Source organism: Macaca fascicularis, chromosome 8, assembly GCF_037993035.2.
Source record: "Macaca fascicularis isolate 582-1 chromosome 8, T2T-MFA8v1.1".
Lineage (NCBI taxonomy): Eukaryota > Metazoa > Chordata > Mammalia > Primates > Cercopithecidae > Macaca > Macaca fascicularis.
In genome coordinates this window covers 84,960,467-85,104,645 of record NC_088382.1, presented here as the reverse complement: position 1 = coordinate 85,104,645, position 144,179 = coordinate 84,960,467, and the positions used below count along the sequence as shown (strand labels likewise).

Here is a 144,179-nt window from a genome sequence, read left to right as displayed (position 1 = left end):
TTTTTGTGGAAAGTGATGTAAACACAGCGCTAACCCAGAGCCATTAGTTCTGTTTCTCAATTTCAAGAATATCTTATTATAGTAGAGCTTGTTATAAAAGATTACATTGTTAAGAACTTCAATGGCTTGTTTTGAGTCCACTAAGTGAAATAAAAATGAGATAGTTTAATACATTTTCTACCACTGGGTATTTTGAAAGTTATGTTGATTTTACTATTTAGAGTATTCATGATATTTGAGGTGAGGGTTTTAATAGAAAGGTACCAAGGTACTCTGTTTGACTCTCCTGTTAGGAGGGATCATGATAGAGATAGAAGCCATTCAGCAATGTTTAGTCAAAAATACTATGTGTAAAATATTGGGATAGAAATACATTGAGAATTAGATATACTATAGTCAAAACCAGTATGTTAAAAGTACTCAAATAAAAAGATAAAATGATTAGTCACATGAAATGGAAGCAAATCAACTAATATAGCAATTCAAAGACCAAAAAAGTTTACATTTCCTGAGAAAAACAAGAAAGAAATGATATTTGAGGAATATGGTTAGTAGACAGCATCTGAGATGGTTCCCAAAGATCCTTGTCTCCTAATATTCACATCCTGTGCAATCCTTCTAAGTGACTCTACTATGGGATAGAACACTGCAAAGGTGATTGGATATCACTTTTGAGATTCCATTACAAAATGACGCTGGCTTCTATCTTTTTGGCTTCTCTTGCTAACTCACTTGCTCTGAAAAAGAAAGCTCATGTTGTGAACTCCAATATGTAGTGGCAAGGAACTGAAGGTGGCCTCCAGTAAACAGCCAGTGAGGACCTCAGACCCTCAGTCCAACAATTCACCATGAACTGAGTGCTGCCAACAACCACACACGCTACTTTGATGTAGATTCTGTCTCCAGCTGAGCCTGGGGAGCAATGCAGCCCCTGTTGATGCCTTGATTTCAGCCTAGTGGTAGTCTCTGAGACAGAGGCATCCACCTAAAATGTGCCCAAATTCCCGATGAAAAGAAAGTATGTGATAATAAATGTTCGTTGTTTTAAGCAGCTACGTTTGGGGGTAATTTGTCACAACCATAATTATCTAAAGCAAGAAGTGTGAAGAAAAAGCCAAAAAATTCTGATAAATACATTTAGGTAGAAGAAGGGAGATTAAAGAGTATCCCCAGTGAAAGGAATAATAGAAAAAAAAATGCACAGAGCTAGGAAATTTCATGGGGTGCTTGAGGGAAAACAAATATTTGAATTTTATGAAGTATAATGCACAGAACGATTTTGTAGAGATCAAAATTTAAAACAGTACATTGAAGCCTCAATACAAAAGGTCTGGAAAGTCAAGTTTAGGATACACACACACACACACACACACACATATATACATATATATATATTTTTTAGTTCAATTAGGTACATAAGCTAAGCAAAGGAGTACTTTAAGAAGTTTTACTAACAGTAATGTGTAAGTAATGTGAGAAGGAAAGAATTATGAAATGTACTTTGAAAAACTATACAATTGTACATGGAAAAAGTAACAAATGAAAGTAATAGGATAAAAATGTGAGAGACTGAGGCAGAGGAAGAAATGATAGGTTTTTTTTGTTTCAATCATGAATTTACCTGAGATTTTTAAGGAGATGTATAATACGTCTATAGGATTTAATCTTGGATTATGGGGAAAATAGTGACACAATATGAGAAACATTAAATTCAAGAGAAGAAGAATGACTGGGAATGGAGAAGACATATCTAGTTTTTTGACCTGAAGGCAGGATAGCAATACCACACTGTGATGACAAATCAAAGCTACTGTGAGCATTTTAGGATAGAATTTGCATGTGGGTTATATTTAAAGATGTGCAAAATGATCAAAGTCAGAGTCTGGAAAGAATCTTGGAAAAGGCTCACATTTAGGGCCTGAATGAAAAAATATCAAAAAGAGCCAGAGAAAACCGGGAAATTAACAGGAAAAGTACTTGGTAAGAATGTAGATGCAGACAAATTCTTATGCAAATAGATCAAAACCCAGTGCTTTAGACCAAAACCAGTGTAGTCAAACTTACTCCTCAGCCATTCAAAAACAAATTTCAGAAAAAAATTGCTAAATTTGGAGGCAGAACTTGCATGTGGGTTAGTTAATTTTTCAATTGTGCCCTCCAAAACAAACCAGTTATAAATGTAGTTAAGCAATTGAACTACGTTACTTGCTATATAATATTTTTAAAAGATAGTTTGTGTAAAAGATAATTGTATTAATTTTAGACTCTGTCTTTCTGGTATATAGATAAAAATGTCAGCTATGGATTTATTCATTTATTTAACGAACAAATTTATTTGCACTTTATACGTGCAAAGCATTATTTTAGGTCTTGGGGGCATAGCTGTAAATAAGATAGACATAACCCTCACTCATTCAGAGCTTACATTCTAATGGGTCATGTTTCTAATAGAATATGACACTTTCATAAAAAGGTATCCCTTAACTATATATTAACCTATGAAGAAGGGCATGCAACAAGCTGTAGCAAATACAATGTCAGGCCTTACCACTACATAAGAGCCATGTTAACAAAGTATAGTATTTGGGGAAGAGCAGATGTTGTTTGAAGTCCACCATGGCATTATTCATTTGTGCCTCTGAGTTGTTTTGATATCGCCACCTCCTATTCAACATTTTACCTCCCTCATTGTTGGCTTTGGTTTGAAATTCTTGTTACCCTTGGTGCATTTTGATACCTGCCCCCACTCACAGGATTTGGTCTAAACTTCAGTCCAACTCTCTTTTCTCTCTAGGCAGTACATAGGACACAGGCATATTCGGTGGTACATTTCTATACATATGACTTACTAAGCCAAGATAGTACCATGATAGTGATAGTGGTAATGAGATAGAGTTTAGTCAGAGAAGGAGGACTGATCTGAGCCCACCAAACCAGGGTAAGAATTAGCACTCCAAATTCAAGAGCTGTCGAGGTTGGTTATTGACACTCTCAGCACATGCAAACAATAGAAGTATAATGGTAGCACTCCGCGTCTAATACCATGAGGTCTTCTCATTTGTACAAAAGTGATATAAAGTCTAAGATATTTATCCATTGAGTGATGTTTCCCAAGCATTTACAACAGTATGTAGAACAAATAAAAACTCAGTAACTATTGTTAAATGAACGAATATGTGCATTATAGCTATGTGTAATTTTTGTAAAAGTCTATGTTCATCCCTATTAGTTATCTCTTTTTCTCATGCATACACAGGCATAAAACCCACAAACTTCAATTTTCAGAGAAAGCATAGTATCAACTTATGAAAAGGAGGAGAAACATTTTTGTGTTTTATATTTTAGAAGAACATTTCTTTTAATAATGGATTCCATGAATGCATTATCATGCAGCATAGAGCTATTTCTTCCTAACCAAATTTTATGTAAAAAAAAAAATCTCTCTTTTAAGAAATGGCTTTGGAAAAAAGTAAAACATCTTGCTAGGCTTATGATACAGTCCTTTTTCAAAAAGTGGCCTGCCCAGAATTATGAATTTTACCCCTGCCTTACTGTTTTATAATCCCTGAACACAGAGATTTCATTGTTTCTTATTTTGAAAGGTAAGCATAAGGTATTAAATAGGATAGACATTCCATTTCCTTAAATATGACCAAACATTATTGTTGCCTAAGTTGTGAATAACTACATGTTCATGTTATTCTAGATTATATATGTGGATAAAGGAGCCAAAAAAAATTATGTTTTTTGGAACATTTGTCTTTCTTTTATGAATATCAGTGTGTCTGTGTACTTGTGATTTAGTTGCTTTTCTATGAAACTTGGTGATACTTAATAATTTCATAACTATCATAAACAAAGTATAATAACCCATTAATAATTATGCTATATGTTATAGCTACTTAAGTAAACAAAATATCCATGGTGTACCTAATAATAATTTTTCTATATAATATTTTGTGTTTATTGTTTTAGAATATCTCACAAGAACTTTATTTAGCATGAGATTGAGAATTTCTGACTGACAAAAAACATCTCCATAATTTAATATTTTCTTCTTTCTTATAGAAATTATTTAAGAATCTTTTATGAAAATACAGTTAAATAGCAAGGGCTTTATTAAACCAGTTATTTATTTTTTTCTGAGAGTTTGAAGAGTTGCAGAAAATGTGAATTCACATTTCTGAAAATCTATAGAAAAAGGTAAGAGATAGCATCACTACCCTCTGTTCAAGTGCTGGATCATTTTCCCATGAATTTAGAGTGAAGACACCCGGTTTTGATTGTAATTTCAAATATTTTAGGTTAATTTACACTTCGTTACATTAGACTATGTTAAGCTAAGAAGCTTTATAAAATTTAATTAACAGTCATTGCTCTTGACAAACTTATGTACTGAGATGATTTAGCGTGCTTTGTTTTGGTTGAGTCTTCTTAATTTGTGTTGAGATCTCTGCTGTCGGTTAACTTTGTTCATTAGAAAAGTGATACAAAAGAATAGGGCCTAAGTTTTCCACATATGGACTGATTTGCTTTATGCAATTCTATAGCTCCAAACCACAACTCAACCATAGTCAGCAATGCCAACAACTAACCAATCAACTAATAGAGCCTTACTCAAGACCTACTACTACATGTCTAGAATTGAGGAAGCTTCCATGGGTATGAACACAAAACACTTCTTAATTAATTCAAGCTAGAGGGAACAAATAGGGAGAAAGGGCAAGCAAGAGAGGATTTTGTAGGACTAATACTTCACTACAACCAGAAAAAAGTTCAAATCAACGGGTCAGAAATGTCCTCTCTATTGTATGACAGCTCATTATCTTTTATAGGTAATTATCACCATGTGGTAAACATCTGCACTTTACAATGATTAGCATTAAGAGAAGCAGAGCACTGGAAATTGTCCAGAGAACTGGAATGGGTAGGCAACACACTTTGGACTACCTTGGTTCAATTAGGAGATTTTCCTATTTCATCCCTATTCTGTTTCCTCTATAATAGGCCAGAACTGTTACACAGCTATAATCTTAGATGGTGACAATTTCATTAATATTTAGTCTTGCTGTTGTCATCTACTCTACATTTTTGAAAAATATTAATAGTGATGATAGAAAAAAAAAAAGAAAACCTAAGAACCTCTCTCTTTCTCTCTCTCTCTCTCTTTCTCATAAGAAATCACCTTTCCCCATCTGAAACAAATTAACTCCTGGGGAGGAGAGATATTCCAAGAGCTTTCACATAGTCGTTTCCAAGGAAACAGCTTCTATTGTCCACATGTGTCCTGCAGCTCAGACAGTAGACGGCTTTGTATCATCAGACATGTGTCCAGAGAAACCAGCTAGTTTACATACACTTCAAGATTGTTAAAATCAAACTAATGATCCCACTGTAATCTGCATTGGATTACTTTTTTCTTTCTTTCTTTCTTTCTTTTTTTTTTTAAAGTCTGAATATAGTATATATGGGGTGGTGGCAAATGGCATGGGTTGAGTTTTCAAATACTATTTACTATGTTGTATATAATCATAAAATGGCTTCACTAAAGGTACCTCCTCAGTGAACATCCTTCAGTATTGTGGAGCCCTCTACTGGGAAGCTCTGTGTATCAAACTCAGAAAAAATGTGTTTTGTTTTCGAAGATGCACCAGTTTCAACTTTTGTATTAGTAAATATTATTTAACTCTTTCTTTTGAATTTATATTTATTTCAATAGTTTGATGTTACTTTATCAAAGTGGTTTCTCTTAAATTGTTTACTGTTTTTTTTTTTCTTTTTGGTTAAAAAAGTGTTCTTAAAAATACTTGATCTAAACTCCAAGTTGATATAAATCATTATTCTAACTTAATCTTTTTAATTTGAAGAATGGAATAAGTAGGGTTTTTTTTTGACTGGGAAGGCCTCAAAATCAAGCACAATTCACACTGGTTGTTATTACTTATTCTGTCACACTTTTAAAACCTCATATCGATATCATACATTAAAATATATTAAAAGAATAAGAAGAAAAGATAATCACTTTTTAAATATGACATAATGAAGCTGCAAGTGTTATAAGATCTGAATTGCACAGCCTTGGGTGAAGGAAATCACAATATTCACTCTGCAAAGAACAGTACCAAGGGAAAGTTTGAAATTCAGTGTAACCATTAAAGTCAAATAAAGAATTTATTTTGACTGTGAAAAGTTTTAAAAGACAAGGTTTTATTTCAGGAAATGTCTCAGTAGGGATGTTTATCATAGATTATCCTGTACTAACTATGTAGTCAAAATTAACTGGAATGACATTTGATATGTGCAATACAAACAAAATTATGTTTCTATAACAATATAGGGATATTAATTGCTGCTCCTGTAATGTTTGATTTCTATGTCTCTAAGTTAAAATTAACCTAAGTATCCACTTGAAGAGTTATAGAACACAGGAAGCACTCTAAACACTTTATCATGTTCAGGAGATATTCTACTGACTTTGAGACGGTACCGCCTGATAAGTCCAAATGGATCCATCACTGAGAGAAGCAATGGTAAGATATAACCCCTCTAGGTTTACCAAGAAACATGAAAGTAGAGTGTTCATATAATTCATTGTCCAAATCAGGACACCTTTTGTTGGGGGTAGAGGGTCAGGTCTTACTATGTTGCCCAGGCTGGTCTCAAACTCCTGGAACCAAGTGATCTGACCACCTCAGTCTCCTGAGTAGCTGGGATTACAGGCACGCACTACCGTTCTGGTTCCAAATCATGACACCTGTGAAAGTAAAAGATATTCGAGTTTGCAAAAGCAATATCAAAAATCAAAACTGTCTTGGGGAACCTGGGACCTATAGTCAATATGTGACTCCATATATGTCTGCTGCATGGAGGCAGTTATTTTAGCATGGAATAAATATGCCTAAAAGAAATATTGTGTATAATGTTTTCCTAGGTCTTACTGTATTTTTCTTTTTCTTTTATTTATTTATTATTTATTGATTTATTTATTTAATTTTTTTTGCATTAAACTGTTTCTATTCAAGTCAGATCGCTAAGGGCATTACAGTTTGAGACCTGCTATACCAATGGACTGTAATAATTCTGCTTACGGTTATATAGTAGTGGTGTTTACCCAAAGTATCCTTCATCAGTTGGAATAGTATATTGAAGTCAGACAGACTGTGTTTGAATCCTACCTCCGTGATTTAGTGTTTGGCATGTAAGCCTAATTTTCCACATCTGTAAAACTGAGATACTGTAATTCCTGTGTCTAAACTTTGTTATGTAGGATTTAATGATATACACAGGATTCAATTTTATATATATATAAATAATTTATATATATACAAAATGAAATGCTGTATATATCACATGGGCTACATACATGAAAGTTGTTATTATTCATTAATAAAAGGAATTTTTGTTCATTCAGTGTTTTTTTTTAAATATTCTATATGCATGGTTTGACTTTTTCCCTTATGACTCTGAAGTTTGTATCATTTGTTTATATTTTACAAGTGAAGGTACTAATGGTCACAGAGATTATGTGATTTAATCAATCTCGGATTTTTTTTTTTTTTTTGACATGGTCGCTTACTTTAATAACAATACGTATACCACATTATCACCATGGAATGTAAATTCAGGTTAGACAAGAGAATTTCACAAGTGTAATAGCATTCTGTAGTGGATAAAAGTTTGTGTATACTGTCTGGCCAAACCAGCATTCTCACAAATCAATTCCATTATAGGTAATTTGTTTAGTTTAATGTTTACAATTCTTATGGAGAAAATAAGCAATGCATACATTTAAAAAGTGTTCATTTACCTTTGCATTAGCACTTAAAATACATATTTCTATTTCAAGATGACATTTAAATATTATTCTAATATAACAGCAGTAAAAATATAATTCTGCAATTACAAAAGAACTAAACTAGAATTCATAAGCTGTTATGTTTACAATTACTATTCTTTAATAAATACTACTAGTATGCAACTCTATTATAAGCTTTTTAGACTTGATTTAAACACACGCATATATACTTTCAGCTGTGGGAGGCTTTACAGGTTCTCTTCTATGCACTTTTTTGACAGAGTTCTAAAAGAGCCAGCCAGTCCAAAAGACAGGTAGAAAAAAGTTAAATTAACTGGGCAAATAGGACTCTTATATAACATCCAAAACATGCAAGATTCTGCAGCAAACTGGGAGTATTTCAGGGTTAGCCTGCTATCTTCTTTGGAAATAATTTCATCTTAACAGTTTAAGAAGGTGGACATTTCAACACTATCAAGTGCATTTAGGTGACAGGTTTCTTTTGTGTTAACTTGACTCCCCCTCAATGACCTAGTTGGTAAGCTAGTCACTAGTAATTCGGTCACCAGGAAAATTAAGCCTGCAAGAAAGGAGGCCAATATTCAAAATGCCTTGTTACCATATGAACCCATTCAAATAGTTCATTTTCAACATTAGTATGTAAGTTCAGTAATGAGATGTGTAACTAAAGCAAGCTCCTCCAACAAGACCAAGACAGCTTCTTTTCTTCTTAGGCTTAGGTTTTGCCCAGAATTCTCAAAACATGGACTAGCCCATATCAGCAGTCATTGCTCCTACAAGAAAGCCTTGGGCTACCACACACATATGGACGAGAATGAAGGGACATTTTAGTATTTCCTCTGCTCTTCAATTTGTATAATCCCTATGCAACAATTGCTGCAAAACCTGCCATTCCAATGGGGATGAATGATGAGTCTTTAGCTTTTCTAATAAGATTGGATCTCTGATCTTCATCATATGAAGAAAGGGAAGCATCTGTGTCTGTTTACAGTGATTGCTTGAAGAATCTCCCTAGAGCGACCAACCCCCTCACAAAACTTCTGATTCCTGGGACTATATTATTGAATGTGAAAATTATTGGGAGATGTTTATGAAAAGTAGGCTGGGAAAAGTGTTAGCTCATTTGGCCAGATGCACAGCTAGGCTAGAATTACTTAAAAAGTGTTTGAATATTTAAACCCGTTGGAGAAGAGAAGAATATAGCCTTTCTTTTTAAAAGAGTGTGAAGTTGTCTAAAACAGTTAATTCTGTTGGTTATGCTCTTGAACTAGTGTTAGAATTCCTCACCCTACCCCTTACCCTTAATTTATGTAACACCTGTTCACCAGAACCTTCTGTGAAATGCTGAGAAAGTCTTCAGCCTGAGGGTTTTAAGGTACAGTTGTTGCACATCTTGTTTTGACACTTGAATTTGGTGAGAGAACGACCTGATGAATCTTTTGTGCTTGATATTGTAATTTTGCGCTGTTAGCCAAAACGTAAGTACTTCCAGTCTGCCTTTCACTTCCATAATTAAGTTGCCAAACTTGACATCATTTTTAAATTTCCTAACCTAGATCTTTCTGTATACATAGTGGTTAAGAGTATGCTTAGGTAGGTATCAGATTTTCTGGCTTTAACTCTTCTTACCTATATAAGCTTGGGCAAGTTATTAAACTCTTCGATGCCCCTGTTCTCTTATCTGTAAAATAGGCAAAATAGTATTACCTCAAGATAATAGTGCATAGCTTATGACAATTAGAAATGAGATATCATCACATGTAAGATACTTGGAAGTGTCTAGATTATAGGAAGAATCTAAAATATTAACTTTTATTATTCTTGACACTCCTTTTACCTCCCAACAATTATATTACACACACACACACACACACACACACACACACACACATCTACACCCTTTTTGACCACTTATCCCCAAGTTCTAAAAATATTCAGTGCCACAATCATATTCAGTAGAAAACCTTGCCTCCCAACCCAATAATAAAATGGAGGCTATCTAACAGAAATATTTTCAACTCTTGTCCCTCTCACTAAAATACTCATCTGTATTGTAATAAATTATTTAAGACAAGGATGGGGATTTTGGATATTTACCTGAAGGGATGGATGTTTGTTGCTGAAACTCTATCACATAACTCTTAGTGTTTGTCTGATCACAGATGAGTGTATCAGCAATTCAAGTTAGGCTAATTAGATGATCTCTTCTGAGAATTTGAAATTTGGTTTTAGAGACTTTAGGTGGTCTCTGATGGTTGTTTGAACTGCTATACGTAGACTCAGGAATCATGTGCACATAAAAAAGCAGGGTATGGGGCCAGGCGTGGTGGCTCAAGCCTGTAATCCCAGCACTTTGGGAGGCCGAGACGGGCGGATCACGAGGTCAGGAGATCGAGACCATCCTGGCTAACACGGTGAAACCCCGTCTCTACTAAAAAATAAAAACTAGCCGGGCGAGGTGGCGGGCGCCTGTAGTCCCAGCTACTCCGGAGGCTGAGGCAGGAGAATGGCGTAAACCCGGGAGGCGGAGCTTGCAGTGAGCGGAGATCTGGCCACTGTACTCCAGCCTGGGCGACAGAGCGAGACCTCGTCTCAAAAAAAAAAAAAAAAAGCAGGGTATGTGGCATTGAAGCAGAGCTACCAAGGGAAGCAGAAATGAGAGACCCACAGCCCTAGAGAGTGGGATTTTGAATCTTGAAGAGTTTCTGGCTCCTATTTCTAGTCTCTAGTGAGGTGTGTTTCCTGCTCTGAGGTCTGAGGAGATACCTCTAAACATTATATTCTCTCTTTTTGCATAAACTGGTTCAACTGGGCTGCTCATAAATGTAACCAAAAAACTTCTATTTAAACAAGTGTTCACACCCATTTATCCTTCTTCTCTACAATTTCTATGGAATGGTCTCCCTTCTACCACAGGTGAGTCCCTCCATGTTTGCTCTGAATACCCTCCCTTCTTGCTTTCTTTGAGACTTTATACTATTGGTCATCATTACTCTCTCCCATCTCCCTCACCTGCATCTTGGAATATAAACATCCTTGTACTGCTGGCACCTTGGAAAACAATAATACATCTTTCTTGGAACCTTCTCTCATGCATTGCCCCAAATCATCACAATTACACTAAAAAAAACCCTTTCTCCATCCATTGCTAAACTTCTAAGAAAAGCAGTCTAACCTCAGAATCCAATTACTAATCTTCTATTTATGGTTTGCCACTTCAATTTTCTTTCTGTGCTCAATGCCCTCCATTGATAATTTCTTAACATTTTCTGATACATTACAGCATTTGACTTAGTTAACTCCCTCTTTTCTTTTGAAACTAGCTCTTTCCTTCATTTCTGACATGCTATACTCTATAATATACACATTCTTGTTTGTGGAATCAATACTCATCTTGATGATACAGAATGGCACACGTACAGCCCAGATCTCTCTCTTCTAAGTTCTAGTCACATACATAGATACACACATGCATATATATGTGCGCATACATGTAAACATATATGCACACATTTATGTATGTATTTAAATATATGCATACATAGAAATTGTATGTTTTGTACACACACACATATCTTTTCTCTTAACATTTTCTTCAGGTACCTCAAACTCCACATTGCCCAACGTGTTATTCATCATGTTCATCCAACAACCCTCTAGTCCTCCAGAGTTTTCTAGCACCTCACCACATCACACTGCAATCCACTCAGTCACCCAAGACAAGAATCTCATCCATGAGTTTGGGATTACTGCAAAATCTTCTCCCTGTCTCTAATGCAATTCTCCTCAAGCCCAGAATTTAAACTATTGGCAGAGTGATTTTTCCAAATGTACATTTAGTCACCTGTGCCCATGTCTACTGCTAACAGTGGGAGCTTGGAAGAAGAGTATACTTGGGGACTCACCTATTGTATATATAAATATTTAAAAGTGATATTATAAATACATGTAACAAACTGACATATAGAATCAATTCTTTCCTCCTACCTTAATATATTTTCTTACCAATAAAGTCATAATATATTGCAAAGCTATATTTTAAGTAACTAATGTTTGACAAAATATCAAAGATAAATAAATGAATTATTGTTGCCCATATCTAGATTTTCAGATGTTGGGATGATAATATTTGCATATGTCTACTTCAGTAACATATATATATTCAGTAATATATATTTTACTCTATATAATTCAATATATAGTCAATTATATATTACTATATATGATTCAATAATTATTTTATTTTTTCAATAAAATTTAGGTTAGGACTTCATTATAAAAAATTGTAAATTATATTGTTAATAACAATATTTTCTTGTAATCTATGCTCTGTTGAAAACAACACCAAATTAGCAAGCCTTCTTTGAATTGCTGTAGCTCTTGAATAACTTTTTATTAATAGCAATTTGGAGAAACCTTTCTCTGCTGGAGGCAGTAGCACTTGGAATTGTAAATAAAATTCTTAAATAAATACTTAAATCAGAAATAAATATTTTATATTTAAACTTTGAAGTAGGGTCACACCTAATAAATTATTATGATTGCAGTAAATATTATAAAACATTTTAATGTCATTATATAAAGTCACTATTAATCACATCACATTTTTTGCCTTCTCCTAAAGTAACATTTCAACTCACACATTAAGCTAAAGACTTGGTGTCACACTTACACTTTTTTATGGTGTATCATGCTTACTTCTTAAATAATTTTATGAGTTATAATTGTTTGATATATATTTGCCCAGGCTGATCTTGAACTCCCAGCTTCAAGTGATCCTCCCGCTTTGGCCTCCCAAAGCGTTGAGATTACTGGGGTGGGCCACCACAACCAGCTTATAAATTATTGAAAAATGTGAAATAATCCTCAGTTGCCATATGTAAGTATTGTGTATACCGTATTATTTCATGAGTGCTTCCATATCTTGAATTGAAATACAATGAGAAGCAAGAAAACGGATGCTTGACACTACTGGAAAGCAATAAAATGATTTCAAGTATCTATTATATTTTTGATGTCTAAAGGGAAAGATTTGACAAGTTGCAAAAATTCGCCGTTTTCTCTCATTTAAGTATTTTTGCAGGTCAAATTCTGCACATACTGCAAAGTAGTGTTTGTCTACAATATATCCAGTGGCACAACCTTATGAGCCTCTATGGCTTTTGGATGCAGCCGCCTTTGGATTCAAGAATGTATGGAAAATATGTGCAGAAACATTTCTCTGGAGCCTGAATGGGTTTATTCACAAGAGTGTATGTTTAGGATTATGGGTCACACTGTGCCAGCACTGAGAGCCAGATAGCCAGTGACAGAGGTTAGGTCGACCAGCCTTTCTGATTTGCCTAGGACTAAGGGACAGGCATTCCTGGGATGTAGGATTTTCAGTGCCAAAGCCAGAAAAGTTCCAGGCACACTGAAATTATTACACCAGGAGTCCACATGTCTTTTAATAAAATTTGTGTATATGTTTGTAAGATGCATAGTTCCAAGTCAGTGGTCCCTTATGCCCACGTCTCAGGGTGATACTATGTCATTCATTTGCTTACACTACTTTAATCTTCCCTCGATGACGTAATAAAAATATCCAAACAGCTAAGACATTAGATAGCATGAAAAAAATACTAAGAACAATGCCTAATATAGCAAATTTTAAGTAAATGGTAGTCATTATTATCCCACTATAGTTAAAATCCTACCAATAATTTATCTTCATAACACACAGGGGGTGAGAAATACATGTTTTTGAATGGCCCAGGAGGAGTTTCTGCTCTGTGTGAGATTTACAAATTAAAATGGAATAGGGACTAGAGAATTAGTCTGGCTTTAAAATTTTACTTCAGAGCTTCCAGTGATCAGGCCTTTGGTTTCCAGAGGATGTGAAAGTATAAATTAGGATTCTCTAAATGATGAGATCCAGATATTTTCACTTGAAATTTGGAGCGTAATTTTAGGGAATTCAGAAACAGTTGTCAGAAGAGTGCATAGCTGTCATTTAAAGCACACATTCTGTAAGTCAGGAACTTACACTTCAATTTGTGAGGATAAGGAGCCAGTTTTAGGGAGGAGGGCGGAGAAATAAAAGCAGAGAAGAAAGTTGCACTAACATCCACTTTATGCCAGAAACTTTGCTAGGGTTGGACTTTGATCAGACCTCTGGAGCTGAATGAGAACTGTACTACATTCAAAAGGGGTTCAGAGTCGGTGGTGCTGTGACTTGAAGTGCACACACCTATCTTTTCTAACTGGTAATCCTGTTTTCTGGATCTCATTTGCACAAAGGTACACAGACTGAGCGGTGTGAGAGTACAACAGATGTCTGTCAGTTACTGGATTTGGGGAGTAAGAATCAGCCCTTGGCAGCCAGGTGCGGTGGCTCACGCTTGTAATCTCAGCACTGTGGGAGGCCAAGGTGGGCTGATCAAGAGGTCAGGAGATCAACACAATCCTGGCTAACATGGTGAAACTCCATCTCTACTAAAAAGACAAAAAAATTAGCCAGGTGTGGTGGCATGTGCCTGTAGTTCCAGCTACTCGGGAGGCTGAGGCAGGAGAATGACTTGAACCCAGGAGGTGGAGATTGCAGTGAGCCAAGATCGCTCCACTGCACTCCAGTCTGGGCAACAGAGTGAGACCCTGTCTCAAAAAAAAAAAAAAAAAAAAAAAAAGAATCTGTCTGGCTTTTGCTGTCTGCCTTGGCCACAATTGTCTCTTATATTGTACTGAGCTAAGGATGAGGTGGAAGAGCATCAGTGGACCTCGATGTATAGAGCAGAGACTTTTAAAGTAACTGCATTAGAACTACAATCTGGGTCTGAATTCTGAATCTTGTGCTTCTACCATTTTAAAACATTCCAGGCACCATCACTGAATGAAATAAATTTGTTCCGGATAGTAAAATTAAACTGTGTTTCCACTAAACCCTTTTCCAACAGTTTTTATTATAAATTTGGTGACATGATTCTACCAGCAGAGAAAGTGGACTATTTCAACATGAACATGTCAAAACAGAATGTAAACAGTTATTTCATTTTACCTTACAAAATTCCTGTAAGATAGGTCAGGGAACTATGTATTATTGCCTTTATGTTTCCTGTGTAGAAAGGAAAATGAAGCACACTGGGGTCAATTAATTTGTCAAAGGTCATCTAGCAAGTTGGTGAGACTACCATTCTTCCAATATGCTTTCCACCAGACCATGTTAGACGTTAAAGGTCATGGATACACACTTGTTTCCAAGTCTGCATTGCATTTTGGAGTGCGAGACCAGGTGACTAATGGAGAAATAGTGTTTGGATACTATGTTGTTGAGCTTGGAAGAAACAGCCCTATTTAAGCCAATGACTGAAACTGAGGGAATAACCTGATGGAAGGCTTAATGTTCCACAGCCAAGTGCTGCCTGCCTGTGTCAAGATACATGCAGTTTTACTTCAGCAGTAAAGAGGGAAACAGCTGTTACAATGGAGCTATTCCAACGCAGGGGAGATGAGAGAAAAGTTGATTATAACATCCACCTAATTTCATAAAAATGCACTATTGAACAAGAACAATTTGCTGGATTATAAAAGCTGCTGGATTAACCAGGTGGCCTTGTTGGATGCAAATCTTGCTTTCCACTTTGCACCGTAGATACTTAAATGTCAACAGATGAGTCCTCCAAGTCCCTTTCAGTTCTGCACTTTCTGGAAATGTGTAATTAGCTCTGTTGACACCCATTAGTCAACTTACAAAAGTTGAAACTTCAAATATAGTAAGCTTACAAGAGGATATGTTATATATGTTTGTGTATATATATTTACATACCCTTATAAAGAATGATAATGGATACATCCTTTCTATTTTTCCATTTCAATCCAAGTCCATTTTACTAGTCTCTTTGCTTAGATCAGCAGGTAAACTTCTTTTAGGAGAACATCTTTGTTGATTAACCCGAGGACCCTAAATAATTGATCTATGTAAAGTGGTAGAGGTCTTGTGACTGCCACCCATCTCTTTCCCTGCTTGACATCCTATTGCTCACCGACGCCTGCTCCCTGTTTTCCTCATGAGGCCAGGATAGTGAGGACTATGCCTGCACTAATTTAATATGTGAGTTTTGCTACATCCTTCCTCACAACATGATGTTTCATACTGTGAGGAGGCCTGGACTGTTCATGTCCCAGTGTCAGAGTGTGGCACTGGAGCTCCAGTAAAGATTAAGTAAAATGAATCTCCAGCTTCTTCTGAATTAGATCTTCATGGTTACTTTTGGTTTATAAGTTTCAAATAAAATTCGATGGCATCTCAGATTTTTTTTAAAAAGTTCATTTCCACATTAAGAAAATGGATTTCAAACATAAACAGAAATTACTTCTATGTTTTCATATGATTATCCACCTCCATTTTCATAGATGATTGAGAGAATGTTTACGGATCCATTAGTATTTGTGGTCTAACCTGGTAAATTAGACTTTTTATGAAAACTGAAGTCAACTAGTACAATTCATGGAAATGGATTCTGTGTGTACATGAGAAGAAAATTATATTAGACGAAAACATTTTCATGAGTGCTTATAGATGATAATGTTAAAGACAGGCATATCACTATAGAGACAAATAATTCTATAGATTAATCTTATAAGACGTTTTTGCTCTCATCAAAATGATGAAATAACTTTTACTATCATCACTTTATAGATGAGAGAACAAAAAAGTTAACTGATTTTCCATAAATTAGCAGCTATTTAAAGTGAACAAACTGAGACTTGTGCTCAGACATACTGATACTATGTCTCATATGCTTTCCATTACACTACACGTTGATTCTTACATCTCTACTCTCAGCTACACAGGATATGTCCATAATGTGTGTTATTGGTGATATAATTTCTGCCAGGAGACAGACACCCAAAATAATGGTTTAAAAGACTGGAATTGTTTTCTCCCTTACCTAAAAGTCCCCGCTGGTATCAAAGTTCTGCTTCACAGAGCTGTCAGTGGTCCTCATTTCTCTTTTGTTGTTTCACCACTCTTCCATTCTGGAGTGTTGCTCTTAACTGTGTGTCCAAAATTTCTGCATTCTAGCTAGCATGGAGAAGAAGGATGAATGGGAAGACACACTCCTTTCCTTTAATATCACTTTGTGGAAATTTCACACATCAGTTCTTCTCACATTCCACTGGCCACAACTTAGTTACATGGCCACACCTGACTGCAAGACAGGACGAGAAATATGGCCTTCCTCTAGGCGCCACATGCCACGGTCAGTAATAAGTTAACAGAAGAAGAAGCAGTCTCTGCTACATAATGGGAGATAATTTTAGATCCTTTGAATGCTGCCTTCAGAGTCCTCATTTTGTGTTTAATACTTTTTCCACTAAAAGGTCTTAAAACAAAGAAAGGAAGGAAGATTTGCAAATTATATTTAAGAATTAAATTATTTTAGGCAATGATTTTAATCAGGCTATTTATAGTGCCTTGGAGTTTAATAGGTTGTTACCTGTATGTTGCATGAGTTTAATGAATTGAGGGTTATTCACAATATCTATTTTAACTTTTATACAGTGTCTAATTGAAACGTATGTGTATTTAAAATTTAAACAAATAATTTTAGTTCTTCTAAAAGTATGTGTTTTGATTTAATTTAATTTAATGTAACTTAATTTAGGAGAGCTAAGTAATTAAACATGAGGCCAAAGTACGTAAGAAAGTGGCAGGTTTTTATTGCAAATATGCACACACTCTCGGGCGAAGTTCTCTGGTCCTCAGGTGTGGGGTGCCAGGGAAGTTGCACCGGCGCTCTCCGGTGATGTTCTCCGGTCCACAAATGCGGGGGCCTAAGAAGTCACCCGGGCTCCGGCCCGCGGCGGACTTTTATGCCTGGGAGCTGGAAGGGGAGGAGTTCGGGGCGTGTGTGTAGGAGTGGCTTCTTGAATTTCGGTGTCCTCGGCTTGACTTCATTCTGCGCATGCTCAGTTGATTTGGTTCTTTTCCCGGGCGCGGGAAAATCTGTGAAGAAGAACCCGGAAACAACAGGGACTGCTCCATCTTGTTCACCTTCCTCCATCTTGTCCTTTTCCTTCACCCAAACAGTATGTATGTGAAAAAGACCAAAAATGATAATGGCCATTTTGTAGTCTACAAGTATGTCATTAAACTGATGTCAGAGAACTTAGTGAAGTGAAGAAGGCTCTTTGTTATTTAATTTGGATATCTAAATGGGTTATACTCTTGGAATATCTCTCAACCATCAGGAAATGTTTATGGTTGGAAAGGAATGCCTTGTTAATGGGCCATAACCAGGTTAACTGGACATGGATTCTTTCCGGATGCCTACATTTTTATTTTCAATGAAAATAGAAAGAGGCATCTTAATGCCAAATAGTAAGACATTTTACATTCCTCCATTTAAAATTTGTCTTCACATGAGATTAGTTAGAAAATAGATTGAATTGTCAGGGAATGCATTCTGCTGAACCACATTTTTCTGTTTGTCATTTATAGCACTAGTTAGCTTTCTGTGCATATGTATTTTGCTGTTGGTGTCAGTCCAATATCTTCCTTCTAAGCATCACCTTACCATCTAACAAAAGTTTTCTGGCATAGGCCATGAGCAAGGGTCTGAGTGAGTAAGTTTCTTGAGCTCCAGGTTGATGTTAAGATTTAAATCAAACTTCTCTTCCAGCTTTTTCCTCTTACAAGTTAGCAGTTATCACAGTTGCATTAGAATGTATATTATGCAATTTCCTTGAATAATTCTTACTTTTTCCTAATACATTTGGTTAATTCTTTACAGTGGGCTAATATTGGGTATAATTATTACATAGACTAAAAACTGTAAAGTGGATGCAGACATCATTTTATCTATAAATCAGACTTTGAATTTAAGGGGATATTATTGGAATGTTTTATTTGAATATAAGTGTATTTGAGGCCAAAGGTTCTTTTTAAAGCTCACTAGATTTCTAGAATAACCAGAATTAGAGAGAAGGGTAGCTTGTCTTGGCCTGATCTCTAGTTGAATAGAATAGGGAGAAGATGAAAAGGAAAACAAAACTGTAAGAGAGCCAGGTTTCTAGTATCTTTGGAATTTGTGTTTCCAGAATTGTCTAGTTACAGTCTTAGCCACTATGCAAATGTCTATATGCTTGCACACACAAATATTTAAATGTAAACAGGAAATTAAGCCACTATTTCCCCCCATAGTCTATTCTCAATGCAGCTGCAGAGGGTCAGTTTTAAACTTATGTCATTTGTCTCTTCAGAACTCTGCAACAAGCCTGGTTCCACCAGACAAAAAGCAAGCTTCTTTAAAATGTCCTAAGAGCACTCTCTCCCTCTGCCCCACATGCACCCTTCTGTCTCTGGATTTTATCTCCTATTCTCTTCCCCTTCAACAACTCAACTCCAGCCACACTCATCACTTTGCTACTACTCGAACACACCAGGCACTCTTCCATTTTGAGACCCTTGTTTTAGCTATTCTTGGCCAAAAAGACCTTTCCTCCAGATGTATCTGCTTATTTTGACTCTTCATCCCCTTCTTGAAGTTTCTGCTCAACTATAACCTTTACACAACGTGGGCTTCTCTGACCACCTATTTAATTTACTCCCTACCTCGTCTTCTAACAGCCTCCTTACCTTACCTTTGTCTTTTTAAATAGTATTTGCCATCTTCTAAAATACTATAGAATTCATCTATTTATCATGTTAATTGTTTATTGTCTGTTTCTTTCTACAATGTAAGCTCCATGAGGATGAGAATCTTTGGCTTATCTACTATCCATCACAAAGGACTTACACAGTGCCTGACACATGGTGGGTACTCAATACAAATGATGAATGCTCAATGTCAACCTCCTACTCCTAAATACTCAACTCAGTCTCTCGCTCTGTTTTTTTCTTTTCTGTTTGTCTCTTTCTCTCTCACACACACATACATTCACATACACATTAACTCAAAAGCATAGTAGCTCATTTATTCAATATCTCAGATCCTGATTAAATGGATATATACCTAAAAGTAGTAAGTGGACATTTAGCTCTTTGTGGCCACTGGTGATGACAGATAGTCTATTGTAGAAAGAAATGAAGAACAACCAAATAAGAAGAAGCAAAAACTACTTATTCAGAGCTTGCTATAGCAAGGGATTTAGCTACCATCACTGGCATTTTAGCAGATTCAAAGGTAAGCAGACAAGTGAGGAACTTCATAGAGGATAAAACGGAAGGTTTCAGATATGCACTGATTGGGCTTTTAGCAGAGAGTAGGTGTAAGCAGGCTAAATAGAAGGCTATATTTATTAGAAGCACATATTTGGCTTTTTGTGGTTGGGCATAAGTTGAAAGCAGGAATGAAACTTGGAGAAGCTTTCAGTTATTAAATAAGCTCTAGACATTTTGATCCAATTGTTACTGTTTAGTTTCCTGGACTGTTACTGTTTAGATTCCTGGACTGCCTATAGGTTTGACTTATAAACAGCAGGCTAGCTTTCTGGGCTGGTTAATGTGGATAATGGGTTGATTTCTTGGCTAATTATTGCAGGTTGTGGGTGGGAATTCTATTTTATATATGCTCTGGTCATTGTCCATTTCTATATTTAATCTCTCACTATATACATAACAAATGAACACACAGAGCAGCTTCTAAGGGATGAGTAAGAAGTACAGATCTGTACACCTTTTAATAAAATTAAATTAATGTTCTCTAAATAATCTTTTCTAATAACTATCATCCCTTCTACAAATTTCCTTGACTTCCAGAATCCCAGGGAATTACTTACAGGATAAATATTATATGAAAATAATAATCTTTTTTTTGAGATAAATTCTCATTCTGTGGCCCAGGTTGAAGTACAGTGGCATGATCATAGTTCACTGAAACCTCAAACTCCTGGGCTCAAGTGATCCTCCCACCTCAGCCTCCCCATTAGCAAGGACTGCAGGTACACACTATTATGCCCAGCTAATTTTTGAATTTTTTGTAGAGATGGGGTCTCACTATGTTGCCCAGGCTGGGGTCAAACTTCTGACCTCAAGTAATCCACCCACCTTGGCCTCCCAAAGTGCTGGGATTACCGGTGTGAGCCACTGGACCTGGTAAAAATAATCTCGATGTAGTCCTTTCTGGGCCCCATTGAGATGGTTCTCATTTGATTACAAACATTGGGAAGGGTAAACCACTCAGATGTATCAGGGAATGACCTGACATTGCCTCTGTCATCTATTCTTATTTTGCTCCAATCTGATTTCCACACTGCAATTCTCAGTTCATCTCTAAATGTGGAGTAAAGACAGATCTTATTGAAGTACTGCCTCATTCAGTCACCTCCATGACTTCTTATGGCTCTGAAGGTAAAGGACAAAATTGTTAAGATGGGCAACAAGACCCTCAAAGGCTTGGCCTTCCCTATCTCCTCAGCTTCTCCTCATCCCCAAACCCTTGTTTTGTGTTCCAATCTGATAATAGTCCCTTGGATTTGGTCACGTTCCCGCTCACCACACAGCTCTTTCTCTCTTCCTAAGACTTTTCCTCCAGCTCCCCTTGCCATCATCTGGAGTAGTTAACTTAGTCTCATGTTTTAGATGTCAGCAGACTTCAACTCTTTTGCTAGTTTTATACGTCCCTGTTTATAACCATCATAGTATCATGTGTTTGAAACCTAACAGTTATTAGCTTTTATCAAGAATCAAGCAAATAAATGTTCCGTCTGTCTTCTCCACTAGACTGAAGCTTTGGAAAGAAGAGGACCATTTTATTTTATTTTTATTTATTTACTTTTTTTTTTTTTTTGAGATGGAGTCTTGCTCTGTCGCCCAGGCTGGAGTGCAGTGGTGCGATCTCTGCTCACTGCAAGCTCTGCCTCCTGGGTTCACACTATTTTCCTGCCTCAGCCTCCAGAGTAGCTGGGACTACAGGTGCCCGCCACCATGCCTGGTTAGTTTTTTGTATTTTCAATAGAGACGGGGTTTCACCTTGTTAGCCAGGATGGTCTCAATCTTCTGACCTCATGATCCTCCTGCCTCAACCTCCCAAAGTGCTGGGATTACAGGCATGAGCCACTGCGCCCAGCCAAAGGGGACCATTTTATTTTTAACACTATTTCGATCTCAGTGCCTAGCACAGTGTCTGAAATGTAACAAATACTCAATAAATATTTGTTGAATGAAGGAATTATTGAATAAGTACTAAGAACATACAAATGAGTAAAGTAGGGCAAAGGAGTTCCTGGTCTAGACAGGAGTTAAAATAAATCAGATATAAATAGTACATAATTATCTACCGAATACTGTGACATAATCATAACGGAGGGAACAATTAACTGCAGGAATTTAAGGCTATCTTAAAGAAGGTGTTTATTGACTGGAGCTTAGAATAGGATTTTTTAGTTGTTAAGGAAGAAGTGAAAATCAATTATACTCTCTTATCTTTGATCCTTGTAACATAGATCTTAAATATAAAACATTTATTTGTAATTTTTGGATCAGCAACTATTCCTGATTCTTTGTAATGGTGTTTCTCTGTTCATTGAGCTTGATGATTTATGACTGAGTCATAAACTATATAAAATGTTTTGAAAAGAAATAATGACATTTCTTTTGAAAAGGATTAAGCTGTTATTTCTTTTACTATTCTTAGTGAAAATTACAAAGGGGAAAAAGGAAAAACATCTTTCCATAATGCTAATAAATCAAGTTATTCAAAGCTATTCTTTGATGGATAGAGAAATATTGAACTAGGCAAAGTGAGATCCGAAAACTAAGAAAGTTTGGTTATGAAGCAGACCTTTATTCGGAGGTTTTTCTTAGAGCACTCAGTTATCCTTGCTGTTCTCAGTTCAAGAGGAAAAAACAGCAACCTGAAAGTCGCTGCTGAAAATATAAACTTTCCTTATTTCCAAAATATTTCCTCTTTGAAGAACCGTATATTTGAAAGCCAACAGTCTCGCGTTCTTAAACAGTCTTGCCTTCTCCAGTGGCAGTATTTGTGACAGAGATTCACTTCCCTCAAATGTTAACTGTTCTGGTAAATATGTCAAGAGCTTTTAGGAATCCAGGAATTTTAGGCAACTCTATACACAAATATAAGTCTTTATCTAACACATCATATATTCCTTTATATGGTTAGAGCAAATATAATAAAAGAAGATTTGTTTCAGAGGAAAAACAAGAAAAAAAAAAGCCTTACCTTCACAGTGATGATCTAGTCCTGTTTACTGTATATTGAGATACCTAAAGACAAATAAAATTTAATGAGTTTCTTTTACATCTTTATTTAAAGATAAATTGTAATATATGCCTAATCATGTCTGAATATTCAGCAATTTTTCCAGTTCTACCTGATTAAATTTCAGCTGGGTCTGAAACACAGAGAGTAGTATTTGCAATCTAACTGGAAAAATTGGGGGCAGATATTGAAACACGGTTAACTGTACAGAACTGACATTTGAAGGTCTTTCATAATTTTATATCTCTGATATTATTGTCATGGAAATGGGAGAAGAGATGATGACAATGCCTTTTCAGCAACAGAGCCCAGCAGTACTCTATCTGATGTGCTAATCAAGAGCTAATACATTGAAAATCTTAAGCCCCATGGGTTTGTGCTGCTTTTTTTAATTTAATGCTTAGTCAAATATTAACCTTAAACAGCTTTTGATATGCTGATAAATGTCACTCGATTTGTAGGGAGGGAAAAAAAAACACACAAAAGATTGCCATTTAATTTCAATATAAATAAGTTTTGACTAGGCTATATATTGAACAAAAGACAATATACTGCAAAAGCTTTCTATAGGGATATATTTTTGAATGTAAGATTAATGCTCTCCATCTTGCTTTTTAGATGTCTCAGAGCCAACATAGGAGGCTGTGTGTGTACTCTTAGTCCCTGTGAAAATGATCTATTGATATATTGTAAGGAAGATTATATATGTCTTCGCATATATCTGCGTATGTATTTACACACAAAGAAATATAGATAGATAGATAGATAGATAGATAGATAGATAGATAGATAGATAGATAGACAGACTTAGGCATACATACATATTTATCTATAAAGAGTTTGTCACATTCATCTCAACTGTACCAATTGTTGATTGGGTACTCAGTGGAACAAAGTAGAATTGTGAATTTTTACATTTCACCATAGCTTCTGTTATTGACTTGTGGAGAGGCTACTTTCAAAAACATAGCCTTATTCATCCAAACAGGTGCCATTCTTGGTGCTTAATTTCTATGACTTATGTGTATTTGCTGAATATCTGAACTTTTTTTTTTTTAAGAAACTCATTGAGTGAGAACATCCACACAGCTGGTTGACTTAAGTTGACTTCCTGCCCATGTCCACAGTCAAATTTTTCTTACAGTTCTTTATGATCATTAGGTGTTACCATAGGGCAATTCTACTTTTATTATTCCTAGCTTGCCATGTCCTACATTAGTACAAAGTTATTGAAATACTATTTTTTTGCTGTTTTGGTTAATAACTTTCTCCAGTACTCTTCTTGTTAATTTCTCATTTTTTCTTTTCTTCTTTTATGTTTTATAGTGTCCACTATGAAATTAGAGGCAGAGTCAAACTACTGGGGGATAATTTTCTTTTTCTTAGAAATGTATTTGATCTATTACCTTCAAAGAATAATGGGAATAATCAAGAAGAAGACAGGGGAAACTATTTCCCTAGCTGTAAGGATATGCCTATTGTGACTCATTAAAACATTTTTTTGTTATCTGTACATTAAGTATACATTTTACAGTATTCTTTAAAATTAATTTTTAAATCAAAATTAAATGTGCACATCTAAAATGTGTCAAAAACACAATAGTTTAAAAATCAATCATTTAAAAAGGCTTATTATGAAAAATATAAGTTCCTGTCCCCCTTCTCTCTCTAATTCCCACTCTATAGATCGTTTTACCTCTTTCAGACTGATGGCATTTGCATGCATCTCAACATTGTGCATGTAATCTTGTTCCTTGATTGTTTTTTATTTTAGGCACTATTAATGATAAAAGAAAAGATTTAACTCATTCACATTCCCTCCTCCATTATACCCCATCTCTAAGTTTCCGTTGCCGTTGTAAGTATCTTTGTACTCAATTCCATAGCTCAGCCATATTTACTTACTCCGTATTATGTTCTTTCTTGTACAAAATTACGTTGTCCCTGGAGTAATGAATGTCTCCTCTTTGTTTCTTAATTTGCTCAGTTCTATGTAATCGTCACCATTTCATCCCCAGATTTCTAATGTTAAGAGCAAACTAATTCTTGGCACATTGAAACTTACATTTTTTTGTATGTGTTCAGGGATTTATTTTGTTAACTGCTTTATTAAGATCATTTAAGATACCATACACCTGACTCCTTTAAAATGTATGATTCAATGGCCTTAAGGACATTCACTGATGTGTGTCCTTCAACACAATCTATTTTATAAGATTTTTACCCCTTCCTCTAAAAAACAACTTCAACACACTTCCCCCCAGTCCTAGGCAACTATTACTCTATTTTCTATTTATTTAGATCTGGCTGTAAACATTTTATACATATTGAATAATACATGTGGTCCTTTGTGACAGGCTTCCTGTGAGGTGAGAAGTAATGCCTCTACTTTTGTTTCTTATATCAATTTCTGTGTCTTTTCTCTCTTTGTTATTGTATATATATTTATGGACAAAGTTGTGATATTTGATATATGATATATGTATTTATTGTGAAATGATTCGATCTAACTAATGGATTAAATCCATTACCTCATCTAGTTATCTTTTTTTTGTGTTAAAGACATTTAAAATCTACTCTTGGGGACGGACGTGGTAGCTCAGGCCCGTAATCTCAGCACTCTGGGAGGCCGAGGCGGATGGATCAAGAGGTCAGGAAATCGAGACCACCCTGGCTAAGACGGTGAAACCTTGTCTCTGCTAAAAATACACATACACACACACACACACACACACACACACACACATTAGCTTGGCGTGGTGGCGCGTGCCTATAGTCCCCGTTACTCCAGAGGCTGAGGCAGAGGAATCGCTTGAACTCGGTATGCGGTGGTTGCAGTGAGCCAAGATCGTGCCACTGCACTCCAACCTGGGCAACACAACAAGACTGTGTCTAAATATATATATATATATATATATATATATATATATATACTCTTTTAGCAATTTTGAAATATAAAGTACATTATTATCAACTATAGGCATCATGATCTGCAATAGAATCACTACTTTTTTTTTTTTCCATCTAACTTTGTACCCTGTAACTAGTATCTTTCCTTTCCCCATTCCTGCTTCCTCCAACCTCTGGTAAGAAATATTCTATGCTCTACTTTTAGGCATTTGACTGTTTTAGATTCTGCACATGAATCAGATCATGCAATATTTGTCTTCTTTGTCAGGCTTATTTTACTTAGCATATTATTCTCCAGGTTCATCCACATTGTTGCAAACGACAGAGTTTTCTTCTTTTTAAAGAAGAAAACTGTATTGGTTCAGATAAACGTTTATCATACTTTTTTTGACCATTTCAAAAAACTAACTTTTGGCATCACTAGCACTCTATCGTTTTTTCATTCTCTATCTTCCTTTTATCTTGGTCCTAATCTTCATTATTTCCTTCTTTCTGCTAGCTTTGAATTACCTTGCTCTTATTTTTCTAGTTCTTTAAGATTTATGTTAGGTTATTATTTGAGATCACTTTTTTTTTAATTGTGTATGTACATAGTAGCTGTAATATTTATGGGGTAAATGAGATATTTAGATACAGGTGTACAATATGTAATAAATACATCAGGGTAAATGGAGTATCCATTATCTCAAGCATTTACACTTTCATTGTATTACAAATAATCCATTTAAACTATTCTAGTTATTTTAAATTGTACAAAAATTATTGTTGATGATGGTCACCCTGCTATGCTTTCAAATAACGGACCTTATTCATGCTATTTATCTGTATTTTTGTACCCATTAACCATCTCCAATCCTTGCCCCCCAGTACCATTCCTAGCCACTGGTAACAACCATTCTACTCAGTCTCCATGAGTTAAATTGTTTTAACATTTTTAGTTCCCACAAATAAGTGAGGACATGCAAAATTTGTCTTTTTGTGCCCGACTTATTGCACTTAATCATCTCCAGTTCCATCCATGTTGTTGCAAATGACAGGATCTCATTCTCTTATATGACTGAATAGTATGCCATTGTCTTTTTCTACCACTTTTTTTTCTTATCTATTCATCTGTTGATGAACATTTAGGTTGTTTCCAAATCTTGGCTATTATGAATAGTGCTGCAATAAACACAAGTGTGCGTATATCTCTTTGATATACGGATTTTCTTTCTTTTGGGTATATACCTAGCAGTGAGAGTGCTGGATCACATGGTCATTCTATTTTTAGTTTTTTGAGGAATCTTCAAACTGTTCTTCGTAGTAGGTATACTAATTTACATTGCCATCAACAGTGTATGAGGATTCCCTTTTCTCTACATCCTCACCAGCATGTCTTATTGACTGTGTTTTAGATAAACGCTGTTTTAACTGGGATAAGATTGTAGTTTTGATTTGCATTTTTCTGACGATTAGTGATGTTGAACACCTTTTCCTATGCCTGTTTGCCATTTGTATGTCTTCTTTTGAGAAATATCTATTCTGATCTTTTGTTCATTTTTACAATCATATTATTATATTTATTCCTATTAAGTTGCTTGAGCTACTTATATATTCTGATTATTAATTGCTTGTCAGATGTATAGTTGGCAAATCTTTTCTCCCATTCTGTGGGTCATCTCCTCATTTTGTTGATTGTTTTCTTTGCTGTGCAGAAGTTTTTTAACTTGATGTGATTCCATTTGTCCATTTTTACATTGCTTGCCTGTGCTTGTGTGAAGTTACTCAAGAAACTTTTGCCCAGTCCAATGTGTTGGAGAGATTTCCCAATGTTTTCTTGTAGTAGTTTCATTATTTGAGGTCTTAGATTTAAATATTTAATCCATTTAGATTTGATTTTTGTATGTGGTGAGAGATAGTGGTCTAGTTTCATTCTTCTGCAAATGAATATCTGGTTTTCCCAGCACCATTTATTGAAGAGATTGCTTTTTCCCTAATGTATGTTCTCGGTACCTTTGTTGAAAATGAGTTTTTTGTCAATGTATGGACTTATTTCTGTGTTCTCTGTTTTGTTCTATTGGCCTGTGTCTGTTTTTATGACAGTACCATGCTGTTTTGGTTATTATAGCTCTGTGGTATAATTGAAGTCAAGTAATGTGATTCCTTAAGTTTTGTTCTTTTTGCTCAGAATACTTGTGGCTATTCTGAGTCTCTTGTGGTTCCATGTAAATTGTGGTATAATTTTTTCCTCCTTTCTTTGAAGAATGTCTTTTGTATTATGATAGGGATAACATTGAATCTGTAGCTTGCTTTGGATAGAAAGAACATTTTAACAATGTCGATTCTTCCAATCCACAAACATGAAATATATTTCCTTTTTCATGTGTCCCCTTGAATTTCTTTCATAAATGTTTTATAGTTTTCACTGAAGAGATGTTTTACCTCTTTGGTTAAGCTTATTCCTACTTTTTTTTTTGTAACTATTGTAAATGGAATTATTTTATTGATTTCTTTTTCAGATTGTCCACTGTTGACATACAAATGCTACTGATTTTTGTACGTCAATCTTGTAGCCTGTAACTTTACTAAATTTATCAAATCTAACAGTTTTTGGTGGAGTCTTTGAGTTGTTTCAAATATAATACCATATTACCTACAAACAACTTCTTCCCTTCCAGTGGGGATGCCCTTTATTTCTTTCTCTTGTCTGATTGTTCCAGCTAGGGCTTCCAGTAGTATGGTGAATAACATTGGTGAAAGTGAGCATCCTTGTTTTGTTCCAAATCTTACAGGAAAGGCCTTCAGTTTTTCCCCATTCAGCATTATACTAGCTTCATGCCTGCCTTTTATTGTGTTGAAATATGTTCCTTCCATATCCAGTTTTTTGAAGGTTTTAATCATGAAGCAATGTTGAATTTTATCAAATGCTTTTCTAATATCAGTTGAGATGATCATATAATTTTGTCATTCATTCTGTGATATGATATATTGCATTGATTGATTTGCATATCAATGTGTGTTCTCTTTTTCTCTGTTTTGTGCAAGAGTTTCAGTGGAATTGGTATTCATTCTTTTTTAAAATTTTGTTAAAATTCAGCAATAAAGCCTTAGTCTTAGGCTTTTCTTTGCTGGAAGACTTTTTATTTTTATCTCATTACTCATTTTTGGTCTGTTGAGGTTTTCTATTTCTTTGTGATTCGGTCTTCATAGGTTGTATGTGTCTGAAAGTTGATTTATTTATCCTAGGTTTTCCAATTTATTGGCATATAATTGCTCATAGTAGCCGCTAATGATTCTTTGAATTACTGCAGTATCCATTGCAATGTCTCCTTTTTAATCTCTAATTTACTTGGATGTTCTCTCTTTTTTTCTTAGTTGTTGCTAAAGGTTTGTTTTCACAACTAACTTTTTATTCTGTTGATCTTTTGTATTGTTTTCTTTGTGTCAGTTTCATTTATTTCTGCTCTGATCTTTATTATTTTTTTCTTCCACTAATTTTGGGTTTGTTTTGCTCTTGCTTTTCTAGTTCTTTAAAATCTATCATTAGGTTGTTTATTTAAAACTGTTCTTATTTTTTGATGTAGGTGCTTATTGCTATAAACTTTCCTCTTAGTACTGTTTTTGCTGTATCTCATAGATTTTGGTATGTTGTATTTCCATCTTCATTTGTTTTGAGACATTTTTTGATTTCCTTCATAATTTCTTCATTGACCCCACTGGTCATTCAGGAGCATATTGCTTAACTTACATGTGTTTGTATAGCCTCCAAAGTTCCCCTTTTTATTGATTTTTCATTCTATTTAATTGTGGTCAGAGAAAATACTTGATAGTACTTTACTTTTTTGAATGTTTTAAGACTTGTTTTGTAGCTTAATATATGGTCTATCTTCGAGAATGAACCATGTGCTAAGAAGAATGTGTATTCTGCAGCCTCTGGGTGAAATGATCTGTAAATTTCTACGGGGCTCATTTGGTCTATGGTTCCTATTAAGCCCAATGTTTCTTTGTTGATTTTCTGTCTGGATGATCTAACCAATTCTGAAAGTGGAGATATTGAAGTTTCTAGCTATTATTGTATTGGGGTCTATCCTATCCCTCTTTTTAGCTTTAATAATATTTGCTTTATTTATCTGGGTGCTACAGTGTTGGGTGCATGTGTATTTACAATTGTTATATCCTCTTGCTGAATTGACTCCTTCATTATTATATAGCAACCTTCTTTGTCTCATCTAGTTTTTGTCTTGAAATCTATTTTGTCTGATATAAGTATAGCAACTCCTGCCCTTTTTTAGTTTCCATTGACATGGAATATCTCTTTTCATCCCTTTATTATGGGTCTATGTGTGTCTTTATAGGTGAAGTGTGTTTCTTGTAGGCACAGATTTTGGGTTTTTGTTTAAATCTATTCAGTTACTTTATGTCTTTTGATTAGCGAGTTTAGTCCATTGATAGTCTATGTTATTATTTGTAAGTAAAGACTAACTTCTGCCATTTTGTTATTTCCAGATTGTTTTGTGGTCTCCTCTTTCTTCTTTACTTCTTTTCTATCTTCCTTTAGTGAAAGTGATTTTACCAAGTGGATGCTTTAACTACATCCTTTTTTAATTTTTGTCTATCTACCTGTTGTATTTTTTTTATTTGAGGTTGCCACAAGGCTTGAAATAATATCTCTTAACTCATTATTTCAAATTGATGAAAACTTAACATTGATTGCATAAACTAACAAAGAAGCAAAAAGAAAACCAAAAAAACTCTACACTTTAACTTCATCCTCCTACATTTTAACTTTTTGTTGTTTCTATTTACATCTCATTGTACTGCTTATGTATTGAAAAGTTGTTGTAGTTGTTATTTTTCATAGGTTTATTTTTTAGTTTTTCTACTAATGGTATGAGTAGTTTACAAACCACAATAACGGTGTTTTAATATTTTGTGTTTTTCTGTGTACCTACTACTACTAGAGAGTTTTTTACCTTCAGATGACATCTTTTTGCTCATTAATGTCCTTTTCTTTCAGATTGAAGAACTTTAGCATTCCTTGTAGGACAGGTCTGGTGTTGATGAAATCTTTCAGCTTTAGTTTTTCTGGGAAAGTCTGTATTTCTTATTCATGTTTCAAGTATATTTTCCCTGGATATACTATTCTACAAGAGAGTTATTTTTTTTTCTTTTGCACTTCAAATATGTCATGCCACTTTCTCCCAGCTTGTAGCGTTTTCACTGAGAAGTCTGCTGCCAGATGTACTGGAGCTCCTTTGTATATTATTTGTTTCTTTTCTCTTGCTGCTTTGTGGATCCTTTCTTTATCCTTGACCTTTGGGAGTTTGATTATTAAAAGTTTTGAGGTAGTCCTATTTGGTTAAGTCTGCTTCTATAACTTTCTTGTACTTGAATATTGATATCGTTTTCTAAGTTTGGAAAGTTTTCTGTTATTATCCCTTTGAATAAATTTTCTATTCAGATATCTGTCTCTACCTCCTCTTGAAGGTCAGTAACTCTTAGGCTTGCCCTTTTGAGGCTATTTTCTAGATTTTGTAGACATGCTTTTTTGTTTTTATTTTTGTCTCCGCTGTGCATTTTCAAATAGCCTGCCTTTAAGCTCACTAATTCTTTCTCCTGCTTGATCATTTATGCTGTTAAGAGACTATGATGCATTCTTCAGTATGTCAACTGTGTTTTGAAGCTCTATAATTTTTGCTTGATTCTTTTAAATTATTTCAATCTTTTTCTTAACTTTATCTGATAGAATTTTGAATTCCTTCCCTTTGATATCTTGGATTTTGTTGAGCTTTCTCAAAACAGCTTTTCTGAGTTCTCTGAATAAAAGGTCACATGTCTCTGTCTCTTTCAGTTTGGTCACTGATGCCTTATCTAGTTCTCATGGTGAGGCCAAGTTTTCCTGGATGGTCTTGATGTTTGTGGATGTTCATCAATGTCAGGGCATCGAAAAGTTAGGTATTTATTATAGTCTTCATAGTCTGGACTTATTTTTTACCTATCATTCTTGCAAAGGCTTTTCAGGTATTTGAAAGGACTTGAGTGTTGTGATCTGAGTTTTTGGTCACTGCGGCCATATTACCTGTAGGGGATACTCCAAGACCAGTAATGCTGGCTCTGGCAGACTTCTAGAGTTACCACCTTGGTGGTCTTAGGAAAGATCCAGGAGAATTCCCTGCATTACCAGGCAGAGACACTTGTTCTCTTCCCGTACTTTACCCCAAACAAAGAGAGACTCTCTCGCTCTATGCTGATGTGCCTGGAGTTGTAGTGTGGGTGACACAAGCATCCTTATGGCCACCACCACTGGGACTGTTCTGGGTCAGACCTGAAGCCAGCATAGCACTGGGTCTTACCCAAGGCCCACAGTGACCACTGCGAGGCTACCACCTATGTTCACTCGAGAAATGACTGAGGGCTCTACAATCAGCAAGTGGTAAATCCAGCCAGGCTTATGCCCTTTCCTTCAGGGCAGGAAGTTCCCCTGGCCCTGGAAAAGTCTGGAGATGCCATCTGGAAGCCAGGGCCTCGAGTTAGGAGCCTTAGAAATCCACCTGGTGCTTTGTTCTACTGTGGCTGAGCAGTCATCCATACCATAAGACAAAGTCCTTCCTACTCTTCCCTCCCCTTTCCTCAAGCAGAGGAGTCTCTCCCTATGGTCACTGTTGCCTAAGACCCATGAAGAGTATTGCTTGGCTTTTGCTGCTGTTCACTCCAGATCCAAGGATATTTTTAGTCAGCTTGTGGCAAATGCTGCCAGTTCTGAGTTCTTTCTTCATGGAAGTGGGTTCCCCTCTGGCCCAGGGCAGGTCCAGAAATGCCATCCAAAAGCCAAGGCCTGGAATGGGGACCCCAGGAGCCAACTTGACGCTCTACCCTATTGTGGTTAAGCTGGTATCCAAGCCGCAAGGCAACATCCCCTTTACTCTTTTTTCCCATTTCCTCAAATAGAGCGTGTCTCTCTCACAGATGTCTCTGAATTCCCAGTAGTCATTCCTGCAGCTGGGAATGTGCTAGTTCACACCTGAATTCAGCCCAGCTCTGAGTCTCATCCAAGGCTCACAGCAAGTACTGCATGACTATCGCTGCTGATTTCTCATGGCTCTTTAGTCAGCAGTTGAATTTTTCTATGACTGAGTCCTTCCCATCAAGGGAGCAGATTCCCTTCGGGACCAGGGTGTGTTTTGAAATGTTGTCCAGGAGCTAGGGCCTGGATTGGAAGCCTCAGGACTCTCTGCCTGGTGCCCTATTCTACTGTTGATGCGCTGGTATCCATGTTTCAAGACAAAGTCCTCTTTACTCTCCCCTCTCCTCTCCTTAAATAGAGGGAAAGAGTCTCTCCCAGAGCTGTGGCTGTACTATCTGGGATGGGGAGAGGGGTGACAAAAGCACTTTCTTGGCCACCCCTGCTGATATCTCACTAGGTTGCATTCCGCTCCCCATCCCCGAGGCCACTGGCTCTGAGCCCAGCAGAGTACCAGTACTTTCCCGGGAACTGCAGTCCTTGAGGCCTAGACTGTCTTTCAAGTTTATTTAGGACCTCAGAACATTTTAGCTCATGGTAACAGGGCTTGCTGGAACTCAGATTCCAACTACTGGGATGAACAACTTGCCTCTAGCTAGAACTGGTCTAAATGCTCCCTCTATGGGCACTAGCTGAGTTCTGCCTAGTGTTGCTTTCTTCTGTGACAGGGCAGCGGTAAGTTTCAACGTAAAGTCACACAATCACTGCTCTCTCCCTCCCCCAGGTGTGCAGATTCTCTCTTCACATCATGTGGCTGCTGCCAAGGTATAGGAGATGGCTGGTGTAGATAATTCAAGACTGCCTTTCCTACCATCATCAATGCTTCTTTCTTTAATATTATATTAAAACCAGGTACTGTGGTTGCTTTCCTAAATTGTGGTTCTTATAAAGTGGTGTTTTTGTATGTGTGGATAGTTGTTTAATTTGGTGTTCTTGTCGAGGGTACAATCACTGGATGGCTTCTATTTGGCCATCTTGCTCTGCCTCCTACCCATTGTTCTTTTCTAATGTGAGCATTTCCAACTGTAAATTAATCTCTGAGTATGTTTCTTTTGCTGAATTCCAAAAGTTTCAGTAGATTGTATTTTTGCTTTTATTCCACTATAAATATTTTCTAATTTACCTTGTAATTTCTTCTTTGACCCGTTGGTCTTTTCATAGTGTGTTATTTAATATTTACATATTTATGCATTTCTTATTTTTTTCTGTTACTGATTTCTAGCTTCATGCCATTGTGTTTGGAGATTCTTTAGATGACTTTAATCTTTTAAAATGTACTGGCCTGAGGCAATGGCTCATGCCCGTAATCCCAGCACTTTGGGAGGCCAAGGTGAGCAGATCATGAGGTCAGGAGATCCAGACCATCCTGGCTAACACGGTGAAACGCTGTTTCTACTAAAAATACAAAAAAAAATATCTGGGCTTGGTGGCAGGCGCCTGTAGTCCCAGCTACTCGGGAGGCTGAGGCAGGAGAATGGCGTGAACTCAGGAGGCGGAGCTTGCAGCGAGCCCAGATTGCACCATTGCACTCCAGCCTGTGCGACAGAGGGAGACTCCATCTCAAGAAAAAAATGTATTGAGACTTGTTTTCTGGCCTAAAATTTGTTGTACCTTGTAGACTGTTCCGTGTGCAGTTAAGAAGGAGTATTGCATTGTGGAATGCAGTGTTCTGTATATGTCTGTTAGAAGTAATTGGTGTGTAGTGTTTAAATTGTCATTAAAACAAATCTTCAATCTACTTGTTTCTTCCATTATTGAAAGTGTGGCATTGAAATTTCTAACCTTTCAGAATCTTACATGTCTCCTTTCAGTTGTCAAGTTATGTTTCATGTATGTTGGAGCTCTTTACGTACATAAGTGTGTGTGTGTGCATGTGTGTGTGTGTAATTGTTACATAGTCTTGATTGGTTGACCCTTTTGTCATTGTATAATGTCCTCTGGGTCTTTTAACAATCTTTTACATAAAGTCTACTTGGGCCTATAGCCATAGCAGCTCTCTTTTGGTTACTATTTGCATGGAATATATTTTTATGTTATAATACATTCTTTTCAACCTGTTTGTGTCTTTGCATATTAGTTAAATCTATTGTAGACATCACGTGGATGGACCCTGTATTTGTATCCATTATTACAATCTCTGTCTTTTAAATAGAGAGTTTAACCTATTTATAGTTCAAGAAATTACTGATAAGAACTTCTGCATTTTCCTATTTTTTCTATGTTAGATTTGGTTAACTTCGTGATTACTTTTAGCACCTTAAACTTATAACTACCTACTTTGAAATTATATTAACTTTGCTTCAGTGGCATACAAAATTCTTCTATGCATTTCCATCCCTCCTCCTTATATTACTATTTTTGCAAATTGCCTCATTATATTTTGTGTGCCTACTAAATTTGTAGTTATTGTTTTATGCATTTGTCTTCTTTTTTTTATTATACTTTAAGTTCTGGAGTACACGTACAGAACATACAGTTTTGTTACATAGGTATACACGTGCTGTGGTGGTTTGCTGCATTCATCAACCCATCACCCACATTAGATATTTTCCCTAATGCATTCTCTCCCCCAACCCCTCACCTCCTGACAGACACCGGCATGTGATGTTCCCCTCCCTGTGTCCATGTGTTCTCATTGTTCAGCTCCCACTTATGAGTGAGAACGTGTGGTGTTGGTTTTCTTTTCTTGTGTTAGTTTGCTGAGAATGATAGTTTACAGCTTCATCCACGTCCCTGCAAAGGACAGGAACTCATTCTTTTTTATGGTTGCATAGTATTCCATGGTGTATATGTGCCACATTTTCTTTATTCAGTCTATCATTAATGGGCATTTAGGTTGGTTCCAAGTCTTTCCTATTGTGAATAGTGCTTCTATAAACATAATGCACTCGTGTGTCTTTATAGTAGAATGATTTATAATCCTTTGGGTATATACCCAGTAATGGAATTGCTGGGTCAAATGATATGTCTAGTTCTAGATTCTTGAGGGATTGCACACTGTCTTCTACAATGGTTGAACTAATTTACACTCTCACTAACAGTGTAAAAGCATTCCTATTTCTCCACATCCTCTCCAGCATCTGTTCTTTACTGACTTTTTAATGATCGCCATTCTAACTGGTGTGAGATGATATCTGATTATGGTTTTGATTTGCATTTTTCTAATGACCAGTGATGATGAGCAGTTTTTTGTATGTTTGTTGGGTACATAAATGGAAAACACTCTTCAGGATATTATCCAGGAGAACTTCCCCAACCTAGCAAGACAGGCCAACATTCAAATTCAGGAAATACAGAGAACACCACAAAGATACTTCTTGAGAAGAGCAACCCCAAGACACATTTGTCTTTTAAATCATATGAGATAAAAAGAGTAAGAAGTACAAGTAAAAATACAGTAATACTCACTTTTATATTTACAGAAGTTGTTACATTTACTTGTGTTATTTTTCCATATGTCTTGCTTCAAGTTATTATCTAATACCTTTTAATTTTATCCTGAAGAATTCTCTTTAGCATTTTTTTTTTTTTTCAGGGCAGGTCTACTAGCAATAATCTCCTCTAGTTCTTCTTTTTCTGGAATTGTTTTAATTTTTTTCTTAATTTTGAAGCATAGTTACAGCAGAAACATAATTGTTGATTGACAGCTTTTTTGTTTCTTTCAGCATAGTAAATATATCATTCTACTGTTTTGTGGTGCCCATATTTTTTTATGATAATTGAACTGTTAATCTTGAGGATCCCCTTGTATGTGTTGATTTGCTTTTTGTCTGATGCTTTCAAGATTCTCTCATGGTCTTTGTATTTTCACAGTTTGATTATAATGTGTCTCTATGTAGATGTCTTTGAGTTTTTTCTATTTGGAATGTGTTGAGCTTCCTGGATGTATAGATTCATGTCTTTCATCAAATTTGAGAAGTTCTCAGACATTATCTCTTGAAATTTTCTTCTTTTTTTCTTTTCTCATTTTCTTCAAGGACTCTCACTATGCCTATGTTAGTATGTCTTATGGTGTCCCACACCTAGGCTCTGTTTATTTTCCTTTGTTTTTTTTTCTTCTGAGACTTCAGACCGAATTACCTAATTGAACTATCTTCAAATTTGGTGGATCTTTTCTCTGCCTATTTAAGTCTACTGCCTTCTTTTAACTCTTTGTCAATGGTTGCCTTTAGCTGTTTGAACATATTTAAGACAGTTGACTATCAATCTTTGTCTAGGAAGTCCAGTGTCTGTGTTTCCTCACAGACAACTTTTGTTAATTTCTCTTTTTCTCACATGACTGGGTCATACTTTTTTGTTTCTTGGCTTGCCTCATAATGTTTTGTTAAAAACTGGATGTTTTAAATATTATGATATGGTAACTCTATAAATCAGATTCTCCCATGTTCAATATTTTCCTTTTGCTTGCTGTGGGGGTATAGTGAATTTTGTAAACTACTTCTGTAAATATTGCATTGTTTGTGATGGGTGGTCTCTGATATCTTTTCTTTTTTTTTTTTTTGAGACAGTCTCTGATATCTTTCACTTTTACCTTCATTACCAGCCATTGATTTGACAGAGATTTCTTTAGTGTCTAGAGCTGAAAACAAGCAAAACAAAAACAAAAACAGAAGAAGAAGGAGAGGTAAGGAAAGAAAAGAAAATTTTCTCCAGTCATTGCTTATCTCTGATCATCCAAAGCATTACACTTCTAAGCCTTTCCTCCCAGGCTTTCAATATGACCATTGTTTGCCACAAGTGTTATTGTATGCACAACACAGAGTAGGTCATTCATTTTTCTTTCAGTGTTTTTGAAGAACATGCTTTTTAGGCACCTTTTTGCCCTGAGACAGCTTTGAGTTTGGTAAAACAATTGTAAGTTCCTTCATTGCATCAATATTTCAGGGATCCACAGACAAGCAAGCCAAAATAGACAAACACAATTCCTTGGGAACAACTTTCACTCTGCAACTTTTAAAACCAGGTAATCACATCAAGAATGTGGGCTGCCATTTTAAAGACTGCAGCATCATGGGGAATTTGGTGGAGTACAAATAAGTTAATTATACAAATCCTTTTCTATTTTGTGTTAGTGTCCTTTCTTCAAGTTAAACATTCGTTTGCTGTAAACCTTTGACTATCTTTCAGAGTTCCTATAAGATTGATTCTAACAGATTTGCCAATTTTTCAGTGTTTCTGGGAATGGAGAAACCCCTGGTTTGTCCCTACTGTATCACTTTTGCTTTCTCTTGCCATGTTTTTTACCCTACCTTGGTAAATATTTTATACTTAAATTTGCAAAACTCATATGATACGGAAATCTCTAAACTGTGAAAATAAAAATCCTTGGGCAACTTGCAAAAACAAATACAAATTATTCTAGAAAAAATGTGCATTTCACTTTAGTTACACAAAGTTACTACACATAAAGCCCCACTGAAGATAAGCACACAATTTAAAATAAACATATGAAGAAAAATTCATCATAAAAAGAATTCAGAAAACTAAATCACAACATTTAGATAATTATAATCTTAAAAATTAACATACTGTTTGAGAATGTTTTAAACTTTGATTCACATAATTACCTTAATTACACAGGGCTAGATGATTGATAAGATTCATGAGACTCCAAAGATTATACTCATGAAAGGGTTTAAATAAAGCTCACTATGATGGTATAGCCATAGGAGAAAAGCATAGGCAAACATCAGAGAGATCTGAGGCTTCCCAATGAAATATCAAAGGCCTCCTATGATTCTTTATCACTCAGACTGAGAACAGTGGGATTCATGTTTTACTGCTCTCCATTATGTTGCTTAAATGCCTCCATGACTGCTCATCTCATGTAACCAAGAAACCACTTCCAAAGACCAAATGTGGGTATTCAGTTTCTGGTTCCAGTTTTTTTTAATGAATGTATGAGGTGGCATTGTTTTGTTTGTTTGTTTTTGATGGCCTTCAACCTGTCCCATTTGGAATTTTCTTCTTCACAAAATATTTATAATGTAGTACCTGCACTAAGATATCTCTTATGTTCCAATTCTGAACCATACCTCCAGTTCATTTGTTATTATCCAAGAATCTGTTAAAATCCGTATCATATACAACGATCTGGTTCCTATGATGCCACAGTTAGGGGACACAACTCTTAATTCTATCCGTTGAGCAGATTCATCTTTACCTTCTTCAGTTAAAGTAAAACCAGTGACCTGTCTCAGTGCCTTCCAGATTGAATGTTGTTCCTCTATTCTTGAGACACCAACCATAAACCATGTTGCTTGTTTAGTATCCTCTAAGAACTGACCATAGGTGGCGGCAAATTCAGTTATGGAGTTAGATAAATCCTTATGGGGATCTAATGCAGATTCCAAAGCCAAGGAAACCACCTTTTAAAGTATTCCAGTGGTCCCCCTGTCTCATGCACTCGAATTAGCATTTCCATTTCATGAGGAACTGCTGAATTTTTCTTGTTAGAAAGTTATTTTTACACAATGCATGCCATGATGGGCATTTCAGGTCTTAAAATAACTTTACATCCTTCCATAGTAGAATCAGGTTTAAGTAAAGCACAAGAAGAAGTCAATAATTGCTATTCAAAAGAGTATAGCAGGGAATTGCATCAGGAAAATTTCTAGTCCCAAATCCCAGTGGTTGTCATTGGGAGGCAGTAATGGACTTCTGGCAAAGACCAGTGAGTGTGGGTGGAGTTGTTGACACTTCTAACATCATTTGACCATTATTGGGCTTTGAGTGGCCCTAAGTATCTATTGGATAATGACTCTTTGATGCTCCAAGAGATGCTGCTGTTAAGGGACCCATTCAAATTCAGCTTCTTGGGTTTTTTTTTTTTTCTGGTAATTTTGTGAATGTGGGCTAATAACATATACAGATGTTTATGATTTTATGAAACAACAACAACAAAAAAATCAATTTTTGTTTCAGTTTTTGAGCTGAGAGACACAGTCACGTATTTTTGGTTATTTGAAGAATGCTGCTAATGTCTCTGGCCCAGGAAATGAGTGAATGTGAATGTTACCTATGAATATTAACACGAGCTCTTGGCTCTACATTTCAGCTTACTAATTAACCAGTCCCAAATAGTGATGTGATTAATCATCATCTTTAATTATCTTAACCTGATCTTCAGATTGAGATAACATTATATCTTCAGTATAACATATAACACTACATTTCTATTGAATCTAATCAAAGCCCCTTTTCAATAGATTGTGGCAGTAAGCAGAAGGATTTAAATATCCTTGTGGAAGCTCGGTAAAACTATATTGGATTCTGAGTCCTACATGAATGCACATTGACTTCGACCTTCTTTCATAATGGAAATAAAAACGATGCCATTAAATAAATGAATCACAGAATACCAATCTTCCTTAGCTTATTGCAAGCTTGAATGGTTAACACCCTATAAGGTGTGGCTAATGCTGTTGAAGGCACCATTTTATTCAGTCCCCCATAGTTTACAGCTAACCTCCAGGATTCCCCAATGTTTTTCATAAACCATATCAGATATTTACAAAGGTATTTTGTGGATGCTAATATACTTGTGTCTCACATATCCTTAATCAAATCAGAAATTTATTGATGATTCCCCAGGTATGCTATTTTATTTTACATTAACCATTTGCATGGGTAAGGCCATTCGAAAGGTTTTTAATCTAGCATGCCCAATAATTAAAACAGTTTTAGAAGATATTAATAATGCCTTTTTTTCTAATTATTTAAGTAAGCAAAGAGTTTCATACAGCTCCCCCGCTCCCCCCATCTCACGTAGCACCTACCATTGAAGATGTCATAGGTGTTTCAACAATACATTCTGGTGGGGTTGGAACAAATACAAATAACTTGTTCATAAATTTCTATTTGAGCCATATTTTCCATTTTAAGCCACTGACAATTCATCACATCTTCATAACATTATTACATTGCCTTTTCAATTTTATTAGAATATTTAAGTATGCTGGTACACTAGGACCCAGTGTAGAATAATTTCAATAAAATTTCCTTGTCACACCCATGACATATTGTATTAGTCAGTTTTCACACTGCTAATAATGACATGCCCAAGGCTGGATAATTATAAAGGAAAGACATTTAATTGACTCACGGTTCCACATGGCTGGGGAGGCAGAAGGCAAGGAGGTGCAAGTCACATCTTACATGGTGGCAGGAAAGAGAGAACTTGTGCAGGGAAATCCCCCTTATAAAACCATCAGATCTCATGAGACTTCTTTACTACCATGAGAACAGTATGGGGGAAATCATCTCCATGATTCAGTTATCTCCCACCAAGTCCCTCCAACAACACATGGGAATTATCAGAGCTACTGTTCAAGACGAGATTTGGGTGGGGACACAGCCAAATCGCATCACATATCATCTGCATCAGTGAGAATGTCTCAGGTACACTACTGGGACAACAGTCCCCTCCAACCTCAGACCGACTTGACGTATCTTCTTTAACTCACACTATTTTAATTTTAATTAGTGCTGATTCTGGAGACTTCTTTTTAGTGTATCACTATAAGAATTTTAAAAATTCATCACAACCAGGATACATTGAAGAAATATGCCTTGGTCTTTTTACAGTCTGATGAGTTGGTGGAGCAGCTGGAGTATGTATTTCCTATAGCAATCTATTAAGATTTTAGTAGTTATGACCTCTATCATCTCCTTTTTCATAAGGTTTCATAATGTTTTAATTAGCCATCTGAACAATTCACCCTGTTTAATTGTTCCAATGATTTTTGTATCCCTTTTATTTGTAACATTATTTTTTTTCTGAATTTTTCTAATTTTTTTCCATCATTCAACCCATTAGGAGGAGTTGAGCCCAGGTCTGCAACAGCCTTCCTCACATGCTTTTACCCTTCTATCAGGAGAGTCACACAAGAATCCCAAGCATGCTAAGCCCCATTTATCACATCAATCATTCCTTGGGTAAAAGGCCTAAATTTGGAACAATTTATCATTATGTAATCTAACTGAAGGTGCCTGCATTTTCAACATTTCAACACCTTTAGAAGCATTCAATTTATCATAATAAGGGTGGAGTTGGACTACTCCAAATTTCAAGATATTTCTACATAACCCTGCCTTCAGCCAGTTCAACAGATGAAGACTTCCACATTTCTGCAAAAGGTGCATTTTCTGAACCTTTTAAATGTTCCCAAGCTCCAGGTTTCGCATATCTCTTGATCTTCACTCCCTTCATTCCACATGCAAATCTTTCATAGTCTTTTCAGTGATTATCAGTTTGGCAGAGTGACATTCTGATCAAAAGAAACACCTGTACTACCCTCTGCTTTTTATCATGTCCATTATGATTATAGACAGAATCTGTGGTGGTCACTTAACTTGGCAGACCAGAAGTCTCATACTTTTCTTAGTTACTCTCATTTTTGCCAAAGCAGCCAAAAGCAGCCAAGGCACAGAATTCTTGGCTGACTTCCCCTTCAGTCTGAGTTTCTTTTTAAATCCATTTTTCTATTTCCCTCAGCTCCAGATCTGTCCACCACCAGGTTGATATGTTTTTCCTGTTGCCACTGGTCACAGCACCATTCAAATGTATGCTAGCTTGGGCATCAAAGGTCCTTCATATCCTATTTCTTCATTTTCTTTTCTTTCAAGTAGAACTTTAACCATTATTTAATTTTAAAGTCAAGGGTCACTGCAAGTATCCTGCTCAGAGTACCAACAGCAGCAATTATAAAGGGTCAGACCATTGAAAATACTCCTGAGACTCCACAAGGTTTACCTACATTAGCCTTTAATAAAGAAAAAGGACATAATGCAGCAGGAGCTAGAAAGCACAGACAACAGACAAAATGGAGATTTCTAGGCACAGCTTCTAGCCTCTTTTCTCAGTCACGTAGCACAGGCTTCAGGTGTGGATCATGAACCACCAAGATGTATTTGAGAAATTGTGATTTGGCAGAGCCAACACATAAGTTTACTGGATGGGTCTTTTATATTCCACTGGTCATAGAACTAAAATGAGACTGAGTAACCAGGTGAGCTGAATGCAAGCCATTAATCTATGCATTTTTAATAAACAGATTAGACAAACTGGTACAGGATACCTCCAGGCAAGTTTAGAACTTTAAACAACATATTGTAAATCACTAGCTGATATAATATATTTATTTTATATCTTGATTTAAAGTCAGAATCAGAGTATCCCTGGAGACAAAAATAGAACTATCACAGAGCATCACAAGTTAACTCTATCATTGGACAAAGATTAAAAAGAAAACAAAATAAAGAATAAAAACAGCAGAAAGAAGCAGTAAAGCACAAGCTTATTTGAAAATAACTAAATACAATATCTAGAATGATAAATGAAGTCTTTGTAATTAAAAACTACAGATTAGGGGTTACTGAAAAAATAGAGAAATGGAAAATAAAGATATGAAAAATACTCAGAAGTCAGTGCAGAAACACAAAAAGAAGATAAATGAAAAATGAAGTTAAAAGTCATAAAAGATAAACTTGGAATATATGCTCTTAGAATTAATAAATGTTATAATAGAGACAGTAATACAAATTTTGAAATAATATTTGAAATAATAACTTTCCACGACAGTTTAAAGCTATGTATTATAATATTCAATAAGTAAAATGAGCTTAAACAATATAAATAAAAATAATTTGACATTTTAAATGTAACAAGAAAATTGCACAATGGAGAAAAAAGGATCTTAAACCCCAAATGAAAGGAGAAAGATTACCTTGCAATAAGACACTACATTAAAATATATTGTATTATATAGATTTTTAAATGATCTATAAAATAAAATAATTCTCAATTGGGAATTCTATATATTTCTGAATTGTTGATAATATTGAGGACAAAATCAAGACCTTTTCAGATAAATTAGGACTCAGATAGTTTATATACAAGGTCTTTTAAGCAAACAATACTATATGATATATTTTAAGGGAAAAGAAAATTTAACTCAGAGGAAATGATATGCAAGAAGAAATTATAGGAATAGATCTTGATTCTTCAAAAATTGGTAAATTTAAATCAGCCTTTACTGCAAGAATAATAATGTGTAACTTGGGAAATAATAAAATTATAGAACTGAAATAGTGGCAAAACAACTAGTGACATAGAAAGAGTGATTTATTGTAATGCATTGTTTGGGAGGAGAGTAGAAATAGTGATTAATTTTAGACTTTGCTTAGTCATGTGGACACATCAAATTCAAAGGGTAGAACCTGAAAGATAGGGTAAATAACTTCCAAATTGAACAAGAAAATAATAATATGTTACAGTTACATAGTGCCAATCTCTATGCTAATTTTCTTATTTACATAATTAGTTGTCTCTGCAAATATATGTGGAAGGTATCTCCTTTTATGATTAACCAGGATCACATGTTGAGGATTAGTTGGCAGTGCTGTGATTTAAGCTTAGGTAATACGGTTCCAGAGTCTGCATACTGAACCGCACACTATCCTGCGTCCCTGAGAAAGAGAAGAGGACATAAAGAAATAAACAAAGGGAAATAGAACTTAATAAGAGAACATGATGAATAATAATAAACAATTTTGTTAATACAGTAGCAGACTGAATGGGAGAAAATAAGCAAGAAAATATTATAGAAATAATTCAAATATATTAGAAAATGCAATAACTATAAAATGATTCTCTTTTTAAAAAGAGGTTGATGTTTGAATTACATAAAAATTCAGCTCTATGATGTTATAAGAGACACTCTCAAAATATAAGGGCATAGAATACTTTGAAAAAATAAGAGGTGTAATCAATGAAAAAAATAATTGATAAACTGAACGTCATTAATATTAAATATTTCTGCTTTGTGATAAACACTACCAAGAGAATGTGAAGACATGTCACAGATCGGGAGAAAATATCTGTAAAAGATACACCTGATAAAGGGCTATTATGTATAAAGTAGAAAGAACTCTTAAAACTTAGCAATAAGGAAACAACCCAATTAAAAAAATGAACCAAAGACCCTAACAGACACCAAAGAAGATACACAGAAGGCAAATCAGCATATGAGAAGATACTTACACCTGTAATCCTAACATTCTGGGAGTCTGAGGTAGGAGGATTGCTTGAGGCCAGGAGTTCAAGATCAGCCTGGGCAAAACAACAAGACCTCTCTCTACAAAAAATAAAAAATAAAAAATAAAAAAAATACATTGCCAGGCATCATGGTAGCACATGCCTGTAGTCCCAGTTACTCAGAGGCTGAGGTGGGAGGATTATTTAAACCCAGGAGTTCAAGAGTTCAAGACTGCGGTGACCTATGACTGTGCCACTGCACTCCAGCTTTGGTGACAGAGCAAGCAAGTATTTCCTATCTCAAAAAAAAAAAAAATGCCCCGTATTATGTGTCATAGGGAAATGAAAATTAAAATGAGATACCCCCACACATGTATTAGAATGGCCAAAATCTGGATCACTGACAACACTAAATGCTGACAATATATGGAGTGGCAGGAACACTCATTCATTGACAGTGCAAATTCAAAATGACACAGTTACTTTATAAGGTCGTTTGGGGATTTCTTACAAAAACTAAAAACACTAGTATGATACAACCCAATAGTCGGGTTCCTTGGTATTTACCTAAATAAGGTAAAAACGTATTTCTGCACAAAAACCTGCACATGGGTGTTTACAGCAGCTTTATTCATAATTGTCAAAACTTGGAAACAACCAAGGTTTCCTTCATTAGGTAAATAGATAAACTATGGTACATCCAAACAATGGTATTTTATTCAGTGCCAGAAATAAATGAGCTGTCAAACCATAAAATAATGAAAGAACCTTAAATGTGTATTGCTAAGTGACAGAAGCCAATCTGAAAGGGTTTCAGTCATTATGATTCCAACTCGATGACATTCTGGAAAAGGCAAAATTAATGAGACAGTAAAAAGATTACTGTTTAGAGGGAGGGGGAGATGAACAAGTGGAGCATAGAGGATTGTTAAGGTAGTTAAATTATACTGTGTATCATAATAGTTGATATATGTCATTATACCATTGTCAAAACCCATAAAACGTACAACAGCAATAATGAATCCTCATGTACACTATGGGTTTGGTTGATAAAGGTTCGTCAATGTAGCTTAATCAGTTGTAACAAATGTACAACGCTGGTAGGAGATGTTTATGTGGGGAAGCTGTGTGTGGAGACGACAGGGGTGTATGGAAATTCTTTGTACTTTCTGATAAATTTTGCTGTGAATTTACAAATGCTCTAAAAACAGTCTTAAAAGAAGAAAAAAATCAAGGAATGGAAAAAGATATGTCAGGCAAATTATAACTGCATCTGCCCTGTTAATATCAGACAAAATAGGAATCCCAAGGTCTTTACTAGATATTAAAGAGTTACTAAATTTGACATGAGGAAATGTTTACCAGATAAGAATGCCAATTATGAAATGTATCTTCCCAGCTTCTAGAAGCTGTCTGTATTCCTCGTCTTACGATCTCCTTTCTCTATCTTCAAAGTCAGCAACATGGTGTCTCTCTGACCATCTTCCTTTCTTACCTCTCTCTCTCTGAGCTACAGTTTGGAAACTTTTACACAAAGGTGTGGACATCAGGAGAAAAGTCTTTGTGGCCCACTAGTAATTCCTCTTGTTAATATACTGTTTGAGAAACTCTCATGCATGTGCACAGGAGACATACAGACACACTTATGCAGAGTATTAATTGCAGTATTATTTGTAATAGCGAAAACCTTGAAATAACCCAAATGCCCATTGGTTGAAGGATGGATTAACAAATTGTGGTACTGTCAAACAGTGGAATATTAAACAGTAGTTAAAATAATGAACTATATCTTCATGTATCAACATAGATAAATCTTAGAATCATGGTTGTTAAGTCAACAAAATCTAAGTTATACATCATATTGTACCATTTTTTGAAAGCTAAAACTGGAAAAATTATATAATTTTTCATTTTCTATTTATTTCCATAAGTTATTGGGGAACAGGTAGTGCTTGGTTATATGAGTAAGTTCTTTAGTGGTGATTTGTAAGATTTTGGTACACCCATCATCCAAGCAGTATACACTGCATCCTATTTATAGTCTTTTATCCCTCACCTCGCTCCCACCCTTCCCCCCAAGTCCTTAAAGTCCATTGTATCATTCTTATGCCTTTGCATCCTCATAGCTTAGCTCCCACATATCAGTGAGAACATATGATGTTTGGCTTTCCATTCCTGAGTTACTTCACTTAAAGTAATAGTCTCCAATATTATCCAGGTCACTGTGAATGCCATTATTTCATTCCTTTTTGTGGCTGACTAATATTCCAGCTTTCTATCTATCTCACATATATATATCTATATGTATATCTACATAGATATATATATCTGTGACAGATAGATAGATAGCTGAAATATTAGTCAGCCACAGAAAGGAATGAATTAATGGCATTCACAGTGACCTGGATTATATTATAGATAGATAGATAGATAGATAGATAGATAGATAGATAGATAGATAGATAGATTATATTATATATATATCTCACATATCTATCTATCTATCTCTCTCTCTCTCTCTCTCTCTCTCTCTCTCTCTCTCTCTCTCTCTCACAGTTTCTTTATCCACTCATTGATTGATGGGCATTTGGGTTGGTTCCACGTTTTTGCAATTGTGAATTGTGCTGCTATAAACATGCATGTGAAAGTATCTTTTTTGTAAAATGACTTATTTTCCTCTGGATGGATACCCGGTAGTGGAATTGCTGGATCAAATGGCAGTTTCATTTTTAGTTCTTTAAAGACTCTCCACACAGTTTTATATAGTGGTTGTACAAGTTTACATTCCCACCAGCAGTGTAGAAGTGTTCCCTGATCACTGCATCCATGCCAGCATCTACTCTTTTTTGATTTTTTGATTATGGCCATCCTTGCAGGAGTAAGGTGGTATTGCATTGTTGTTTTGATTTGCATTTCCCTGATCATTAGTGATGTTGAGCATTTTTTCATCTGTTTGTTGGTCATTTGTGTATCTTCTTTTGAAAATTGTCTACTCATGTCCTTAGCCCACTTTTTGATGGGACTATTTTTTTTTTTTCTTGCTGATCTATTTGAGTTCATTATAGCTTCTGGATATTAGTCCTTTGTTTGACTTATAGATTGTGAAGAATTTCTCCCACTCTGTGGGTTGTCTGTTTACTCTCCTGACTGCTCCTTTTGCCATGCAAAAGCTCTTTACTTTAATTAAGTCCCAGCTATATATCTTTGTTTTTATTGCATTTGCTTTTTGGTTCTTGGTCATGAAATCCTTGCCTAGAAAGGTTTTACAATGTTATCTTCCAGAATTTTTATAATTTCAGGTCTTAGATTTAAGTCCTTAATCCACCCTGAGTTGATTTTTGTATAGGTGAGAGATGAAGATCCAATTTTATTCCCTACATGTGGCTAGCCAATTATCCCAGCACCAGTTGTTGAAAAGAGTGTCCTTTCCCCCACTTGATGTTTTTGTTTGCTTTGTTGAAAATCAGTAGGCTATAAGTATTTGAGTTTATTTCTGGGTTCTCTATTCTTTTCCATTGGTCTATGTGCCCATTTGTATACCATTACCATGCTGTTTTGGTGACTATGGCCTTACAGTACAGTTTAAAATCAGGTAACGTGATGCCTCCAGATTTGTTCTTTTTGCTTAGTCTTGCTTTGGCTATGTGGGCTCTTTCTTTGGTTCCATATGAATTTTAGAATGGTTTTCTAGTTTTGTGAAGAATGATGGTGGTATTTTGATGGGAGTTGCACTGAATTTGTAAATTGCTGTTGGCAATATGGTAATTTTTACAATGTTGATTCTACCCATCCATGAACATGGGATGTGTTTCCTTTTGTTTGTGTCATCTATGATTTCTTTCAGCAGTGTTTTGTAGTTTTCCATTCAGAGGTCTTTCACTTTCTTGGTTAGGTGTATTCCTAAATATTTTATTTATTTATTTAGAGATGGTGTCTCACTCTGTTGCCCAGGCTGGAGTGCAGTGGTGTGATCTTGGCTCACTGCAACCTCCACTTCCCAGGTTCAAGCAATTTTCCTGCCTCAGCCTTCCAAGTAGCTGGGACTATAGATACATGCCACCATGCCCAGCTAATTTTTTGTATTTTAGTAGAGACAGGGTTTCAACATGTTGCCCAGGCTGGTGGCCAACTCCTGAGTTCAGGCAATCCACCCGCCTCGGCTTCCCAAAGTGCTGGGATTACAAGCGTGAGCCACCATGCCAGGCCTGTTTGTTTATTTATTTATTTATTTATTTATTTATTTATTTATTTATTTTTGCAGCTGTATTAATCAGGGTTCTCTAGAGGGACACAAGTAATGGGACAGATATATTTTATATATATATGGGAGTTTAATCAGTATTAACTCACAGGATCACAAGGTCCCACAATAGGCTGTCTGCAAGCTGAAGAGTAAGGAGAACCAGTCCAAGTCCCAAAACTGAAGAACTTGGAGTCTGTTGTTTGATAGTAGAAAACATCCAGCACGGGGGAAAAATGTAGGCTGGGAGGCTAGGCCAGGCTCTCTATTCACATTTTTCTTCCTGCTTATATTCCAGTCATGCTGGCAGCTGATTGGATTGTGCCCACCCAGATTAAAGGTGGGTCTGCCTTTCCCAGCCTACTGACTCAAATGTTAATCTCCTTTGGCAACACCATCATAGACATATCTAGGGTCAATACATTGTATCCTTCAATTCAATCAAGTTGATACTCAGTATTAACCATCATACCAGCTATTGTAAAAGGGGTTGAGTTCTTGATTTGATTCTCCGTTTGGTTGCTGTTGGTGTATAGAAAACCTACTCATTTGTGTACATTAATTTTGTATCCAGAAACTTTGCTGAATTCTTTTATCAGTTTTAGGAGCTTTTTGGAAAAGTCTTTAGGGTTTTCAAGGTAGACAATCATATTATCAGTAGACAGTGATAGTTTGACTCCCTCTTTACCAATTTGGATGCCCTTTATTTCTTTCTCTTGTTTCATTGCTCTGGCTAGGACTTTCAGTACTATGTTGGTGAGTGTGGGCATCCTTGTCTTGTTCCAGTTCTCAGAGGGAATGCTTTCAACCTTTCCCCATTCAGTATTATGTTGGCTGTGGGTCTATCATAGATGGCTTTTATTACATTGAGGTATGTCCTTTGTATGCTGATTTTGCTGACAGTTTAAACCATAAAGGGATGCTGAATTTTGTCAAATGTATTTTGTGCATCTATTGAAATGATCATGTGATTTTTGTTTTTAATTCTGCTTATGTGGTGTATCACATTTATTGACTTGCATATGTTAAACCAACCCTGCATCCCTGGTATGAAACCTACTTGATCATGGTGGATTAGCTTTTTGATATGTTGTGTTAGCTAGTATTTTGTTAAGGATTTTAGCATCTATGTTCATCAGGGATATTGGTCTGTAGTTTTCTTTTTTGGTTTTATCCTTTCCTGGTTTTGGTATTAGGGTGATACTGGCTTCATGATTTAGGGAGAGCTCCCTCTTTCTTTATCTTGTGGAATATTGTCAATAGGATTGGTACCAATTCTTCTTTGAATGTCTGGTAGAATTCTGTTGTGAATCTGTATGGTCCTCGATTTTTTTGTTGTTGTTGGTAATTTTTTGTTACCATTTCAATCTCGCTGCTTGTTATTGGTCTGTTCTGGGCATCTAATTCTTCTTGATTTAAGCTAGGAGGGTTGTATCTTTCCAAGAATTTATTAATCTCTTTTAGGTTTTCTGGTTTATCCACATAATGGTGTGCATAGTAGCCTTGAATAGTCTTTTGTATTTCTGTAGTGTCAGTGGTAATATCTCTCATTTCATTTCTTATTGAGCTTATTTGGATTTTCTCTCTTTTCTTGGTTAATCTTGCTAATTGTCTATCGATTTTATTTATCTTTTCAAAGAGCCAGTTTTTGTTTCACTTACTTTTTGTATTGTTTTTATCATTTTGTTTTAATTTCATTTAGTTCTACTCTGATCTTGGCTATTATTTTTCTCCTGCAGAATTTGGGTTTGGTTTGTTTTTGTTTCCCTAGTTCCTTGACCCAATGATTATTCAGGAGTAGGTTATTTAATTTCCATGTATTTGCATGGCTTTGAAGATTCCTTTTGGAACTGATTTCCAGTTTGACTCCACTGTGTTCAGAGAGAGTGTTTGATGTAATTTCAATTTTCTTAAATTCACTGAGGCTTGTTTTGTGGCCTATCATATGGTCTATCTTGGAGAAAGTTTCATGTACTTTTGAATATAATGTATATTGTGCAGTTATTTGATGGAATGTTCTGTATATATCTCTTCAGTCCATTTATTCCAAGGTATAATTTAAATCTATTGTTTCTTTGTTGACTTTCTGTCTTGATGAGTTGTCTAGTGATGCCAGTGGAGTAATTGAAGTCCCCTGCTATTATTTTGATGCTGTCTATCTCATTTCTTAGGTTTATTAATAATTGTTTCATAAATTTGGGAGCTACAGTGTTAGGTGCATATATGTTTAGGATTGTGATATTTTCCTGTTAGACAAGGCCTTTACCATTATATAATGTCCCTCTTTGTCTATTTTAACTGCTGTTGCTTTAAACTTTGTTTTGTTTCATATAAGAATAGCTACCCCTGCCTATTTTTGGTTTCTATTTGCATGAAATCTGTTTTTCCACCCCTTTACCTTAAGTTTGTGTGAGTCCTTATGTGTTAAGTGAATCGAAGGCAGCAGATAGTTGGTAGGTGAATTCTTACCCATTTTGCAGTTCTGTATTTTAGAAGTGGAGAATTTAGGCCATTTACATTCAATGTTAGTATTGAGATGTGAGGTAACCTTCCATGTTGCCTGTGCAACTTGATTTTTTGTCTTTTGGTTTTATTTTTTAAATCATATTTTTTTATAGGTTCTGTGAGATCTATGCTTTAAAGAGATTCTGTTTTGATGTGTTTCAGGATTTGTTTCAAGACCTCCTTTTAGCAGTTCTTTTAGTGGTGGCTTGGTAATGGCGAATTGTCTCAGCGTTTGTTTGTCTGAAAAAGACTGTATCATCTCTTCATATATGAAGCCTAGTTTCACAGGATACAAAATTCCTGGCTGATAATTGTTTTGTTTGAGGAGGCTGAAGATAGGGCCATAATCCCTTCTAGCTTGTAGGGTCTCTGCTGAGAAATCTCTGTTAATCTGATAGGTTTCCCTTTATAGGTTACCTGGTCCTCTTGCCTCACAGCTCTTAAGATTTTTTCCTTCTTCTTAACTTTAGATAACCTGATGACAATGTGCCTAGGTGATGATCTTTTTGTTATGAATTTCCCAGGAGTTCTTTGTGCTTCTTATATTTGGAAGTCTAAGTCTTTAGCAAGGCCAGGGTAGTTTTCCTTGTTTACTCCCCTAAATATGTTTTCCAAACGTTTAGATTTTTCTTCATCCTCAGGAATGCCTATTATTCTTAGCTTTGGTTGTTTAACATAATCCCAGACTTCTTGGATGCTTTTTTTGGTATTTTCTTACACCTTTTTCTTTGTCTTTATTGGATTTGGTTAATTCAAAGACCTTGTCTTTGAGCTCTGAATTTCTTTCTTCTACTTGTTCAAATCTATTGCTGAGACTTACCAGAACATTTTGCATTTCTTTAAGTGTTTTCATTGTTTTCTGAAGTTTTGATTGTTTTTTGTTTGTGCTAACTACTTCATTGAATATTTCTCCCTTACTTTTTGTATCATTTTCTTGATTTCCTTACTTTATGCTTCACCTTTCTCTGGTGCCTCTCTGATTAGCTTAATAACTAACTTTCTGAATTCTTTTTCAGGAAAATCAGAGATTTTGTATTGGTTTGGATCCATTGCTGGTGAGCTGGTGTGATTTTTGGGAGGTGTTAAAGAGCCTTGTTTTGTCATACTATCAGAGTTGGTTTTCTGCTTCCTTCTCATTTGGGTAGGCTCTGTCAGAGAGAAGGTCTAGGGCTGAAGACTGTTGTTCAGATTTCTTTTGTCCTATGGGGTGTTTCCTTGATGTGGTCCTCCCACACTTTTTCTATAGATGTGGCTTCTTAAGAACTGAGCTGTAGTGATTATTATCTCTCTTCTGGATCTAGCCACCCAACAAGTCTACCAGGCTCTGGGCTGCTACTGGTGGTTGTCTGCACAGAGTCTTGTGATGGCAACCATCTCTGAATCTCTCAGCCATGGATACCAGCACCTGTTCCAGTGGAGGTGCCAGGGGGGTGAAATGGACTCTGTAAGAGTCTTAACCTTGGTGGTTTAATGCAGTATTTTTGTGCTGGTTGGCCTCCTGCCAGCAGCTGGTGCTTTCCAGAGAACATCAGCTGTGGTAGTATGGAGAGGAACAGGCTGTAGGTGGGGTCCTAGAACTCCCAAGAGTATATGCCCTTTGTCTTCAGTTGCCAGGGTGGGTAGTGAAGGACCACTGGGTGGGGGCAGGGCTATGTATATCTGAGCTCTGACTCTCCTTGGGTGGGTCTTGCTGCAGCTGCTGTGTGGAATGAGGATGAGGTTCCCAGATCAATGGAATTATGATCCTAGGAGGATTGTGGCTGTCTCTACTGTCTCATGCAGGTTGTCAGGGAAGTGTGGAAAAGCCAGCAGTCACAGGCCTCACCCTGCTCCCACATAGTCCAAAGGGTCGGACTCACTCCCACTGTGCCTCCTTCCAACAGCACTGAGTCTGTTTCCTGCCAATGGGCATGCATGGCTGAGAACTTACCCCAGGCTACCCACCTCCCAGCTGTGAAAGCAAACACAGCTTTCCTTCTTCCCCGAGTCTGCACACCGGATTCACACCCTCCCCCGAGTTCTGGCCAGGAGGCTTCTTGATCAGTTCAAATTGTTACAAACTTCCGCTGGAGATTTCCTTCTCCCTGTGGCCTTTTTCCCAGTGCCTCTGGCCACCCCTCCTGAAGGATCCCTGTGAGGCCAGGCAGGAATGGCCTGCTTGGGGATCCAGCGAGCTCACAGAGCCTTTCCCACTGCTTCCTCTACCTTTGTTTTTCGTTTGGCTCTCCAAATTGACTCAGCTCCAGGTAAGGTCAGAATCTTCTCCCATAATCTAGACCTTTAGTTTCCCCAATAGGGGTGTGTGTTCAGGGGTGGACAGTCCCCCTTTCCCATTTTGACAGTTTGGACACTCACAGTATTTGGGGTGTCTCCTGGGTTCTATAGGAGTTATCTCCTTCCTTCAGAGGGTCCGTGGGTCTTCTCCTAAGCTAGCCTCTTTCTTTCCCACCATCTGCTCTTCAACAAACCATATATCTTAGTTGAACTTTTTCTGACTTAGTTACATAAACTGCTTTCTCAAGGTGAGTGGCTAAGACTGTCTCTCTGGGGAAACTTGTTTTTATAATATAATATTTTTATTGATATAAATCTGTGTCAGAAACTTTAAAAAAATTTTATGAAATTGATAAATGCCAAATTTGAAATATTGACTACTTCTGGAGGGTGGAGAGTGAGTTATACAATTAAGGAGAACTACATATGTGACCTCAAATGTATCTCATATGATTTTTTTATTTTGAAAAATTCAGAAAAAGAATGTGCAAATGACATCAAATGGTAACATTTGACAAAAAAGGCTGCTCATTATACTCTATTATCTTTTTGTATATGTCTGAAATATTTTATTAAAAATGAATTATCAATTTATTGAGATAGCAGTAGTTAGCAGTTGAGACAGGTCTGGTTCGGTTTCAACTCCCCAACATGCTAGCTATGACACATGTTACTTGATCAAGTCATTTTACAAGTATGTCCCTCAGTTTCCTTTGAATGGGTCAGTGAGAACACCTGCCTCATTGAGTTGTGGTGAGGACAAAAAAGAATGAATTAGCATATTTAAAACACTTAAAAACTTTTATTGGCAATTGCAATAATTTATTTTGTGTCAACTTGACTAGGCTATGGTGCCCAGTTGTTTGGCAAAACAGTAATCTAGATGTTGCTGTGAAGATATGTGGGGAAGCAATTAACCTCTACAATCAGTAGACTTTAGGTAAAGCAGATTATCTTTCATGATGGGATGGGTCTCATTTAATCGAAGACCTTAGGAGCAAAGAATGAGGTTTTCCAAAGAAGGAATTCTGACTTAAGTTTGTGTCATAGAAATCTCGCCTAAGTTCCTGGCCATCTGGCCTGCCCTGTAGATTTCAGATTCATGAGTCCCCACAATTGTGTGAGCCAATTTCTTAAAATAAATCTCTCTCTCTCTTTATATGTCATCAATATATTTATATTTATATATGTATTCTACTGGTTCTGTTTTTCTGTAAAGCCTTGACTAATAGAGCAGCTTAGTAAGCCAGACGTTCTCTGTCCTCTTTTAGGTCCTCTTTTAGGTCTATATTAGCACAGTATATGAGACTACATAATGTTTGGGGCATAATTCAACCTGCATGTATTCTTTTTTGAGTTTTTTGGATAAGACCCTTACATACTAGTTTTACAAAATTGTCTGTGGTTTGAAATTAAATATTCTCTAAAAAACATACAGGTTATGTTTTTCTGTATACTAGGAGGTTGAAATGTACTTTTGAACTACTGTGGTTCAGATAAAGTAAAAAGTAATAAAGTATTTAAGAAGTAATGGTAGTTTAATTAATATGCCCGACATAAAACGCATCCTGGACAAAACTGCTAAAATTTATGGAAAGATATAAAGGTATACCATGTGGCCACTAGAGGGCACACCACATCTGCCACATTTTTCTTTAAGACCAAGGACTTTTGCCTATAGACCAAAGTAGTTATGGTTCAGTCTAAGAAGAAAGAAAATGAAGCTCCATTTATATTTCAATCATTATAATAGAAATATGTAAAATTACATGTTAATACATCATTAATTCTTTACATCAATTGAAATATACATAAAAACAATTTAAAATCGGTTCATTCACTTAAAAGTCATTTTTTAAACCCATTTTCAATATTTAGGTATTATATGCCAAGACCAAAATTTTGGTTTTTATTTTTTTAGTTGCACACAATACCAAAATTTAAAATGTGGGAATGCATTTGACTGAGTCAATGAATAATAAATAAAATTAGGTTTTAAGTTTATTAAAGATAAGAATCATACTTTATTTTTGAATCCCACTATATTTGCTGTCACATTTTAAGAATGTGGATGTATTTTGTTACAAAATTCAAACATTTATACTGAACTAACATTAGGTACTTTGCAAAGGTTTATAATGCAATTCCATAGGCATCACTTTACTAGACATACAATGGGGTGATAATATCAGTCAAATCATATTCTCTAGGAATTCAGGGCCAGGTGATACACTTGCGTGTCACAATAAGACACTCAAGGAAATGATTTTATCTTTTTGTTAGTTGTCAGGGAACTCACTTGGGATATTCTATTGATGAACCCTCAGATTCACCTCTTCTTTCAAGCAGTGGGCATGTTGGCTCCATGTTCTTTCTTTCTCAAACCCCTAGGAATTCAATTTAGTTCCCTTTTTACATGGTAATTACTATACCACCATCTTAATTGGCATCTCTTACTCTGTTTCTCTTTTTGAATCCCCTTCTATAAAGCTACCAGATCAATTATTTACTGACACATAATATTTATACATATTTATGGGGTTCCTGTGATATTTTGTTACGTGCATAGATAGTGTAATAATTAAGTCAGGGTATTTAGGATATACATCATCTCAAGTATGTATCATTTCTATGTGCTGGGAACGTTTTCAGTCCTCTGCTCTGGCTATTTTGAAATATAAAACATATTGTTGTTAAACATGGTCACTCTATTATCAAACATTAAAACTTATTCCTTCTATCTAACTAGATATTTGTATGCACTAACCAGTCTCTCTTCATACCTCACCTGCCACCCATACACCCTTCCCACCCTTCCCAACTTCTAGTATCTATCATTCCACTCTCTACCTCCATGAGATAAACTTTTTTAACTCCCCCATATGAGTGAGAACATGCAATATTTGACTTTCTGTGCCTGGCTTATTCCAGTTAACATATGACTTCTAGTTCCACCCATGTTTCTGCAAATGACATAACTTCAACCTTTTTTTGTGGCCAAATACTATAGTATTCCATTATATGTATATATCACATTTAATTTATTCATCCATTGATGAAAGTTTAGGTTGATTCCATGCTTCTGAAATTGTCATCAGTGCTACAATAAACATAAGGATGTAGATATCCCTTCGATATACTGATTTCCTTTCTTTAGGATAAATATGTAGTAGTGGGATTGCTGGATCATATAGTAGTTATGGGGTTTTTTTTTTTTGAGGAATATTCATACTGTTTTTCATAGTGACTGTACTAATTTATATTCCCATCAACAGCATGTAAGAGTTCTCTTTTCTCTTCATTTTCACCAGCATCTCTCTTTGATTGTTTTTAACAATAGCCATTCTAACTGGGATAAAAAAAAATCTTACCGTGATTTGATTTACATTCTTCTGATGATTAACGATGTTGACCATTTTTTCACATACTTTTTGGCCATTTGTATGCCTTCTTTTGAGAAGTGTCTATTCATATTATTTACCCAGTTTTTAATGGGATTATTTTTTTTCCTGTTGAGTCACTCGAGTTCCTTGTGTATTCTGGTTATTAGTCCACTGTCAGATGAATACTTTGCAAATATTTTCTCCCATTCAGCAGGTTGTCTCCTCACTCTGTTGATCGTTTCCTTTGCTGTGCAGAAGTCTTTTAGTTTCATATAGTCCCATTTGCCTATTTTTGTTCTTGTTGGCTATACTTTATAGGTCTTAGCTGTAAAATCCTTGCCTAGAACAGTATCCTGAAGTGTTTCCCCTATTTTTCTTTAGCAGTTTCATAGCTTCAGGTTGTATGTTTACATTTTTAATCCATTTTGTATTGATTTTTCTTACATGTAGTGAGAGGTATGAGCCGTTTTAGTCTCCTGCATATGAATATCAAATTTTCCAATTACCATTTATTGAAAAGGGTGTCCTTTTCTCAATGTATGTTAATGGCACCTTTGTCAAAAATCAGTTGATTATGAATACATAGATTTATTTCTGAGTTCTCTATTCTGTTTCATTGGTCTATGTGCCTGTTTTTACACAAGTATTATGCTATTTTGGTTACTAAAGCCTTGTAATATAAAGTCAGGTAGTGTGATGCCTCCAGGTTTATTTTTTTGCTTAGGATTGCTTTGGCTATTTGGGCTCTCTTTTGGTTTCATAAAAGTTTTAGAATTGTTTATTCTATTTTTGTGAAAAATGGCATTGGTATTTTGATAGGGATTGCATTGAATCTTTAGATTGCTTTAGCATTTTAACAATATTAATTATTCTAATCTATAAACATAGAATTTTTTTCCATTTCTTTGTGTCCCCTTTAATTTCTTTCATAAATATTTTCTAGTTTTCCTTGTAGAGATCTTTCACTTCCTGGATTCCTAGGTACTTCCTGGTAATTCCTACGTATTTTTGGTTTTTAGGTAAATGGGATTTAGGTATTTTAGGTAAATGGGATTACCTTCCTGATTTTTTTCTCAGTTAGTGCATTATTGTTGTATGGGAATCCTATCGATTTTTCATACATCAATTTTGTACCATGCAACTTTAATACATTTATTTATCAGATCTCAGAGTTGGAGTCTTTAGGTTTTTTAATTACAAGATTACGCCATCATCAGAGAGGGTGATATGGGTTGGCTGTGTACCTACCCACATCTCAATTTGAATTTTAGCTCTGATAATTCCCTCATGTTGAAGGAGGAACCCAATGGGAGATAATTGAATCATGTGGTAGTTTCCCCATACTATTCTCATTATTGTGAATAAGTCTCACAAGATCTGATGGTTTTATAAGGGATTTCTCCTTTTGCTTGGCTCTCCTCTCTTGCCTGCCACCATGTAAGATGTGCCTTTGCCTTCCACCATGATTATGAGGCCTCCCCAGCTATGTGGAACTGTGAGTCTATTAAACCTCATTTCTTTATAAATTACCCAGTCTCACGTATGTGTTTATCAGCAGCATGAAAACAGATGAATACAGTAAATTGTACATTGAACTTGAGGGAGATGATTTAGGGTATCTGGCAGAAGAAATTTCTAAGCAGCAAAGCATTCAAGAGGTGACTTTGGATGCTGTTAAAAGCATTCAGTTTTAAAAGGGAAACAGCATAAAAGTTTGGAAAATTTGCAGCCTGATGATGTGATAGAAAAGAAAAACCTGTTTTCTGAGGAGAAATTCAAGTGGACTGTAGAAATTTGCATAAGTAATGAGGAACCAAATGTTAGTCAGCAAGACAATGAGGAAAATGTCACCAGGGCATGTCAGAGACCTTTGCAGCAATCCCTCCCATCACAGGCCTAGATACCTAGCAGGAAAAAATGGTTTTGTGGCTCAGGCCCAGCGTCCCTGTACTTTGTCCAGCCTAGGGACTTGGTGCTCTGCATCCTAACCACTCAAGCTGTGGTTAAAATGGGCCAAGGTACACAGCTCAGGCCATGGCTACAGAGGGTGCAAGTCCCAAGTCTTGGCAGCTTCAACATGGTGTTGAACCTGTGGGTGCACAGAAGTTAAGAACTGAGGTTTAGGAACCTCTGCCTATATTTCAGAGGAGGTATGGAAATGCCTGGGTGTCCAGGCAGAAGTTTGCTGCAGTGGTGAAGCCCTCATAGAGAAGGTCTGCTAGAGCAGTGCAGAAGGGAAATGTGTTGTGGAAGCCCCCACACAGAGTCCCCACTGGGGCACTGCACAGTGGAGCTGTGAGAAGAGGGCCATCATCCTCCAGACCTTAGAAAGGTAGATCCACTGACAGTTTACACCATGAACCAGGAAAAGCCAGACACTCAATGCCAACTGTGAAACAGCCAGGAAGGGGCTGCATCCTGCAAAGCCATAGGGGTGGAGCTGCCCAAGATCATGGGAACCCACTTCTTGCATCAGTGTGACCTGGATGTCATCAGTGAAAGGAGGTAATTTTGGAGCTTTAATATTTGACTGCTCCACTGGATTTCGGACTTGCATGGGGCCTGTAGCCCCTCTGTTTTGGCCAATTTCTCACATTTGTAATGGGTGTATTTATCCAATGCTTGTACACCCTTGTATCTAGGAAGTAATTCACTTGCTTTTTATTTTACAGGCTCATGGGCAAAAGGGACTTGCCTTTTCTTAGAAGAGACTTTGGACTGTGGACTTTTGGGTTAATGATGAAGTGAGTTAAGACTTCGAGGGACTGTTGGGAGGGCATAATGGGGTTTGAAATGTGAGGACAAGATTTGGGAGGAGCCAGAAGTGGAATGATATGGTTTTGCTCTGCCCCACCCAAATCTCATCTTGAATTTTAGTTTCCATAATTCCCACATGTTGTGGAAGGGAGATGGTGGGAGATAATTGAATCATGGGGGCAGTTTCCCCTATACTGTTCTTGTGATAGTGAATATATCTTACAAGATCTGATGATTTTATAAGGAGATTCCCCTTTCACTTGGCTCTCATTCTTTCTTGTCTGCTGGCATGTAAGACATGCCTTTCACCTTCTGCCATGATTGTGAGGCCTCCTGAGCCACATGGAACTGTGAGTCCATTAATCTTCTTTTCTTTATAAATTACACAGTCTCAGGTATCTCAGGTATCTTTTTATCAGCTGCATGAAAACAGACTAATAGAGAGGGACAGTTTGACTTTTTTGTTTCCAATTTGGATGGCTTTTTGTCTTTCTTTTGGCTAACTCCTCTGTCTAGGACTTCCAGAACTATGTTGAATAGAAGCAGTAAAAGTGGGCATTCTTGTCTTGTTCCAGTTCTTACAGGAAAAGCCTTCAGTTTTTCTCCATTCAGTACGATTTAAGGTGTGGGTTTGTCATATATGGTCTTTGTTCTATTGAGGCCATATATAAACATTATTACGTCCATTTGAGACATAACAGATATTGAAAATTTTTATCCCTCCAGGATAAAAATGCTTAACCAACTAGGCATGGAAGGACATAATAAAGGGGGCCTTTTTATGTTGAGCATTTTTATCCTGAAGAGATGTTAAATTTTATCAAAGCCTTTTCAGTGTCTATTGAGATGATCATACTCTTTACTCTTCATTCTGTTAATGATATATATATATATTTTTTATATATTTATATTACTCTGTTATATATATATATAACATATATATATATATATATATATAACATCTATATATATGAGATTGATTTAATTGATTTGCCTGTGTTGAACCACCCTGGCATCCCTGGGATAAATCTTACCTGATCATGGTATGTTATCTTTTTGATTCACTATTGGATTCAGTTTGCTGCTATTTTGTTGATGGTTTTCGCATCAAATTTCATCAGAAATATTGGCCTGTAGTTTTTTTGTTGTTGTTGTCGTTACATTCTTGTCTTTTTGGTGTAAGGGTAACAATGGCATTGTAGAATAAGTTAGAGAGAATTTCTTCCTTTTCAATTGTTTTGGATAGTTTGAAAAGAACATATAAATGGCCAACAGGCATACGAAAAATGGTCAACATCACTAATCATCAGGAAAATGCAAATCAAATCACAATGAGATATCTTATCCCAGTTAGAAGTAGAGGTGGATCACGAGCTCATGAGTTTGAGACCAGCCTGGGCAACATAGCAAGACTCAGATTCTACAAAAAAATTAAAAAATAAGCCAGATGTGGTCATGCACACCAGTAGTCCCAGCTGCTTTGGTGGCTGAGGAAAGAGAATTGTTATAGATGCCTTTATAGTGAGATGAGTTTCTTGTATGCAGCATATAGTTGGGTGCTTTTAAAAAATTTATTCAACCAGTCTATATCACTTAAGTATAAAGCTTAATTGTTAACTGTTAAGCAAAGTGGAAGTAGGACTTGGTGATTTTAGAAATTTCAGTCTCTCCAGGTTACAAAGGATGCTACAATTAGGCGATTTGCTGTCAGAAAAGATACTTTCAAGAGACAGCCAAAGATACACTGTATTAGGTAAGGATTCACGTTAGGAATTCAAAAGAAAAGAGTTCTGATGTGTTGATTGGGATCATATTCTATGGGAGTTTACGTATCAGACAGAAGACTTTCACGTTAATGTGTTATCTAAAATTACTAGGGATGTATTGGCTTGAGAGTAGCATAATGAAATCATTACTTATGCAAAATGGATTTGGAATGGGCTGCAAGTCATTCTTTGTTGTCATAATAAAAAGATAACTTCCACATCACAACAATAGTAACTTTAAACTTTCTAGTTTTATATATATTTTAATTTTTAGGTTCTCTAGAGCAGGCACACTCTTATCTTTCATTTTCAGTGTTTCCCATAAAGCCAACTGTGATAAAGCACAGTTATTGTTGGTTGAATGTATAAATCTATAAAATGGCATCCAGGTTAAACTTCTTTTAATTTTTTACTGTTCTGTCATATTTAGGTCAATGTAGTAGAGTGGGAAGCATACACAATTTACTCAGGTCAGACAGGAGTCATAGGTCTGAGTTTCATCTACTAGCTGTGGAACATTGGGAAATTTTTTAACCTTTTCTGAATCTGAAAAAAAGATAGTACAATTGCAATGATAATATTGCAAAGAACTTGGAAAAGAAAAATAATAAGAAAAATTGTACCCCCAAACCTGTATTATATTCCTGTTGTTACTGTAACAAATTTCGATGAACTAAGTGGTTTAAAACAACACAAATTAGTTATCTTATGGTTCTGCGGGTCATAAATCTAAAATGGATTTCACTGGATCAAAACCAAAGTGTTGGCAGGACTGCATTGCTTTCTGGAGACTAAAAAGATGAGTTTTCTTGCCCTTTGCATTTTATAGAGGCTATCCATATTCCTTGACTAGTGATCCCCTTCTATCTTCAAAGCCAGCATTAACCAGTTAGGTCTTTCTCACATTGCATTACTCTAACACTAATTTTTCTACCTCCCTTTTTAGCATATAAATTATACTTGTAATTGCATTACTAGATTATTTTAGACAATCTAGGACAATCTCATTATTTGTAAGGTTAGCTGATTAGCAACCTTAATTTTATCTGTCACTTTAATTCTTTCTTGCTATGTAACAATCTATTCACAGTTTCTGGAGATTAAGACATGAACATTTTTTGGGTAATGGCATTATTCTGCCTATAACAGTCTACTTTTTGGCTTCAAATATTCACATCTGTCTAACATTCCAGGTACATTCATCCCATTTTAACATTCCAAAAGTCTTAATTAATTATAGCATCAAAACAAAGTTTAATAGCTCATCAAAATATCATCAACTCCAAAGTCCCAAATCTCCTTATCTAAATCAGGTGTGGGTAAGGCTTTTGATATAATCCATCCAGAGTCACAATTCATCTCTAGCTGTGATCCACTGAAATTCAAGACATTAGTTATGTTCACCCAAAATGAAATGGTAGACAGGCTAATGATAATAGTATACATACACTTTCATTTAAAATGGGAAGAAAAGAAAAAAAAAAAGAAAAAGAAAAAGGCATTGCTAATCCAAGTCATTCTGATATCATCTGGATAAGCTTCATTTGGTTTCAAGTCCTGGAAATAATCCTCTGAGATTGTGACTTTACCTTCTGTGTACCTGACTATGCCCTAGGAGTTATTCTTTCTCGTGAAAGAGAGCACATGTTTGCAGATTATTTGTTTTATCAATCTGTTTAAGGATGTTGTAGCCAGTACTCTCTTTGTCTTTTTTGATCCAAGATCCAAGCTGGCAGTATTTCTGCCGGTATAACACTGTCAAGAACATTGTGGGTCTCCCATGCCTAATCTCTTCAAAGAACTCCATGTATAAGTGTGTCTTTTGATCATTCTGAGTCACTAGATAAAAATTGTTTAGCCATACCTTTGGTTGCCTCTTGAAAGTATGCTTTTCTGACAACAAATCTCCTAATTATAGCATCTTTTGTAATCTGGAGAGACTGAAGCTTCCAAAATCATCAAGTCCTAGTTCTACTTAGTTTAACAGTTTAAACTATCTCTTTCCTCTTGCTTTTTGCTATAAGCCACAAGAAGAAACCAGCTGCTCCTGAACACTGCTTGGAAATGTCCTGTTACTTAAGTCTATCATTTACAAGTTCTGCTTTTCACACAACTGAAGGACACAATTCAGCTAAGCTTTCTGACACTATATAGCAAGGATATCTTTTCATTCAATTTTCAATAGCATGTTCCTTATTTTTGAGCCCTCACTGGCAGTACTTTTAAGATTTATATTTCTCTAAATAATCTGTTCATAATTATGTATTCTCTAAGATGATATCATTGCTCTGGCATCACATTTAATATAAATATTCTATAAGCAACCCCTTTATGACAATTTAGGCAGTCTAAGAAAATACATGTTTTCTTTACCATGCCCTTCCCTTTATTCTAAATTCTCACTAGCAAAGTTGTTAACATCCATATTTCTTCTAACGGTCTATTAAAGGAAATCTAGGCTTTTCCAATCATACGTCTCAAAATTTTTCCAGCTTCTACCCATTACCCAATTCCAAAGTCATTTCCATATTTTTAGGTATTTGTTACAGCAGTACCCTACTTGCAGTTATCAAAATCTGTGTTTGTCGAGTTCAACTGGAGAAGCAGATCCATAAAGAGATTGCTATTATGAAATTTATTACAAGGAACTGGCTTACATGATTCTTTGGGCTATCTAGGTAAGCCTGAAATCCATGAATGAATTTCTTACTCACTAAGAAGATTGAGCTTTATTTTCAAGACTTTTCAACAGATTGAATCAAGCCCACTCAGATCATGAATAATCTTTTACTTAAAGTTGATTTATTAAAGATTTTATTAACATCTACAAAATACCTTTACAGAAATACCTACATTTGTTTTTGAATAATTTGGGACTGTGGCCTAGCCAAGTTGACATATCAAATACATCAAGGAATTATCAGACTCTGTTACCCTAACACAACCATTAATATACTTTTCTTTGTCCTTATAGACATTAGAGATAATTATTTTCATAATATTCATTGATATTTATTTGTTTTGTGGATTTTCATCATAGGTCTTTTAGATGCTATTGAAAACTTTCCATAGTTAAATAGATCATAATTATATAATGTTTAGTCTAATTTTTACCACAATTAACATTTCCTTTCATTTTTTACATTAGAAATTACACCATAATTAATAACTACATGTTAACACTTTTTTATACCCCTCTATTTTTCCTTTATTTTAAAAGGAATACAACTCAAAATATAATCAAACAGCTCCAGAGATGACAGGAGTTTCTCATAAAAGCTTTTGGATGCAACTGTAAAAATGGCACACCACTCAGTCCCCACTCTCCACTGCAGAAAGTTTCGTCTTTCACGTCTTAAAGTTTTACTCTAACCTCATCCTTTGTGTCCGTGCTCCTGAATTCTCTTGGTCATGAGATGACGAGCTCAGAGAGACAACAAGCTCACCTTAGACAACAAGGCCAGTGACTCTGACCTGTTTCGTAGGCTCGCAATAGATGCCAGGAAGACTGAATCTCTAATTGGAACTATAAGAATTGACTAATCTATCTAATTGCTCTCCATCTCAGATATGGCACGATAATATTATATTCCTGCACACTAGAACTAATTTCCTCTCTATAAAATGCATGTCTTTATTCACTTTCTAATTCAAATGTCATTGCATTTCTAAAAGCACTTATTTCTTCTACCCAAGCAGAGTTAATTACTTGTGTATAGGCATTCCTAAACCATTTTTTCATGTCTCTGTTTTATAGTAATACCAGTCATATTGGATGATAGGCATTATAGTTATTGGTTGAAGTATGTCTCTCTCACTAGTCTGTGAGCTGCTTGAGTTTGGGGTTATTTTAATATATATTTTTTTAATTTGATCACTCTACAGAAATTTTTTCATAGAAGTCAGAGAAAGCAATACTATAGGCCTCTTTTACACTACTTTTTCTTTATTTCTCTATGGGATTTTGGTGCTGTTAGTAATATTGTCTTCTTAAGATTTTCCTCTTCTCTTTCTTATATGATGCCACTCTTTCTTCTGGGTTTCCAGCTCTTTCTTCTTCATCCTTAAGAATCCTTTTTCCTAATTTGACCTTATAATGACAGTGCCATCAAGGCTGCACCATCAGACCTTTCCTTTTCAGAGTGATGTCACTAGTTTTAAATCAGAAAATAACTGTAATTTATTTTACTGAATTTAGAGTTCACCAATTCATGAATACATAGATTAACCTCGTAAGGATTTAAGCAGAGATAAAATGATAATTATGCAAAGACATAATTGAAGAGTTTAATGTTTTCAGGGAAAGACTGAACTGATAATCACTTTAATATAATTGCAGAATTCAGAACCCATACACTTGTAGCAAAACTCATTCACACAACTATTTTTTTAATTCAGATTTTTGGGGTGCTGCATTAATTTAATTTTTGAAATTAACAATAATTTAATTTTCAAAATTTAATTTTTTAATGGAGAGGTTTTTTTTTTTTTTTTAAAGAAAGCTCGGCCCTAATTCTTTTGAATATCTCTCCTTAACATTAACAAAATATATAAATACTTGACCAATAAAGGTTAACATTAATTTAGAAGATATATAATTTACTCCCATTTCCAAAGTAGTAGAATCTGCTTTCACAATGTATCACTGAATTGAAATACATCTAAAAAATACTGTCTTGAATATATCCTAGATGTTACATGCTGTTTGATAGAAATAACTAAATATCAGCCTCTACTTAATCTAATCACTCACTGAGCTATAATGAAAGATCAGACTGTCAAATTAGACTCACAAGAATCAGATGAGTTACTCAGTGCCAAGCGTCACTATAATTCCAAGGACATGGATACTCAAGAGGCACAAGTGAAACAAAGAGAGGTCTGGGACCTCCCAATGTTCTTTCTTTCAGCCATGCCCTCTGGCCTTAAATAATAGATAAGATCTCCAGGTGAGATGAGTGAGATTTTCTTCACTCATCAGGAAACATTTAAATTATAGAACATTTCCGGTTCATATTCCAGAGAATTATATAATTTACAAAGCATTCTACAGAGATTCATGTCTCATAAATCCATACATTTCAGGTTCATTTACCCTGAGTTATTTTTAGCCAGGAACATTCGGCTAAGAGTATTCTGTACAGAAGGTGGATATATATGTGTATATATATATAGTCTTTTAACCAAGAGGTCCAGGAGAAAAGGTGATGGAGCAAAGTCATTTGATTTCTTCACCATCTCCCCAATCCTCCCACCCAGAGCATCCCTCTGGAAAAAGGAATAAATGGATCATAGGCAGGTTGTCTAACTTCTTTCTTACTCACAATATACTGGAGAATAGAGAAGGTTGTGAAACTTGTATGCACACCTACAATAGAAATAAAACAAGACCTTCTCTATTCTCCAGTATGTGTGAGTGAGAAACAAATTAGGCTAGGCACCTGCCTGTGATCCTTTTGCTCCTCTTTCCAGGGATGCTCTGGGCGGGAGGGTTGGGGTGATAGTGGAGAAAGCAGACGACGGCTCAATCACCTTTTCTCCTGGACCTTTAGGTAAAAAGACTGATGATATATTTTAAAGAAATCTTCTTTATAGAATACTCTTAACAATTGCTACTGTATGTGCACAGACAAGTTTTCCCAAAACTTATGGAAAGAATAATAAGAATGTATAAATTTGTGTGGCAAATAGATGTTTCCTTGAAAAGTAAGATAGTATCATTTATTACAGAATATTGTAACAGACTTTTAATGAGACAAAAGAACAAACATAGGTAATTGGGAATAGGACCAGTCAAGACACAAATGAAATTAAAAGCGCTGGACTTTGACTTCCTTTTATGAAAGGACTCATTATCATGGCACAGGCAGAAGAATGCTGTTGTGAAATGATAATCATCTACTAACTTGCCTTTTCTCTTTCCACTAGTTGCTGATCTCCTTAATGGCTCGCCTGTTTACTATTTTATAGCCAGTGCTGATAAAATAGTACACAAAAAATATTTGTAATGAATGAATGTATTTTTCAAAAATTATATATTTCTGTATTTAGCAATGTGTTTTTTTCTAGCACAATTAAAAACCTAATTTATGATTTCTGCATCACTGTTACCACTTCATATCAGAATCTAACTTCTGGTGTATGAAGAAGAACTTTTCCCGTAAAATGTGTTCAGTTGTTTAGGAAAATATCTACTCTGAAGACTAAAAGATATTAATTATCATAAATAGATATTTCTGTAAATATTGAGGTAGGAGATCAGTAGGACTTATTTTCTGAGCACCAAATCATGACCCTGCTGATCAAAGCAGGATGCAGTAAAGAAATCAGCAGAAACCAGCAGTCGGGGAGGGGGAGGAGAGCAACCTCTAGTTGCCCTCACTGCTCATTAGTATAAAGACACTGCCAGCAGCACCATGACAGTTTACAAATGCCATGGTAATGACTCAAAACTTACATTATATGGTTCCAGGAACTCCTCTGCTGCTTTTCTAGAAAATTCGGAATAACCTACTCCTTAATTAGCATTTAATTAAGAGTGAGTATAAATGTAGTTAGCCAGCAGTCTAAGGGGTTGCTTCTGTTGCTGTACACTGCTGCTGCTGCGGCTGTGGCTGCTGCTCCTCCTAGGGACTGCTGCACGGGCAGCTGCTGGGACTTCTCTGCACACTGCCCTGCTTGTGGAGCAGCCACTTTTCTGTACCCTGATGCTCTGGGCTACTCGGCCTGTGGGATAGCCCTGCTCTGTCTATGGAGCAGCCACTTTGCTGTACCCTGCTGCTCTAATAAACTTGCTTTTTTTTCACCCTTGGCTCACTCTTGAATTCTTTCCTGAGCAAAGCTGAAAACCCTCCCTGGCCCGCTCCCCAATATTTGGGAGTTCACCTGCATTAATATGACACAGGAACACAATGTGTTCCAAATTCTGCTCAATATTTTATTTCGAGTAAAATTCCATACAGAAGTATACTACTAAGTCTACTTTAAAATATCTGAACATTCTGATTGGGCCCACATAGTATATCAATTTTCCCAGAAAACTCAGTAAAGCAATTTCACATTCTGAATGACACCTTTCGCATAGCCTTAATCAGTGAGGAAACCCTAAGCTGAGACAGATGGTAACGTAACCATGAACATCTCCTGCTTCTACATCTTTAATGCTTTTTGCCATTTGGAAAATAAACCTTACTTTATTTCATAATGTAACCACCTCTTTAAACTTAAGTTTACTTTTCTGGTACATAGAAAAAAAACACTCTAAGGTGTCAAGGGAGACTCTTTATTAACTAAGAGATCCCAAACTGTCAAAACTAAAGGGGGAGGAAACCAATGGTGTGCTTATAGTACTCTTCAGTTGATTGACTGGGGTTTCAATGACAGCCTGCTCTCCTGAAGAATCTGCTATTGGCTTTTATTTCTCTCTTTATGACAATTATTACAATGGTTTTTAATAGTTCTTTAGGATGTCACAGGGAATATTACAAGTAGGGAATTCTAGAAAAGCCCTTGTCTGAAGAATTGACATATACAAGCTGACCTGATGCTTGGTACTCATTTCCACCTTAAGTATCTATTGTTTCTCTAAGTAGATACAGGACAAAACTTTACAATGAAGATGGTTCATTAAAATCACTGTCCAACACTTACTTTATCTCATATTAAGTTTTCCTGTAATCTCTTATAAAATAATTCATTACAAAATTTTGTAGCCTTTTTCTAGTTTAATAGGTTTCCACTCCTAAGATGTTTATAGATAGATATAGAAAATATTGAAACTAAAGGACTAGAAAGTATGTCCTATCCTTCTTTTTGCCCCTGATTTAAGACACAAGAAAAGTAAGGGCTTGCTATTGATAGTCTATACAAAGGCAATAATTTTATCAGTTCATCAATTCCTGTGTCATATGAAAATCTCTTAGGTTTCTTTTCCTCAGATCATTCCCTTTCTTCCTTTGTACACTCTCCCTGAATGAATGTTCTCTGCTATCTCCAAGTTTCCATTTATGTGTTAGCAGTATCTCTAACCTGCATCTCTTCTAAAGTCAGCATCTGTATTTCAGCTTCATAATAAATATTTTGAATCTAAATGAACTTGAACTAAAAAGATCCAACAATAATTTACGATATTTATTTTGGGAAATAATTTCCCCGGCATATTTTACCAGGACAACTTTATATGTAGCCAGAGTAAGCATGTGTCTTATCTGTATATTTTCCTTAATATTATCATTTCACTAATTGTGGAGGAGACAGATGTACACAAAACAAGAGAGGAGTTTAAAAAATTTATAATGCCTGCATGTTGGAACATTACTTGATTAGCAGATTTCTGATATAATATTTGAGTCCACAATGTGACATATGCATCATAAAATAAATTCAAAACCAAAGAACTAAACAAGCAGACAAACCCACTTCGTAAGTTTTTTCACTTTGTTTTCACAGATAATTCTTGCGGTCGCAATGGTGGTCTGAAATCATCAACTGTTACAAACACAGTGACTGGAATTTTTAACTTTTCCTTACATTCATCAAACCTATTAGGGGAGGAGACAAATTTTCTGTTTACATTTTCAATAGACTTCCTTCATTTTCTCTTAAAATCTTTCTGCTGTTCTTGATCCAGATTAATGAAATTATAAGCATCAATTTCACAAGGAAAAATACTTTTTTAAATCATTGACTTTTGTCTTTAATCTTCAAGCAGTTGGGGGATAAGTGTTATTTATCTGGCCTCATAAATGATTGAGGGACTTCTCTCTGTATCTTGCCAATTCCTTAGTGCACAAATGTACCATCCTTTTCCTAGACTAAGGTTTCTCAATATCATCACTGTTACTTTTTGAGCCTGTATGATTCTTCACTGAGGTAGGAAGAGGTTCTGTGCATTGTAGGATGTTTAGCAGCATCACTGTTATTTACTCACTAGATGCTACAGGCACTCTGTTTCCCACCATTACCAAGTAGTGACAAATATGTCTCCAGATACTGACAAATGCACCCTAGAGGACAAAACCACCTTTAATTGAGAACCACTGACCTAGAATATAAACACGTCTCTGGTCTTTCATAACAAAGCCTACAAACAAGATCTGAAATAACCAAATTATTTTATTTCTAAGTAACTTCACTCTCTCTCTCACTCTCTCTCTCTCTCTCTCTATATATATATGATATGTATGTGTATATATATACAAGTATTTATGTAGGTATATATAAGCACATATGTATGTATATGTGTGTGTGTATATATGTATATTTCTAGTATATGTATATACTTTGTGTATATTCCAGAAAGAATTACAAGAAATTCATGGAAATATAACAGAACACAAGAAAGTAAAAATATCAATATCTGCCATTCAGTAACAAGTTACTAGATATTCAAGGAAGCTGAAAAATAGAGTCCATAATGACATGAAAATTTGATTAATCAAGACAAGACTACCTAGAAATGATACAGGTAATAGAATTCATAGACAATGATTTTGAAACAGTTATTGTAATTGTATTACATATTTTCAAGAAGTTACAGGACATATGGAATATGATAAGGAGAGACATGTTAGATATAAAAATAACCCAAATCAAACTTTTAGAGATAAACATTAAAATGTCTGAGATGAAAAATACACTAAACACATTTAATGTTGGATGAGACATTTCAGGGGAAAAATTGTTGAACTTAAAGATATAGCAACAGAAACCAACCAAAATAAAACACAGAAAGAAACAAAGGTTGAATAAATGGACGGAGGCTTGGGCAACTAAATGCAATCAAATGTATGTGCAATTAAAGTTCCTGAAGGAGAAGAATGAAGAGAGAACAAATCAAAATATTTGAAGAAGCAATGTCCAGACGTTTCCCAAATATGATGGAAATACCCAAAACACCAGAAACAGAAAGAAAACTGCACCAAGGAACACCATAATCGAATTAATTAAAAAGACCAATGAAGAGAAAATGTTAAAAGCAACTGGAAGAAAAAAACATGTTACACACACAATAACAATGATAAAGATGACAGTGGATTACTTAATGGAAACAAAGCAAGTGAGAATATTGTAAAGTAACATTTTTACAGTATTGTCAACTGGAATTCTCTAACCAGTCAAAATATCTTTGGAAACAAAAGAGAAATAGGCTTCCTAGATGTATAAAAGATGAAAGATTTTATCACCAGCTGACTTGAAATCCAAGAAAACCCTTCAGGCAGAAGAAAAATTATACCAGATGAAAATCTGGAACTACTCAAAGAAATGAAGAGCAACAGAAATGGTAACTACATCTGCAGTCAAAACTTTTTTTCTTACTACATTTAAATCTTTCAAATTATTACCAACAGTCCAAAGAAAAAATAATAAAAATGAATTGTTATGTTTATAACATGCATAAAAGTAAAATGTATGACAACAACAGCACTGAGTTTGAGGACCTAGAAATAAGAATAAACGGTTTTTAATACTCTATGTGAAGTGGTATAATATTAAATGAAGGTAGAATGTAAAAGTTAAGCAGATGTACCTCAAACTCTACAGCAAATACTAAAATAATAACAAGAAAGTTATACTTAAGCCAGCAAAGGAGTAAAATAAAGCAATGAAAATTTCTAATTAATGAAAATGAAACATAAAGCAAAGCACGGATATGATATACAGAAAACCAGAAGCAGATGGAAGATTTTATTCCAAACATAACATTAATAACATTAATTATAAATGGTCTAAACATCCCACTTAAAAGTCAGAGGTTGTCAAGTTTGATTAAAAAAGAAAGACCCAATTATATATGGCATATAAAAAGCCCCTTTAAAAATAAAGACACAAGTAGATCACAAGCATGGAAAATGATGTATCATGCTACCTATAATCAAAATAAAGTTATAGTGCCTAAACTAATATCAGAAAATGCAGATTTCAGAGTTAAGAATAGTACCAGTATTATTAGAAATAAACTAAGTCATTTCATAATGATAGTTCAGTTATTCAAAATAATATAATAATCCTGTGTTTATATACTGATAACAGTTTCTAAGTATATGAGAAAAAAGCTGATTTGGATTGTCAGGAATAAAAGACAATTAAGCAATTATAATCACACTTCTTTCGCCATGATAGAATATGTCTACCAAAAGTTACTAAGTTTACAAAGTGTCAGGTGCACATGAAATATTTAACAATATAGTCCATATTCTGGACTATAAAAAAAGTCTCAATAAGTACAAAATGATTAATGTCATACAAATTATGATCTCTTCAGAATGCAAACTAGCATGAGTAACAGAAATATATAAAAAAATTCCCTAGTTTTGGAAAGCAAATAACAATTTGTCCATTCAGTCCAATGCAATGAGGCAAGAAAAGAAGAACACTCAGATTGGAAAGAAAGTACTAACACTGTTTTTCCTTCAGATAGAATGATTGTGTCCAGCATCCTAAGAAATCTCCACAATAGTTTCTAAAATTAATATCTGAGTTTATCAGGGATGCAGGAGACAGAAATAACTTGTATTTCATTATAAAAGCAAAGAACAAATGACAATTGCAATCTTTAAAACTCTGTTAAAATAGCACCAAAACCATGAAGAGCTAAATCTAACAAAAAGAGGCAAGACCTGTATACTAAAATTTACAAAACTTTGTTGAGAAAATTTAAAGATCTTAATAAATGGAGAGATATACTATTCTTTTGAGTCAGATGATTCAATATTTTAAAGATAACAGTTCACCTAATACTGATTTATAAACCAATTCAATTCCATTCAAAATCTTGGCAGGCTTTTTATCAAAATTGACAAGCTGGTTCCAAAATTTATATGGAAATGCAAAGGTCATAGAAGAGACAAATAACCTTGCAGGAGAAGAATAAGATTGGAGAAGTTTCACTATCTCTTAGGTTGGTGCAAATGTAATTGTGGTTAATAATTCAAGGCTTATAATGCCATATGATCAAGATAATGTGTTATTGGCATAAAATAAACAACACAATGGAAGGTCCAGAAATAAGCCCATTTAGATATAATCAATTTATTTTTTCACAAAATTCCCCAGGCATTCTGTGAAAAAAGTGTACTCTTTTCAACATTTTTTTTCTGGAACAATTGGTATCTACATACAAAATGAACTTCAATCCATACCTTGCACCATATAGAAACATTAATTCAAAATGTATCAGCGATTTAAATGTAAACCCTAAAACTATAAAACAGCCTAGGAGAAGATCTTTTAAACCTTGAATTAGTCACAGATTTTCTAGATATTACACAAAGTGTACAGTTCATAAAGGAAAAAGGTAGAAAATTAGACTTCATCAAAAATAAAAACTTCTTCTCTTCCAATGGCACAATTAAGAGAATGAAAATACAAGAACCAGACTGGGAGAAAATATTTGCAAAACACATATCTGATAAAGATCTGGTATTTCAAATACATAAAGAACTCTCAAATGCAATGATAAGAAAATAACCCAATTTTTACAATGCACAAATGATTTAAACAGACATTTCACCACAGAAGACATAGGGATGCAATGAAAAGTTGAAAAGATGCTCAATACTCTTTATTGATTGTGCACATGAAAAGATACTCATTAGTCATTACTGAAACACAAATAAAACCTTTAATGTGATACCACACATTACCACCCTATTGAAAGCAGGTTTTCTCAATCTAGGTGGCACTGACGTTTTTGTCACTGTAATTATTTGTTGTTGGGTGCTGTGTTATAAAACATAGGGTGTTCAGCAGTGTGCTTAGCTTCTTAATACCAATAGCAAACACTGCCTCCTGCCTTCTCCAGGCCTTGGCAGGTGTTCTCTGGGCACCAAATCACTCCAGGTTCAGAACCACTTGCCTGTACTATGGCAGTCACCTCCAGCAGCGATTGGTCTTGTCCCACTCTCCTTTGCTCCACACTACTGCCCAAGTTATCTTCCACACACCAAATCTGACTTTATCCTTCTATTCCTTTAAAGACTTATCCTGGTTCTCAGGTGATTTATATGTTCAAAAAAAAAAAAAAAAAAAAACTACATTCCTCACAATTCCATGACTTTGTTTACACACCTACCTTGCACATCTTCTTTTTCCGTGACTTTGCACATATAGACCCATATGTTGCAGCCAGTCAGAGCTCCTTGCTGAATATACTGCTTCATTTTTGCTTCTGCAGTTCAAAGCATTTGCACAAAACACTGCTTTCACGGTGTATTCACTTTGCTCCTACTTTTTCCACTATTATGAAGCCCAAATATCTTCACCTGAAATTCTGAAATATTGAGATAAAGTACATCATCTCTGTGAAAGCCTTGCTGGCATCACAAAGAAGTATTATCTTGAGGTTTTTAGAGTGCAGCCACCAGAAAACAGGTGAGAAAAAAAGACAGCTTTTTTTCTTGTTAGAATGAAGGTCTATCCCAAGGTGTGATTATGTAATTATTTCTTCTGTCAGGTAGCAGATGCTTTATGTGTTAAGTGGGTGCTAAGATTAGTTAATTGTTCTCAGTTCTCACAAATCACTGTCCTCTAAGGGTAAGCAAGTTCAGGAACGATGCAATTGATGATCTTGGATATTTCAAAAACCTAGCAATTTAGGCCACAGATTTACAATTCTTTATTGAGTAAGAGAGAAATTTGTTAATCATTTCAGTTATTAGCTTCATATGATGGATTTCCACAGCACATATTTTTGTACCTTCATTATACACTTAATATTTTTATATCTTATTTTTTATACATTATCATCACCACAATTCATTTGTGAATTCATTGAAAGCCAAGTTAGTGTCTAACTTATCTGTTTTATCCTCAGGATAGCACTAACCAAGTATGGTTGTATTGTATTGGCACTGCCCAAGACACTTAGGCAAGATGGTGATCAGGAGCTAAAAGTCAATGTGCCCTAGAGAAGTCCTGTGCCCACTACAGGAAAAAGAGGGCTTTCTGTAGATTGCAAAAAGGCAGTAATAAGGCAGTAATAAGCTAGCTGTGATACTATTTTAATGCCTAGTATACTACTTTAATGCCTAGATACGACTTTAATGCTTAGCTCATAGTAGTACTCAAATAAAGCTTATTTAAATTCATATTCCTTTCAGGCAACTTGAATGTTCAGGGCTCTGTTCAGGACAACAGTCTCAGAAAACATCATGCTCTACAGGGACAGGTAAAATTTTTTTCTTTTTTTGAGACGATGTCTTGCTGTTGCCCAGGCTGGAGTTCAGTGGAGCGATCTCGGTTCACTGCAACCTCTGCCTCTCAGGTTCAAGTGATTCTCCTGCCTCAGCCTCCCTAGTAGCTGGGATTACAGGCATGCGCCACCATGCCTGGCTAATTTTTGTATAATTTGTAATGTGGGAGAGCCATTGCACTCCAGCCTGGGCAACAGAGAAAGACTCAGTCTCACACACAAAAATATATAAAGGTACATCAAAAAGGTGGTATGAAAGATAATATGGTACACCTCTATAGGGCACTTACTGTGAATGAAGCTTGCAGGGCTGGAAGTTGCTCTGGGTGAAGCAGTGAGTGAGTGGTGAGTGAATGTGGAGGCCTAGGATATTTATTATTATATACTTAACTACTCTAAATTTAATTTTAAAAAATTCTTTATCCAATAATAAATTAACCTTAGCTTACTGTAACTTCTTTTACTTTATAAACCTTTTACTTTTTTTAACTTTATGCCTTCTTTATAACACAGCTTAAAACATAAACACATTGCATAGTGAAAGGGTGGCCTGCCCCTCCACACCTGTGGGTGTTTCTCGTTAGGTGGAACGAGAGACTTGAGAAAAGAAATGAGACACAGAGACAAAGTATAGAGAAAGAAAAGCGGGGGCCCACCTGCGCTCAGCTTACAGAGGACCCACGCCGGCACCGGTCTCTGAGTTCCCTTAGTATTTATTGATAATTATCTTTACCATCTTAAAGATAAGGGAGTGGCAGGACAATAGGATCATCGTAGGGAGGAAGTCGGCAGTACGACATATGAACAAAAACCTCTGTGACATGAATAAGTTTAAAGGAAAATGCTGTGCCTTGAGATGCATATGCAAACATCTCCATAAACCTTTTAGCATTACTTCAGCCTATCACATGGGGAGAAACCTTGGACAATACCTAGCTTTCCTAGGCAGAGGTCCCTGTGACCTTTGGCCATGTACATGTCCCTGGGTAGTTGAAATTAAGAGAATGGTGATGACTTTTAACCAGCAAGCTGCCTTCAGGCACTTATTTAACAAAGACACATCCTGCACAGCCCAAAATCCATTAAACCTTGAGTCACCGCAGCACATGTCTCTTGCAAGGACAAGGTTGGGGGTAGTGTCACAGATTAACAGCATCTCAAATACAGAACAAAATGGAGTCTCTTATGTCTACTTCTTTCTATATAGACACAGTAACAGGCTGATCTCTCTTTCTTTTCCCCACATTTCCCCCTTTTCTTTTCAACAAAACCACCATTGTCATCATGACACCGAGATTACATACTTCACAAAGTAATAGAATATCACAAAGCAAGTGGAGGCAGGATGAGATCACAGCATGGTGTTAAAATTAAAATTTTGGGGCATGCATAGTCATTGATAACATCTTATCAGAAAACAGGGTTTGAGAGTAGACAACCTGTCTGACCAAAATTTATTAGGTAGGAATTTCCTCCTCCTAATAAGCCTGGGAGCGCTACAGGAGGCCGGGGCTTATTTCATCTCTTCGGCTTCAACTGTAAAAGGTGGCACGCCTCCAAGGGGGTCGTTTATAGGCCTACTCTCAGAGCGCATTCTCTTTCTCAGGGATGTTCCTTGCTGAGAAAAAGAATTCAGCGATATTTCTCCTATTTGCATAAGAAAAGAGAAGAAATATGGCTCTGTTCCGTCCGGCTCACCGGTGGCCAGTTCAAGGTTGCCTCCCTTGTTCCCTGAACATTGCTGTTATCTTATTCTTTCTTCAAGATGCCCAGATTTCATATTGTTCAAACACACATGCTCCACAAACAATTTGTGCAGTTAAGGCAATCATCACAGGGTCCTGAGGTGACATATATCCTCCTCAGTTTACAAAGAAGATGATGGAATTAAGAGATTAAAGTAAAGACAGACATAAGAAATTATAAAAGTATTAACTTGGGAGAACTAATAAATGTCCATGAAATCTTCATATTTTATGTTTTTCTGCCGTGGCTTCAGCCGCCCTGCATTCAAGGTCCCTGACTTCTCACAACATTCTTCCTCCCTTTTCCTCTATATAAATGTGCCATGGCGATGAAGGCTTGTTCGTTCTCTCGATTTTGATGCAGGATTCTTCGACTGGTCCGGCACACTAAAAACAAGCCGATAAAACAGAGACACATAATTCCAAAATTTACTGCAGTAGAGTTCCCAATAGACTTATTCCAAGTCGTGGGGTTTAATCCATAAAGAGGTTTTGCCCCTTGATCTAACGCCTCAGCTCCAGGCACAATATTTAAGTGATTTTGAGAGGCTTCAAAAATTTGTTCTTTTAATTTAGAAATGTCTAAAGTGAGATTATCTTCTCTTCCCTGTAGATGATGTCTAACCATGTCCCAGTGTAATACAAAATCTTGGAGTGTAATACAAAAATCTGACGTATTCCAGTCACACTGTAACTGGAAACGATGTTCCAAGCTCATGAGTCTATCTCCCATCCAAATGACAGTTTGTCTAAGATCATTAATTTGATTTGCCAATTTTTGATCGATACCAGATTGTGAATTCCACAACCTTGTGGAATTCTTTTGCCAATTGTCAACAAAGCTTACTGTCTGAACACAAGAGTGCAATGCAACTCCTGCCACAGTGGCTGTAGCTGTGACTGCAATTTATCCCATAATCACTGCAATTAAAGTAAAAATGAATCTTTTGGATCTATTTAAAACGCCTTTTAATACTTCAGTCAAAATATGGATGGATGGTGAGGCCTCCCATGGTCGGTCCATGGACACAGGGATCCACACGCCTTCTCTTGCTCTCACCAGCAGAATACGGTGCTGCCAATCAAAAGTCGAATCAATGCAAGTAAACAATCCGCAATTTTCACAAGTTATAGTTTGGGAGTCTGGTTTAATAACTATATTTCCTATGACTAACATATAAGGGGGCTTTACACAACTTTGTAAAGGAACTGTTAGACTGGAATTTAGGTTGATAGAGTAAAATGGCTTATAATCTCTTGTTTCTATAGTTTGATTTCCAGACCAAATTCTAAGGCGGTATGAAGCCACAGTAAGCCTCCATAATTCTGGATGTTCAGGACCAAAAACAGGACTTATCATTTTTGGTCTTGGAGTAGAGATTCCCTTTTCTCCCCATATCCAAGGGTAGAAAGACTGTAATTTTTTGTGCTTCTGTTTGTCTAAATTTTCCGTTAAGTCACTATCAACAGTTGGACTCACTAGTGCACTGGGACAGAATTGAGTTTGTCCTGTGCAATTGTGGTAGAATTGACCTCTAGGTGCCCAATCTATAACAGTTCCGAATGTATTGTTTTGTAATATCACTGCACTATCGGCCACACATTCTTCCCAAACTAAATCTTTTGATTCTCTGGAAATCTCCTTGGGGCAAGGTTTCCCTTTTGGCCTAAATTTTAATGATCTTTGATAAGAAAAGTCTTGTAAATAGTTTACCTGTGGTTTGAGTGACATTCCGCTTACCATGTGATAAGTAAATCTACTGGTGGGACTGACAGTAGGTACTTCTACCAACCAATTTTGGATTGCAGGCATTAAACATCCTGGTGCTCTCCCTAGGCAAATAGGAGGATAACGATACTCAATGGAAATATTTATCATCATTCCTTCTTCCTCCGGTTTGGCAGGGCAACGATCATCTGTGGTACCAGGTACCCACACACTATTATTAACATATACTTCAATAGGATTATCCATCCATGTAACTGCCTGAATTAAGGGCGGGAAAGGAACATAGGCCCAGTAGGTATAATTAGCTGCAGCTGCTCCTGCAGGCATGGGGAGACTTACCACCATTGATACCATCATTAAAGCTGCAAGCAGCATTTTTTCTGGGGTTTGTGTCACCTTTGTGCTAGCTAGGCTTTTTCCAGCTAACAGTGTCAGTTTCTTTAACTGTGCCCAGGTCGGCAGCTCCGCCTTCTTGGTGCGTGGTGACTTCATCTGTTCTGATATCACCTCTTGGTTCATCATGCGAGTCAATGGTGCTCGATTGCGGTGTTTCCGTCTCCGTGGAGGCGCTTTTCTTTGCATCTCCGATGGGTTCACTGTAGAACTTCAAATGTCTAGTGGGTATCCAAACAGGAAGCTGATTTTCTCCTGGTGAAACACAAGCAAAACCTCTTCCCCAGGTTATCACCTTCCCTATTTCCCCTGTCTTATTTTTGTTGTCTTTCCACCAAATCAGTTTTCCTTCATGTGGACTGTTCTTTTTACCAGTAAGATGTTGTTCTGCAGAAGTAGTAGTCTGATTTCTATAAATGTTTAACAAATTTAAAGTATAGAGTGCTAGATTAAGCTGCATCTGAGGAGTGGTACACTCCTTACTGTCTCCCCCTTTTGTTTGTTTAACTAACTGAGTTTTGAGTGTTCTATTAGTTCTTTCAACTATGGCCTGTCCTTGGGAATTATAAGGAATTCCTGTTGTATGTGTAATATTCCACTGATTTAAGAATTTTTGGAAAGCTTTACTGTAATAACCTGGTCCATTGCCAGTTTTAATTTTTTCTGGAACTCCCATTACAGCAAAACAAGATAAGAAATGTTTTTTTAACATGGGAAGTACTTTTTCCTGTCTGATCAGTGCTTCCGAACCCTCCTGTTCTTTTTATCTCACTATTTCCAACTTTAATATAAGGTAGGAGTAATAATTGAGCAATCCTGTCTCCTGGACTGGCACTCCAAGGAATTGAGGAACTAATAACCAATTGAATTTCGCCTTTATAGTCTGAATCAACCACACCAGTATGAATTTGAACTCCTTTTAGATGTAAACTTGATCTTCCTAAAATTAGTCCTACAGTCCCCTCAGGCAATGGGCCATATACCCCTGTGGGGATTTTTCTTGGAGGCTCCCCTGGAAGCAGAGAGACTGTTTGTATAGTGCATAAATCTATTGCTGCACTGCCGCTTGTGGTAGGGGATAACTGCTGTATTGTGATAACTGGCTTATTCCCTGAGACACTTGTGACAGTAGGGGTTGTTGTTCCTGAAAACCCTGAGGAACAAAGGGCTGAATTTGGAACGCGCCAGTTTGTTGCGGGGCCTGAGGCTGGCCCCTCCTCTCGTTTCCCGACAGTGGTTGCCCATTTTTATCAAATTTAGAACGACATTGATTACCCCAATGTTTTCCCTTTTTACATCTTGGACATAGGCCAGATGGCTCTTTATCTGTTGCTGTAGTAGTTTGAGCAGTTACATTTTGTTTATTTGAGACTAGGCAATTCTTTTTTAGATGACCAATTTGACCACAATTATAACATCTTCCCCCAAATGTTCTAACCTGTCCTCCTAAAGCAACTCCTGTGATTGCTTGAGCGATAAGTATAGCTTTATGCGTAGCTCCTCCAATTCCATCGCAGGCTTTAATGTACTCTGAGATTACATCTGATCCTGCGGGAACCCTTCCTTTTAATGGCTTAATGCCTGATTGACAATCAGGATTGGCGTTTTCATATGCCATCAACTCCACTACGACCCTACGGGCATTTTCATCGGTAATTGACTTTTGAGCAGCATCTTGAAGTCTTGCTACAAAATCAGGGTAAGGCTCTTTAGAGCCTTGTCTTATTGTATTAAAGGAGGGGCAGGTGGTTCCTGGGTCTTGGATTTTCTCCCAGGCCCTAAGGCAGATAGCCCTGATTTGCTCAATGGCCTCATTTGGCATTATTACTTGTTGGTCAACAGTGCTCCAATTTTGACCTATTCCTAATAGTTGATCTGCATCTATGTTAATTGGAGGATTGCCAGTCCTATTTTTTCGAACCTGTACTTGTGCCCCATCAATCCACCAAGTCTTAAATTGTAAAAATTGGGAGGGTGAGAGTGAGGATCTTGCCAGAATCTCCCAATCATAAGGAATGAGTCTCTGTCCATGAGCAATGGAATCTAATAATGTTCTCATGTAAGGAGAGTTGGGTCCATACTGTTTTACTCCTTCTTTCATTTCTTTTAGCATTTTTATAGAAAAGGACTTATATCTGGCTTCAGCTACGGGAAGCTCTCCCTCTTGGGCCCCTTCTCCAGGTGGTCTTGATTCTAATATTACTGGGAATTGCCATGCCTCAATATCTCCTTGTTTTCTTGCCTCATCAATAATTTTATGTAACGCACTACCCTGTGTACTAGGCGGTGCTGTAGGATTAAGTCTCATGGTGGGTGGCTGAGGATATGGCGCCCTGCCCTGTGGCGCTGGAAATGTTGCTGGCTGTCCATACAGATTTTCTGGGGGCTGCCAATACTGCAGTTCGGCTGGCGGCCAGTATTGATAGGCTACTGGCGGCTGGGTCTTATCTTCTACCGGTTGATATTGTGGACACTGCATTTGGATTGGCATTGCCATGACAGAGACTCTATCTTTTCGTATTTGATCTTCTTTTGGAGTTAGTACTTGTTTAACCTGCATTTGAGGTTGTAAAGTTACAGGCATCTGAGCTGCTGGAAGAGCAGTTGGCCATCGTGGTTTAGACTCTGATGGCTCTACTAATTCTGGATCTTTTTCCTCTAATTTTAACGTTTCAGGATATATTACCTCCTGTAATTGATTATCGTCAACATTTTGCATTGACCGAGCCATTACTGGCTCTGATACACATTTACAGTGTGAACTTTCCTTTCCTTTCTGGGATTCTATCCCTGCCTCTTTTTCACAATCTACTGCACAGCTTTTAGGGACATCAGAAATTGAAACGCTATCTTCTTCTGTTTGAAATGGTTCTAAAGCTACTTTAATAATGACCCAATCATTCCATACTGTAAGTGGGATGATTTTACCTTCCCTACTTGCTTGTTTTAATTCTTTGCCAATTTTTTCCCAGTCTTTTAGATCTAAAGTTTCCTGTTCCGGAAACCATGGACAAAAGTGTTCTATTGTTTGAAATAGCGTAATTAGATTTTTGGTAGAGACTTTAACTCCCCCTCTCTTTAAGAGAATTTTAATAAAGCTGCGATAAGAGGCATATTTACTTTTAGTTTGCCCCATTGTTACCCTAGGTTCTTCCGAGCGCACAAGCTTATCGCAAGGCTGACTGTAGACGTACTCGGGAGTCTCTCGTCGACTTGTCCTCAATGACCACGCTCCAGCGTACCTTCACCTTACAGAAAAGCTTCCACGTTGGGCACCAGATGAAGGGGTGGCCTGCCCCTCCACACCTGTGGGTGTTTCTCGTTAGGTGGAACGAGAGACTTGAGAAAAGAAATGAGACACAGAGACAAAGTATAGAGAAAGAAAAGCAGGGGCCCAGGGGACCGGTGCTCAGCTTACAGAGGACCCACGCCGGCACCGGTCTCTGAGTTCCCTTAGTATTTATTGATAATTATCTTTACCATCTTAAAGATAAGGGAGTGGCAGGACAATAGGATCATCGTAGGGAGGAAATCGGCAGTAACACATATGAACAAAAACCTCTGTGACGTGAATAAGTTTAAAGGAAATTACTGTGCCTTGAGATGCATATGCAAACATCTCCATAAACCTTTTAGCATTACTTCAGCCTATCACATGGGGAGAAACCTTGGACAATACCTAGCTTTCCTAGGCAGAGGTCCCTGTGACCTTTGGCCGTGTACGTGTCCCTGGGTAGTTGAAATTAAGAGAATGGTGATGACTTTTAACCAGCAAGCTGCCTTCAGGCACTTATTTAACAAAGACACATCCTGCACAGCCCAAAATCCATTAAACCTTGAGTCACCGCAGCACATGTCTCTTGCAAGGACAAGGTTGGGGGTAGGGTCACAGATTAACAGCATCTCAAACACAGAACAAAATGGAGTCTCTTATGTCTACTTCTTTCTATATAGACACAGTAACAGGCTGATCTCTCTTTCTTTTCCCCACACATAGCTGTACAAAAATATTTTTTCTTTATATCTTTATTCTATAAGCTTTTTAATTTTTTTTACTATTTTTACTTATTCATTTAATTTTTACTTTTATATTTTTTTCTTCAAAACTAAGACAAAAGCACACACATAAGTCTAGGCCTACACAGGTCGGGATCATCAATATCACTCTCTTCTCTCTCAACCTCTCATCCTAAGCGAAGGTCCTCAGAGGCAGTACATCCATGGAGCTGTCATCTCCTACGATAACAATGCCTTCTTCTGGAATACCTCCTGAACAACCTCCCTGAGGCTGTTTTACAGTTAACCTTTTTTTTAATAAGTAGATGGAATACTCTCAAAAATAACAATAAAATGTATTGTGTAGTAAATAATAAACCAGTAATATAGTCATTTATGATCATTATCAAGTATTATGTATTGTATATAATTGTATGTGCTGCACATTTATACAACTGGCATCACGGTAGGTTTGTTCACACCAGTATCACCACAAACCGTGAGTAATGTTTTGTGCTATGATGTTACAATGGCTACATCATTGGGCAACAAGACTTTTCCAGTTCCATTATAATCTTATGGTATCATCATCGTATATGAGGTCCATCACTAACTGAAACATTGTTATGTGGCACAAACTATATAAACAACTTTTAAGTCATAGGAATACAGTGACATCAATCAATGGAAAGCAATCTGCAGAAAAAATATTTTTATTAATTTATTGAGACAGAATCTCACTCTGCTGCCCAGACAGGAGTCCAGTGGCACAGTCATAGCTCACTGCAGCCTTGAACTCCTGGGCTAAAGTGATCCTCCTTCCTCAGCCTCCCAAGCATCTGAAACTACAGGTGAGAGTCATCACACCAAGCTTATTTTTAGATTTTTTATTTTGGTAGATACTGAGTGTCATATATTTCCCAGGCTGGTCTCCAACTCTTGACTTAAGTGATCTCCCACCTTAGCCTCCTTTGAGATTATAGGCATGAACCACCACACCCAGCATAAATTAAAAAAAGAAGCATTTATTTTTCATTTAAAGGTATGAATAATATGAAGATAAAAGATATGTGAAAATTACATTTAACTCTAGCTGTGAAAAAGGAAATAATACAAGTTTAGAGAAAATGTATGATTTTACAAAGTTCAAATTTTAGTGAAATCTGATAATGGCCAAGTATTTTATGACTTTGCAAAGTTTAACTGGATGAGAATAAAAATAAACTTTCATTTGAAAATTCAAAATTTTACATAATGGAACTTACTTTTGCTAAACTTCATTTATGACATTGAATACAGGTTTTGTAAACATGAAGAGTCTAATAGTATTTTGACAGTCTCTGGAAACTGAGGAGATAATAGGTCATTTGAATCACAGAAAGGATTATTCTTGATTTTTACTTATTTTCCCCAATATTATATGGGTTTTTTTAAGGGGGTCGGGGGTGGGACTTCATTATATTGCGCAGGCTGGTCTTGAACCCCTGGGCTAACGTGATCCAACCTCTAAGCCTCCAGAGTAGCTAGGATTACAGCTACATGCTGCCGCACCCAGCTCTGTATGAGGTTTCCCAAAGAATAATTTTTGCATAAAGAATCTTAGGTTATATGCCATATAGGCTAAACTTTGAGTAGACATACTAAATATTTCTATATTTGGTGATAAGAATGATTTTTCAGCCACCAGATACTTGGATACTTGTCACTTGGATATCAACAAGGACCTTTGTAAGAAATAAATATCACACATATATCAGAGAAGATTTTGTCAAAGTGACTGTTTTTAAGGTATACATGGCCTTTATGGAAAACATAAGGACTAATGTAGTTGGTACTTCAGAGGCTAAATGAACTGGGAGCCGTTATTATCTCACTTAAAGTCTAGGATAGGGATGATTATGTGCACTGGGAGAGAGAGAGCTGTCTGACTTTGCTATGACCTTCAGCTGAGGACCATCCCATTCTGCAGTGATTCTTCAGGGAGACAGAGGGGATAAAGAGCTTAACTTTACTCACATTCCTTCCTCTAATGTTTCATGGTTTCCCCGTTGATTGACCCAAACTAGGAGTCAGAGTCTGTTAGTTCGTTCCCTATAGATTGTTTCCCAGGAAACACAGCAGATAAAGCAAAGAAGAGCATGGATCTTGAGGAGCAAATGAAAAATAGCATACTGGCTTGGGGTTTAAAAAAAAAAAAGGTATCTATTAGGCAACCTAATTATGCTTTTGTTGGGCTTAACATGTTAGATTTTACACTGCTGTTTCAAAGACTAAATTTACTTTTTCTTTATCTCATAGTTAGCTAACAGTTTCTTATAAGATTTGATATTTTTTCAATCTAAAACTAAAGTTTAAAAAATAAACAATTATTTATATTTTTTTTCTTCACTAGCTGAGCAGCATTAAGGGAAAGAAAACAATAAGGAAAATGACACTAATGTATACAAATGTAATGATTTTACATTGGCTCAGGTTTTAAGACCCTTTTACAGAGATTTTATAGAGGGTGAAAATCTTAACAGTTTTAAAATTATTCTGTGAAAACTGTGAAAGTTAGTACAGCAGAACACACACACTGAGGGTCTCATGGGCCGCTTGAATTATGAATCTTGTTCTCACAGATCTCCTAACATTTGGCTTACATAGTCATCATCTGTCACGCTAATTAAAGTTTTTACTAATATATAAATTCAGAGTGAACAAACCAAGTTTGAAATGAATATAGAAATGGAAATATTTCTAAACCCTAGTACATATTTAGGATTTATTTTATTTCTTTTATAACTTTTTTTGGTCCTCTTTCAAAATGAGAATCTTTCTCTGATGTAGTACTAGCTTCAGGACTTTCTATTTCAGTTTGTACTCATCAGCAGCAATTTCAATACATTATCTCAGGTTCCTATGAATCTTAGTGGTGTGGAATTGCCTTAGCAATTAGGTGCATGTATACTCTACTTTTCAGACCCTATTGCTAGTGGTCTTAGGGCCAGGAGAAATGATCTTACATGTAGAGTCTTATTGCAGACATAAAGAATGTTTTCTTCTTCTGAGTTATCAGAGAAAGAAGAGAATAATGATGCAAGGTACCCATTAACAATAGCTACTTAAATCTAGTTCAACCTTGTGTATGTAATATAAGGTAAATCCATTAATCTCCTTGTAGAGTCTTTATCTGTGACTTTTTCCTAATTGGCCTGAGAGTTTATAACTCTGAAGTGATATCTCCTACATTGTTTTCATATTATCACCAGTCAGTCTTGATAGCTTAATCGTGTTGACTTTATTTCCAAATGATTCCATCTAAAACTTTTTAGTCTTATCTAGAAAAGGCAAATGTCACCTGCTGTGTTATTTACTACACAATAATATATGAAATATATGCTCTAAATAGTTTTGTAGGCCATAAATGAAAATAAGATGCCCAGGTCAGGTCTAGTAGCTCATGCCTATAATCCTGGAACTTTGGGAGGCCAAATAGGGTGGATCTCTTGAGGTTAAGAGTTTGAGACCAGCTTGGCCAACATGGTAAAACCCTGTCTCTACCAAAGATACAAAAATCAGCCAGGCAGGTGGCACGCCCCTGTAGTCCCAGCTACTTGGGAGGGTGAGGCAAGAGAATAGCTTGAACCTGGGAAGCGAGGTTGTAGTGAGCCGAGATTGTACCACTGCACTCCAGCCTGGGTGACAGAATGAGATGCTGTCTTAAAATAAAATAAAATAAAATAAAATAAAATAAAATAAAATGCCCATCAAGATTGAATGAAGTAATACATATGCAGCACTATATGGGAAATTGCACTCAATGAACTTTTGGACCATGTGTTCTACACTATCTGTCAAGAAACATTCTCTCCCATAAGGCCAGGAAGTAGAAATTATAAGAGGATATTTTCACTGACATTGCTCAGGGTTGGAAAGCGTATACTCTTGCTTCACATAGTCTCTGACTAGATGTCATATTATCATTGTAGTCTCGAGGAGTTACCCAGTGCTGAATCTCAACATGGCTTATTCACAAGTATTCAAAGATGAGATAATAAAAAATACCACCCATTCCTCTTAATACATAGTCTTAATATGTAGTCATATTAAACTACATTAAACTATTAAAATTTCATGTATTAATAATATTTAAAGATTAAGTCCAGATATATTGTTTCCTAAAATGAAGTAATAGATTAAAATAGAACATAACTAAATATCTCCCCTCTCTTTATTGATTCTTGTCTAACAAACAACTGTAAGAGGGGACTCCACGTAAATATCTACTAATGTTATAGTTTTACTTGTTTTGTCTTACAGTGAGAATTTCCGGTACTAGTTGTCATTCATTTACTATTGGTCTGAAAACCTACAGGGAGTGATTTTATTGTTTATGTGACACTACTTAATAGAAAGCACAGCCCTAAAAGCATGAAATTAACTATAAGGAAGAAGTCTTACGATTTCAAGTAAGCAGACGGTATTCTTTGTCTTCCTTTGCTTGCACAACAAAAAGAAAACAAGACCATAAGCAGCTCACCTCTCCACCCTTGCTGAGACTAACAGCCAGATGTATTTCAGAAGAGACTTAATCAAGCCAGAATTCTCTTACCCACTCAAGCCATAAAAATATAAAATTGGAATCAACCCAAATGTCCATCAGTGACAGACTGGATTAAGAAAATGTGGCACATATACACCATGGAATACTATGGAGCCATAAAGAAGGATGAGTTTGTGTCCTTTGTAGGGACATGGATGCAGCTGGAAACCATCATTCTTAGCAAACTATCACAAGAACAGAAAACCAAACACCGCATGTTCTCACTCATAGGTGGGAACTAAACAATGAGATCACTTGGACTCGGGAAGGGGAACATCACACACTGGGGCCTATCATGGGGAGGGGGGAGGGGGGAGGGATTGCATTGGGAGTTATACCTGATGTAAATGAGGAGTTGATGGGTGCTGACGAGTTGATGGCTGCAGCACACCAACATGGCACAAGTATACATATGTAACAAACCTGCACGTTATGCACATGTACCCTAGAATTCAAAGTATAATAATAAAAAAAATAATAATAAAAAAATAAAATTATGAGAATAAAAATGTTCAGTATTATTCTGAAGTATTCATAAGTTAATAAAGAGTGACCATTTGAGATTTCTTAGAGTATCTGTTTAGAGTTTTTCTTATTCTGTAAATGAATAAATGACTATTTGCCAATTCAGTTCATAAAAGCTTCAAACTATGTCACTGCTAATGTTGATAAGAAAACATTTTAGATTCTTCTTTTCAAGTTGTCGGCTAAGAAAACTAGAGAATATGAGATGCCGCCATTATACAAGAATATTAAAGAAATGTATAAATATAAAACAGCTAATTTTCTGAGAAACATAAAAAAGGGTTGGCTTTTCAGATTGATATCTGTCATTCACCATAATATTTACCAGGAAACACTACATTCATGAATATTCCACTAATGTGCCTATATAGGAATTCAATTTTTTTCTTTACTGTCTTTACTTTCATCTTTTTATACATTATCATTTAATTTAATTTAATTTTTATTGGTGAGAGCAAGATATTTTTGTATACTGAAACAATTGTTCTGAATTTATAAAGCTACTTTTTTATTTTATATGTTGCTTTTCATAATTTTACTTCTTAAGCTGTCAGTACTAAAATTGAATTGATGAAATCAACACGAAAGACTCCATGTACTGTTTCTTTATTTTGATAACTAGGATTGTCAGACACTCAGATGTACACCATTTTTTTGGCCTTAAATTTAAATTCTGCTTCTTCACGCAGTGAAGTCATACCATTATCTGAAAGGGGTAACAAATGGTATATCCACTTTCAGTTATATCCATCCTGGGATTGTTCTAATTCAGGAGCAAAAGTAAAAGACTGTGTAAGTGAAGGATGGCCCTTGTTATTTTCCTGCTTTCCTTTTAATGTAGTGCCCTTTTTAAAAAATGAGTAGGTTAATAATGTTCATTTTAGCTAATCCTAATTTGTCTATTCTAAAAGTAATGGTAATTTCCTACAAGCAATTTTTCCCTAATTCCTACAGCCAACTCAGAGAATACATCAGCAACAACATAAAAAAAAAGAGGAAGCAGCAGCAAAGACAAAAATAAAAAGAATAAAAAGATAATGTAATGAGAGTATCTGGGTCAATGACTAGAACCCTAAATTATGGGGACACACTGTGATTGAGCAAAATAGTCAACTTCATGACTAAAATGAAAATCATTAGAGTGCCTTTTAATGTAATGAAATGTGGTTTATTTTTCCTGAGTATTACTATCATAGGCAGACAATTCTTTTCAGGATTTGCTATCATAATATTTGGTATTCTTCTTTTTATTTGGCAGCCTTAGTGTTTTTCCTAAACTGCATGTGGTTTTCACTATCTTGGGTGGATTATTTTTAAAGCCTTACTAAAAATCTTGTCATCTGCTTGCCAATGAAAAAAATTAATTAAGAAAGCTACTAAATTACTTGAAATGCTTTATAAGCTCAGTATGCTGAATACAAAGGCTATTTGTAATGATCAAATTACTTAAAAATTAGATTAAGAATCATATAATATAGAGATATGATTACATAGTCATACAGAAATACACATATGAATAAGATCTAAAACATATAGGTGAATATCTTAAGGAGCATATATTGTTTACTTGACAAGTTAACCCATATGGTAATATCAGAAAAACATTAAACTTGCACTGGTAACGTGCTGAGTTTATTAGGCCAGGAAGAAAAGCATCGATAACATTAATGAACGCTATTATAGTATTAATACAAGTCACTAGTATTTTAAGGTTTCTCCTTCCTGAGAACATAAAAAGTTGTTTTTTTCTAGGTTTACTTTCTAATAGTGAATGCACTTTGAAAAACAAATAACTAAAGCCCCTTTACTCTGTTTAAATTGTGGGAGTTTGTTATTCAAAAGTAAAAATATTTATTTTTCAGTCTCTGACTGTCAATCATCAAAATTTATGCAGTTTTCAAAACATTGAAAAACAAACACAGGTTCTTAGTTGTATTAAGTTTGGCATATACTGTATAAATACTCTGTGACCAACTAAAGTGTTTACAGAGTAGTGGAAAGCTTAAAGGGCATAATAGTATTAGCTTTGAATTCAAAACAAAAATTCATAACAGGCCCAGTGAGTTCATGAAATGGGCTATGTTTCCCAGGAATATATTTTCAAGATAATTAGATGTCAATTAGCAATTACTTCACTAAGTAGAAATGCATTTTTCTATCAGTGTTAGTGGAAGAGATTTAAACATTCAAACTTTGGTGGGAGTAGCTAGAAGGTCCCTCTCTGTGTATTTCCTCGTCAGTGTGCAAGTATCGTAAGTATCTAGTAAATTATACAATTTAAAGCCCCTCACCTACCTTTTGTAACTGCTTTAAAAAGTGAACAGATGTCATATTACTTTAAATATATATATTTTATGAAGACTGCCATTTTCCTACAGTTGGCACATTGGTGTTCCTGGTTCTGCTCATATAATGATAATTAAGTTCGAAGATGCTCCCTGCCATGGCATGGCCCACCATTTCGATGAGTAAATGGCCCACCATTTCTGTCATGTAAAGGACTGAGCAAATAGAATCAGATGGACTTGGTGTGTATTTTTACTGGGCGCACAATCCAGAATTTAGTCTGCATGAAACTCCAGTTAAGTCATTTGTAAATGGGATATAATTGGTTATTGAGAACATAAAGTGATTTATCAAAGTACTTTTATCATTATGGAAACCTAGAAAGTCCTCAATGAAGTCATCTCTTTTGCTTCTTGAAATCGTTTTTCTGCCATCCGCCTATGCTCTATTAGCGATTATTAACCACATCCTCATCAATGCTGCCCCTATTGCGGTATTTTGTTATACTTGAGGACATATCTCAGTCTTCGGAGCTTCTACATCTATGACAGAAAGTATAAAGTGGTTGAATTTTACACAAACTTTAAAAGATGAGGATAAGTTAAAAATGTTAAAATTATAAGGTAACATCAAAGATTAAAGTTAGAAGAAATTCTAAAATTAGATCTTAAAATTTTTAAACGAAAAGACTAAAAAATGTTAAAGTCAATGTGAAAATGCATAATTACAGCAAGGTTAAGGTATAATGATAAAATCAACAAGGCAAAAATTTGTTAAGCTTGTGACTGTGAAGACAACTAAAAGAGGTAAGATAAGAAATAAAATTGTAGTTTTAAAAAGTAATAACTTCTGAAGAGCTTTAGAAATAAAATAGACAATAGATAAATCTAAAGAATGAATATTAAAACAAGGAAATAAACAATTATAAATATAAAAAGGAATTCAATTTTTGAAACACTAAAAATCAATAAAAATAAGAGAAATAGGTCAAGTAGCTAAAGAAATAATAATACAAAGACATTAGAAAGTTAAAGAGGTATATGATAAAAATACAATATTTAATTCAAGTCAAAGAGCTAAAAAAGAGAATATGAATATGTAATTTTAAGATGATGTGATTTAAAAGTTAAAACCAGAAAGCCTAAATTATGAGAAAGATAAAATATTCAAAGGAAAAAACAACTGTGTGTGTGTGCATATACATAAGCATATGTATATTTGCATACATTATCTTTTGGACTATATAGCTGACCAACACACCAAACAATTGGGAGTGGGATGAAGTAAAAAGTCCGAGGTAATTTTGCTCTGTGCTTCAAGCTATGATCTCAAGTTACAATGGCTGTCAAGGGGAAGGACAACTTTAAGCAACTACCCTACTTTGCCTCATGATTTCTCTATCTTTGACAAGGAAAAATACTCAGAAAAACAAGGAAAGGACATTGGCTATTCTGAATGTAGACCCATGTATGGAGATTGTGTTTGTGGGTAGACACTGTAAGGGTAGAGAAAATGTGGGGTGGTAAATGGGGGTGGAAGGTGTTCTTTGTACATGTGAGGAATGAAAAGATCTGAAGAATATGAATGTGAGAAGAAATCAAGGAAGAGAGAGAAGTGCGAATGAAAAATGACACCATGCTCTGTGGACTGTATTTCATATAATATCTTTCTTAAATGAAAATCAATGTTGGAATTTTTTAAGTTTTATGATATATATGTAAAATTTGTTTTGGTTGGGGGTGAAAACTCCGTTGGACAGTAGTTCCTAAAATGTGATGCCAATCTGCAAACTTTTGGTTATAGTTTCAATGGCGTTTCATTTTGCCACACAGATAAAATGCTTGAATAACGTTCCTGAAGCTACTACAGAAGGGCCTGGTGGGTTAGGGTATGTGTTGTCCATCTACACTCCCTTATACTTAACACAATGTCTTTGTTGTGGTAAGGGCTCAATAAAATTATCTGAAACTGGTACTGGAAAAAATATTTTCTGGATCCTAAGACTTCTTAACACAAACATTTCAAAAAGTAATCCATCCATTGATTATGATTATCAAGTAATATTTCAGATTTTTCACTTTCTAGGAATAGTCATTAGTTTTAAAGTTGCTGATAGATACATGATAAAAAACAATATAGGAAATTTAGTATTGCATAATTATTTAAATTATGTGCAAACATTTCTGAATCAATATTTGTTCCTTTGAATAAAAACGATAGTCTTTTTGAGCTTATTTTGCACAACAGTGAAATGAAAAAAGTGTAAATATTAAAATATAAATATAAGACAACTTAGAAGAAAAAACGTGTGTTACTATATTCAAGGACACACCAGAAATGAGAACTATTTTCTTATATTTTCCAACTTGTAATGTGTTTTACTGTGAAAAAAAGTAAAACATGCAAAGTTTGACATTTCTTCCAAGATAATTTGTCTTTTATCTAATCTGTGCTTTTTTATGTAGCTGAATTAGTAACAGGAATCCAATACTTTGGGTCTATTCTTTTGTTTGTGTGTAATTCTTTTGATCTTATTCAAATGAGTACTGAGACTTGGTCATTATACAGCCCCTTTTGGCCAAGGGCTTCTTTATCCCCTTCTATTTAGGTTTTTATATTTTTATCACCTTCCCTACTCCTTTCTTTAAAAAAAAATGAGACTATTTTTTTAAAGCAGTTTTAGTTTACAGCAAAATTAAGAGGAAGATACAGAAGTTTCTCATAAACCTCCTGCCCTTGCATATACACAGCTCCCCCGTTATCAACATCTTCCACCAGAGAGGCACGTTTCTCACAATTGGTGGACCTACAATGACACATCCTAATCACCCAAAGTCCATAGCGTACATTAGGGTTCACTCTTGGCGTCGTACATCCAACACCATGTAAAATTACAATTCAACATTAGTTTGAGGTGGGACGAAAGAGCCAAACTACATCAATCCATTATAGTATCATGAAGTATAGTCTCACTGCTCTAAAAATGTTCTGTGCTTTGCCTATTCATCCTTCCAACACCTGGACTCTTGGCAATCACTGATCCTTTTACTGACTTCATAGTTTTATCTATTTCAGAATGTCATCGTGGAATCATACAGTATGTAGTCTTTTCAAACTGGCTACTTTCACTTAATAATATGCACGTAAGCTTCTTCCATGTCTTTTCAAGAGTTATTAGATCACTCATTTTTAATGCTCATTTATATTTCATTGGATGTACCAGTTTATTCATCCATTCACATACTGAAGAACATCTTGACGGGTTTCAAGTTTTCACAATTATAAATAAAACTACTATAAACATCCAGGTGCAACCTTTTGTGTGAACATGTTTTCATCTCTTTTGGGTAAATATCAAATGTTCAATATCAGGATTGAATGGTAAGAATTTTTAATTTTGTGAGAATTGCAAAACTGTTTGTTGAAGTGATTGTATGATTGTACATTTTCAGCAGCAATGACTGCAAGTTTTTGTTGCTCCATATCCTGGTCAACATTTGGCATTTGGCATCAGCATTCCAGATTTGGGTCATTCGAATAGGTGTATAATGGGATTATGTTGTTTGAATTTGCATTTCTCTGATGACATATGATGTGGACATCTTATAATATGTTTATTTGCCATCTGTATATCTTCTTTAATATAAGGTCTATTTTGTTTGCCATTTGTATATCTTCTTACGATGTCAGGTGTCTGTTAAGGTATTTTACCCATTTTTAAATCAGGTTGCTTGTTTTCTTATTCTTGAACTTAATAGTCTTTATATAATTTGGATAATAGTCTTGTATCAGATAAATCTGTTCCAAATATTTTCTCCAAAACTGCTGCTTGTCTTTTCATTCTCTTGACATTGTCTTAGAGAAGAAATTTTTAATTTTTTTTTGTTTTAATTGAGACAAAGTCTCTCTGTTGCCCAGGCTGGAGTGCAGTGGAGCAATCTCGGCTCGCTACAACCTCCTCCTCCTGGGTTCAAGCAATTCTCCTGCTTCAGCCTCCCAAGTAGCTGGAATTACAGGTATGTGTCACGATGGTCAGCTAATTTTTGTATTTTTAGTAAAGATGAGGTTTTGCTGTGTTGGCCAGGCTGGTCTCGAACTCCTGACCTCAAGTGATCCACCTGCCTCAGCCTCCCAAAGTGCTGGGATTACAGGAATGAGCCATCACACCCTGCCTGAAATGTTTAACAATTATTTCTGTCATAGATCATGGCTTTGATGTTCTGATATCTAAAAAGTTATCATTATACTGAAGGTAATTAAGGTTTTCTCCTCTGTTATCTTCTAGTTGTTTTATAGCTAAGAACATCTTATAAAGGATGAGTAACATTTTTAATTTCATGCTATTTTGTGATACTCTTTGTGACTCCCTCCCAACTTAAAAATCTTCATGATAGTATTGGTTATTAAAAATAAAAAATGAAATTTATGACACATTTGGGGTGAGGTGGGACAGAAAGTCATAGGGCATGAAATATAAAATCAACACTAATCATTCAGAAGAGGCAGAACGTAAGTATCAGATCATGAAAACACTTATCAGTTCCATGAGAATCTTGGGACATAACCACAAACAGGAAAAGGGAACTAGATTTCTCAGTTTGTGGGATGGAACTTATAGTCAGTTATTTTAAAAGCTGAATGGTGATGGCCAATTCAGAAGATTTAGAAATATATGAGCTTCTGACCCTTGGATTATATTATAAACTATTATACCTACTTTTAAGTATCTCTTAAAATATATATTTTACTCCATTTCTCTTCCTACCACCAATAACTGAATGGTCTCCTAATTTTTCTTGCCCTTCATACTTTTTCTCTCTTCCAATCCATTTTCAAATCCCATAACACATTTTACTACTATAACACTAACCAGTGTGAACTCTTTGAAAATAATATTATCTGGAGATTTTCAGTCTTTAAATAAGAAAGAATGACATCCATGTGGGTTATGATATATTTAGATTTACCTCCACCATATTATTAAGGTTTTATATTTATTATGCTTACTATTTGTTTTCTTTTTCTTTACTAACAACTGCTAGATTCGTAAAATTATCTTAACTGTCTTTCTTCAACTTTCTACATCTATTATTTTAGGGGTAGCCCTTACATTTCTAGCATGCATGCCCAATTTTTTTGGCCATCCTAATCAAGTCTAGAGTTAACCCGTTTCTCTATCTATTTCATCAGAACTGTCAAAGAGTAAGTTTCTGTTGTTGGAAACCACACAGTTTGTGGCACTTTACTACCACGTTTCTAGGAAACTGATATTCATCATTTTCCTAATTGCCTCAGGGAATTCTTGTTTGGTAGTTTCTCCTTATTCTCAGGGGATATGTTCCAAGACTCCCAGCAGATGCCTGAAACCACAGATGATACCAAAATACATATACAGCATGTTTTTTCAATCTGAAAACTAGGAGGGGTAGTAAGTGACTAGCAGGTGGGTAATGTATACAGCATGGACACCACTGGATAAAGAGATGTTTCACATCCTGGATGGGACAGAAAACATGGGCACAAGATTTCATCATGCTGCTTAGCACATCTAGCAATTTAAAACTTATGAATTGCTTATTTCTGGAATTTTCCATTTAGTATTTTCACATTGTGGTTGATTGCAGGTAACTGAAACTGTGGAAAGCAAAACAAGGATAAAGGGGGACTAGTGCTGTTTTCTCTGTTTGAAAAGTGTGCACTAGAATTTTTCACTTAGTTAACTCCGTCTTTGAAGTTTTATTTCAACTAAATGTTACTTTATCTCTGCCCTCCTTCACTAAATAGAGTTCTGTTATATACTTTCATTGAGCCTTGCAGTTTTCTTTATAAAGCATTTCCCACAGATGTGACTAAGCATTAATATCATTATTGTTTATTATATATGCCGTCCAATAGAATGTAAGCTCCCTAAGGACACAGATACATGTTCACCTCTATCCCCTTACCACCTATGCTCATATCTAGTCCATGGAAAATTTTAAGTCAATATATTTTGAATAATTTAATTAATATACATCATAACAAGACTGAATTTCAGAGTACTGACATTCCTAATTTAAAGAATATATCTACTTAGGAATAACAAGTAGAGATCTTTTTCATTTTAAAAAATCCTCAAATGCTGAACATATGTGTTTACTCATTAGCGCATCAAATTAATGAATCAAAGATTTTTTTTTACAATTTTTAAAAGAAGTTTAGTTAAGCATTTCCATCAATGTGAGCCATGTACCACAATCAGTAGTCCTAATTTAAACAATATTTGGCATTTCTACTCAAATCTGTTTTTCTTCATTGACAGAAATATCATTTTCTTTTAACTTTTACTTACTGAATATTTCTTCTTAAACATTTGCCCAAGCCATTCTTTGTAGATATAAACATAGAATGAAGAAGTTATTCAGTGGTAGTGAGAGAAGGCAGTGTAAAGATGTGAAGAAAATAATCATGCATAGTTATCAAAGTGTCCCTCAATTCCAGGGAAATGGCCTAAAGATGATCGCTCACAGCCAGGAAAAGCAGAGAACATTGTAAACAGAAAGCATGTGATTATGAATGAGCTTAGCAATGATTACATGGAATGGGGTTGGGGAGATAATCACAGCAATCAATGTGAAGCAGAGTATTCACAAATATATCGAACTTGATCAGATGGAAAAAAATTATCTGCAGGTTAACAAACAGAACTTTTTGAAAAAAGTTGTTCTGACACTGTTGCAAACTTGCTTTCATACTGAGGAGCATTTATTAATTTTTGGTGATTCTTTTTTTTATGAAGCAGACCGATTTCAGTAATGCTATCCAAGCATGGTCTTTTCTTGGTACTAAGAATATAGTATTGAGCCTCAAACTCCAATTCTTCCCTGTGAGAATACATAGATAATTAGGCTTTGTAAACTAGATGTTGTTAGGTAGGAATAAAAAGTATATCTTTGAAATGTAAAATCAGTAAGCCACAATTACTTTTTCGTAACTATAAACATGAGGAATTTCTCCTTAAATTTGAAACACTTTTGCTTGATAGTCAACAGCAAAATCCGTCCACTAAAAAAATGTGTATCTACATTAAAGCATGTCTTTGAGATCCCCATCAGCTCAATTAAGCATACCTTCCTTCCAGTGCCACGCTAGATCTTGTAAGCACTGATATAAAATGTTACATGTGGAACTCTTTTTCAAATGAGGTGTTCTAAACATATATCACTATTACTTACAATCTTAATCAAGATTTTATAGGATTTTAACTAAATCAACTTTCCTCACATGTTTTAATTATTTTATATTGGACTGTTAATCTATAACTGGAGAAAAAAATTAATGCTTCTAGGGCTTTTAATTTCATGCACTGAAAAATTTATATCTTTATTTTATGATTGCCTTTTTAGAATTATGGTGATTAGGGTAATTGAGTTTCTGAAAAGGGCATTAAGAATACCTACTCTGGGCCAGGCATGATTGGTCATGCCTGTAATCTTAGCACTTCGGGAGGCCGAGGCGGGCGGATCACCTCAGGTCAGGAGTTCCAGACCAGCCTGGCCAACATGACAAAACCCCGTCTCTACTAAAAATACAAAAATTAGCCAGATGCAGTGGTGTGCGCCTGTAATCCCAGCTACTTGGGAGGCTGAGGTGGGAGAATCACTTGAAACCGGGAGGTGGAGGCTGCAGTGAGCCAAGATTGGACCACTACACTCCAGCCTAGGTAAAAGAGCCAGACTGTTTAAAAAAAAAAAAAAAGGACCCACTCTGAGTTAAAGGCATGCACTTTAGTTAATGTGAACTTAATACATACTGTATCAATAAGATATTAAGATATTCTCTGTAACAAAATATCACAAACTCACAGAAAGAAAGTATTTTTTTAAAATAAATCTTAGCTACTCTATCTCTGACTGAAAATTAGCTGGACCACTTTCCTGATGTTAGCTAAGCTTGCTCACGAGTCTCTTTCAGTTGAGGATCAGCTCCTGAGGCTGAAATAATACTCAAGCTGCAGGTTTTCACATCAGCCATGTAGTCCTACTCCAGGCATATCTCATCTCCTTAGACAAGAGGGCTAGCTGCATGCTCTTTCGATGATGGCAAAAGTACCAGGGAACAAGTTCATTCATGCCATGCTTTTGTTGCCTTTAGTCATGTCGCATGCCCTCACATTCATTGGCTAAAGTAAATCAGAAGACCAATTCTAAAGGGAGAGAAAAGTGTATCTCAGTTATCGTTGAGGAACTTGCAAAATGATGTAATAAAGGGAATGAATACAGAGTGTGATGAAGAACTAAAGCAATAATTTAATCTGCCACAGGCATCTTTTTAATTTTATTGATAATTTGACTCTAAATTACCCCTCAGGTTACTGAAATGGTTGAGTGCTATGTATGTTGGGTTATATCAAACCGGGATATATATTCTTAATTCTTACTATTTTTCTGAATGATATCATTATTGGAGATATGGGTCCTGGACATGCAAAATGAGATAATCTAATATTAGAAAAAGTAATAATTATTAAAATATTAGGTATGTAAGAGTAATTTCTAGTGTTCCTGAATATATGGGTGTATTGAAAACTAAGGTTTGGCTTTATACAGAAAAGCAAATTAACATATCCTCACTGCCCTAGGAAAACTACACTTCTTATAACTCAAAGGTTGAAAGATTTATTTCCCTGCAGACCAAGGTTTCAGCAGATCAATTAAGGAAGCATGTTCTTTTCTTCTGCTGCCATGTGCAGGAAGAAAAATGTGTTGATTATGCCATTTCAGGGTACTGTATACACAAAGTCAACTTTATGGGTCGGTCTAACCTACAGTGCAGGACTCAGAAATTGGAAGCCAGAAAATAATCAGTCTCTGTCCACTTGGCAGCATGAACTATCATGAAGGCCAGTGGTTGGCAGACAGGATCTGGAGCTTGGAGTGACTCTCACTTCACAGCTTCTGATCACAGGAATAGGAATGAAGCTCCCTCTGTAAAGTTTGAGAGAATAAGATTGCTACATAACATGTGCCCTAAAATTTAAAAAAGGCTTACGGCAATGTAATCTTTCTCCTCCAGGTGAAGAAATGAGTGCCATTAAAATATTTAGGTTTTACAGTACTGTAGAGGAAGGAAAATGCCATTAATATCATCAAGTCAGCCATAATGGGTTCCCTTTCATCACAGGACTAATTTTCCTTCTGGCTTCTTCCCCTACACAATGATTTTTCTGTGTGGAGCCTCTGTTAGGTTAATGGCAAACATCTTGCATAGTAAAGCAATAAATCAGCCCCTTATTAAGCTGGGCTCCTTTAATTTTGAGATTTTAGAATAGTCTGAAAAAGTGTATCATTCTCTAAATAGTGTCTCTGTAACCAAAGGGCTTATTATTTCTAAAATACATGGTTAAATAAAAATAATAGCCCCTTTCCAGTGTGATGTGATAATCGCGCAGAGTATATCATTGTGCCTTAGAGCTGAAAGTGACCTTGGAAACCTCACCTACAACTTTACATTAGGGCATGGGTCTCATCTAAAATATCCCTGAAAGAATGTGGTCTACTTTCTGATGAAGCACTTTCTGTGGAAAAGACTCTTTCCAAGAGAAAAATGCAGCAGGAAGCCTAATGACGACTTTCAAATTCCCCACTGCTTATTTCTTCAGGTTTATAATATAAACTGTTTTTTTAAAAAAGAAAGAAAAACTAGAAATTGATACAAAATTTAAATCTTTCGATAAGAGATTAAAATATTTTAATTTTAATTTAATTTCACTGTGTATTTTTATCTTCTCTTCTGGAGTGTGATTTTGAAGAAAGGAGGGAAGATGTGAGAAGTGATTAGTCAGCCACATTCATGGTGTTGAAAAAAGAATTTGCTTTTCTGGAACACAGCCTGTGATAGCAGAACAACGCCTGGCAAGAAACAGGTTATGTTTGGCTGGAGAGTCATTGGCACTATCAAGAAATATTAAACTGTAGATTTGAGAGAGGAGGAGAAAGACCCAAGCAAAATTGAAAACCAGGTAGGACCCAGACAGCAGCAAAGCAATGGAAGCATGGTATTTTGGTCAATATAGAGTTAATACACAATTTTGCCCCTCTTCTTCTGGTCATGGAACTCATATTACCACTCTTCACATTTCATTTAAATTCAGGAATCAGGAAGAATTTTCAGAGTTTGCAGATGGATATATTTGCTGCTTCCTTTCTAAACATAAGTTGTAAGAACTTTTCAACTGGGTTCCAAATTTAATATGTCACAAACGTAAAAAAGAAAGTGATTTCCTGGACTTTTCTTCATTAGAAGTTAATAGATTGTCAGTTGGCACAGGGAAAAGATAATCAACAGATGCCAACCCCAAGTTAACAGAAATGCTAAAATTATAAGACAAAGACTTCAAAACAGCTATTTTTATTGTGCCTCATGAGGTAAATGCAAACGTGCTCATTATGAATGAAAACATAGACAATCTCAGCAAAGACATGTAAACTATAAAAATAAGCAAATATACATTTTAGAATTAAAACACAATATCTAAAAGTAAATTTACCTGATATTGTCAATAGAAAAAAGGTAATGCAGAGAAAAATGTATGAAAACACAGCAATTTGAAGAACAGACAAGAGATCAATAAAATAAGTAAGTATATCCTTGGAGACCTGTGGACGTGTTTTGAAAAGTGAATTATGTAAGTAATCGAAGTCCCAGAAAAAAAGAAAAAAGAGGATGAGTGGCAAAAAATTTTTTGAAAAAATGTCTGAAAACTCAAGAACTATAATGAAAGACACACATTTACAAACTCAAGAAGTTTAGTAAACCAAAACCAATAAAATCAAAGGGAACTGTGTCAAATGACATCATTTTCAACCTGCTGAAGATCGAGAGAGAGCAGTCAGAGAAAAAAGACACACAATACACAGAGAGGAACAACACATTACACACTAGCACACTTCTCATCAGAGATCGCTAAGCCCAGAAGACAGTGGAATAGGATCTTTAAAGTGCTGAAATAAAATAAATGTTGATTCAAAAATTCTCTAGCTAATGAAAGTGTTCTTCTTTAAAAATTGATTGAAGGCCTGCGTTTTGACCCATTTCTGAGCTCTGTGTTTGGTTCCGATGATCTGTTAATGTATCCTTGTACCACTATCATAGAGCTGATCGCAGCAGCTTTATAGTAAGTCATGGAATTAGGCAATATAAGTTCCCTGGATTTGTTCTTTTGTTTCCCTGAGTCATAAAACTGCCATTTTTTTTTTTGTGATTTTCCTTCATGTGCTGCAACGTGGAAAGTTCTTCTAGTCAGAAGTTTGGGGGAAATTATAGGGCTTGCTTTGGTTGCTTCCTTCTATCAGAGATGTTCTTGTGCTGGTTTGTTGTTTGTTTAGGTTTGTTTGTTTGCTTTTTGGTACTTTGTCTAAGAACAGTTTTGTTCTGTATTTTTTCAAGTTTGTACATATTTATAGCTAATTCCAGCATCAATTACCTCATCGTAGCCAGAAATGGAGTTTGCATGCTCTCACATTGCAGTATTTACCATATTTAACATATTCACTATCATCTTATGACCTATACAATTTTGGTGCTCACTTTTCATTTATGTTTGTAATATACATGCAGAGTAATCATCTCCCCAAATTTTTCATATTTAGTTACCTTAGATTGTTCTGAAGTCAAAATAGTAGTAATTATTCCCAAACTGCGTTTCCATCTGCTATGTTTGTTTGGCCCTGCCAAGTATCATGCTGAAGTTTGATCCTCAATGTCGGATGTAGGATCTGTTGGAAAGAGTCTGGGTCATGGGGGCAGATCTCTCATGAATAGCTGAATGCTGTCCTCATGATAATAAGTAAGTTCTCACTCTATTAGTCCCCAAAGAGCTACTTGTTAAAGAGCCTGGCACCTCTCTCTCTCTCTCTCTTTCTCTCTCTCTCTCTGACCGCACCCCCCAACCCCACCCCCGCCGGCCAACACTTTCTGCTTTCACCATGTGATGGCTCCCATTTACCTTCTGCCATGAGTGGAAGCAGCTTGAGGTCTTCACCAGATGGAGATTCTGGTGCCATGCTTTTTATACAGCCTGCACAATCATGAGCCAAATAAACCTCTTTTTATAAACTGCTCAGCCTCAGGTCTTCCTTTGCAGCAACACAAATGGACTAAGACAGCACCTTTGCAAGCTTTCTTTACAATCATAAAGAAAGAACACTTTTTCAGGTATAATTCATAATTGATTATAATTTTAATGAACAAACTAATTTCTTAATATGTTTTTAAACTTATGAGAATGTCACCATTTTGCATTATGTATTACTAGGCTAATGACAAGAAAGATGAGCATATTGAGATGACCACAATATATAAGTGAGAATTTTTGCTGAATTAAATAAAAATAATTTTATGTATTATGTAAGTAGAGATTTTATGGTTCAGATAGATAGCAATGGTGAGAGAATTGAGTCCTTCATGGTACACGTACAGTATACTCATGGAGAAAATAAAAGAACCTATATTTCATTATATTTCAATTCTTGACAGATACTTGGTTTCATTAAATAACATTATGATTATTATTATTATTATTTTTGAGATGGAGTCTCACTCTGTCACCCAGGCTGGAGTGCAGTGGTGCGATCTCAGGTCACTGCAAGCTCTGCCTCCCGGGTTCCTGCCATTCTCCTGCCTCAGCTTCCCGAGTAGCTGGGACTACAGGTGCCCGCCACCACGTCCAGCTAATTTTTTGTAGAGATGGGGTTTCACCGTGCTAGCCAGGATGGTCTCAATCTCCTGACCAAGAACATATTATGTTTTACATGAAAATATAATTATTTTGAATGTTATAAATTCTGTAGTTATAGATTTTAATTGTACGATTGTGCAAAACTTATTAATCAACTAATGCATAGCTAGTTTTAATGTTATTTACATCATATTACAAGCAAAATTATTCTGACCAACACTAGGAGTGCAAAGATGTTTTACTTTAAAGGTATTTTGTTGTTGTTGCTGATGTCAAAAGACACTACTTTTTAACAATGACAATAGAAAAGTAAAATAATTTTTAAAAATTATCCTCAACTTTTATTCAAAAGAGGAATGTTCTTGGGCACAAACCTCACTTGTGAGAAGTTTAAGAATTTGAACTCGGAGCTTTTATAATTCTGTGCAGAGGGGATATTGAATTTGACCTAGTGACAGAACCAAGGATAAGAGACATTGAGAATTACGACTGTGTACGAGTCCACACACCATTTCTCTATGCTCTTCTTATGGCTGTAAGTTAGATCAAGTTAGATATATTTCATGTACAGTCCAAAAAGTTTTGACTCTATAAGCTAGTGGCATAAAGTTTTATTTCTATTTCAAAACACAGACCAATTTCTAATTTGTAGCATTTATAATTTATAATTTAAGCATTATACACCCTTTCATTAACTCATTTTTTTTTACCTTTCGACAGAAATGTGTAAAGTATAACTATTATTTTAAAATGCTTTCTGATTGAAAGTATAGCCAACTAGTTAACGTTTAAATTCATTAGAGAAACCCAATATAGCTGCGATTAATTGTATTTTCTATGAATTATAATGAAGACACTAGCTGTGATGAGTAAAAATTCATGTTTTTTTCCTTTCCTATTTGAAATTCTATCTAATTCAGGGTTTTGAACAGCCAGTATAGTTATATTAAACAAATATAGTAAAAAAGAGGCTTTTTTAAAAAAACAAAAAGAGAGAAGCCTGAGAAATATACATAGTAATTGTTCTCTATAGTCAATTTTTGGCTTTCTAGAACACAGTCCACATACTATGCTAAGGTATGGTAGGTACACAGCTGTAATACAGCCCCTATACTAAAGGTAGGATGTACTATAACCTGCCCACTTTTTTTCTGTTTACACAATTCCAAAATGATCTCTGCATTAACAAAATCTATTAGCAGTGCTTTATCTAAATAATGGTGGGGTTTTTTTCTACAATAAAGAGTCCAAAGTTAGACAACTTAGTGTTAATAGAGTATATTCATGGTGTCATAAATGTCATAGGTTCTTATGTATTTCCCTTTACCACCTTTAACAAACAAATATGTTTGTATGGAATTTCTTTAATGGGTAAATTGGCTTTTACATCTCTATCCTTACAAACACAATGCTATTAAGAAGAAGCAGAAAAGTAAAAAGTAGGAGAGTAAAGTCAATATCAGAAATGCAAGCTTTTCATAGAAATAGCTATCAAATTTCAGCTTACATTTCATTGTCTTGAATTGTAACACATGGGTCATAAAACCTACAAAGAAACCTGAAAAAGTATTTTTCTACCTAGACAGATTGCTGCCTTATACAAAATCCAGACTTTATTTATGAAGAAAAAGTCTAGCAACTGAAATTTGCATCTAGCTGTTTCTTTTAGCCCCAAGCTCAGTATTTCTTAATGATTTTTATTTCTTTCAGCTACTACACATGGTTGTAATTCTACACACCGGTTTTATAAAAAGGTTATGGTAATCACTCTTAACACACTGAATACCTGAAATGAAATGATGTTGAATATTAAATTAAAGGAAAAATTACCCTTATTTTAGAAAAAATGAAAAGGCGAGCAATATGCAGTGTCAACATTTCTTAACACGTAACACATCCCACTGGACAGCCTAACAAGGATTCATTTATTGGAATTGACTGACCTCTCCGGCAACAATTCTGCTTGTTGCAGGTCCTGCCCATTATAAAAGCTCATCTTCACATAAGGTCCTTGCAACTATGACTTGTACAAAATGAGCAGCCCAAATCTTGTTTTCATGGAAAGCCTGGAAATTGCTTCAGTACTTGAAGAAATATGGCTTTCTTCCTCTACCCCTTTTGAAATCAGGAACAATGATAGCCAGCACAAGCCCTTTAAAATCATAGTTGACACTCTCAATTTTGTTTGGGGGAATCAATTAGTAACCAACACCAGGAATGTGGCAGACAATTATTTTAAAATCTAGGCCCAATATTCACTTTCCCTCTTAGCAACAGGACTGCCTCTCCCTCTAGGGTTTTGCTTCATGGCATTTACTTTGGCCTCTGTATCTAAATTATAAACAAAAGACTGAAATGGGAAGGCCAGGCTAATCTTCTCTGGAATGTATTCCCTGATACCAGGCAACATTTCCATTATACAGTTGTATTGAAATTCCTTTGTCAGGCAAGAGGGGCACAGCATGGGTGCTTGGGAATAGTCTAGGATGTCAGATGTTTCTGGTGCTTTAGGCTAATCTGAGGCTTCACCATCATCCCCTGTCCTTTCTCTTTTATTTTTCATTTCTCATTTCCTTCCTTCCTTCCAACTTCCTTCCTTCCAACTTCCTTTCCCTCCTTCCCTTGTTCCCTTCTTCCCTCCTTACCCCCTTCCCCCTTCCCTCCCTCCCTCCCTCCCTCCCTCCTTCCTTCCTTCCCTCTCTCCCTCCCTCCTTCCTTCCTTCTCTCCCTCCTTCCCTCCTTCCCTGCTTCCTTCCTTCCTTCCTTCCTTCCTTCCTTCCTTCCTTCCTTCCTTCCTCCCTTCTTTCTCAGATTCTCTTGCCTTCGTTTTTTCTATTTTTTTCTCCTCATGACAAAATATACACTTAAGTGATGTCCAGAATTTAATTCAAAATCACAATACGTATCAATCTCCAGGAGCATTTTTTCCTCCAGTGCCAGGAATTTAAATCAGAAACTCCAGAACCTCTCAGACAAATTTTGTTTTGAATGTGACAAAGTTTTTCACATTTCCAAAGTGTATACTAGACTGTTTAAAGTATGCTCTAAGAGTTTCCTGGATCAGCCTGCTGAGTTTACTTCGTCAGAGACACAGTTTCACAAGCAAAGTTTGGCTAATCTTCTCTAACAGTGCTTTTGACTGTTTTTACTATTACATTTCTATTCCACTCATCTGCATTTCTGATGTTTTCCGTTCTTTATTTCTCTGTTGAGAAAGTTCTTTAAAATGTCATTGTCCATCAAGAAGTGCTTTAAAAATATTCTCCCTTATTTTACACAGCCTTTTGAAGCATTGAATTAATCAGTAAGATGTAACGGTTTCACACACAAAATTCACCAGACATATTTAAACTACATACATTTAAATCATAGTTGACACTCTCTCAATTTTGTCTGGGGGAATCAGTTAGTAACCAGCACCCGGAATGTGGCAGACCATTATGTCAATACCTGTCCTGGCTGCATCATATGGGTAATATATCCTTATGTTGTATTTGAATACCTGTCCCAGGCTGCATGGCATGGGAGACATGTCATTTAAAATTCACTAGACCCAAACAGATGCTCTGATTGAGAACAGGCTCTTCAATTTCTATCCTAAATAAACTTTTAGAGTTCATAAGAAGCCTTCTAACTTGCCTGGAAATAGAGAAATGGATTTTTTTTTCTTAAATATTTTCTTATCCAAAGTTAATTTTCTGCCAAAGAAGCAAATTTTAATGTTTGATAACTTACGAAAGTTTTCTCACCTCATAAGTCAGCTTGCTTTCCTAGAGCAGATTTGATTCTATTCTTGATACCACATTGATAAATAGAACATGTAAAAGAACAATGCAAAGATTATGAGAAAGCATCATTTTATGATTATTCCCTCTACTAATACTTTACTCTCAAAATTTTAAGTAATACCACTTATGACTCTTTAGTATGCAAGGATGGTTTATCTTAAGCTTTCAAGTTTTCTTGCTCCCTCCTTCTACCTTTTGCCTCAGGAAATCCACAAAAGGAAAATTATGAAAATATGACTCTGCTATTTAAATAGTACTATATGTCTCCTAATATCATCCCAATAGAGTTGTATCATAATTTTGGTTAAATTAATATCTAGTGCTCACATTATTATGGCCAGAAAATGTACTTCATAGCTAAGCTATAAATGATGATTATCTGTCCTTTTCTCACTTATTTTTTTTCTAATTTTTTTTTTTTTGTCTTAGTACGCTACTAAAAACTGGTTACTCCTTATCTCTCACTTTGATTGTATTCCTATTTCTAGATCTCATGTCTTCCTCTTTTTTGGTCTACTACTCCCTCATTTCAGTGGAATTTTCTTTCTAAAAAAAATATGAGGTAAATGTGTATGCTAGTTCCTGCCTAAAAATGTATTTACTATATTCTTACACTAGATTAATAGTTTTGCTCAGTATACAAATCTGGCTTGAACATCACTTATATTTATGAAGGAAAATTGTTTTCTAGTTTTCAGTGTTGCTGGTGAGAAACCGAATACCATTCTAATACCTGATCCTTTGTATAAAAGGTTTTTTCTCTCTTCTAAAAAATACAGGATTTTTTCATTGTGTGCAACATACTGGGTTTTCACATTAATGTGTCCCGATTGTAGGTTCTTATCTATTTTTCTTGGTAGATAGTAAACCCTTACTGTCTGGAAATTTGTTTCAGTAAGAAAATATTTCTTAAATGTTTTGATAATTTCTTACCTCAGTTTTCCGTATTTATTTCTGTATCTGACTTCAGTTACTTAGATGTTAAACCTTCTAGATTATTTAATGTCCTTATATTTTCTATTTTTATCCATTTTTCAATTTATTTGATTTTATATGAAAGTTTCTCAACACTGCTTTTTATCTCTTGTTTACTTTTATGTTAAGAGCCATGTTTCCCTATAAGGTTCTTTTTTAAAATTTAAATAACATTTGTTATTGATGCATTACATTTTTTCCCTCTGATATCTCTGAGTATGTTGTCAGATACTTTTTTTTAAAGTTAGTTTTTGATGCTTGTTTTGAGGCATGTTTTCTGTTTCTTTCTAGTTTGTTGTTGTTATTATTTTCATCTCTTATAAGGTATTTTTCTTAAGTGTTTGCTGGTTTTTGATTATGTGCCCCTATCTGGCAGCTTCTTTGAGTCTGTTAAGTAGTTGCCAATTGGGCGTTTTCAAGCTTCTGTATTTCTCCAACATTTATTCTTTTAAGTTAATGCCTTTAAAAATACTTTTATTATCATTGTAGTGACATTTTGAAAGAGAACAGAACAGAATGCATGTGGTCAATTTATCAGCCTTGAGCAGCAGTATATTCACTTGTTTCTAAGCAAGAAAGACTTAAATTTATCAATGTGCATTTCTATAACCCCAATAATTAGAATGAATAATTACACTAATCAGTGATACTAATTATTACTAGTCTCTTAAACTTCCTTTTTAGGGTCCATAATAATAATTTAGACATACATTAAAGTATCATTCTAAGCCAGGCATGGTGGTCATACCTGTAATCTCAGTAATTTGGGAGGCTGAGGAGATAGGATCACTTGAAGCCGGGAGTTCAATACCAACCGGTGCAACACAGTAAGACTTCTTCTCTCCAAAAACAAAAACAAAAAAAATTAGCCAGGCATAGTGGAGCACACCTGTAGTCCCAACTACTTGAGAGGCCAAAGCAAGAGGATGGTTTGAGCCCGACAGTTTGAAATTACAGTGAGCTATGAACGTGCCACTACACTCCAGCCCAGATGACAGAGTGAGACCCTGCATCACTCGGATGATGTGGATATAGATAGATATAGACATAGATATACCTTTACACTAATGTAACAGGCTCTGTTGGATAGGCCTGAGCTAGAATTATGCTGCAGGTGAAAAAAGGGAGGCAAGCCCATGCCTTCATGTATTATTTTGTAACTGATTTACATGTGGTGTGGAATATTTTCTGGTCAGAAAGTAACTGGACATTTCCATTACTGATATTCAGGAATATACGAGGAAGGCTAATGAAACGTTAGATTTAAAGGAGAAACAACAAACTTGGTATCTATTCAAACTAGACTTAATGCATAACCTGTTCGCTCTTCCTCAGGAGTGACCATGTTGATATTCAGCATTTAAGAGGTTCAGAAATTACATATGGTAATTTTAATTTGTACCATTGATGCCAAAGCACAGTCATATTACTGCATAGAAAGAAAAATAAGCCTATTTCTCTAATTCTTGCTTAGAATAGCTTCCACAGGAAATGTGCACAGAGAAGCAATCAAATAGAGTGTATTGGTATAAAACAGCCCTGGGTTTGAGACAATTCTACTAATTGATAACTGTGTGTGACTTTAGATAAGTTATATATATTTGCCAAGATATTTCTTATTGGTCCAGTGAGGATCATATACCTCCATCATAAATGTGCTGTTAAGATAATTTCTGCCATGTAGTATACGCTCGGTAAATTTTAGTTACTATTTTTGTTTTGCTGTTTTTATCATTCAAGTGTATTTGGTAAGGCAACGATATACAACTCCATTGAATCAGGAGCCCGTGCTGTGCAGGATTTCCTGGATATATCTTTCAAATATTTGTCAGAGCACAACACTAACCAGCACATTAAATCTGTGTACAAAAGCCAGCACTATCCCTTCTATTGTGGCAAACCTGCAATAGTCTAGAAATACTCAGGTGAATGTGGTGAAAAAGGACAGCCTGCCCCGGTCCCTCCGTATGTGCCTGGCACCCAGATCTGGATTAAACTTTCCTAGTGCTGACGGCACGTAGGAATCTTGGGGCCCCTCAAGCTAACTGTGAGAAAATTCCCTGTCTACAGTGAGTCAGTGGATTTTTTTTTTTTTTTTAATTGTAGTGCCTTTATAATCCTAAAACATTTAAGACAGAACTGGGCTTTAAACAAGCAATGCCATGCTTGTCAAAACAGTTTGAGAGAGTCTATAAAATAAGTTTATGGGAAGAGATGGCACTTTGTGAGAAGAGAGCTAAAGCAAAATAGAAAGTTCCAGAAAAACTTAGAGATCAGAAGTAGCAACTGTTTTCCTGGGCAGATGCCTGTAATTTGGACAAAGACTTGAAAACTAGAATGTAAGTCGTCAGCTTTTCTTGGGCTGTATCAGGGATGGACATTTTCTGTCAAGAAACAGCTATTAAGTATTTTAGGCTATGCAGGCCAAGGGGCAAAATAAAGACTATAATATAGGTAATCTTTAACAAAAGTGAAAACAAGTTCCCCAAACTTTGTATTGACAAAACTCAGAATATAAAAATAATATTTGAATAAAATTTGAAAAAATACAAGTCTGCCAATCAAAAGAATATAATTCTTTCTTGGGGGCAAATAAGATTTTGCTTAATTATGGTTCAAAGTCAGTGTTCCCTATCATCCACTTTATTGTCAGTGTTTATATTACGGACTGAATTGTGTCTCACCAAAATGCCTATATTTAAGCTCTACTGTATTTGGAGATAGGACTTATAAGGAGATAATAAAAGTTAGATGAGTTCCTAAGGATGACACCCTAATTTCAAAGGCTTGCTGTCCTTATAAGAAAGGAATGAGACCCCAGAGATCTCTCTCCCTCTATCCGTGTGAGAGAAATGTCCAGTTAGAACACAGCAAGAAGTAGATAATCAAGAAGCCAGGAAGACAGATCTCCTCATCAGAAATTAACCCTGAAGCACCTTAATCTCAGACTTCCAGACTCCAGAACTGTGAGCAAATAAATTTCTGTTGTTTAAGCATCCAATCCATGATATTTTGTTATGGTAGTCATAGAAAACTAACATAATCTATAAAAATCATTCTTAACTTACTGGCCATACAAAAACAGGTGGCTAGCAGGAGTTTGCCAACCCTAAGCTGAATGATCAAGAAATAAACTACTTCTGGAAAATTCCCTTGAATGCAATCAGGGAAGTAAAATAGCCCATATGGAGCTTATTTGCTCTGGAATCAAAAGTATTGAGGGCTCTAATATTTCTTCAATGAAGTTTTTTTCTGGTCAGCCCATGTATAGAGACTATATTCTCTCCTCTGAACTCAGAGCTCATACTGTCTATCCTCCCCACTAAGAATTTACACATAGTCTCCTTTTTACACTTGCATTTCTCTTCATATTGTCATTGAACATTCACAGTATCCTAAACCATCATAATCTTAGCAGTGCCTTAAAAGTATTTGTAAATAAGTTGATTATTAAATCACTAGCTTTAGAGAGTTCAAGACATGGATCTGTTCCTGGGAGGTTCACATTCCTGGTGTTTTAGAGGTAGTTGAGGGCTTTTAAAAATAACATGGACGTGCTGTGAATATGTCTCAAGTTACTTTAGTTTTAATTGTATTTAAGAAATATTTAGGTTGAATAAATACATTTAATATTTAATTTTGTCTTTTTTTTTTTTTTTCCTGTCATCACCACTTCACCCGGAAAGAAAGGAAGCTTAGGGAGGACAGTTGATAAGAGGTGGGGAGGGAGTCCCTGGATGGAGGCATGACCCTGGTGTTGGATCTATTTTGACACTATTCAAAATAACAGTGGAAAGGTGCTATGGTTTGAATGTTTGTCCCCTCCACAACTCATGTTAAAATTTAATTGACATTATAAATAGTATTAAGAGGTGAAACTTTTGAGAGGTTATGGGGCCATGAAGGCTCCAACCTCATGAGTAGAATTAATACTGTTATAAAAAAACGAGCTTGGTCCCCTTCTCCCTTTGCCCACACAGCAAGAAGGCCCTTGCCAGATACTGGTGCCTTGATCTGGCATGTCCCAGTCTTTAAAACTGTCAGAAAATAAATGCCTGCTTATTATACATTACTCAGTCTCTCAAGTATTCAATTATAGCAGAATAGAATGAACTGAGGTAGGATTCAGTACCAGAGAAGTGGGTGCTGCTATTATAAGAATCTAAAAATGTGGAAGTGGCTTTGGAACTGGATAATAAGTAGAGGATGAAAAAATTTGGAGAAGCAGGATAGAAAAGCCTGGATTGCTATAAATGGAGCATTAAGGCTGATTCCAGTGAAGGCTTAGAAGAGAAAGACTGCCAAATGTTGGTAGAAAAATGGGTGGGAAAGGCAAGTCTAATGAAGTCTCAGACAGAAATAAGAAACAGGTGTTGAAAACTAGAGAAAAGCCCACCTTTGTTACAAAGTGACAAAGAACTTTGCTGAATTGTGTCCATACCCTAAGTCTTTTTAGAAGGAAGAATTTGAGAGCAATGAGCTAGGATGTTTGTCAGCATCAAAGCATTCTGGCTGCTGTGTGGCTTTTCTAAACTGCATATAATAAAACGTGAGAAGAGAAAAGTGATTTAGGCATTTACAATTAAAAGAGAAGCAGGATGTACAGAGTTGGAAATTTCTGTCTCTGGGAATGTAAAGAATAAAGGTATTTGTTTAGAAAAGAAAGCCAAGGGTGTGACCATGCAACCAACTGATAAGAGGTTAGATGGATAGAAGAAAGCGAAGTGCTATTTATCAAGAAAATGAAAGAATGACCTCCAGTGGCATTCCAGAGATGTTTGAGGCTACCTCTTCAATTATAGGCAAAGAATACAAGAGTCTTGAGGGCAGAGAAGTTTCCAGAGAGGGACCCAGGTTGCTTATTGAACCTAAGCATTTGCATTCCTGAGTCATCTCAAATGTCTGCTCTGTACTTTCTGGTACAGCACTTCTCCACTGCCATAGCTGTGGCTCAAGCAGATCCAGATGTGGCTCCAGCCACATCTCCAGTAGGTACAAACCTTAGTGTCATCCACGTGGTACTAATTCTGCAAGCACATAGAGTGGAGACATGACCATTTCCACCTAGGTTTGGAAGCACCAGCTGTGGAGACATGACTACTTCCACTTAGGTTTAGGTGGAAGTGCTGCAGAGAACTGCTGCGGGGGCAAAAAACCTCTACTAGGCTTGATGGAGCTGTGAAGGCTGCTCCCAGCCTCCAGAACTGTAGAACCACCTGCACGCCATCCTACCACAGGAGAGCTGCAGGCCCAAGATTCTGACCCATGAGTGCTGTTGTGTGGGCTGAGTTCAGCAAAGCCACAGGGGCATAGATGCCTGAGGCCTTGACGGCTCAACACCCACCTTAGCATGCTCAGGAGGTGAGATATGGAGTCAGAGGAGATTATTCTCAGCCTAAGGTTTTAGTGTTGGTTGCTCTTTTGGGTTTGACTTACTTGGAACCTGTTATTCCTTTCTTATTTGCTGTTGCTCCCTTTTGGAATGAGAATGTCTATTCTATTTCTGTCCCGCCATTGTATTTTTGAAGAGATAACTTATTTGAATACACAGGGTCACAGCTGTGGGTCTGGGTTTTGCTTCAGGATGAATTGTACCTTGAGTTTTATCCATATTTGATTTAGATAAAATTCTAACATAAGCCTTTTTTTTTTTTTTTTTTTTTTTTTGAGACGAGTCTTGCTCTGTCTCCAGGCTGGAGTGCAGTGGCACAATCTCGGCTCACGGCAACCTCTGCCTCCCGGGTTCAAGCAATTCTTCTGCCTCAGCCTTCCGCGTAGCTGGGACTACAGGCACGTGCCACCACGCCGGGCTAATTTTTGTATTTTTAGTAGAGACAGGGTTTCACCATGTTGGCCAGGATGGTCTCAAACTCCTGACCTCAGGTGATCCATCCACCTCGGCCTACGAAAGTGATGGATTACAGGCATGAGCCACCGCATCTGGCCTAACATTGGACTTTCTAGTTGAATCCTCTAACTGAGAGTATGATATTATATATTATTATATAATAGACCTAACTATCCTTCACCTTACCATAGTAAAAACATTTATTCTAAATACAAATCCATCTTATGTCATTATAACAAAATATGATATTAAAACAAAATTTCTTTTAAGTCATCAGTCTGATTATCTAAAGGATTTCTCATTACAAGGTGCAAAAGTCTGAGAAGTACTTAATCAGCAGGATTTTTTGGAACATCCTCTGGTTGCATTCTACCTTAGAAAACAATATTTTGAGATTGTGTATGTAACCAAGGGTACTATTCCTCCCACAAATATGTTTTCCCATTTTGCAAATTAACAAAATTATTATCTAGGCACCAAATTATTTAGAATAAAGTCTTTATTTTTCAACCTCACAATTTTTAATAGTCATTGAATTTAGGGGACAATCGGTTATCAGCAACAGTAATATGTTAAAAAAAAATCAGTATCTTCATGAGGGACAAGAATAGTAACCTATATAGCGAGAGGATCTTGTGAAAATAGAATTTTAAGGCTTTGGATAGATCTGGATATTAGCATTAAATCTGATTTACAATACTAGCAAGATAAAATAGGGCAACCACTAACAGCTCAAAACTCTTTTTTTTTATTTGGTCCTGTGCACTTCATTAACAACTGATAAATAAGTTGTCTGAAATTCTTTCCATTGCAAAGAAGCCTCTTCCCAGCCCCTGCAGGAATTTACCTAAAAGCAGATTAAAGAAAGATGTTCCTGTCCACAGTACTGCATGTCAGATGATGACTAAATGGTCTATACAGGAAGTGAAATATGTGTCTTGATGAAAAACAGGATGTGAAAAATGTCTTTAAGTCAACTGGCAAGTTGCAGGGTAGGGTTTGCAGAAGAAAGCACAAAGAATCAAACCTCAGAGTCCAAGAAGTTATCATCAACGGGAAAGAAGGCTAAAGCACATGAATATGGGTTACACTCAACAAGCTCTTTTTATCATTGGTATGGTTTGGATCTGTGTCCCCACCCAAACTTGTGTCTAATTGTAGTCCCCAGTGTTGGAGAGAGGGTCTGGTAAGAAATGACTGGATCATGGGGTAGCTTTCTCAAGAATGGTTTAGCAACATCCCTTTGGTGCTATTCTGATGACAGTGAGTGATTCCTCATGAGATCTGGTCATTAAAAGTGTATGGCATTGGTGAGCATCTGGCAAAATGGCCGAATAGGAATAGCTTCAGTCTGCAGTTCCTAGGGAGGCCAACACAGAAGATATCCCGAGTGATATCTGCATTTTCAGCTGAGGTACTCAGTTCATCTCAGTGGGACTGGTTAGACAGTGGGTGCAGCCCGACTACAGTGCAATCAAATTAGAACTCAGGATTAAGAAACTCACTCAAAACTGCACAACTACATGGAAATTGAACAACCTGCCCCTGAATGACTACTGGGTAAGTAATGAAATTAAGGCAGAAATAAATAAGTTCTTTGAAACCAATAAGAACAAAAACATAGCATACCAGAATCTCTGGGACACAGTTAAAGCAGTATTAAGAGGGGGAATTTATAGCACTAAATGGCCACACCCAAGAGTGGGAAAATCTAAAGTCGACACCCTAACATCACAATTAAAATAACCAGAGAAGCAAGAGCAAACAAATTCAAAAGCTAGCAGAAGACAAGAAATAACTAAGATCAGAGCAGAATTGAAGGAAATAGAGACATAAAAACCCTTCAAAAAGTGAATACATCCAGGAGCTGGTTTATGAAAAGATTAACAAAATAGATAGACTGCTAGCCAGATTAATAAAGATAAAAAGAGAGAAGAATCAAATAGACACAATAAAAGATGATAAAGGGGAGATCACCACTGATCCCACAGAAATACTAACTACCATCAGAGAATACTATAAACATCTCGACGCAAATCAACTAGAAAATCTAGAAGAAATGGATGAACTCCTGTACACATATACCGTTCCAAGACTAAACCAGGAAGAAGTTGAATCCCTGAATAGACCAATAACAGGCTCTGAAATTGAGGCAGTAATTAGTAGCCTACACAACCAAAAAAAGTCCAGGACCAGATGGATTCACAGCCGAATTCTACTAGAGGTACAAAGGGGAGCTGGTACCTTTCGTTCGGAAACTATTCCAAACAATAGAAAAAGAAAGACTTATCCCTAACTCATTTTACAAGGCCAGCATCATCCTGATACAAAAACCTGGCAGAGACACATCAAAAAGAGAAAATTTCAGCCCAATATCCCTGATGAACACTAATGTAAAAATCCTCAATAAAATACTGGCAAACCAAATCCAGCAGCACATCAAAAAGCTTATCCACCAAGATCAAGCTGGCTTCATCTCTGGGATGCAAAACTGGTTCAACACATGCAAATCAATAAATGTAATTCATCACATAAACAGAACCAATGACAGAAGCTACATGATTATCTCAATAGATGCAGAAAAGGCCTTTGGTAAAATTCAACACCCCTACATGCTAAAAACTCTCAATAAACTAGGTATTGATGGAATGTATCTCAAAATAATAAGAGTTGTTTATGACAAACCCCTAGCCAATACCATACTGAATAGGCAAAAGCTGGAAGCATTCCCTTTGAATACTGGCACAAGAGAAGTGTGCCCTCTCTCACCACTCCTATTCAACATAGTACTGAAATTTCTGGCCTGGGAAATTAGGCAAGAGAAAGAAATAAAGGGTATTCAAATAGGAAATGAGAAAGTCTAATTATCTCTGTTTGCAGATGACATGATTGTATATTTAGAAAACTCAATCATATCAGACTCAAAATTCCTTAAGCTGATAAGCAACTTCAGCAAAGTCTCAGTACATAAAATCAATGTGCAAAAATCAGAAGCATTCCTATATACCAATAATAGACAAACAGAGAGCCAAATCATAAGTAGACTCCCATTCACAATTACTTCAAAGAAAATAAAATACCTAGGAATACAACTTACAAAGGATGTGAAGGACCTCTTCAAGGAGAAGTACAAACCACTGTTCAAGGAAATAAGAGAGGACGCAAAGAAATGGAAAAAAATTCCATGCTCGTGGATAGAAAGAATCAATATCGTGAAAATGGCCATACTGCCCAAAGTAATTCATAGATTCAATGCTATTCCCGTCAAGTTACCATTGACTTTCTTCAAAGCAACTAGAAAAAACTACTTTAAATTTCATACAGAACTAAAAAGAGCCCATATAGCCAAGACAATCCTAAGCAAAAGGAACAAAGCTGGAGGCATCACACTACCTGACTTCAAACTATACCACATGGCTACAGTAATGAAAATAGCATGGTACTGGTACCAAAACAGGTATATAGACCAATGGAACAGAACAGAGGCCTCAGAAATAATACCACATATCTACAACCATCTGATCTTCCACAAACCTGACAAAAACAACAAAGGGGAATCAATTCCATATTTAATAAATGGTGTTGAGAAAACTGGCTAGCCATATGCAGAAAACTGAAACTGGATCCCTTCCTTACACCTTATACAAAAATTAACTCAAGATGGATTAAGGACTTAAACATAAAACCTAAAACCATAGAAACCCTAGAAGAAAACCTAGGTAATACCATTCAGGACATAGGCATGGTCAAAGGCTTCATGACTAAAACACCAAAAACAATTGCAACAAAAGCCAAAATAGACAAATGGGATCTAATTAAACTGAAGAATTTCTGCTCAGCAAAAGAGAAGAAATTATCATCAGAGCAAATAGGGCACCTACTGAGTGGGAGAAAATGTTTGCAATCTATCCATATGACAAAGGTCTAACATCCAGAATCTACAAAGGACTTAAACAAATTTACAAAAAAACAAACAAGCAACCCCATCAAAAAGTGAGTGAAGCTTAGGAACAGACACTTCTCAAAAGAAGACATTTATGCGGCCAACAAATATATGGAAACATGCTCATCATTACTGGTCATTAGAGAAATGCAAATCAAAACCACAATGAGGTACTATCTCACACCAGTTAGAATGGTGATCACTAAAAACTCAGGAAACAAGAGATGATGGAGAGGATGTAGAGAAATAGGAAGACCTTTACATTGTTGGTGGGAATGAAAATTAGTTCAACCATTGTGGAAGACAGTGTGGCGATTCCTCAAGGATCTAGAACCAGAAATACCATTTGACCCAGCAATCCCATTACTGGGTATATACTCAAAGGATTATTAATCATTCTATCATAAAGACACATATGTTTATTGCAGCATTATTCACAATAGCAAAGACTTGGAACCAACCCAAATACCCATCAATGATAGACTGGATAAAGAAAATGTGGCACATATACACCATGGAATACTATGCAGCCATAAAAAAGAATGAGTTCATGTCCTTTGCAGGGGGACACAGATGAGGCTGGAAACCATCATTCTCAGCAAACTAACACAGGAACAGTGAAACCAAACACGGCATGTTCTCACTCAGAAAGTGGGAGTTGAACAATGAGAACATATGGACACAGGGAGGGGAACATCACACACTGGGGCCTGTCGTGGAGTAGGGGGCAAAGGGAGGGATAGCATTGGGAGAAATACCTAATGCATGTGGGGCTTAAAACCTAGGTGATGGGTTGATGGGTACAGTGAACCACCATAGCACATGTATACCTGTATAACAAACCTGCACATTCTGGACATGTGTCCCAGAACTTGATGTATAATAGTAATTTTTAAAAAGTGTATGGCATCCCCCCCACTCTCTCTCTTGCTCATACTCCCACAATGTGATATGTCTTGCTCCTCCTTTGCCTTCTGCCATGATTGGAAACTTCCTGAGGCCTCTTCAGAAGCAGAAGCCACTATGATTCCTGTATAACTTACACAACCATGAGCCAATTAAATGCTTTTCTTTATAAATTACCTTGTGTCCGGCATTTCTTTATAGTTATGCAAGAGTATACTAATCAAATAATCACTGTGCCAAAAGACTATTCATTAGAGCATCATTAACAGAGTTTAATGTATTTGATTTAGAGTCTGGTATGATCAGTTAAGATCTGGAATCTGAATTCTAAGAATCAGCTGAAGCTACAATCTCTACAAATGTCATCAATTATTTCTGTGTAGAGGAATAATTGCAGGTGGGAAGTAAGTATTGGTTCAACAACTGTGAGGATCCCAGAGGAAAAAAAGTAGTGGCAAATACAGTTTTGTAATTGTTTTATTCTTGGTAATCCTCATTCATTAGATCTAATAATTCAGCATAGTAAATCATTTTGATGGTTAAAAATTATCTCAAATAATAACTCAATTTCAAATAGTTAAACTAGAATTGTTAAATCTATCTAAGAATATTATCATTTGTTTTAAAGTCTAACTTCATAATGTTCTATTTTAATTAGAAATCTGCATGACACACTTAAGAAAAAAATATAATGCATTCACGAAAACTATGTAAACATATAAGTAATGGTGAAAGTTACAACAGAATTATAGCAAGAAAGTTTTCATAAAAGCCACCTGGAAATGTATTCATTTATGCATTTATTTATTCGGTTAGAGCTTCCGTTTTACTATTCAATAGTGAGTTTTCACAGATTTTGGCTCATAAAATAGTGAACTTCTCTTAACATAAATAAGCTACTGAAACACAACAAGCCACAACAAGTTTTTAAAAATCAAAATTATATCAAGAATCCTCTCAGACCACAATGCAATAAAAGTAGAAATTAATGACAATGGGAACTTTGGAAATTCCACGTTGTAAAATATGGAAATTACAAAATATGGGTCAAGAAAAAAATTAAAAAGGAAATCATAAAATTTCTTGAAACAAATGAAAATCAAAACACAACATACTAAAGTAATTAAGATATAGTGAAAGCAGTGTTAAGATTGAAGTTTATAGCAATAAATGCCTACATCAGAAGAGTGGAAAGGCCTTAAATAAACACTCCAATGATGCACCTCAAGGGACTAGAAAAGCAAGAAAAAAACAAACAGAAAATTAGTAGAAAAGAAGAAAAGATTGGAGCAGAAAAAGCAAAATAGAGACAAAAAATACAAAGCATTAACAAAATAAAAAGTTTTTTGAAACGATAAATTGATAAACCACTAGCTAGACTAACGAAGAATAAAACAGAGAAGACCCAAATAAACAAGATTAGAAACAAAAAAGCATATATTACAAATGATATCAAAGATAAAAGATCACTAGAGGATATTAAGAATAACTATATACTAATACACTAGAAAGCAAGAAAAAAATGAATAAATTTCTGGACACACAAAATCTACCAAACTTGAATCAGGGAGAAATCAAAATCCTGACTGTACCAATAACAAACAATGCGATTGAATCAGTAATAAAAAGTCTGCCAACAAAAGTGCCCAGGACCAGATGACATCACTGCTGAATTTTACCAAATGTACAAAGAACTAATATCATTTTCCCTCAAACTATTGCAAAAATTGAAAAGGAGGGAATTCTCCCAAATACTATGAGGCCAGCATTGCCCTGATACCAAAACCAGACAAAGTTGCAACAAAAAAAGAAAGCTACAGATTAATATCTCTGACAAACATTGACACAAAAATCTTCAGCAAAATACTAGCAAATATGATCCAGGAGCCTATCAAAAAGATGATACACCATAATCAAGTGTGATTTATCCCAAATACGGAAGGATGGTTCAACACACACAAATTAACAAACATGATACATCACGTCAACAGAATGAAGAGCAAAAAACATGATCATCTCAATAGACATAGAAAAAGCATTTGATATATTTCAACACCCTTTCTTGATAAAAACTCTCAACAAACTAGGCATAGAAGGAATATTCTTCAACATAATAATGTCCATCTATGAAAACCCCACCATTAACATACTGAATGAGAAAAACCTGAAAGCCTTTTCTCAAAGAACTGGAATAAAATGAGGATGCCAACTTTCACCTCCTGTTCAACATATTACTGAGAGTCCTGGTCAGAACAGTCAGGCAAGAGAAATAAATAAAAGGCATCTAAATTGGAAAAAAAAAGCAGTGAATATTTTTGCTTCAGATGATATGATCTTGTAGCTAGAAAAACTTAAAGACTTCACCAAAATCTTTTAGGTTTGACAAGTAAGTTTAATAAAGTCCCAGGATACAAAATCAACACCATAAATCAGTAGCATTTCTATACACCAATAATAAGCTAGCTGAGAAGAAATCAAGACGGCAATCTCATTTACAATAGCTACAAAAGCAATTAAAAAGTCTAGGAATACATATAACGAAAGATGTGGAAGACCTCTACAAAGAACATTATAAAACACTGAAGAAGGAAATTGAAGAGGGCATAGAAAAATGGAAAGACATCCCATGTTCATGAATCAGAAGAATTAATATTGTTAAAATGACCATACCATGCAAAACAATCTAATGATTCAATGCAAACTCTATCAAAATACCAATGTTATATTTTATTGAAATAGAAAAAAAAATCATTCTAAAATATGTGTGAAAACGGTAAAAGAGCCTGAATAGCCAAAGCAGTCCTGAGTAAAAATAGCAAACTTGAAGGCATCATACAACCGAATTCCATAATATATTACAAAACTGTAGTACCCAAACGGCGTGGTATTGGCACAAAAAAAAAAAAAGAAAAAAAAAGGACACGTAGACTAATGGAAAGAAATAGACAACATAGAAATAAATCCACATATTTACAGGCAACTGAGTTTTGACAAATGTGTCAAAAACATACATTGGGAGAAATAACATATGTTTGGAGAAATAATCCTTCTTCAATAAATGGTGCTGGGAAAATTGAATATTCATATGTAGATGAATCAAACTGGACCCCTATCTGCCACAATATACAAATTTCAACTCAAGATGGGTTAAAGACTCAAATGTAAGTTTACTTATACTCAAATGTATAACACTGATAGAAGAAAACATAGAAGACACACTTCAGTTCATTGGTCTGGGCAAAGATTTTAGAGCTAAGACCTCAAAAACACAGATAACAAAAACAAAAGTATAAAAATAGGACTATATTAAACTAAAAATTACCTGCACAGCGAAGGAAATAATCCACAAAATAAAGAGACATCTATTGAAAGGGAGAAAATATTTGCAAACTATTTGTCCAATAATGAACTAATATCCAGAGTATACAAGGAACTAAATTGACTCAAAAATAAAATACAAAAAATCCCATTAAAAAGTGAGTAAATAACCCCAATAGATATTTATCCAAAGACATTCAAATGGCCAACAGATACATGGAAAAAATGCTCAATACCACTAATCATTAGGGAAATGCAAATCAGAACCACAATGAGTTATCATCTCACTCTATTATTTTATTTTGTTAGAATGAGTATTATGAAAAAGAAAAACTAGTAGATACTGGTGAGGATATAGATAAAAAAGAACTCATATACTCTTGATAGAAATTTAAGTTAGTACAGCTATTATGAAAAACGGTATAAAGATTTCTTTTAAAAAACAAAAAATAAAACTACTATAAAATCCATCAGTCCCGCTACTGGGTATTTATCCAAATAAAAGAAAAACAGTACATCAAAGGAATATCTGCACCCTTGTGTATATTGCAGCACTCTTCACAATAGCCAAGATATGGAATCAACCTAAGTGTCCATCAGTGGATAAATAGATAACGAAAGTGTCATATATATATGCACACAATAAAATACTATTCAGCCATTTAAAAAGAATAAAACCATGCTATTTTCAGGAATATTTTAAATGAAATAAGCCAGGAATAGATAGAAAAATATTGCATGCTTTCATTCATCTGTGAAAGCTAAATATTTGTGCTTATGGAGGTAGACAGTGGAATAAGAGATGCCAGAATCTGGGGAAAGTGCATGTGTGGTGCAAGAGAAAATGAGCAGAAATTGTTTAATGGGTCCAGACATAGAGTTATATAGAAGACATAAGTTCCGATGTTCTGTAGCAGATTAGAGTGACTGTAGTTGACTAATTATTATATATTTCAAAATAGTTAGAAGAGATGATTTGATATATTCTTCCCAAAACATAAAAATGACAAATACTCAAGGTAATGGATACCCTAAATACCCTGACTTGATCATTATACATTCTATGCACATAACAAAATATCACATGTACCCTATAAAAAGGATAAATATGATGTTTTAATTTAAAAAAATTAAAATTAATGAAACCTTAGAATGTGGTTGCACCCAGGTTCTGTCTGTGCAGAACATACATGCATGTATGCATTTATGTATATATGAGTGCATATATGTATAATAATTGGATATATGTACATCTAGATGGATACACACACATGCATACATACATCAACATGGGCGGTACCAGTATTAATTCATGGTTTTCAATATTATAGATAAAATAAATATAAAAAATAAAAAATTTATTATAGATACATAAAAGTTGTATATTTTCTTCTATAATATTAAAAACCAAGGGTTTACACTGACACCTTCAGTTCTGATCTATGTGGTTCATTTTTGTTTTCTCCCTTTACATATTTGGTTTTCTTGGCTTTAACAGTAAACTTGTGGGTGTCATTGAGAGGCTAGGGCCCCTGGGTGGCCCTTGCTGGTACAGAGGACCACTGTGTGGTCTCCTACACCCTAAGCTGGAACCAAAAAAATCAGACTCCAATTATTTTAAATATTTTTTATTTGATTAATCTCCTCTGCATGTAAACAATCTCCTATCCACTCCACTGCTACCTACTTTGGGTGCTTTCTTCATCCCTCATTAGCTCTCACATGATTTGCAGTATAACTACTGCATTTGCACCTCAAGCAGGTGTTCCTTTTTATCACTTAGGCTTTGACACACCACACTAGGCAAAACCTTAACATGGTTATTTTTGAATGGATAGCCTTCCTAACTTGCTTGAATGTTGACAACCACCTTCAACCTTTGAGAATACTTGTGTTGCTCAGCCCTACCAGATATATCTTGGATTGCTTTATTCAAGAAGAATGGAAAAAAAGTAAAGAGTTAAAGAAGCAAAGAGGAAAGAAAAAAATGGACAAAGTAAAGAAAGGAGGGAATAAAGGAAGGAGTGTTTAAAATTATATATTGTATTGTTTGTCAAAAACTTGACTTTTATATATATAATATACTTGACATTATTTTATTTTAGAACTAATGTACTCAAGGCTCTGAAAAAAAGTTCCCTAGGGAAAAATCAACTTACAAGAACAAGAGATGCTAAAAGACAGAGACTAATATCTAATAGAACATTTTAATAGTAAAGAAGAATAATACTTATACCTGTGAGAATCATTATCTATTTTCCCCTGGAGAAAATTCACCCTCAAAATATAAAAATAATCATACTCCCCAGAAGGAAGTGTTTTGAGAAGTTCCAAAAGCAACCTTGTACACATTAGTGAGACATTTTCTTCCAATTGCTGAAGCAAATTCCTTCCCTGCTCCTGATCTGTAATTCACAAACTTGGAGATGTCCCTGTGATTTAGATGATAACGACTACAAAAGAAAAATATAATTAGGAGGTCATTATATGACTATTTAAGTTACATAAAATGCAGATTAAAAAATCCCTAAAACTCTTTCTTTTGTAACATTAGGAATTATTTTCAATTCATCATAGTTATTATTGTCTGAATCCTCAGCTACATGGTCCTTGTTATGAAATATTGGAAAACTATTTGGGAATTAATCCAATGCGAATTAAGAGCTCTGAGGCAGTTAATGCATTTTAGGAGCAATGGACTTGTCGGAGGACCGGGAAGAAACATGGGAAACAGAGCAAGTCAAAGTTTGCTGATACGGAATTTATGTTGATTGGACCAGGGCCCTCATCATTAGTGTTTTTGCCTTTCTGGTAGGAGAGCTGCCCCCTATTGTCATTAATTGCACTACCATTGTGTTCATTTTTAATAAAAATTTAGTCCTTCAGTCAATTTCATAATTCACACTTATTGGTCACTAAGTTTAACTTATCTCCCAAGTATTCCTGGAAACTTTCAAAAGCAAATAAAACACTCATATAGAACAGGAGAGAAAAGCTTTGGATTATGGTTTTGAAAATTCTGCTGCATACATAATTACCTTTTTTTCTTTTAATTTATCTTATTCGTAAGATTCTTTTTTTTTTTAATTGTCTTTGAAATTTAATAGTTTTACCAGTATAATTTTTAGGGTTAAATATTTCAGATAATTTTGCCCAGGTTCCCAGTGGGCCCTGTCAATATATTGATTCATGCCCTTTATATCTGAAAATTTTTTTAAATATAATTATAAATATTAGGTTTGTACCAATGTGTTGTTTTAGTTTTTAGGGGCTCCAATTATGCAAATATTATTCCTTCTTTGTCTTTTATTTCTACCATGTTCTTTCTGCCCCTTTTCTTTAATTTTTGCATTCTCAGTTGTTACCTTCCCTGTCCTAAATTATTATTGTAAAGTTTTAAAAAATCATATATATTTAAAGTGTTCAAAATTATGCTTTGCTATAGCATAACGAAATAGTTACTATAGTCAAGCAAATTAACATATGCAGCATTTCACATAGTTACCCTTTTTGTACGTGTGATAAAAGCACAGAGTAGATAAAAATCTACTGTCTTGGCAGATTTCCAATTTTATTTAGTTATATCTTAATGTATTTCTTTTTTATTTTTGAGATTTTTTTCAGTGTTATTTATTTATTTATTGAACTCAATCCATCTTCTTTTATTTCTCTCTCTCTCTCTTTTTCTGACTTTTTCTGCTCTTACTTTTTAAATTTATAATTCAAGGGTTTTTGGTTTTGATTTGTTTTGTTTTCATATCCCTAAATGTTAGATTGGGGACATTTAATTCAATTTGAAGTGTCATCTTACAGATGTTTTCTCCTACATGTTTTTCTTTTCTTTTTGTGGGTGATAGAGAGTTTTATCAGTTAAAGTGTGCTAAATTTTGTTTTGTTATTTTTCTAATAATTCTGTATAGATTTACTGAGTTTTCTTTGGTTCATTGTTGTATATTTTGGATGTTTTACAGAATTTCTAGTGCAATGGTACCCTCTTTTGTCAATAGATCAAATCCCTTTAAAATAGATAATCTTGTAGAGGGTTTTATTATTTCTTTTTTGGTTGCTGGGAAGAGGTTTTGTGTCTCTGATGTTTGGTTCTCTTTTGTCTGATAAGACCCTAAATACTTCCCTTTCCTAGTTTTCTCTTTTATTACATGTCCCAAAGTATCCCTTTATCTTTTCTTTTTCCCTAAGCTTTTCTTGGCCTGTCTTTGCTTACCACAAAAGCTTGCAGTGTTGCATCATGTGAGAGATTGTTCCCTGGAATTTGATGTTTTTCTTTTTTTTTTATTTATAGCTATTCTGGAGTTTGGTTATTCCTTGTCAAGTCATGCTTAAAGCAATTTTTTGTATAGTTTTTTGCTGTTGTTGTTTTATGGTGTTGTTTTGTTTTGTTTCGCCTTATAGCTTCTAGTTGTTTGGTGGGATATATCAAAAGATACAGTATAGACAGTCATCACCTTCTTCAACTACCTAAAAGTTTCTTATCTTTTAAGTTTTTATTTTTGTAGTTGGGCTGTGTCCCTTAACCCATATTATTTGGACTGAATTATGTGCACCGAGCAAGTAAGTTATCTTATCACTTGCTACAGTAATCAAATGCACACATTATGATAACTATAATAAAATTTGCATTGTTTAATCCACTACAACCAATAAAGTAAAACTTGAAAACAAAAACAATGCCCAGTCCTGAAGTTAGAGAGTTCCGTTTCATCAACCACAAGGCAGATGTGCTGGGCAATGAAGGAGAGCATTTTATATTACAAAATTATACCCCTGCTCTACCTGTTAGGTAGTTTCAGACAAAGTTCAGTCTTAAGAATGACAACCGGGTAGTTTTTGCTAGTAATGAATTAAGTTTGAATACATTAAAACATTTAAATGAAGCAGCACTATATTACCCAAAATGAGGTAGGTGTAGGTCATCAAAGCATAAATTATTACCCCATTTTAAAAATTGCTAGTTTCTTGTGTTCTGGCAAGAAAACAGTGAACCATTTTAGAGACTTGGCAAAGCCAAGTGTATTTTAGCACAGTTTCAAGATAAAAACAACTTGTAGTGTCAATAGCTGAGGCAAAGAAGTTAATGAGATGTAGTTTAGTACCAATATACTCTATTTTCCATGCAACTGGAAAAAAAAAATGTAGTGAGACGTTAGATTCTACATTTCACCTTACCAGTGACAAATTATAGTGATTATTAGAAATATTTTTTATTTAAATAATAACCTTCTATTTTATAATTTGTTCTCAGTTGCACCTCTCTTCTTTTTCTACTATCTTCATCAAGAAAAACAAGCATTGTTCTCTTTTCTTCCAAATACCTACAACATGCTAATGCTATTTGGAAATTGCATCATTATTGTTACTGCAGAAGCACAAAGGCCTTTCACATGCATGGCCTTTCACATGCGTGGCCTCAGGGATGATCTTCAACCCATACCCCAGCACCCACCACACCCCCTTTTTTTTCCTTCACTTTGCCAAAGGGACTACTTTTTCTTTATTTCTGCATTAGTTTTAACAACCAAACACTCTACTTTATGGGAATTTTCCCTTCCCAAAACTTGAAGTGAAATAAGGATACTGTCTTTCTCTTCCATTCTTTCTCTTGTTTGTTACCACTAAAAATACATATCATAATCTATTTTATTGCTAACCACTATAAGGAAAAAAGACTTCACAAAATTAAATTCAAACAAGTTACCAAACTTACACATTTTCTATTTATTGATATCTGGAAAATAAATAATATTTCTTTTTAAAGTTCAAACTTAAAGCTACAACATAATTTTTCCTGGCTCAGTTTTTATTCTTGAGGTAGGGCTCATCATATAAATCAACACACCTTGTATAATTGCCTGTAATGATACATTGTTTGAAATTTTCCTCTAAAATACTCTACCCACCAATCAGAAGATACCCAGAAGTCTAGGTAACAATTCTTCTTTTATTCAAATGAACAATTTGCTTGTCATTAAGGTAAAGACAAGGCCAAGAATTTTTCTTCTGGATATCTTATTAAAATGCATTGCTTCTCTGAGTATTGACTTTGTTAATTTTTTTCTTGTCCTTTTTTAAAAAATAATTTATTTTAGAGTAGTTTTAAATTTACAGCAAAATTGAGTAGGAAGTACAGAGTTCCCCTGTACCCCTGACCCCGCATATATGCAATCCTCACCCACTATCAGTATCCCAAAGCAGAGTGATACAGTTGTTACAACTGATGAACACACAACGATACCTCATTATCAACCAAAGTTCTTAGTTTACATTAAGGTTGAGTCTTGATGTTGTACATTCTATGAGTTTTAACATGATAATCACATGTATCTACCAGTATAGTATGATACAGAATACTTTCACTGGCCTAAAACTCTCTGTGCTCTGCCTATCCACTCCTCCCTCCCTGAAAACTCTAGAAACCACTGAGCCTTTTAGTGTTTCCATAGTTTTGCCTTTTCCAGAATGTCATATATAGTATTTGGAATCATACAGTATTTAACATTTTCAGATTAGTTTCGTTCACTTAAAAATATGTATTTAAGTTTCCCACATCTTTTCATGTCTTGACAGTTCATTGTTTCTTTTGATTATCCCTATTTAATAACTTGACTATTTTATTCTTTAACATGAGTGGGGTGCAAACCTTTTGAAATAAAAGGACCTAATTTTGAAAACTGGTTTATTCTGTTTTTTATTGTCTAGTATTCTTGAAAAGAAGGAATAAAAAAGGGACACATATACATAATTTGTATTCAAGGAAATTATATTTAAGCATTTACAAAAATAAATCAATTATCCATTGCTGACTCAAATCATTTATTAGCATTGAGTTGTCAGACACCAGAAGGCTACATATCCTTTCCAAAAGATATGTAACTTTCAAAATATCAGTGGTTATTAATCCATTGGCCAGAATGCCTAGAATATTTCCTGATGCTCCGTGTATAAAGATTGAAATGCCTGGAGGAAAGTAACTTTAGACCTTAGTAATATTTTAATAAATAACTCGATGAAAATGGTCACATGGAAAGGAACATTCTTTCTTCTTCTGTATTCATATCTTAGAGGTGATGCATTTTTTCTATCACTTTGTCCATTTCCCCAGACCAGGGATGGAAGATAGAAATCCCACCTTCTATCCCAGTCGGTGACAAGGGCTTGTGTCCTGCTTTATCCTGGCCAGTCTACTCACCAGATCTACCACGAGAAAATGCTCTTCTCCTTTGTCTGCCTCTTCTCATATGCTTTCTGTGTTCTGTATCTCAGGCTTTGCCTTATTCTCTTCTCTTGGATTAGAGAATTCTCTGAAGGTTTTTCATATAATGTAGTGAAATAATATGATCTAAAATAAATATCAATACAAATACAAAGAATATTATAAATTGTGCAGGGTACAATTAAAGAGAAGTTGGTCTTGTGAAGAAACTCATAGAGGGCATAAGTAATGTGTGAAATACATTCACAGAAATTTGAGTGTGTGTGTTGCATGTAATTAAGAAGAGCTTCACAGCATGACTTTTGAATTGTACATATATGCAATGCCACAATAAAACCTACTTTGTCCTCAATCATTATAGCAGACAAACATTAGGACACCAATGAAGTATCCTTATGAATTTCCTAAATCACAAGGAACATTAGATCTTCTTTCACTCCATATGTAATTTTTAAATAGTTAACCTCATTTGCCTCTGAGGTAGTTAAGACTAAGCAAATAATTCTGAGATCTTGCAAGAAAGTATTAAAGTTGACAAAGACTGTATGCAATTTCACAAGCTATTCTTTCTCACAGAGAAAGCTGAGTGTGCAGTACTTGAAGAATCAGGAAACAAAGACACCTGGTTACAATTTATCACCATTTTCTTTGGCTAGGCTGACCTCCTTGTCTTGTGATCTTTTATTGCTCTTGACTTCCCTCATTAAATCCTTCAAATACATTACTGTATTATGTTTTCAAAGTTCACGAGGGTTCAGTAAACCCAGGATTTTAAAACACTATAGTTTATAGATCAGAAGCTTTGTTTTGCCACAGATCCCTGAATTAAGTCTCAACAGCTATCCCACGTGAGTTTAGATATGCTAACCTATTCCGTCTCCTATCATCTATTATTATTTTATAAGGATTCAAGGGAAAGCATGTCAAGAATTGTTTCTATTTAGTGAAACCCCTGTGGCCCATTGCCCTTGCTTTAAAAAAAAAGCCATCAGAAAAGGAGACTTTCACATCTAAAATTGTCCTAGTTGGTTGACCAGAAAATCTGGCCTCAAGCTACACTTACCCACAAACTGTTTGAAGCTTTCTTCCTAAGCCCAACAGCCCCAGAGATTCTGAAGAAATGAATAGAATCATTCAAATATATCTTTATGTATAATAGTATTAAAAAATAAACTTTTCTTTCAATGTTTATCTATTTGACCTCCTATGATGTCATTTTTAGTAACTATGATTATGTGTACTCTCATAATTACCTGAAGAAAATCCATTCTCTTCTGTGTTAAAGATAAGTCACTAAATTCAGCCAAGAAAAGTATTCTGGGAAACAGATCCATGTATCCAACAATTTACTGAACCTCCACTTTCTGATCCCATAGTCACTTAAAACTCAATATTTCAAAAATTGAACTTACCTGCCAGGTGTGGTAGTTCTTGCTAGTAATCCCAGCACTTTGAGGGACAGAGGTAGGAGGATTGCTGAAGGTTAGGAGTTCAAGACTATGTTGGGCAATGTAGCAAGACTGCATCTTTACAAAATATTTCAAAGTTAGCTGGACATGGTGGCACATGCCTGTAGTCCTAGTTCCTCAAGAGGCTGAGGTGGGAGGATTGCTTGAGTCCAGGAGTTCAAGGCATCATAGCACTTCAGGCTGGGTGACAGAGTGAGACTCTATCTCTGAAAATAAATAAATAATTTTTTGAAAGAAAAACAAAATGAACTTACCATCCTTTTCTATCTCTCTCAGTTTCTGCCTTATTTTTCTTCTATTGTTTTTGTCACTGACATGATTGTTCTAACTATTCCTGAAATTCACCTAAACAAAAACTCTGACCTTCAACCTAGACTCCTCTATAATGTCCACATTCATCTACTGCTAAATTGTGTCAATTTTGCCTCCCAAATATGTGTTGAATCTCTCCACTTCTCTCACAAATATCACTTCCTTTGAACATGCTACCTTAATATTTCAATGTCTTAATTGTTTCCTGCTTTAAGTTTTATACATTTTCTAATCCATTATTCACATTACAGCCACATAATCTTATAACCATGATAATGTCACTTCAGTAATTAAAAGCCTACAAACATTCCTGACTTCTCTCAGGACAAATGCAGGGTATTTTTCAAGGTCCTGAATGACTTTGCCACCAAGCAATCTATCCACATAATAAAACAAGACTTGTACACTGTGCATTTATATAAATAAAGCAAAAATTATTACTTTTTAGTATGGTGCTATTTGGTTCCTTAAATGCTTCTTAAATTTTTTAATGTTAATATTTTATAACCAGGAATTATTAATCCTAATAATAGGCATGTCTATCAAAAAGGACAACACACTATTATTGCCCAATAATAAATAAAGTAATATCAAATTTACTAAAAAGAAGATGTGACATATTAAATATACACTTAAATATTGTTAGGGTACAGAGAAGAAGACCCAAAAATATAGTGCTTTGACAAGCTGCATGCTTTCAATCAAAGGAAATTGAAAGACCTCAGAAATAAGCCTTAGAACCAAGGTCTCTCTCTGACTCCCCTTCTTCTTACTATCTCTCTGATCCTTTTTTTTTCCCCCAAAGCACCAGGAAGGACTTTCTCTGAAGTTTTCTTATCTGATTATCTTTTTCTCCTATTAATCTCTCTCGTCAGTCATTTCAGTGAAATGACAGAGAGGACAGAAGGAAAGCTTTCACCCCACTCATAAAATATCTAATAGGTAATAGCTAAAATTAAAAAAAAAACATATTAGTGAAAATAAGGAAACACTGATTAAAATAGATAACGAAGATTTAACAAGTACAAAAGAAAATACAGATGAATCACTCTTTAACTTGGGTATGGGGAAAGACATTCTAATGTAAAGTCCAGAGTCAATAAAAAAGATTGACTATATAAATTTGCCTTTAAAAATTGGCATAACATAAAATACCATAAACAAAATAAGGATACAGTCAACAAACTGAGAGATAATGTTTGCAGTTCATTCAAACATTCAAATACATAAAGAACTAGACTTTATGTATTGACTAGAGTCATTCAAATACATAAAGAACTATAAAAAATTGTGAGAAAATTGCAAAAGCCTGTAAGTATAAGAGGTAAAAAGAGATTTCTTAAACAAAAGATGGAAATACTGTCCTTAAACATATGAAAGTGTATAATGTTACGCATAGAGTAAAGCAATTTAAAACAATTTAAAATATCACTGATATACCACTTTTCACCTACCAAATTGGCAAAATATAATTTTGAAATGTAAAACAACATACCTATTATTAGGACTGGGAAAATGGCACTCTCATGTGGTGGAAAATAGGCATTTCTCAGATGGTACAAAATTTATGCCATAAATTCAGATAAAACTTTAAAGATGAGATTACTGAATTGATAAGTAAACACATGCCTTTTTGGTAAATTTTGCATAACCTTATGCAGGAGAATTTGGCAAAATTTACAAAAAAATGCATATGTGTTTACTTATCAGTTCAGTAATCTCATTTTCAAAGCTTTATCCAAAGATACACCTCCAGTAACACTAAAATATAAATAATATGTTCAAGAATATTCACTGCAATGTTATTTGTTTCAAAATACTGGAGACAACAAAAATGCCGCTATGTAGAGAAGTGATTGAATAAAACTATAGTACATCTATCTGATAGAGCACTATGCAGATATAAAAGTAAATAAGGAAGATTTCTAAGAACAGATATGAAGTGATTTCCGGCATATATATAGCATATTGTTAAGTGAAAAAGGCTAAGTACAGAAGAGTATCTTTAATATATTACTTATTGTGTAAAAAAGAATTGAAAATAAAATGCACAAACATTTACTGTTTGGCCACAAAGAGACACAGAAAGGATACACCGGATAATAATGAGATGGGTTACCTTCAGAGAGTGGGTGGAAATGTAAAAAGTAGAGGAAATGGAAAGGGAAAGGACAATTCTCTGAACATACCTTTTTGCACATATCCTACCTTCAGAACCATGTTAATGCTTCATATACTCAAAAAAAAAAGTCAATAAAATCCACAAAATACTAAAACTGAATGCTAACAGAACATATTAACGCAACAGTCTCTCAAACAACATTACACATCAAAAGGGGATGGTTAGTATCAAAACTAAGTCATTCTTAACATACTAATTAGACTATATGTTCTCAAGCTAAAGACAAAAGAAAAAGTTGAAAAAGAAAACCTCTAAGACCACTAAAAATAGGACAAAATACAATGAAAACTCTCCTTTTTGTACAAAAGCACTAGTAAGTTGTTCTAAAATCACTTTGTGTACATTCTAAGACTGAAGACATAAGTAAAATCTTTGTTGAAATGGGAGACAGCTTTCTCCATCAGAGAAGGAATAAGTAATTATGGAAATTAAGAAAAGAGAGTGAACCCTGTGGGTTTGGACTGGCTTTGGCAACATCAATGTGGTAATTGTTTCTGTATTCTAAAAATACGTATGAGCAATAGCACCTCAGTAGCAATGAGCACTCATACAACCTAGATTTTTGTTCTAAATGCCTGTCTTCTTAAATGAACCAGGAGTTCTTGGAGAAATGGCTGATTCCAGAGCTAGGGTGGGGAAATTACAAGATAATCCTGAAATTATTTTTAGTCAAAATATAAGAAAATACTCAAAGAAGGATGGTAAAATGTCAAAAGGGCCCAGAGTCATTGTAAATTGAATATCAAAATAAATAAGGATAGTAACAGGTTATAACTCATTCAATAAAAATAAGATTCCATAAGTTGACTGATAACAAAAATAAATTCTTAAAAGGTAATAATATAAATTACTTCTTTTCAGTAACATGCTACTACTAAATGTACAATAATGATGGAATTTGAAACCATCATTTACCGACTGCCATTATAATAATTGATTCAGTCAAAATTTAGTAATGGATGCTTAAAACGAGTAAAGTCAAGAGTAAGGGGATATTTATAATATCTCAGCATGCCTCATCATAAGAAAATTAATCATTATAAAATATAAACTAGCAACTTTGCAAGGGAGAAATCTGATAGAAACCACCTCAACAAAATTATTAAATTAACATTTCCACTAATGACAAGAATCCACAGCAAATGCCCCCAATTATCTTGTACTGAGAATGCAGCATCAATTCTACATGTTTTTCAACTTTTATTGTAGATTCAGAAGGTACATATTCATATTTATTACCTGGGTATATTGCATGATGATGAAGTTTGGGGTGCAAATTATCCCATCACAAAGTTAACTGAACATAGTACCCAATGGTTAGTTTTTTAATCTTTATCTTCTCCCTCCTCCCTCTAGTGGTCCCTAGTGTCTACTGTTACCATCTTTATGTCCATGAGTAACCCAGTGTTTAGCTCCCACTTATAGGTGTGAACATGCAGTGCTTTGTTTTCAGTTCCTGCATTAATTCACTTAGGATAGTAGCCTCCATAGTGCATCCATGTTGCTGCAAAGGACAAAATTTTATTGTTTTTTGTGTCTATGTAGTATTCCATGGTGTATATATATCACATTTTCTCTATCCAGTCCACCATTGATGGACACGTAGGTTGATTCTCTGTCTTTGCTATTGTGAATAGTGCTGCACTGAACATGCGAGTGCATGTCTTTTTGGCAGAAGGATTTGTTTTCTTTGGATATATACCCTGTAATGGGATTGCTAGGTCAAATGGTAGTTCTATTCTAAGTTCTTTGAAAAATTGCCAAACTGCTTTCCACAGTTGCTGAACTAATTTACATTCCCACCAAGAGTATATAAGTATTCTATTTCCCCCACATCCTTACCAACATTTTTTTTGACATTTTATAATTGCCATTCTGACTTATGTGAGATAGTATCTCCTTGTGGTTTTGATTTGCACTTATGTAATAATTAGTGATGTAGAGTATTTTTTTATAGGATGTTTTGGCTCCTTATATGCCTCCTTTGGAGAAATGTCCATGTCTTTGGCAGTTTTTTAAATGGGGTTATTTCCTTTTTAGTGTTTAATTGGTTTAGTTCCTTATAGATTCTGGATACCACACCTTTGTTGGATACATACTTGATGAATATTTTCTCCCATTCTTTAGGTTGTCAGTTTACTCTGTTCATAGTTTCTTTTGCTGTGCAGAGTTTTTAGTTTAATTAAGTGCCATTTGTCAATTTTTGTTTTTGTTGCAATTGCTTTTGAGGACTTAGTCATACATTCTTTCCAAAGGACAATTCCCAGACAGGAGTTTGCTAGGTTTTCTTTCCAAAGTCTTATAGTTAGAGGCCTTATATTTAAGTCTTTAATCCATTTTGGGTTGATTTTTGTATTGGTGAAAAGTAATAGTCGAATTTTATTCTTCTGCATGTTGCTAGCCAGCTATTCCAGGGATATGTTTCAAACAGGGAGTCCTTTTGACATTGCTTGTTTTTTGTTGACTGTTGAAGATCAGATGACTATAGGTGTGCAACTTTATTTCTGGATTTGCTATTTGGTTTTGTTGATCCATGTGTCTGTCTTTGTACAGGTATCATGCTATTTTGGTCACTACAGCTTTATAGTATAGTTTGAAGACAGGTAATGTGATGCCTCTGGCTTTGTTCTTTTGGCTTATATTGCTTTGGTTCCTTGGGCTACTTTTTGGTTTGATATAAATTTTAGAATTTTTTTTCTACTTCTCTGAAAATTGATGTTGACACTTTGAAAGGAATAGCACTGAATCTGTAGATTACTTTTGGCAGTATTCCCATTTTAGTGAGATTAATTCTTCCAATCCATGAGCGTGAAATATTTTTTCATTTGTATGTGTCTCTATTATTTCACACAGCAGCATTTGGTAGTTTTCCTTGTGCAGACCTTTAACCTCCTTTATCAGATGTATTCCTAGGTATTACATATATATTTTTAGCTGTTTTAATTATAATTGTGTTCTTGAGTTGGCCCTCAGCTTGAATATTGTTGGTGTATAGAAATGCTACTGATTTTGTATCCTGAAACTTTACTGAAGTTTGTTTGTCAGTTCCAGGAACTTTTGGAAGGGTCACTAGAGTTTTCCAGGTATAGAATCATATTGTTTATGAACAGAGATAGTTTGACCTTTTTTCCTATTTAGACGCCTTTTATTTCTTTCTCTCGCCTGATTGCTCTGGCTAGCACTTCCAGTACTATGTTGAATAGGAGTGGCAAAGTGGACCTCCTTGTCTTGTTCCAGTTCTCAAGGGGAATATTTTCAGTTTTTGCCCATATAGCATTATGTTAGCTGTGAGTTTGTCATAAATGACTCTTACTATTTTGAGGTAAGTTTCTTCAATGCCTACTTTCTTCAGGATTTTTATCATGTAGCCCTGTCTAATTTTATCAGCAGCTTTTTCTGCATTTATTGAAATAACCATATGGTTTTGTTTTTAATTCTGTGAATTAAACGTGTTGAATCACATTTGTTGATTTGCCTATTTTGGACCACCTTGCATTCCAAGAATGAATCCACTTGATCATGGTGAATTAAATTTTTGATGTGTTTTCAGATTTGGTTTACTAGTATTTTGTTGAGGATTTTTGCATTTATGTTAATAGGGGATATTGGCCTGCAGGTTTTGTTGTTGCTGTTGTTATTGTGTCTTTACCAGGTTTTGGTAAACAGTGATGCTGGCTTTGTAGACTGAGTTAGGGAGGAGTCCCTCTTTCTCAAGTTTTTGGAATAGTTTCAGTAGGATTTGTGCTAGCTCCTTTTTGTACATCTTGTAGAATTTGGCTGAGTCCATCTGGTCTGGGGTTCTTTTTGGTTGCTAGGTTTTTTATTATTGACTCAATTTTATTACTGATTCAACTTAATCTTGGTCTTTTCCGGGTTTCAATTTTTTCCTGACTCAATCTTGAGAGATTGTGTGTTTCCAGGAATTCATCTATTTCCTCCAGGTTTTCTAGTTTGTGTGCATGGAAGTGTTTGTAATAGTCCCTGAAGGTCTTTTGTATCTCGGTGGGTTTGGTTTTAACGTCACCTTTGCCATTTCTAATTGTGCTTATTTGGATCTCCCTTTTTTCTTAATCGAGCTAGCCATCTAAAAATCTTGTTTTTCCTTTCAAAAAAAGCAACTGTTCATTTCATTGATTCTTTCTGTGGATTTTGGGGTCTCAATTTTTTTCAATTCCACTCTGATTTTAGTTATATTTTTTTCCTGTTGGTCATGGAGTTGGTTTGTTCTTGTTGTTCTAGTTCATCTAGGTGTGATGTTAGATTGTTAATTTGGGATCTTTCTAACTTTTTGAGGTTGGTATATATATATACACAATAAATATTTGCTATATATACTATATATAGTATATATCTTATATACTGTATAATACTAAGATATATTGTATATATCTTATACAAGATAAGAGGGGATACCTGCACCAAGATCTCTGCATGGGAAGGGGGGGGCAGGTCAGGCTGCTGATCCAGGTGAACATGTGTTCTGAATGCTTGGAAGTCTGTCTGGGCATGGATGGAGAGGGCCTTCTGCACCAAGAACTCGCAAAGGAGGAGTGGGGCAACCTAGTCCATCCAACCAGGCAAATGGCTGCTCTGAATGCCTGGGTGTGTTGCAGAGAATGCTCCACTGCACCTTAATCTATGCCCATGAAGAGTGGTGTGGCTCAGGCTACTGAACCAGGTATGCGTGCTCACGAATGGATGCTGTGAATGACTGGCAATCTGCCTGGGCATGGAGCAGAGAGAGTCTCACTGTACTATGATTGAGAGGTGACAATGTGGTAGCAGCCCTCACTCACTCTCAGTGCCTCCTCAGCTTTTGCATCCGCTCTGGCTGTGCTCAAGGAGCCCTTCAGCCCACTGCTGTGCTGTGAGGGTCCCTCTCTGGGGCTGGCTGAAGCAAGAGCTGGCTCCCTCTGTTACAGGGAGGTGTGGAGGGAGAGGCGTGGGTGGGAGCTGGGGCTGCGCATGGCACTCACGGGTCTGCGTGGGTTCCAGGTGGGCGTGCGCTGGGCGGGCCCCACACTTGGCGTGGCTGGCCGGCACCTGCTGGGCTTGATCAGGGACAAGATCCCTCTGGGCTGCTGGAGTGCCTGGGCTAGGTGCTGCAAAGTCCGCCGCGAGTGCCATTGAGAGGTGAAGCCAGCTGGGCTTCTTGGTCAGGTGGGGACTTGGAGAACTTCTCTGTCTAGCTCAAGGATTGTAAATGACCCAGTCAGCACTCTGTGTCTAGCTAAAGGTTTGTAAACGCACCAATCAGCCCTTTGTGAAAACGGATCAATCAGCTCTCTGTATAATGGACCAATCAGCAGAATGTGGGTTGGGTCAGATAAGGGAATAAAAGCAGGCCACCCAAGTCAGCAGCATCAATCTGCTCGAGTCCCCTTCCATGCTGAGGAAGCTTTGTTCTTTTGTTCCTCACAATAAAGCTTGCTGCTGCTCACTCTTTGGGTCCACACCACCTTTATGAGCCCTAGCACTCACTGCGAAGGTCTGCAGCTTCACTCCTGAAGTCAGTGAGACTACAAACCCACCAGAAGGAAGAAACTCCAGACATATCTGAATATCTGAAAGAACAAACTCCGGACACACCATCTTTAAGAACTTTAACACTCACCACAATGGTCCGTGGCTTCATTCTTGAAGTCAGCGAGACCAAGAACACACCAATTATGGACACATTTTGGCGATCCAGATGGGACTGTTGCCTGTCGACAGGTGGTGAGACTATCATCAAACAGTGAGACCATCACCTATCGGTGAGACCATTGCCTATCACCAAGTGTTGAGTACCATTGGACCTCTTTCACTTGCTATTCTGTCCTATTTTTCCTTAGAATTCGGGGGCTAAATACCGGGCACTTGTTGGCCAGCTAAAAGCAACTAGCGCAGCTGCTGGACTAAAGACACGGGTGTCAGACTTTCTGGAAAAGGGCTTCTTACAACCCGACTCTTCGGAGTTGGGATCATTGGCTTGCCTGGAACCAGCTTCCACTTTTCCTGTACTTCTGGGCTGAGCTGAGGGTAGACAGAGAGGAGAGCCATTCAGCTCTGGGGTCCTGACAACAAGTTGGTTCACCTTGTGGTCATGAGCTGAACTCTCAAAAGCATGTCACCCAAGTGAGACTCGCCCATCCATCCTATCTATCCCGACCCTTGCCCCCTGGGTCCTAATGCCTGCCAGACAAAACTTCCTCTCGCCTCTCTTCTCTGCAACTAGCCCCACTTCTCAAAACCACTGTCTGTCTCAGGTGCTTTTCTAGTTTCCCCTATAAGAATGATTTCTAGTATAAACTTCAGGACTCTGTTACCTTCTTTAGGCACCTGGGCTCACCAATCAGAAAGACATAATTTTTGCCCAAAGCCCCATTGTAGGGGGGACTATCTGGAATTTCAGGATCCCTCCTCAGACAAGCAGGCCTAAAAAAAGCTATTTCTGAGGCTAGGATATGGGGAGCCTCAGAAATTTTATCCTTCTTATTCATATAAGTGAGGACAAAAGTCATCACTCTTCCAACTCTGGATATTCCTTCCCTCCCTGAGGGTATGGCCCTCCACTTCATTTTGGGGGCATAACATCTTTATAGGACATGGATAAGGTCCCAATACTAATAGGAGAATGCTTAAGACTCTAACAGGGTTTTGAGAATGCGTCAGTAATGGCCATTAAATCCGATTTTTCTCAGTCCTCTTTGTGATCTAGGTGGACAGGCAAGGGTGCGGGTTTGCGAGAACGCATCAGTAAGGGCCACTAAATCCAACCTTCCCCAGTCCTCCTTGTGGTCTGGGAGTAAAACTAGTGTTTCTGCTGCTGCATCAGTAAGCTCAACTATTGAGATCAGCAGGGTCCAGGGACCATTGTATGTTCTTGGGCAGGGGTTGTTTCTGCTGCTGCATCAGTGAATGCGACTATTCCGATCAGCAGGGTCCAGGGACCATTGCAGGTTCTTGGGCTGGGGGAGAAACAAAACAAACCAAAACCGTGGGCAGTTTTGTCTTTCAGATGGGAAACACTCAGGCATCAACAGGCTCACCCTTGAAATGCATCCTAAGCCATTGGGACCAATCTGACCCACAAAAGAGGTGGCTCATTTTTTTCTGCACTATGACTTGGCCCCAATGTTCTCTCTCTGATGGGGAAAAATGGCCACCTGAGGGAAGTATAAATTACAATACTATCCTGCAGCTTGACCTTTTCTATAAGAGGGAAGGCAAATGGAGTGAAATATCTTATTTATGTCTGAGCTTTCTTTTCATTGAAGAATACACAACTATGCAAAGCTTACAGTTTACATCCCACAGGAGGGCCTCTCAGCTTACCCCCATATCCTAGCCTCCCTATAGCTCCTCTTCCTATTAATGATAATTGTCCTCTAATCTCCCCTGCCCAGAAGGAAATAAGCAAAGAAATCTCCAAAAGACCACAAAACCCCTTGGGCTATCAGTTATGTCCCCTTCAAGCTGTAGGGGGAGGGGAATTTGGCCCAACCCGGGTATATGTTCCCTTTTCCCTGTTCGATTTAAAGCAGATCGAGGCAGACCTGGGAAAGTTTTCAGATGATCCTAATAGGTACATAGATGTCCTACAGGGTCTGGGGCAAACTTTCAATCTCACTTGGAGAGATGTCATGCTATTGTTAGATCAAACCCTGGCCTTTAATGAAAAGAATGTGGCTTTAGCTGAAGCCCAAGAGTTTGGAGATCCCTGCTATCTTAGTCAAGTAAATGATAAAATAACAGCTGAAGAAAGGGGCAAATTCCCTACTGGTCAGCAAGCTGTTCCCAGTATGGATCCCTACTGGGATCTCAACTCTGATCATAGGGACTGGAGTTGCAAACATCTGTTGACCTGTGTTCTAGAAGGACTAAGGAGAATTAGGAAAAAGCCCATGAATTATTCAATGATGTCCACCATAACTCAGGGAAAGGAAGAAAATCCTTCTGACTTCCTCGAGCGGCTACGGGAGGCCTTAAGAATATATGCTCCCCTGTCACCCAAATCACTTGAGGGTCAATTGATTCTAAAAGATAAGTTTATTACCCAGTAAGCCACAGATATCAGGAGAAAGCTCCAAAAGCAAGCCCTAGGCCCTGAACAAAATCTGGAGGCATTATTAAAACTGGTGACCTCTGTGTTCTATAATAGGGACCACGAGGAACAGGTCCAAAAGGAAAAGCAAGATCAGAGAAAGGCCACAGCCTTAGTCATGGCCCTCAGACAGACAAACCTTAGTGGTTCAGGAAGGACAGAAAACGGAGCAGGCCAATCACCCGGTAGGGCTTGTTACCAGTGTGGTTTATAAGGACACTTTAAAAAAGATTGTCCAGTGAGAAACAAGCCGCCCTCTCGTCCACGTCCTCTATGCTGAGGCAATCAGCAGAAGATATACTGCCCCAGAGGACAAAGGTTCTCTGGGTCAGAAGTCCCAACCAGATGATCCAACAACAGGACTGAGGGTGCCCGGGGCAAGCGCCAGCTCATGTCATTTCCCTCACTGAGCCCCGGGTACGCTTAGCCATTGAGGGCCAGGAAATTAAATTCCTCCTGGATTCTGACGCAGCCTTCATAGTGTTAATCTCCTGTACTGGAAAACTGTCCTCAAGGTCCGTTAACATCTGAAGAATCCTGGGACAGTCTGTAACCAGGTATTTCTCCCACCTCCTCAGATGTAGCTTGGAGACTTTGCTCTTTTCACATGTCTTTCTTGTTATGCCTGAAAGTTCCGTGCCTTTATTAGGGAGGGATATGTTAGCCAAAGCTGGAGTTATTATCTACATGAATATGGGGAAAAGTTACCCATTTGTTGTCCCCTACCTGAGGAGGGAATCAACCCTGAAGTCTGGAAGGCTTGGAAGGACAACTTGGAAAGGCAAAAAATGCCTGCCCAGTCCAAGTCAGGCTAAAAGACCCCACCACTTTTCCTTATCAAAGGCAATATCCCTTAAGGCCTGAAGCTCATAAAGGATTACAGGATATTGTTAAACATTTAAAAGCTCAAGACTTGATAAGGAAATGCAGCAGTCCCTGCAACACCCCAATTCTAGGATTACAAAAACCGAATGATCAGTGGAGAGTAGTGCAAGATCTTAGACTCATCAATGAGGCAGTAATTCCTCTATATCCAGTTGTACCAAACCCCTAGACCTTGCTTTCTCAAATATCAGAGGAAGCAGAATGGTTCACTGTTCTGGACCTCAAGGATGCCTTCTTCTGTACTCTCCTACACTCTGACTCCTAGTTTCTCTTTGCCTTTGAGGATCCCACAGACCACACGTCCCAACTTACATGGATGGTCTTGCCCCAAGGGTTTAGGGATAGCCCTCACCTGTTTGGTCAGGCACTGGCCCAAGATTTAGGCCACTTCCCAAGTCCAGGCACTCTGGTCCTTCAGTATGCGGATGATTTACTTTTGGCTACCAGTTTAGAAGCCTCATGCCAGCAGGCTACTCTAGATCTCTTGAACTTTCTAACTAATCAAGGGTACAAGTTGTCTAGGTAGAAGGCCCAGCTTTGTCTACAGCAGGTTAAATATCTAAGCCTAATGTTAGCCAGAGGGACCAGGGCCCTCAGCAAGGAACGTATACAGCCTATACTGGCTTATCTTCATCCTAAGACTTTAAAACACCTGTGGGGGTTCCTTGGAATCACCAGCTTTTGCCAACTATGCATCCCTAGATACAGCAAGATAGCCAAGCCCCTCTATACTCTAATTAAGGAAACCCAGAGGGCAAATACTCATCTAGTAGAATGGGAACCAGGGGCAGAAACAGCCTTCAAAACCTTAAATCAGGCCCTAGTCCTTCAGACAGGACAAAACTTCTCTTTATATGTCACAGAGAGCAGGAACAGCTCTTGGAGTCCTTACTCACACTCGTAGGACAACCCCACAACCAGTGGCATACGTAAGTAAGGAAATTGATGTAGTAGCAAAAGGCTGGCCTCACTGTTTATGGGTAGTTGCGGCGGAGGCCATCTTAGTGTCAGAGACTATCAAAATAATACAAGGAAAGGATCTCACTGTCTGGACTACTCATGATGTAAATGACATACTGGGTGCCAAAGGAAGTTTATGGCTATTGGACAACTGCCTACTTAGATACCAGGTGCTCTTTGAGGGACTGGTGCTTCATATACGTAGGTGCATGGCCCTTAA

The 144,179-nt window shown here is 35.9% G+C and overlaps 1 protein-coding gene, 1 long non-coding RNA gene and 1 pseudogene across 2 annotated transcripts; 1 reads left to right on the top strand and 2 right to left on the bottom strand.

The window, feature by feature from the left end:
* Positions 1–8,023: 8,023 nt before the first annotated feature.
* Positions 8,024–8,801, bottom strand: LOC102139833 (HIG1 domain family member 1A, mitochondrial pseudogene; annotated as a pseudogene).
* A 22,943-nt stretch (positions 8,802–31,744) lies between these two features.
* LOC135964539 (uncharacterized) lies at positions 31,745–102,362 on the top strand. Its single transcript, XR_010577026.1, has 3 exons — positions 31,745–31,863; positions 34,616–34,617; positions 101,119–102,362. It is a non-coding gene; the product is annotated as an uncharacterized lncRNA (long non-coding RNA).
* LOC141407519 (endogenous retrovirus group K member 25 Env polyprotein) lies at positions 77,336–80,438 on the bottom strand. The gene has a single exon (XM_074000023.1). It carries the CDS (start codon positions 80,136–80,138, stop codon positions 78,735–78,737), a length of 1,404 nt encoding a protein of 467 aa, XP_073856124.1. The 5' UTR covers positions 80,139–80,438; the 3' UTR covers positions 77,336–78,734.
* Positions 102,363–144,179: the final 41,817 nt, after the last annotated feature.

Excerpts from the sequence above, each read along its gene's own strand:
- LOC141407519 (XM_074000023.1), bottom strand. The coding sequence starts at position 80,138 with ATGCAAAGAAAAGCGCCTCCACGGAGACGGAAACACCGCAATCGAGCA.